The 108,663-nt window shown below is 52.1% G+C and overlaps 7 protein-coding genes and 2 long non-coding RNA genes across 41 annotated transcripts; 5 read left to right on the forward strand and 4 right to left on the reverse strand.

Annotated features, from left to right (window-relative positions):
• The first annotated feature begins 8,230 nt into the window (after positions 1-8,230).
• On the forward strand, positions 8,231-20,667 carry TLCD3B (TLC domain containing 3B). 3 transcript variants are annotated; one of them, XM_011743339.3, is made up of 6 exons: positions 8,231-8,606; positions 9,282-9,412; positions 15,545-15,628; positions 18,245-18,479; positions 19,267-19,362; positions 19,620-20,667. In XM_011743339.3, exons 1-6 carry the CDS (start codon positions 8,355-8,357, stop codon positions 19,902-19,904), a joined length of 1,083 nt encoding a protein of 360 aa, XP_011741641.2. In that variant the 5' UTR covers positions 8,231-8,354; the 3' UTR covers positions 19,905-20,667. The 3 variants fall into 3 exon arrangements, with proteins under 3 accessions (XP_011741641.2, XP_011741642.1, XP_011741643.1); XM_011743340.3 differs by having other exon boundaries at positions 8,251-8,606; positions 9,286-9,412; XM_011743341.2 differs by lacking the exons at positions 8,231-8,606; positions 9,282-9,412 and adding an exon at positions 13,766-14,651.
• Positions 20,668-20,750: 83 nt separating this feature from the next.
• On the reverse strand, positions 20,751-21,876 carry C18H16orf92 (chromosome 18 C16orf92 homolog). Of its 2 annotated transcripts, none has more exons than XM_011743337.3 (4): positions 21,693-21,876; positions 21,212-21,370; positions 21,010-21,097; positions 20,751-20,890 (listed from the first exon to the last, which is right to left on the reverse strand). In XM_011743337.3, the coding sequence occupies exons 1-4, from the start codon at positions 21,874-21,876 to the stop codon at positions 20,869-20,871; spliced, it is 453 nt and encodes a 150-aa protein (XP_011741639.3). In that variant the 3' UTR covers positions 20,751-20,868. The 2 variants fall into 2 exon arrangements, with proteins under 2 accessions (XP_011741639.3, XP_024648913.2); XM_024793145.2 differs by having other exon boundaries at positions 21,010-21,100; positions 21,693-21,756.
• Positions 21,877-22,002: 126 nt separating this feature from the next.
• On the forward strand, positions 22,003-24,193 carry LOC139359860 (uncharacterized). Its single transcript, XR_011616371.1, has 3 exons — positions 22,003-22,103; positions 23,611-23,737; positions 24,065-24,193. It is a non-coding gene; the product is annotated as an uncharacterized lncRNA (long non-coding RNA).
• A 4,546-nt stretch (positions 24,194-28,739) lies between these two features.
• LOC105482890 (double C2 domain alpha) lies at positions 28,740-40,181 on the forward strand. 10 transcript variants are annotated; one of them, XM_071084367.1, is made up of 15 exons: positions 28,740-28,861; positions 31,638-31,772; positions 32,081-32,211; positions 33,007-33,545; positions 34,711-34,801; positions 35,466-35,740; positions 36,151-36,230; positions 36,427-36,501; positions 36,598-36,707; positions 38,388-38,514; positions 38,598-38,657; positions 38,740-38,903; positions 39,011-39,092; positions 39,179-39,275; positions 39,357-40,181. In XM_071084367.1, the coding sequence occupies exons 6-15, from the start codon at positions 35,479-35,481 to the stop codon at positions 39,500-39,502; spliced, it is 1,203 nt and encodes a 400-aa protein (XP_070940468.1). In that variant the 5' UTR covers positions 28,740-28,861; positions 31,638-31,772; positions 32,081-32,211; positions 33,007-33,545; positions 34,711-34,801; positions 35,466-35,478; the 3' UTR covers positions 39,503-40,181. The 10 variants fall into 10 exon arrangements, with proteins under 10 accessions (XP_070940468.1, XP_070940466.1, XP_070940467.1 ...); XM_071084365.1 differs by having other exon boundaries at positions 35,470-35,740; XM_071084366.1 differs by having other exon boundaries at positions 33,007-33,514; positions 35,470-35,740.
• On the reverse strand, positions 39,904-49,285 carry LOC105482889 (INO80 complex subunit E). 11 transcript variants are annotated; one of them, XM_071084378.1, is made up of 9 exons: positions 49,012-49,285; positions 48,785-48,855; positions 48,542-48,594; positions 45,194-45,304; positions 44,885-44,963; positions 44,681-44,792; positions 44,178-44,294; positions 41,042-41,131; positions 39,904-40,327 (listed from the first exon to the last, which is right to left on the reverse strand). In XM_071084378.1, exons 1-8 carry the CDS (start codon positions 49,090-49,092, stop codon positions 41,063-41,065), a joined length of 693 nt encoding a protein of 230 aa, XP_070940479.1. In that variant the 5' UTR covers positions 49,093-49,285; the 3' UTR covers positions 39,904-40,327; positions 41,042-41,062. The 11 variants fall into 11 exon arrangements, with proteins under 11 accessions (XP_070940479.1, XP_070940480.1, XP_011741627.1 ...); XM_071084379.1 differs by having other exon boundaries at positions 39,904-40,366; XM_071084377.1 differs by lacking the exon at positions 39,904-40,327 and adding an exon at positions 40,339-40,474.
• A 448-nt stretch (positions 49,286-49,733) lies between these two features.
• On the forward strand, positions 49,734-52,422 carry LOC105482888 (HIRA interacting protein 3). Of its 3 annotated transcripts, none has more exons than XM_011743319.3 (7): positions 49,734-49,868; positions 49,946-50,066; positions 50,167-50,305; positions 50,565-51,499; positions 51,599-51,767; positions 51,850-51,948; positions 52,037-52,422. In XM_011743319.3, exons 1-7 carry the CDS (start codon positions 49,804-49,806, stop codon positions 52,198-52,200), a joined length of 1,692 nt encoding a protein of 563 aa, XP_011741621.2. In that variant the 5' UTR covers positions 49,734-49,803; the 3' UTR covers positions 52,201-52,422. The 3 variants fall into 3 exon arrangements, with proteins under 3 accessions (XP_011741621.2, XP_011741622.2, XP_011741623.2); XM_011743320.3 differs by having other exon boundaries at positions 50,191-50,305; XM_011743321.3 differs by lacking the exon at positions 51,850-51,948.
• Positions 52,423-53,145: 723 nt separating this feature from the next.
• Positions 53,146-72,126, reverse strand: LOC105482894 (TAO kinase 2). 4 transcript variants are annotated; one of them, XM_011743343.2, is made up of 19 exons: positions 71,343-72,123; positions 68,067-68,233; positions 67,810-67,881; positions 67,618-67,719; positions 67,126-67,171; positions 66,900-66,996; positions 66,662-66,775; positions 66,463-66,554; positions 64,212-64,305; positions 64,027-64,108; positions 63,067-63,234; positions 62,636-62,896; positions 62,304-62,465; positions 59,756-60,121; positions 59,473-59,676; positions 58,915-59,154; positions 55,600-55,812; positions 54,439-54,621; positions 53,146-54,358 (listed from the first exon to the last, which is right to left on the reverse strand). In XM_011743343.2, the coding sequence occupies exons 2-19, from the start codon at positions 68,196-68,198 to the stop codon at positions 53,837-53,839; spliced, it is 3,150 nt and encodes a 1,049-aa protein (XP_011741645.1). In that variant the 5' UTR covers positions 68,199-68,233; positions 71,343-72,123; the 3' UTR covers positions 53,146-53,836. The 4 variants fall into 4 exon arrangements, with proteins under 4 accessions (XP_011741645.1, XP_011741647.2, XP_011741646.2 ...); XM_011743345.2 differs by lacking the exon at positions 53,146-54,358 and adding an exon at positions 54,758-54,862 and having other exon boundaries at positions 54,483-54,621; positions 71,343-72,122; XM_011743344.3 differs by lacking the exons at positions 53,146-54,358; positions 54,439-54,621 and adding an exon at positions 54,649-54,862 and having other exon boundaries at positions 71,343-72,122.
• LOC139359859 (uncharacterized) lies at positions 60,000-60,734 on the forward strand. The gene is made up of 3 exons (XR_011616370.1): positions 60,000-60,138; positions 60,258-60,452; positions 60,576-60,734. It is a non-coding gene; the product is annotated as an uncharacterized lncRNA (long non-coding RNA).
• An 815-nt stretch (positions 72,127-72,941) lies between the features above and the next one.
• On the reverse strand, positions 72,942-108,405 carry LOC105482897 (transmembrane protein 219). 6 transcript variants are annotated; one of them, XM_071084384.1, is made up of 6 exons: positions 108,277-108,405; positions 82,419-82,617; positions 82,130-82,319; positions 76,466-76,695; positions 74,416-74,586; positions 72,942-73,039 (listed from the first exon to the last, which is right to left on the reverse strand). In XM_071084384.1, the coding sequence occupies exons 2-5, from the start codon at positions 82,581-82,583 to the stop codon at positions 74,449-74,451; spliced, it is 723 nt and encodes a 240-aa protein (XP_070940485.1). In that variant the 5' UTR covers positions 82,584-82,617; positions 108,277-108,405; the 3' UTR covers positions 72,942-73,039; positions 74,416-74,448. The 6 variants fall into 6 exon arrangements, with proteins under 6 accessions (XP_070940485.1, XP_070940484.1, XP_070940482.1 ...); XM_071084383.1 differs by having other exon boundaries at positions 82,419-82,620; positions 108,277-108,375; XM_071084381.1 differs by lacking the exon at positions 108,277-108,405 and adding an exon at positions 83,594-83,723 and having other exon boundaries at positions 82,419-82,620.
• Positions 108,406-108,663: the final 258 nt, after the last annotated feature.

Genomic DNA, 108,663 nt, shown 5'->3' on the forward strand with positions numbered 1-108,663 from the left:
ACTTGGGAGGCTACTCTGGAGGCTGAGGCAGGAGGATCGTTTGAGCCTGGCAAACAGAGGTTGCAGGGAGCTGAGATGGCACCACTGCTTTCCAGCCTGGACAACGGAGTGACAACCCCATCTCAAAAAATAATACATGATGACAAAAAAAAAAAAAAACCCACAGCCAGTGCTCTGAAAATCACATGACTTGGTTCAAATCCCTACTTGTGCCACTTTCTACCTGCATGACCTTGAGCAAGTCACACAACCTCTCTGTGCCTCAATTTCCTCCTCTGAACAGTGACTGAGAGTGTGTCTCACCTGACACAGTGACTTGTGCCTATAATCCCAGCACTTTGGGAGGCCAACGTAGGAGAATGCTTGAGGCCAGGAGTTTGAGACCAACCTAGGCAACAAATCGAGACCCCCATCTGTAGAAAAAATTTTAAAAATAAGCTGGCAGTGATGAGTCTGAGAGCCTGTAGTCCCAGCCACTTGGGAGGCTGAGGCAGGAGGATCCCCTGAGCACAGGAGTTTGAGTTACAGTGAACTAATGATGCCAGTGTACTCCATCAAGGGAGACAAAATGAGAGACCCGTCTCAAAAATCAAAACAAAACAAAAATCCCAGTATGTCCGTCTTAAGATTATTGTGGAGATTGAATTAGTTAATATATGTAAAGGGCTTAGATTGCTGCCGGATATTTAGTAAATGCTCTATAAATGTTTGCTTTTTTTTTTTCCTTTTGGAGAGAGAGTTTTACTCTGTCACCAGGCTGGAGCGCAGTGGCCTGATCTCGGCTCACTGCAACCTCCGCCTTTCAGTTTCAAAGAATTCTCCTGCCTCAGCCTCCCAAGTAGCTGGGATTACAGGCGCATGCCACCGTGCCCAGCTAATTTATTTTTTTTTTTTTTGAGACGGAGTCTCGCTCTGTCGCCCGGGCTGGAGTGAGTGGCTGGATCTCAGCTCACTGCAAGCTCCGCCTCCGGGTTTACACCATTCTCCTGCCTTAGCCTCCCGAGTAGCTGGGACTACAGGCACCCGCCACATCTCCCGGCTAGTTTTTTTTTTTTTTTTTTTTGTATTTTTTAGTAGAGAAAGGGTTTCACCATGTTGGTCAGGCTGATCTCAAACTCCTGACCTCATGATCCACCCACCTCAGCCTCCCAAAGTGTTGAGATTCCAGACATGAGCCACTGTGCCTGGCTTAATGTTTGCTCTTATTAGGTCAAATAGAGATAAACAACAACAATAACAAAAAACCATAACTGACCATAACTGAGGGTTTTCTTTACATGGGGAAACAAAGGTTTGGAGGCCGGGCGCGGTGGCTCAAGCCTGTAATCCCAGCACTTTGGGAGGCCGAGGCGGGCGGATCACGAGGTCAGGAGATCGAGACCATCCTGGCTGACACGGTGAAACCCCGTCTCTACTAAAAAAAAAAATACAAAAAACTAGCCGGGCGAGGTGGCGGGCGCCTGTAGTCCCAGCTACTGGGGAGGCTGAGGCAGGAGAATGGCGTGAACCCGGGAGGCGGAGCCTGCAGTGAGCTGAGATCCGGCCACTGCACTCCAGCCTGGGCGGCAGAGCGAGACTCCGTCTCAAAAAAAAAAAAAAAAAAAAAAAAAAAAAAAAAAAAAACAAAGGTTTGGAGAAGCTAGAGGCTGAGTTAGGATCTTGGTAAGTTTCTGGATTCCCAGTCTAATTGCCAGCCATTTCAATCTTCAGTAATTAATATAATCTCTCAACTTCCACTTAATCACCTGCAAAATGGGACTAATCCTATCTCATTGAATGTTGGGATTGGTGTGTATAAAGGCGGGTCAGAGGCTGGGCACAGTGGTTCATGCCTGTAATTCCAACACTTTGGGAGGCCAAAGCGGGTGGATCGCTTGAGGTCAAGAGTTTGAGACCAGCCTAGCCAACATGGTGAAACCCTATCTGTACTAAAAATACAAAAATTAGCTGGGTGTGGTGACGGGCACCTATAATCCCAGCTACTTGGGAGGCTGAGGCAGGAGAATCGCTTGAACCTGGGGGGCGGAGATTGCAGTGAGCCAAGATCGTGCCACTGCACACCAGCCTGTGCAAAAGAGTAAAGCGCCATCTGAAAAAAATAAAAAAATAAAATAAATAAGTAAATAAGTGAATAAATACATAAATAAAGGTGGCTCAGAAAATGAGCATTAGGACAATGATGCCTTCTCAACTGGGATAATATCGCCCCCAAGGGGACAAAAAAAGCTTACTTTTTTTAATATGGAAAAGATATGCGTGAATAGACATACAGTATATCTGTGTTATTAAACTTTCATGATAGGCAACGATTAGAAAAAAAAGTCTGAAAAGGGCTCCTCAGGGGAACAATAATGAAAGAAAAGTTGGGAAACGCTGCTCTCCAAACCAAGGTTTCTCTCGCTTCGCTTGTTTAGCCACTAGTGGGCAGTGAAATTGGCTTAATGGGTCGTGATCAGTATTTCCTGGAAAAATGATGTAGAAAATTCCACAGGGCACTGCATATAATGAGTCAGAATGTGTTGTGCAAAGGTTTTCCATTCAACATGTGGGTACGTGAACTGCGGTCACAAAATAAAAGATATCTCGGCTGGGTGCAGTGGCTCACCTCTGTAATCCCAACACTTTGGGAGGCTGAGGCGAGCGGCTCACTTGAGGTCAGGAGTTCAGACCAGCCTGGCCAATATGGTGTCTCTACTAAGAATACAGAAATTAGCCGGGCATGGTGGCATGTGCCTGTAATTCCAGCTACTCGGGAGGCTGAGGTAGGATAATCACTTACCCGGGAGGCAGAGGTTGCAGGGAGCCGAGATCGTGCCACTGCACTCCAGCCTGGGCAACAGATTGAGATGCTGTCTCAAAAATAAACAAATAAACACATAAATACATAAAGAAACAAAATAAAATATATCTCTTGTGGGTCACTATTTAAAAAAAATTTAAAGCCATTGCTCAAAACCACAATTTTCTCCTCTCATATTTTCTCTCTCAGACAAGCCTGTGCAGCCTTGGACTGTTTTGCCCTAAACAAGAAGAAATCTACAAGGAAAGGAAGAAATGTAGGAGAGAGTCCAGATTCCAGTGAGACTCGGGCCTGACTCTAACCAGCTCATGGCCTGGAAACTTTCCTCCCTTCTACATTTTCTTGTCCAGGGTAAGCACAGGTGCAGAGGAAAATGACCATCCCTGGTCACACACAGTGGCTCACGCCTGTAATCCCAGCATTTTGGGAGACTGAAGCAGGAAGATCGCTTGAGCCCAGGAGTTGAAGACCAGCCTAGGCAACATAGCAAGACCCCATCTCTAGAAAAAAAAAAAAAAACCTCCCCAAATTAGCCAGGTGTGGTGGCGCACGCCTGTTGTCCCAGCTACTCAGGAGGCTGAGGTAGAAGGATCACTTGATCCGGGAGGTGGAGGCTGCAGTGAGCTGTGATTGTGTCACTGTACTCCAGTCTGGGCAACAGAGTGAGACCTTGTCTTAAATAAAAAAAAATAAAAATAAATAAAAAAAAAAAAGGAAAAGAAAATAACCCTGGAGGAGTGCTACTCCTCCTCACTCCTTTTGCCTCTCCTCCTCTCATCTGTTCTCTTCCCCTTTTTCCTTCTCCCATCTTCTCTCCTCCCCTCCCGCCTTCCCCTCTCTTCATCTCCTTTTCATCAGACTTGGAAGGCAGCAGTCACATTGACTGAGTTTGTCATGTACTGTATGGTCTGAAGCATGTCATTCAACTTTTCTCAGACTCAGATTTCTCAGCAGTAAAATGGGGAAGTTATTTGTAAGGTGGCATAGATGATTAAATGGGAGCATGTATATAAAGTGTTTCAGCCCGGTGCCTGGCATGCGGTGGGTGCTGAGAATGACAGTAGCTGACTTGTAATGACAGTAGCTGGCTACCGGCTACCGTGTAAAGTACTGTAGCTTCTATGCATAGGCACGATTTAGTCCTCACAATGAGCTATGCAGGAGCTGGGAAAATAGCAGGGCAGGCTGCCCGGTTTCAGATCCCAGCTCAGGATCTTTTCGTTGTTTTTTTTTTGTTTGTGTGTTTTGTTTTTGTTTTTGTTTTTGAGAGAAAGTCTCGCTCTGTTGCCCAGGCTGGAGTGCAGTGGCACCATCTCGGATCACTGCAACCTCCGCCTACTGATTTCAAGCGATTCTCCTGCCTCAGCCTCCTGAGTAACTGGGATTACAGACATGCACCACTACACCTGGCTAATTTTTGTATTTTTAGTAGGGATGGGGTTTCGCCATGTTGGCCAGGCTGGTCTCGAACTCCTGACCTCAGTTGATCCACCCCCCCGCTTCGCCTCCCAAAGTGCTGGGATCACAGTCATGAGCCACCATGCCTAGCCGCTCTTGGTTTAAGTTTTAATTTTCAGAGGCCCATCCAGAGGGAAGAAAATAAAGTAGCTAAAGAAGCAAACACTGGCCGAGCATGGTGGCTCATGCCTGTAATCCCAGCACTTTAGGAGGCCAAGGCAGGGGGATTGCTTGAGGTCAGGAGTTCAAGACCAGCCTGGGCAACATAGCAAGACCCCATCTCTATAGAAAGTAAAAAGATTCCTTTCCATAGAACATAGCTAATTTTTTTTTTAAATACAAAAATTAGCTGAGTGTGGTGTGCACACCTGTAGTCCCAGCTACTTTGGAGGCTGAGGCAGAGGCTGAGGAGCATTGCTTGAGTCCAGAAGTTTGAGTCTGCAATGAGGTAGTATCACGCCATTGCATTCCAGCCTGGACAACAGAGTGAGACCTTGTCTCAAAAGAATAAGAGGAAGAAGCCTGGCGCAGTGGCTCACGCCTGTAATCCCAGCACTTTGGGAGGCCGAGGTGGGCAGATCACCTGAGGTCAGGAGTTCAAGACAGCTGACCAACATGGAGAAACCCCATCTCTACTAAAAATACAAAATTAGCCGGGTGTGGTGGCACATGGCTGTAATCCCAGCTACTCGGGAGGCTAAGGCAGGAGAATCGCTTGAACCTGGAAGGCAAAGGTTGCGGTGAGCTGAGATTGTGCCATTGCACTCCAGCCTGGATAACAAGAGCGAACCTCCATCTAAAAAAAAAAAAGAATAAGAGGAAGAAGGAGGAAGAGGAGAAGGATAAGTTCTGAAAATATGAATGAGGATGGTCTAAATTGTATTCAGTGGTGATTTTCCCCCCTTTTTAAAAAAAAGCCTTTGGGCCGGGCACGGTGGCTCACGCCTATAATCCCAGCACTTTGGGAGGCCGAGGTGGGCGGATCACCTGAGGTCGGGAGTTTGAGACCAGCCTGACCAACATGGAGAAACCCCGTCTCTACTAAAAATGCAAAATTAGCCGGGTGTGGTGGCACATGCCTGTAATCCCAGGTACTTGGGAGGCTGAGGCAGGAGAATCACTTGAACCTGGGAGGCGGAGGTTGCGGTGAGCCAAGTTCATGCCATCGCAGGCCAGCCTGGGCAACAAGAGCGAAACTCCGTCTCAGGAAAAAAAAAAAAAAAAAAAAAGCCTTTCAGTTCCTTAGGAAAATGAGTTTATGTTTTCTATATCTGCTTAACATTATACAGACAAACAAATTCAGAAAATATGATTTAAACATTTTTATTCACTTCCTGACTGTTTAACCTCGGACAAGGTACCAAACCTCTCCGTGCCTCTGTTTTCTGATCTGTAAAATAGAGGTACAATAATAATCCCTACCCACAAGGTTGCTTTGGATAAATGACTTGATTTTTTTTTTTTTTTTGAAACGGAGTCTCGCTCTGTCGCCCAGGCTGGAGTGCAGTGGCCGGATCTCAGCTCACTGCAAGCTCCGCCTCCCGGGTTTCCGCCATTCTCCTGCCTCAGCCTCCCGAGTACCTGGGACTACGGGCGCCTGCCACCTCGCCCGGCTAATTTTTTGTATTTTTTAGTAGAGATGGGATTTTACCGTGTTAGCCAGGATGGTCTTGATCTCCTGACCTTGTGATCGCCTCCCAAAGTGCTAGGATTACAGGCTTGAGCCACCGCGCCCGGCCATGACTTGATATTTTTAATTAATTTTTTTAGAGACGGAGTTGCACTCTGTGGCCCAAGGCTGGAGTGCAGTCTCATGATCAAAGCTCACTGCAGCCTCAGCCTCCTGTCCTCAAGTGATCCTCCTGCCTTGGCCTCCCAAAGTGCTGGTACTACAGGTGTGCACCACCACACTGGACTTTTTTTTTTTATTTTAGAGACTGAAAATGTAGATCAATGCTTATACCTGTAGTATAAGCAGCATTTAATGATCTGACACTATTATTAACCCAACATCACAGATGAAGAAATTGAGGCTCATAAAGGCTTTGCCCACGATCATTCAGAGAAAGGAAGAGCCTAAATTTAGCATTTTAAAAACTGCAGCTTCACTTTAGGGGCACACATTTTAAGAGGATGCCTCGAGAACGTTTACATATGTATACGCTGGTGATCAATATAAGGGCATTTCCAACACTTCGGAAGGTTCCCTGGGGTCTCCTCCCAGTCAATATCTTCCCCAAGTTAAACACTGTTCTGATTTTTCATGATAGATGTTTTGCTTTTCTGAATTTGATGTAAACAGAGCCATTCAGTGTGTTTCTTTATTTGTTTCTTTATTTCAGCAATAGGGAAATGAAATGTTTCTTTGATTATCTGTGGACTCTGAATTTGAAGTCCATGTACTTCCACGGTAGAAATGGCCTTCTTTTTCTTTCTTTTTTTTGTTTTTGAGACAGAGTCTCGCTCTGTTGCTCAGACTAGAGTGCAGTGGTACAATCTTGGCTCACTGCAACCTCTGCCTCCTGGATTCAAGCAATTCTTCTGCCTCAGCCTCCTGAGTAGCTGGGATTACAGGTGTGCGCCACTATTTTTAGTAGAGATGGGGTTTCACTATGTTGGTCAGGCTGGTCTCAAACTCCTGACCTCGTGATCCACCCACCTTGGCCTCCCAAAGTGCTGGGATTACAGGCGTGAGCCACCGCGCCCGGCCGAAATGACCTTCTTTACCTTTTATCCTACACTGCCTACAATAACTACTTAGGACTGCTTTTTTGGGGGGGCAGAGTCTTGCTCTGTTGCCCAGGATGGAGTGCAGTGGTATGATCATAGCTCATTACAGCCTTGAACTCCTGGGCTCAAGCAATTCTTTCCATTCTTTCGCTTCATCCTTTCAAGTACCTGGGACCACAGGTATGTGTCATTGCACTGGACTATTTTATTATTATTATTTTTGAGACACAATCTCGCTCTGTCGCCCCAGGCTGGAGTGCAGTGGCGGGATCTCGGCTCACTGCAAGCTCCGCCTCCTGGGTTCACGCCATTCTCCTGCCTCAGCCTTCCCAGTAGCTGGGACTACAGATGCCCGCCACCACGCCCGGCTAATTTTTTGTATTTTTAGTAGAGACGGGGTTTCACCGTGTTAGCCAGGATGGTCTCGATCTCCTGACTTCGTGATCTGCCCGCCTCGGCCTCCCAAAGTGCTGGGATTACAGGCATGAGCCACCGCGCCTGGCCTACTATTCTTATTTTTTGTAGAGACAGGGGTTCCACTATATTGCCCAAACTGGTCTTGAACTCCTGACCTCAAGTGATCCTCCCACCTTGGCCTCCCGAAGTGCTGGGATTTCAGGCCTGAGCCACCGCACCTGCTGGTGTTTTTTTTGTTGTTGTTGTTGTTGTTTGTTTTTGTTTTTTTTTGAAACAGAGTCTCTCTCTGTCGCCCAGGCTGGAGTGCAGTGAGGAGATCTCGGCTCACTGCAACCTCTGCCTCCCGGATTCAAGTGATTCTCCTGCCTCAGTCTCCCGAGTAGCTGGGATTACAGGTACCCGCCATCACGCCTGGTTAATTTTTGTATTTTTATTAGAGACGGGGTTCCCCATGTTGGCCAGCATGGTCTTGAACTCCTGACCTCAGATGATCCACCCGCCTTGGCCTCCCGAAGTGCTGGGATTACAGGCGTGAGCCACCACGCCGGGCTGTGCAGCTGCTCTGATTTCCCCCTCCCTCCTTTTCCTTCTTTGTACACGTCCCTGAAACGTAGCTGTCCATCAAGTCACCAATGGATTCTAACTGGCCAATTCTAGGCAAGGCTTGCTGGAACCGCCCCCCAGCCCCCATAGGAAGCAAATGATAGGGCACATGTATCAACTGGCTGGCCAATGGGAGGATGGCATCTTCTAGCCAGTCCACCAACGGGAGAGCATACTCCTGCCCTCCCTAACTGCCTCTGCAGAGTAGCCTCGTGCCTTTGCAGTTTGACACCTTCCTTTTGTCCCAAGAAGGTCCCTTGGAAGCCACTTCAGGAAGGCAGGATGACAGGGCCTGATTCCCTTCATCCTGCCTGTGCCTGCCCCAAACCTCTGCTCCCCAGAGTAGATGGGAGGGGAGGTCTTTCTAAACAAAAATGATATCTATGTAAATATATGTAGTTTCAGCCTTGCGCCTGTTATTTCTTTTGTTTTCTTTTTTAATGGAACAACAATCGCTTTGGCTTTATTTTGTTTTTTCAAGGAATGTCATTTTAAAGTTCCAACTATCTTGACAACCCCCTCCCTTCCTTTTTCCAAGTTTTCGGTGCTGAGGAGAAACATCAACCTTCCTTTCTGTCTTCCAACCTGTCCCTTAGAGGTGAGGCCTGGGGAGAAGGGAGAGGTGACATAAGGTGGGCGGCGGGGGGGGCATGCAGAAGATGGAAAAGGGTGGAGTTTAAGAGTAGGAGGGGCTGGGTGCAGTGGCTCATGCCTGTAATCCCAGCACTTTGGGAGGCCAAGGCAGGCAGATCACCTAAGGTCAGGAATTCGAGATCATCCTGACCAACATAGTAAAGTCCTGTCTCTCTTAAAAACACAAATATTAGCCGGGCACGGTGGCGGGCACCTGTAATCCCATCTACTCAGGAGCCTGAGACACGAGAATTGCTTGAACCCGGGAGGTGGAGGTTGCAGTGAGCCAAGATCATGCCACCACACTCCAGCCTGGGTAACAAGAGCAAGACTGCATCTCAAAAAAAAAAAAAAAAAAAACAAAGAAGAAGAAGAAGAAAAGAAATTGTCTAAATTGGGTGTGTAAAACAAAAAATTAGGATAATTAGGATGTCAAATTGCCCCGGATGATGAATATTAAAAGAGTAATAAGGATGCAAAAGAGCTTACAGAAGAGGTTTGCCTGGTGGCTTTGGATGGCCACAGATGGATGGGTCTCTTGGGCCTTGCCTCATTGGGGGTGAAGAAGGCTGCCGGGGGGTCTGAGGGTGTTGTGTTGAGGTGTTCTCATGGCCGTCTTTTTCTGCCTTCTTGGCTGCAGGCAGGCATGGCCCTGCTATTCGCAGGGGGTTGCGTCTTCTTCCCGTTGTGCTTCACTGTCCTGCGCTGGGGCTTGCAGAACCACGCCAGCCTGCAGATGGAAAAACAAGAGGCTGTCCTGGTAGCATCCAAGTAAGAGGACCAGGGTGCGGGTGTCCTTCCTGGGGCCACGGCTGGTGGAACTGACCTCTTACTTTCAGAATGAGTCCGTGGTGAAAACAGAAGCAGAGTGTGGGGTGGAGCTGGGATTTGGAGTCAAAAGACACCAGCAGGCTGGGCACGGTGGCTCACGCCTGTAATTCCAGCACTTTGGGAGGCTGAAGCAGGTGGATCACCTGAGGTCAGCAGTTCAAGACCAGCCTGGCCAACATGGTGAAACCCCGTCTGAACTAAAAATACAAAAATTAGCCAGGTATGGTGGCAGGTGCCTGTAATCCCAGCTGCTCTGGAGGCTGAGACGGAAGAATCACTTGAACTCGGGAGGTGGAGGTTGCAGTGAGCTGAGATCATGCCACTGTACTCCAGCGTAGGCGACAGAGTGATACTCTGTCTTAAAAAAAAAAAAAAAAAAAGACACCAACAGTGGTGTCTTTTGTGAGTCATTTAATTTCTCTGAACTTCAGATCCCTCACTGGTAAATGGGCTTGATAATAACCCCCACTCTCCTTCATGGAGATGTTGTATGAAGATCATGTGAATCTGTGCCTGTAGAGCAGGGGCTGCAAACTCCTGCAGATAATATGAGGGATGTGGGCTCTGCGGGGAGGATGTGGGCAGGAGGACTCACCTTCTCTGCTGAGGGCCTGTGCTGCTCGGCTCCAGCCACTGATAAAGTTATACAATTAGAACGTGGGCCAATGTTTTCAGTTATGATTCTTTGTCATTGTTGTTGTTGAGACAGGTCTTGCTCTGTTGCCTAGGCTGGAGTGTAGTGGCACTATCATGGCTCACTGCAGCCTTGAACTTCCAGGCTCAACCAATCCTCCTGCCATAGCTGGGACAACAGGAAATGCGCCACCACACCTGGCTAATTTTTTTTTTTTTTGGTAGAAACAGGGTCTCACTATGTTGCCCAAGCTGGTCTTGAACTCCTGGGCTCACAGGATCCTCCCTTCTCAGCCTCCGAAGTGCTGGGATAACAGGCATGAGCCACTGTACCCGGCCTCTTCTTCTTTTGTTTTGAGACAGGGTCTCACTCTGTCACCCAGGCTGAAGTACAGTGACACCACCATGACTCACTGCAGCCTTGACCTCCCTGACAAGTGATTCACCCTGAGAATCAGGCTGACTCCCAAGTTGCTGGGACTACAGATGTGCACCACCATGCCTGGCTAATTTTTGTACTTTTAGTAGAGACGGGGTTTCTCCATGTTGCCCAGGCTGGTCTTGAACTCCTGGGCTCAAGTGATCCTCCTGCCTCGGCCTCCTGGGTAGCTGAGACTACAGGTGCATGTCATTGTGGTGGGCTTCCTCCCAGTTCTTTTTATTCTTTTTTTTGAGACAGAATCTCACTCTGTTGCCCAGGCTGGAGTTCAGTGGCTCAATCGTGGCTCACTGTAACCTCCACCTCCCAAGTTCAAGCAACATTCCTGCTTCAGCCTCCCGAGTAGCTGGTATTACAGGTGTGCGCCACTACATCTGGCTAATTTTTGTATTTTTAGTAGAGATGGGGTTTCACCATGTTGGCCAGGCTGGTCTCAAACTCCTGATCTCAGGTGATCTGCCCACCTCGGCCTCCCAAAGTGCTAGGATTATAGGCATGAGCCACCACGCTCAGCCTCTCCCAATTCTTGAATACTGATAAGTAACTAAGAACTTATTTAAGAACTACTATACTGACAACTGCATACTGGCCAAACAAAACATGTCTGTGGGCTGGGTTGGGCCCTTGGGCTGCAGATCTATGACCTGTGTGACAAAGCTTACCATAAAAGCGCACTATCAGCAAACCATAGGAGCGGGAGGCGGTACATGGAACACAGATTTTACTAGGGTGTCTACATGGATTTCCTGGCAGACAAAAAAGCCTGTCTCTACTCATCTGAAGTGAAACCACAGTTCCATGACCAGCCTTGTAGTCCTCAATCTCGAGTAGTTACGGTGGCCGCCCATCACCCAGCCTCCTCAACCTCAGTCCTTTTTGCAGTTTTGCTCATGTGTGGCTTTGGGGTTATGCAACTATGATTTTTTTGTTTTTTGTTTTCTTTTGAGATGGAGTCTCACTCTGTTGCCCAGGCTGGAGTGCAATGGCGCGATCTCAGCTCACTGCAACCTCCGCCTCTTGGGTTCAAGCGATTCTCCTGCCTCAGCCTCCCAAGTAGCTGGGACTACAGGCGCCCGCCACCACACCTGACTAATTTTTGTATTTTTAGAAGAGATGGGGTTTCACCGTGTTAGCCAGGATGGTCTCGATCTCCTGATCTCATGCTCCGTCAGCCTTGGCCTCCCAAAGTGCTGGGATTACAGGAGTGAGACACCGCGCCCAGCCACAACCATGGGTTTGAAACCCAGCTTTCTTGGCCGGGCGCGGTGGCTCACGCCTGTAATCCCAGCACTTTGGGAGGCTGAGATGGGCGGATCACGAGGTCAGGAGATCGAGACCATCCTGGCTAACACGGTGAAACCCCGTCTCTACTAAAAAATACAAAAAAACTAGCCGGGTGAGGTGGCGGGCGCCTGTAGTCCCAGCTACTGGGGAGCCTGAGGCAGGAGAATGGCATAAACCCGGGAGGTGGGGCTTGCAGTAAGCTGAGATCTCGCCACTGCACTCCGGCCTGGGCAACAGAGCAAGACTCCGTCTCAAAAAAAAAAAAAAAAAAAAGAAACCCAGCTTTCCTCTGGGCATGGTGGCTCCCACCTGTAATATCAGCATGTTGGGAGGCAGAGGTGGGTGGATTGCTTGAGCCCAGGAATTTGAGACCAGCCTGGCCAACATGGCGAAACTTCATCTCTACAAAAAATACAAAAATTACCTGGGCATGGTGGTGTGCGTCCGTAGTCCCAGCTACTCGGGAGGCTGAGGCATGAGGATCATTTGAGCCTGGGGAGGTTGAGGTTGCAGTGAGCCATGATCGTGCCACTGTACTCCAGCCTGGGGGAGAGAATGAGACCCTATCTCAAAAAAACAAAACAAAACAAAACCCACAAGATTTCTAAACCTGTTTCTTCTATAAAACAGGGATACCAAATAAGAATCAGTAGAAATCACCTGGTACTATGCCCAGCATGTAGTAGAAACTCAGAGAGCTGGATCCCCTTTCCCCCTCCAGTGAAGGGCTGAGGGCAGGAGCTAGGTCCGCTATTGTCTCTAAAACCGGCTCCAAATCGGCCTGACTTCCTGGGTGCTTTCCTACAGATCGCCGCTAGAGGGCGGCACAAAACAGCAAATCCCAGTCCCCGGCTTTTCTTCTGGGGAGGCGAGGAGTGGGCTCTGGCAGAGAAAGGCAAACCACAGGGTTGATTATTGAGCTTGGAGACCAAAGGAGTTTGCATAACAGGCCCTTGTCATGCTGAAGTCCACAGGACAGTTGGGATCAGGTGGGAGGGCAGAAGTCAAAGGAGGCAGTGCCTCTGGCTCCAGTCCCACAGCGCGACCCTGGCCCAGTCCCCAGGCCTCACTTTCTTTATGGGCCAGTGAGGAGCTTGCACCAGCCCACCCCGCAGTACTTTCCCACTCTGAAACTAGGCTGTTTGTGGAAGTTGCAGAGGAAGGGAAGTTAGGAGCTCCTAGAGAGCGGTAGGAATTTAGGGGCGGTCAGGAGGGGCTGGCTGTCTGAAGAATAGGGCCTGGGCATCCTAGGGCTCCCTGGGGCTTCCTGAGAGGCAGTGGCCCCCCGCCCCCCCACTCCCCCCTTCTTCCACTCCCTGCCCCTCCGACACCTGCAATGAGAGGGCTCTGCCACTTCTGAACTGGGTGACCTCAGGGAGCCTCAGGATCGTTGCTGGCCCTGTGGGAAGGACAGGCACAGCGCCCTCGGAGCTCCTGCAGCAGACGGGACATGGGCAGCCCTGCGGCACAGTCAGGTGCCCCCTCTGGCCAATGTCAGCTTCCTTCCCGACCATAGGGTGAGGGAGCCTCTGGGTCTGAGGATACTGTGTTGAGATATTTTTCCTCCCATCCCCTCCTTCAGTCTTCCTTCTGAGAAAGCACCACTTGCTCCCGCTCCCTCTCCTGGGGAAGCCTGTCTTTCGCAGGAGTGGGCACCCAAAGCTGGGACCCGGGGCAGGCCCCAGAGGGATGGCTTGGCGAGGGAGGAGATGCCAGGCATTTGCAAAGTGCTGATGGGAAACAGGGTCAGGCCCCTGTGGGGGCTCAGGGCCCCCTCCCAGCTGGCCAAGGAGCCCTAAGCCCCCTTCCTCCCCAAGAGAAGAGCTGGCCCCTGTCCCCAGCAGCCCCCTGTGCCGCCGCAGCTGCTGTTCCTTTAAGGGCCTCCCCCTCCCTCTTTCTCTGCTCCCCCCATCTCTGTCGCAGCCGAGGCTGTGGCTCAGAGCTGCATGGGGAGACGCCGCTGCAGGTCCGGTTTCTCGGTGTCTGGTCGGTGCCATCATTTCCCTGCCCCTCCCCCGCCCTCCCCAAGCTGGTCACTTCCCCTCCCCCTCCCCCTCCCCACCGAGGGGGCAGGGGGCTGGGCACGGAGTCTCTATGATGCCATGTGCGGTGTCTGTGCCGGGTGGCGGGGACCGGGGCGGCAGCGAGAGGAGGCAGTGGAGCTGGGAGAGCGGTGGTGACCGCTGACCGCTTGCCCGGCTACTCCTCCGCTCCCTGCTGCCTGCTCCTCCGCTCCCTCCTGCCTGCCTCCTTCCTTTGGGGCTGGCACCCAGACCCACCCCCACCCCCTCCCCGCCTCCTCGAGCCCTCCCAGCCTCTCACGTAAGCCTCCCCTCCCCACCTGCCTGGTGGCTCCCTCCCCTCCCCCATTTGCATCCTCCTCCTGTCCCCTCTTCCTCTCTGTCCTTCACCAAGCCATCCCCTCCTCGCCTCTCCCCATCCCTCACTGGCCTGCTCCTGCTCCCCTTCTCCCATCCTCCCCTCCCCCGTCTCTGCCCAACTGGCCCCCTCCTGACTCCCCAGTTTCATTGGACTCTCTGGCCCCATCCCGTCGCCGCCCTGTCCCCTTTGTGCCCCTTCCCATCGTTTTCTCCCTCCTTCCCGGGCTTGGCGTCCCTTCTCCACCCCTAACTCCTTCCGCTCAGCCTCCCTGACCCTTCACGGCCCGCCTGCCTCCCTGCCCAAGTCCTCAGCCACCATGCTGACCCCGATGGTGGCCGGGGGGGTGGTGTTCCCCGGACTCTTCCTCCTCTCCAAGAATACGCTCCAGCGGCTGCCCCAGCTGCGCTGGGAGGAGGCCGACGCGGTCATTGTCTCAGCCAGGTAAACCACTTTCCTTCCCCTCAGCTCCTCTCTGCTTCTTGGGCTTCTCAGGGAATGGAAAGGACCTGGCACTTCTCTGGACCCTCAGTGGCTGGGTATTGGGAGTTCCTATGGGGGTTGGGGGCTTTACCCCCAGGCTTCCTCTCTCCTCACTGCCTGCCTTGCTCACTGTCCTGGGAGACCTCGTCCAGCCCTGCCATCTGGTCTACTAGTGTTCAGCCTGCCTCTCTCTTCTTCCCGGTACACCCTCCCACCCTCCAAAACAGGGCCGGCATGCAGTGAAGACATTCCTGTAAGACATTAGGGAACGAGGCCAGGGCCAGACAGCTAGGTGTCATTCAGGGCGAGTGTTTGGGGGCCAGGGATGGAGGAGTGGATGGTGCAACTGTATACCCCTAGAACAGGGCCAGAGTGCAGAGTGGAGGCTAGTGGCAGTCAGGAGACAGTGGGAGAGTGATTGGGGAGCTCGGGGGTCACAAAGGGTCCAGAGTGAGGCCCGCGTCATGACTGGGCAGCTGAATGGGGCAAGAACTGGCCCAGGCTCCCCTCGTGGGGAGAGGTCTGGATCAGCAGCTCACTCTTAGTGGGGTCTCACCTCAGGACGGACACCCTGCCGCCCCGAGAAGAGGGAGACTCAGTTTCCACAAATGGGGAAGGGAGAAGGTGGCAAGGAGTGGGGTGGACCGAGGAACAGCAGCCGAGCAGACCAGAGAGCCGTGAGGTGCCTGTGGTGGGGCACATTTCAGGCAGCCCAGCCTTGGGAGAAGGCGGGCAAGGACTGGTCCGAGAAGTGGCTGAATGCAAAGTGCAGTCGCTAGACTAGCAACGAGGAGAAATCAAGGCACACGCCTCTTCCCTTCTGCCCTTCTAGCACGCCTCCCTCTCTCCCCCAGGCTGGTGTCCTCTGTCCAGGCCATCATGGCCTCCACTGCCGGCTACATCGTCTCCACCTCCTGCAAGCACATCATCGATGACCAGTAAGTGCCGCGAGAACCCCCCTGCCCAGGTGCCAGTGGTTGGTGTGTACACATAACCCTGGAAGACCCCACATCTTGGAGGGAACTCTGTCCGTGGTCCCCAAGCCCTTAACTTAGACCTGAGCAAGTTCACTGCAATAACTGCAACTCAACACCCAGGGATAAATTTATCCCGTCCTGTCCTTAAAGGTCAGAACCAGGGGGAGAAGGAGCGGGGATCACAGAGGATCCTCAAAGCGCTTCCTAGTTGGCTTCCAGGTCTCCTGTGTTGTCGTGGGTTCCCCACCTCTTCCCTGCCTTCCACCCCAGGAGGCAGATCCCATTTCCCTCCAGCACCCAGATGGGGTGCCCCCTCCTCATGCCGGGCTCACCCCTCAGGCCCTCCCAGAATCCAGGCATCTGGCACCCACTCCATGCGTGAGGGAGAGGAGAGGAGAAAGATGACACGCACAAGGCCACACACGGCCAGGCAGTGCAGGAGGGGATGAGGGCGAAGAGGCCAAAATGTGGCCAGGCAGCTGCTGCAGAGTCTGGTGCTTGCCAAAAAGGCCCAGAGGTGTGCGGGCAGGAGGCGGAGGACGGAGAGGAGAGGGGCCCTGTCCGTGGTGCTGACGACCGCCCTAGGTGACTCATGGGTGGCCCATTGCAAGTTGCCTTGGAGGTGCCCACAACACCCGCTTCGTAGCTTTCAGCGCCACTTCCCTTCTGTGGCAGCCCCTGAGTCCCAGGGGACATTCTCTGGACGCTTCTGACGGGGGGTGCCCTGTTTCTGTTTGCCTCCTCTTTTTCCGAAGATGAGTTGCCTCTTCTGTGGTGAGGCAGCCGCCCTTCCTGGAAGGGCTTCATCGAGAGGAATTGAGTTAAGTGGCAGCTGCAGAGGACAGTTCTTGGCTTAACTCTTTCTTCACACCCTGCCCAGGGACTTGGCTGCTTCTTGGCCTCTGCCCGCCCCTCCCCACCCCTTCTCCAAGCCGAGCCTGGGATCCAGCACTTCCTCCCCAGCCTTCACATGCAGAGGTCACCTTTTGGTTTCTGCACCCCCCCTGCTCCCCAGGCCCCCTGTGTCTGTTCCTGTCCTTCCTCCCTGCTTTAATCCTCAGGTAGGTGGGGAGGATCCGGGTTAATCCAGGGCAGCAGCTGTTCCTACTTCTGAGCACCTAATTGCCAAGAGGGTGGGGATGGGATTTAACACCTCACATGACAGCCCAGGGCCTGGTGGCCCCTCCTGGTCTCCTGCACCAGCCCAGCGGGCCCCATCTCCCATCACCTCTGCTGGGCCTGCATTGTGGGCAGCTTCCTTCCCTGACTCCTCCAGGCCACTTGGACCTTTTCTCCCTGTGTTCTTGCCTCGCATTCTCTGCAGCTGCTCCTCCCCTCTCATCTTCCCCTGCCTCTGGGCTGCAGCTCCACACCACTGCATCACAGTCTCAGGTTCCCTTTTCCCTGGTACCGTCCCTGCTGGAGAATGGGCTGGCTCCACTCACAGGCTGCCTGCCTTAGGCTCCCCATCCTCAGAGACCTCAGCCCCAACTTCTCCACAGCTCCCTCCACATGCCTCATGTTTGGTGATAACTTCTGGCTGACTCTGCTTTCATCCCTCCTCCCCCATGTGGGGCGAGCTCCCCGGGGCCTACCTCTCTGACCTTCCGCCCCCACCCCAGACCAGTCTCGGGACTACAGGATTTAAGAGAAACTGGCAATGTGCTGACTCCAGAAGAAAAATGCTGTCTTGTCTATTCATCCATTTCTCATTTTTGTTTACTCTCCAAGTACATGGAACTTTCTCTGTCCTTGGCTCCTTTTGTTCTGCATTTTCCCCTTAATGCCTGGCTGTCCCTGAGAAACAACACAAAACAGAAAAGAGATGGGGTCACTTTGGGGCAGGGCAAACAGCGCTGACAAGACCCCTCACTTGCCAACAGGGCCTGTCTCTGATGCCTCTTGGACCTTCTGGGGACAGTGGAGATGGCAGTGAGGGCTGTGGAGCCACTGCCCATGTCCCTTCCTTGGCCAGGTTACCTAGCCCGTCTGTGACTCACTTCCTCACCTGTACGGTGGGGGTTATGGCCACACCTACCTTTTACAGGGTTTTGGGAGGGGTAAATAAGTGCATGCACGGGAAGTTTGGAAGAGCGCCTGCCTCAGGAGGCAGGAATGGGGGTCCACCCCTGTGACCTCTCTCTCCAGCACTCTCACCCATTCAGCTGTTGCTGGTCCTAACCTCATGGTAAGGTTAGGACAAATAACCACGGCAAGGAAGGTCCCACCTGCCTGGCCTGGGCTTATTTTGGCACTCTATCTGTGCCATTTGGTCTGTGGGCATCTTCTGTTCTTTTCTTTTCCCCCCACTTTACTGCAGAGAGAGGAACATGGGTGGGTTCTGAGGCCACAGATTTGAATGCCAGCACCGTCGCTTACTAGCTGCGTGACTGCGTGAGCTTGGGCAAGTTTCTCACCCTCTACCCTCTGGATCCCTCATCTGTACCTGAGACTCCACTGCTGTCCAGGGCTGCCGTGCCAACCCCTGAGATCTGCCCCCGCCCACTGGTGTCCCCTTTCCTCCTTGCTCCCCACACCCACCCACCCCCTCCCCCCTCCTGTCTCTCTGCCCAACAGACACTGGCTGTCCTCTGCCTACACGCAGTTTGCTGTGCCCTACTTCATCTACGACATCTATGCCATGTTTCTCTGTCACTGGCACAAGCACCAGGTCAAAGGGCATGGAGGGGATGACGGAGTGGCCAGAGCCCCGGGCAGCACGTGGGCCATAGCGCGTGGCTACCTGCACAAGGAGTTCCTCATGGTGCTCCACCATGCCGCCATGGTGCTGGTGTGCTTCCCGCTGTCGGTGGTGAGTCCCGGGGAGCTGGGCGGGTGGGGTGTGGGTGGCCTGCTCCTTGGTCCCACTGGTGCTGGCAGGAACCTGGGAAGCCCTGGGTCTGGGTACTGGCAGCCAAGCAGACCCAGCACGTTTCCAGGGAAAGTTGTGGACAGGCAGGGTTCACTGAGCACCAGCCCAGGGGCACCAGGGTGTGGGGGCAGCCTGGCCCCGGGCTGGACAATGCCCGGCTGCAGCACTTTGGATCTGTGGTTGCACATCTCTGAGCCTCAGTTTCCTCACCTGTTACATAAGGAACACGGTCTTTCTGCAGGACTGTAAGAGGGATGCAGCCAAGTCATGCACCTGCTCCCGCACCCAGGTGTTCTTTCTCTTTTTTCTCTTTCCAAGCCGGAGTCTCTCTGTGTCACTCAGGCTGGAGTGCAGTGGTGTGATCTCGGCTCACTGCAACCTCCGCCTCCTGAGTTCAAGTGATTCTCCCACCTCAGCCTCCCCAGTAGTGGGGATTACAGGTGCCCGCCAACATGCCTGGCTAATTTTTTTGCTATTTTTAGTAGAGACGGGGTTTCTACTGTTGGTCAGGCTGGTCTCAAACTCCTCACCTCGTGATCCACCTACCTCGGCCTCCCGAAGTGCTGGGATTACAGGCGTGAACCACCGCGCCCAGCCCTGCACCCAGGTGTTTTGACATTCAGAGTCAAGCATCTCCAAAAGTGACAGAGGGGAAAGAGGAAGGGTGGGGGCTGCCTAAGAACCCAGGGGGAGCCCCAGCTCCTCACCTTCCTGCCTGTGTGCTCAGGTGTGGCGACAGGGGAAGGGAGACTTCTTTCTGGGTTGCATGTTGATGGCAGAGGTCAGCACACCCTTCGTCTGCCTTGGCAAGATCCTCATCCAGGTGAGTGAGCACGGGAGGGTGCGGGAGCCCGATGGGGGGGGGCACGGGTAAGGGAGGGACCTTCAGGGTTGCTGCCAAGGGCTCTGGCCCCTTCGTCATTCCCCCCCTCACCCCTTGCCTTTTGAGCTCGTGCTTGTGTCCTGGCAAAGTGTCCGGTCTGGGAGGAGCTGCCTGCTAGGGTTGCAGGGAGGCAGGGAGAGGGCCAAGGGGGGCCAAGCCCTTCTGCCGCGGCGGCCACGGTGTCCGTGTTCCCTTAGTACAAGCAGCAGCACACGCTGCTGCACAAGGTGAACGGGGCCCTGATGCTGCTCAGCTTCCTGTGCTGCCGGGTGCTGCTCTTCCCCTACCTGTACTGGGCCTACGGGCGCCACGCCGGCCTGCCTCTGCTGGCCGTGCCCCTGGCCATCCCCGCCCACGTCAACCTGGGCGCTGCGCTGCTCCTGGCCCCTCAGCTCTACTGGTTCTTCCTCATCTGCCGCGGGGCCTGCCGCCTCTTCTGGCCCCGCTCCCGGCCACCCCCGGCCTGCCAGGCCCAGGACTGAGGCCGGGGACCAGGACCCTCCCCCTCCCCACCCCCACCCCTGTGGAGACAGGGCTCTGGGGCTGATGGCTGGGGGTGGGAGCCAGGGTCCTCTTGCCCGGACAACCCCAGGACTGACGATGACCCTGAAAGGGAAGAGGCCCCACGCCTCGGGGACTGAATGAGGGGAGAGAGGGAACCTCTTCTCCTTACTGTGCCCCCTTCCTGCACACCCCTGCGCGGGAGGAGGGGAGGGGGCACCACCTCCCACCCACTGAGGGCAGGAGGGCTTGTGGGGAGGGAGACCGACAGGGTTTCAAGGGGACCAGGAGTCAGAATGTGGGGAGGCGCCTCTGCCAAGGCCATCCCAGCCCCTCTGCTGCCACCCCCCAGGGCTCCCCATCACCCGAGAGGAGAGGACGCCCCAACTAACTCGGCTGGCCCTCGGGCCTCCCGAGCGGCCGGCTGCAACCACGGCTCCTCTCCAGGGTAGGCCAGCTTGAGGAATCTTATTTATTTTATTTATTTACCCAAATTTGAACTAGTCTGTTGGGTTGAGGGGTTGAGGGAGAGAGGTGGCTGCTACCCCCAAGCCTTCCCAGTGCTGACAACCCCGGGGGCAGGCGAGGGCGCCCAGTCCCTCACCATCGGCTGCACATCGCGTCCTCGGGCCCTGCCATGTCCCTGGTGCTACTGACCTCTCAAGGCTTCCTCCAATCTGGGGTCGGGGGACCCTGGGAGGTGCTTTACAGACCGCTAATAAAAGACGATCTGCGTGAACGCCACCAAGGCCCTCACCATCAAGTTCTTTGGGGCTGGGAAGGGAGGAGGTGGGGGGCTTGGGCTGTGGGAAACGCACAGGGAGTGGGATACCCAGCTCCTCACTGGGCAGTCAGGGAGGAGAAAGGTGGGGAACTTTTGCTCATCGACAGGAGAGGAGGTGGGTGTGGGTGCTCAGGTTGAGTCCGGGGCCCCTGTCCGGCTCTTTAGGCCCCTTTCTGGAAGTTTCTGTGGGGCATGGAGATCAGAGGGGAGAGGTCACACCCTGCCCCACTAGAACTGGGCTCTTCAGCTGCTCCCAAGGAAGGTGGTGGTGGGTGGGGTTGGAGAAAGGGGGCAGGCCTTACATGTGGGTGCAGAACTGGAAAAGGAGAAAGAAGACGACCACCACCAGGAAGCCTACCAGGATGTGATGGAAGAGCCCGGGGCTGGAACCTGCTAAACAAGCAGGACCCTTAATTCCCCTCTGATGGCCCAATGGAAGGGTCGGGGGCTGCTCTCCTCCAGGCCCTGGTGGGGAGGGAGGTCCCTTCTCTAGCTGGTTCATACCTGAGTTAACAAACATGATGGGTTTCTCTCCAATAAACTGGGCCACAGCCAGGAGCCTGGCTTGGTCTGAGTCTGGATAATCGAAGAAGTCAGGCCTGTCTAAGAAGCGCGGAGACTCTGTCCCCAGGGCTGACGCCGTGGCACGCTTGGGTCTGGGTACTAGGATTCAAGCAAAGTCTGTGACAACAGCCAAGCTGACCCCTGCCTTTATCTCTGAAGGCTGAAGCTGGCTTGGGACCCTATGAGACCACCCAGCCTTATTGTGGAGGCTGTGGAAGGTCTTGATTTCCCTCAGGGTCAGCTGGGTGCACCACGACAAGGCCCATGGTTGTCGGGGGGTGGGTGGGACCAGCAGGATGGGAGAGAAGAGTGGAGAGAAAAGGAGAAGGTGCAGGGTTGGCTTCCCAGTCCCTAAGTGGGCATCACCCTTTATGCCCCCAGAGCTGCCTGCCTTCCCACTGCTCCCAAGACAGCTTCTCACCAGTGTCTATGGCCCCTATTGCAGCCAGCCACACCCACACCAGCACCCATGGCCACAACCTCATGACTGCTATCATGAGGTGGGGGCTCTGTGATGTCACAGCCCAGAGCTGTTCTGATGGCACTCTGGGGTGAGGGGAGGAAGTGCTAGGAGCTGGGACCCCTTCCCCATCCCTCACCCTCATCAGAAGAGGAGAGGAGAGGAGAGATTGGGACCAGTCTTCATCCTCTGGAATGTTGCTGATGATAAAGCCATAATGGTGGCAGCCCCAGCGTTTACAAAGAGGAGGGCTGCGGCAGGGCCATCTTGCTGAAAGCCAGAACTAAAGGAAGCTGTGTTTAGACAACAGGCACAATTTGGGGTGGTGGCACCGGGCCACACACCTCCAGTTACCCCTTGGATCAACCACAGGTAGCATTTGTTTTATTTATTTTCATTTTTTTGGAGACAGGGTCTCTGTCACCCAGGCAGGAGTGCAGTGGCACGATCTTGGCTCACTACAGCCTCCGCCTCCCAGGTTCAAGTGATTCTCCTGCCTCAGCCTCCTGAGTAGCTAGGATTACAGCTGCCTGCCACCACACCCGGCTAATTTTTGTATTTTTAGTAGAGACAGGGTTTCACTGTGTTGGTCAGGCTGGTCTCGAACTACTCACCTCAGGTGATCTGCTTGCCTCGGCCTCCCAAAGTGCCCGGCCTATTTTATGTCTTTTCAGAGACAGGGTCTCACTCTGTCACCCAGGCTGGAGTACAGTGGTATGATCACTGCAGCCTGGAACTCTTGGCCTCAAGTGATCCTCCCAAGTCAGCCTCCTGAGTAGCTGGGACCACAATCATGTGCCACCATGCCTGGCTAATCTTTGCATTTTTTGTAGAGATGAGGTCTTGTTATGTTTTTTTGTTTTTTGTTTTTTGTTTTTTTTGAGACGGAATCTCGCTGTGTCGCCCAGGCTGGAGTGCAGTGGCCAGATCTCAGCTCACTGCAAGCTCCGCCTCCCGGGTTTACGCCATTCTCCTGCCTCAGCATCCCAAGTAGCTGGGACTACAGGTGCCCACCACCTCGCCCGGCTAGTTTTTTGTATTTTTTAGTAGAGACGGGGTTTCACCGTGTTAGCCAGGATGGTCTCGATCTCCTGACCTCGTGATTCGCCCGTCTCGGCCTCCCAAAGTGCTGGGATTACAGGCTTGAGCCACCTCGCCCGGCCGAGGTCTTGTTATGTTGTCCAGGCTGGTGTCGAACTCCTGGCCTCAGATGATCCTCCAGCTTCAGCCTCCCAAAGTGCTGGGATTACAGGCGTGAGCCACCATGCCCAGTGGGTAGCATTTATTTGACACCTATTACTATGCTGGCTGGACTCCATTTATGGCCAAGTTCCTTGCACAAATTGGTTCATTTACCCTTGCACTGACCCTCAGAGGCAGGTACTCTGTTTTTGTTTTTTTTTGTTTTTGAGACGGGGTCTTGCTCAATCGCCCAGGCTAGAGTGCAGTGGCACGATCTCGGCTCACTGCAAACTCTGCCTCCCGGGTTCACACCATTCTCCTGCCTCAGCCTCCCGAGTAGCTGAGACTACAGGCGCCCACCAAAACGCCTGGCTAATTTTTTTGTATTTTTAGTAGAGACGGCGTTTCACGGTGTTAGCCAGGATGGTCTCTATCTCCTGACATCGTGATCTGCCCGCCTCGACCTCCCAAAGTGCTGAGATTACAGGCGTGAACCACTGCGCCTGCGCCCGGCCTTTTTTTTTTTTTTTTTTGAGATGAAGTTTCACTCTGTTGGCCAGACTGGAGGGCAGAGGCACAATCTCAGCTCACTGCAACCTCCATCTCCTGGGTTCAAGCGATTCTCCTGCCTCAGACTCCTGAATAGTGGGATTACAGACACGCACCACCACTGTCCGGCCAATTTTTGTATTTTTAGTAGAGATGGGGTTTCACCATGTTGGCCAGGCTGGTCTTGAACTCCTGAACTCAGAAGATCCGTCCGCTTCGGCCTCCCAAAGTGTTGGGATTACAGGCATGAGCCACTAAGCCCAGCCCAGAATCAGGTACTCTTGCCTCCCTTATACACCGGAGGAAATCATGGCACAGAGGGGAAATGTAGTGTGGGCAATGCGCACTTCCTGGGGGCTGGGGGTTCCTCTCTGAGGCTCCCCCTCGCATCGTGTCCGCAGATCCAGGGGCACAGGGCTCTCCCCATCCTCCCCCGACCCTGCCTCAGTGCTCAGCTGGGAACTACCCTGGGGTTAGGAACCGAGAGGAGTAGCAGGCTTCTCCCACTAGGTGGCAGCAGCGTCCGCGCCTGAGTCCCCGCTCCCACCCTAGGGAAGGCGCTGCCGGGCGGACTCCCGGGCCTCCTCTCGCATCTTCCACAGGTTGCATCTGAGGCTGCAGGAAAACGGATGGCTGGGAATGGCCGTCGGGGGTTGGTCAGAGGAAGTCCCTAGGCCCTTTCCGAGGCACATCTCTTGGCCATTCACGCATCCTTCGCAGACTCCGCTCTCTGCACCTCCGTTTCCTCTTCTGTGGCCGGCGGCTCCCCTGTGGCCACCCCATCGCCCGTCTCTGCCACCTCCCAACAGCCATTTCCACTCCTGCGGTCCCACACCAGCTAAGGAGAGCTCCCTTCTGATTGGCAGGTGGGCCTGTCTGTCACGGGCATGTTCCATCCCGCCCAAGCCCAAGAACACTCCAGGGTCTCCTTAGTTTCACGACGAAGATGCGTGCTCATAGGACTCTGCAGACCCAGTGTCGCGACTTCGCCCAAAGCCAGGCGTGTATCTGTGCGCGTGTGAGGTGCTCTGCAGCAACTCTATGCAGAGAACAGGAGGGCTAGGACTCGGGGTACTTGCCATGAACCGCTTCGAGTTCCTAAACAAGTAAAAAGCCCAGAGAGACAAAAAAAAAAGGGGGGCGGCGGGGCAGGGGTGGGGAAGGAGGGAAACCAATATCTATGGGACTGGCTCACGTGGGCTGCTTCCCCTGTGCTGCGCTGATGGCTTCCTTTTTTTTTTTTTTTTTTTTTTTTTTTTTTTTTTTTGAGACAAGATATTGCTCTGTCTGTCACCCAGGCTGGAGTGCAGCCTCGACCTCCTGGGCTCAAGCGATCCTCTCACCTCAGCCTCCCAAGTAGCTGGCACGACGGGCGTGCACCACCACACCTGCTTATTTTTTGTTTTGTTTTGTTTTTTTGAGATGGAGTTTCGCTCTGTCGGCCATCCTGGAGTGCAGTGGCGTGATCTTGGCTCACTGCAACTTCCGCCTTCTTAGTTCAAGCGATTCTCCTGCCTCAGTCTCCCGAGTAGCTGGGATTAAAAGCACGTGCCACCATACCTGGCTAATTTTTGTAGTTTTTTTAGTAGAGACGGGGTTTCATCATGTTGGCCAGTCTGGTCTCAAACTCCTGACCTCAAATGATCTGCCCTCCCTGGTCTCCTAGAGTGCTGGGATTACAGGCATGAGCGACTGTGCCCAGCCTACTTATTTTTTTCTTTGTAGAGACGGGGTCTTGCTATGTTGCCCAGGCTGGTCTCAAACTTCCGGGCATAAGTGATCCTCCCACTCTGGCCTCCCAAAATGCTGGGATGACAGTTGTGAGCCGCCACGCAGGTCACTTATAAGAAAGAGGAAGGGATTTATCCAAAGCCACAGGGCATGTGAGAGGCAGCAGAAGGGACTCAGTAATGTGGTTTTTGGGTCAGGCGCGGTGCTCACGCCTATGATCCCAGCACTTTGAGAGGCCGAGATGGGGTGGATCACTTGAGGCCAGGAGTTCGAGACCAGCCTGCCCAACATGATGAAATCCCGACTCTACTAACAATCCAAAAAAAGGCTGGGCGTGGTGGCTCACACCTATAATCCCAGCACTTTGGGAGGCCAAGGCGGGTGGATCACCTGAGGTCAGGAGTTCAAGACCAGAGTGACCAATATGGTGAAACCCCATCTCTACTAAAAATACAAAAATTAGCCAGGCATGGTAGCATGCGCCTGTAGTCCCAGTTACTCGGGAGGCTGAGACAGGAGAACTGCTTGAACCCAAGAGAGAGAGGTTGCAGTGAGCCTAAATTGCACCACTGCACTCCAGCCTGGGTGATAGAGTGAAACTTCGTCTCAAAAAAAAAAAAAAAAAAAATTAGCCAGGCGTGGTGATGCGCGCCTATAGTCCCAGCTAATCAGGAATCTGAGGCAGGAGAATCACTTGAGCCCAGTAGGTGGAGGTTGCAGTGAGCCAAGATCATGCCACTGCACTCCAGCCTGGGTGACACTCGAGACTCTATCTCAATAAATAAATAAATAAATTAATTAATTAATTAATAAATAACCTGGTTCCTGATGCTGGGCCAGAGCTTGTGCCCCAGGCCCACACGCAACTGCTCCTTGAGGTTAGCTGGGAGAAGGGACACAGAGCCTATGGCCTTTGGGGTTGACTTTTTTTTTGTTTTCTTAAATGCTTCAAAAACATACAGCTACTTTCTCTACCAGAAAAGGCCGTTTCAACCCAAACAATGCATTATCCATTCATCCATTTATCCATCCATGACATAAATGTGCTGAGCTCCTGCTATGCACTGGCCGGACTCCATTTATGGCTCAGAAATCACCAGGGTATGGTCCTTGCCCTCAAGAGTGACAAGGGAGAGAACTCATAGATGCGCATCATTCTAGAGTAGATGGGCAACTCTGGGTCATCTACACCTGCTGTCTCCACTCCCTCACCTTTAATGGACTCTTCGATCTCTTATTTTTTTGAGATGGAGTCTCATTCAGTCACCCAGGCTGGAGTGCAGTGGCGTGATCTCGGCTCACCGCAACCTCTGTCTCCCGGTTCAAATGATTCTCCCACTTTGGCTTCCTGAGTAGCTGGGATTATAGGCACCCACCACCACGCCCAGCTAATTTTTGTATTTTTGGTAGAGACGGGGTTTTGCCACGTTGGCCAAGCTGGTTTCAAACTCCTGACCTCAGGTGATCTGCCTGCCTCTGCCTCCCAAAGTGCTGGGATTACAGGCATGAGCCACTGCGCCCGGCCAATTCTTCGACCTCTTCTAATCTGGCTTTGTCCCCACCAATCCACTGAAGCCGCTTTGATCAAGTCCATGAAAGAGCTCATAATCTGTCAAATCAAATGGTTCTCTCTCTTTCCATTCTCTCTGCTTCCCAGCAGGTGCACCTGTCCCTGACTCAGATCCCCAGAGCCACACTCACCAATTCTCAGGACTCCTTCTCCAGCCAACTCAGCCTGGGGCCTTGTCTTGCTATCTATATTCTCTGCTTAGGTGATCTCATCCGTACTCGTGGCTTTAAATACCATCTATATGCCAGTGACTCACAAATGTATATTTCCAGCCCAGACCTCTCCTCGGAGCTCCAGACTCTGAGATGTCTGTTTGTGATGTCCAAATACATCTCCAAGGCAATGGATCATAAATGGAGTCTTACTCCAGACCTGCTCTGCTCCCATCTTTTCATCTCAGTGGATGGTCCCATCATTCCTCTAGATGGTCTGTTCAACACAGAAACCTAGGAATCATCCTGAATCCTTATCTCTCACCTAATGAGCCCCAAATTGAGACCTGTTAGGCCAGGTTTGGGGGCTCATGCCTGTAATCCCAGCAATTTGGGAAGCCAAGGTGGGAGGATCACTGGAGGCCAGGAGTTCAAGGTTCAAGTGAGCCATAATTGTGCTGCTACACTCCAACCTTGGTGACAGAGAATCACATCTGTAAAAAAATAAGAATAAAAAGATCTGTTGGTTTAATGTTCTTTTCTTCCCTTCCTTCCCTTCCTTCCTCCCTCCCTCCCTCCCTTCTCTCTCTCTCTCTCTTTTTCTTTCCTTCCTTTCTCTTTTTTCTTTTCTTTTCTTTTCTTTTCTTTTCTTTCTTTCTTTCTTTCTTTCTTTCTTTCTTTCTTTCTTTCTTTCTTTCTTTCTTTCTTTCTTTCTTTCTTCCTTTCTTTCTTTCTTTCTTTCTTTCTTTCTTTCCCTTCCTTCCTTCCTTCCTTCCTTCCTTCCTTCCTTCCTTCCTTCCTTCCTTCCTTCCTTCCTTCCTTCAGCATTTCACTCTGTTGCCTAGGCTGGAGTGCAGTGATGCAGTCATAGCTCAGTGCAGCATCAACCTCCCAGGCTCAAGCGATCCTCTCACCTCAGCCTCCTAAGTAGCTGGGACTGCATGATCAAGTCACCATGCCCAACTAATTTGTTTTTGGTTTTTTTTGGTAGAAATAGGATTTCACTATGTTGCCCAGGCTGGTCTTGAACTCCAGGGCTCAAGGGATTCTCCTGCCTTGGCCTCCCAAAGTGCTGGGATTATAGCACCCAGCCTCAATTTTATTTTCTTTTGTTTTCTTTTTTTTTTTTTCTTCCGAGATGGAGTTTCACTCTGTTGCCCAGGCTGGAGTGCAGTGGCGTGATCTCAGCTCATTGCAACCTCTGCCTCCTAGGTTCAAGTGATTCTTGTGCGTCAGCCTCCTGAGTAGCTGGAATTACAGATGCGTGCCACCAAGCCCACCTAATTATTTTTGTATTTTTAGTAGAGATGGGGTTTCGCCATGTTGGCCAGGCTGGTCTCGAACTCCTGGCCTCAAGCAATTCTCCCACCTCGGCCTCCTGAGGTGTTGGGATTACAGGCGTGAGCCACTGTGCCAGCAATAGGTAGTTTTTCGACCCTTCCCCTCCTTCCCCTTATTAAGAATCCCCAGTGTCTATTATTCTCATCTTTATGTCCATAGGTACCCAATGTTTAGCTCCCACTTGCGAGAACATGTGGTATTTGATTTTCTGTTTCTGTGTTAATTCAGTTAGGATAATGGCCTCCAGCTGCATCCATGTTGCTGCAAGGGATATAATTTCATCGTTTTTATGACTGCATACTATTCCATGGCATATATGTATCACATTTTCTTTATCCAGTCCACTGTTGGTGGGCACCTAGGTTGATTCTGTGTCTTTGCTATTGTGAATAGTGGTGCAATAAACACACAGTGCAGGCGTCTTCTTGGTAGAATGATTTTTTTCTTTCTTTTTCTCTCTTTTTCTTTTTCTTTTTTTTTGAGGCAGGGTCTCATTCTGTCACTCAGGCTGGAGTATAGTGGCCTGATCTCTGCTCACTGAAGCCTCAAACTCCTGGGCTCAAGCAATCATCCTGCCTCAGCCTCCCGAGTAGCTGAGACTACAGGTGCGTGCGACCACTCCTGGTTAATTTTTTTTTTTTTAGACAGGGTTTCTTCATGTTGACCAGGCTGGTAGAATGATTTCTTTCCTGAATATGCCATGCTCTGGACTGCCTCCCAGCCTTGACACACACCTCTGCCTGGAATACATTTGCCCCCATGCTTGACCTGGCTAACTCCTCCTCATCTTTCAGGTTTCAGCTGAGACAGCTCCTCTTCTGGGAAGTGAGGTGTTAATCTTTGTTTCCTCCTGCCTCATAGGACCCTGAGTTCCCATGGCTTTCTGACCATCCCCTGTCCCCATGTCAGTTTCCCTGGATGAGGATTGTCTGTATATTTGTCTATCTTCTCTATGAGGCTGTGAAGTCACAGCTCATTGACCTTGGTCCTGGTTGTATCCCACAATCTATAGTCGATATTCAGTCAATATTTACTGAATGACTGGGTGACTGGTACAAAAGCCTCCCCACTCTGGACAAAGCAGGGCTCAACACTGTCCATCATTTTCCTCTGAAATTGGCTTGAACTCCAGCCTCATCCTCACCTGCCTTCAGCAAGTTCTTCTGGAGGCAGGCAGGGCTGGGGTTGAGCAAGCACCGTGGGAAGAGAGCACAGGAGACAGGACTCAGCAGTCTCCTTGGCCAGAGTGTCCCCCTCCCTTCACTGCAGGCCGCCTGTGCCCAGGTCATGGACTCCCTCTTGCTAAACTCACTGACTGTCACACTGCACAGCGTCTCCCTTAGTCCTGCCTCCTTTCTTATCCTGGAGAGACATGAAGGAAACCTAATGGTTGCCTTTACTTTAGAAATATTGGCCGGGTGCAGTGGCTCACGCCTGTAATCCCAGCACTTTGGGAGGCTGAGGCGGGCAGATCACTTGAGGTCAGGAGTTGGAGACCAGCCTGGCCAACATGGTAAAACCCTGTCTCCACTAAAAATACAAAAATTAGCCAGGCATGGTGGTGTGCACCTGTAATCCCCGCTACTTGGGAGGCTGAGGCTTAAACCTGGGAGGTGGAAGTTGCAGTGAGCCAAGATCATGCCACTGCATTCCAGCCTGGGCAACAGAGCGAGACTCTGTCAAAAAAAAAAAAAAAAAAAAAAGAAAGAAAGAAATATATTATTTTGCTGGGCACGGTCTATGGCTCACACCTGTAATCCCAGCACTTTGGGAGGCCAAGGTAGGAGGATGGCTTGAGGCCAGAAGTTTGAAACCAGCCTGGGCACCATAGTGAGACCCATCTCTACAAAAAAATAAAAAAATAAAGACAGATTAGCCAGGCGTGGTGGTGCATACCTATAGTCCCAGCTACTTGGGAGGCTAAAGTGGGAGGATCACCTGAGCTGAAGTGTTCAAGCTGCTGGGAGCTATGATCTTGCCACTGCACTCCAGCCTGGGCAACAGAGTGAGACCCTGTCTCAAAAAAAAAAAAAAAGAAAAAAGAAAGAAAAAGAAAGAAAGAAAAGAAAAGACCAAAATTTGGCCAGGCGCAGTGGCTCATGCCTATAATCCCAGCAATTTGGGAGGCCGAGGCAAGCGGATCAGCTGAGGTCAGGAGTTCGAGACCAACCTGGCCAACATGGTGAAACCCCGTCTCTACAAAAATACAAAAAAACTAGCCGGGCATGATGGTGGGTGCCTGTAATCCCAGCTACTCAGGAGGCTGACGCGAGAGAATCACTTGAACCCGAGAGGCGGAGGTTGCGGTGAGCCTCAATCGAGCAATTGCACTCCAGCCTGGGCGACAGAGCGAGATTCGGTTTCAAAACGAACAAACAAACAAACAAAAAAAGACTAAAATTTATTATTTTAATGTATTCTTTGGAACAGGTAACCTATGCATGTAGCACAAAATTCCAAAGATGCAAAAGGATGTACGTTGAAAAGTCTTTCCTCTTCCTGCCCTGTCTCCCCAGAGGTCACCATAGTTATATTTTCTTTTGTGTATTTATTATTACTTTTTATTATTTTTATTTTTTCACTCTCTCAGCTTGTCAAGAGACACAGTTACCATTTTCTTGTGCAGGCCTCCAGAAACAATATATGAACAACTAAGCAAATACGGCTAAACTCTTTCCCTCTCAAACGGCAGTATTCCAACCATGCTTCTCTGCACTTGCTTTTCTTTTTTGATTTCTTTTTTCTCTTTTCTTCCGAGATGGAGTCTTGCTCTGTCGCCCAGGCTGGAGTGCAGTGGCATGATCTTGGCTCACTGCAAGCTCCGCCTCCCGGGTTCACGCCATTCTCCTGCCTCAGCCTCCCGAGTAGCTGGGAACAGGTGCCTGCTGCCATGCCCAGCTACTTTTTTGTATTTTTAGTAGAGACGGGGTTTCACCGTGTTAACCAGGATGGTCTTGATCTCCTGACCTCGTGATCCACCAGCTTCGGCCTCCCAAAGTGCTAGGATTACAGGTGTGAGCCACCACGCCCAGCCTGCACTTTGCTTTTCTAAGTTAAAATGAAACTGTGAAATGATTCTAGGGCCAGGCACAGAGGCTCACACCTGTAATCCCAGGACTTTGGGAGGCCGAGGTGGGAGGATTGCTTGAGTCCAGGAATTTGAGACCAGCTTGGGCAAAGTAGTGAGACCTTGGAGACCTTGTATGTTTAAAAAAAAAGATGATTCTAAACAAGAGCCAAACAGCCTCTTGTGGCTGCACACTATTTCACTGTATGGAATTACATCATGACTGATTTAACTGGTCCCCTACTTCTGGGTATCTCAGTTGTTTCCAATCTTCTGGAACATGTTACCTTTAAGAATCTTGAACTTCGTGGCAGGGCGCGGTGGCTCACGGCTGTAATCCCAGGACTTTGGGAGGCTGAAGCAGACGGATCATGAGGTCAGGAGTTCAAGACAAGTGTGGCTAAGATGGTGAAATGCTGTGTCTACTAAAAATACAAAAATTTAGCCAGGTATGGTGGCGCGCGCCCCTGTAATCCCAGCTACTTGGGAAGCTGAGGTAGGAGAATTGCTTGAACCCGGGAGGTGCAGGTTGCGGTGAGCCAAGATTGCGCCTTTGCACTCCAGCCTGGGCAACAAGGGCGAAACTCTGTCTCAAAAAAAAAAAAAAAAAAGAATTTGAACTTCTATTATTTGGCTCATGGGTCAGCATATCTATAAGATAAAATTCTAAAAGTGGAATTTCTGGGTCTAAGGATATGTGTGTGTGTATGTGTATATATATATATATATATACACACTTTTTTTTTTTTTGAGACAGGGTCTCACTGTTACCCAGGCTGGAGTGCAGTGGAGTGATTGTATCTTACTACAGACTTGACCTCCTGGGCTCAAGAGATCCTCCCACCATCACGAGGTCAGGAGGAGATCAAGACCATCCTGGCTAACAAGGTGAAACTGCATCTCTACTAAAAATACAAAAAAATTAGCTGGGCATGGTGGTGGGCGCCTGTAGTCTCAGCTACTTGGGAGGCTGAGGCAGGAGAATGGTGTGAACCCAGGAGGTGGAGCTTGCAGTGAGCCGAGATCATGCCACTGCACTCCAGCCTGGGCAACAGAGCAAGACTCCATCTCAAAAAAAAAAAAAAAAAAAAGAGAGAGATCCTCCCACCTCAGCCTCTTCAGTAGCTGGGACCACAGGCACACACCACTATGCCTGGCTTTTTTTTTTTTTTTTAGAGACAGGGCCTCACCATGTTGCCCGGGCTGGTCTTGAACTTCTGAGCTCAAGGGATCAGCCCACCTCAGCCTCCCAAAGTGCTGGGATTACAGGTGTGAGCCACCACCACCGGCCCAGACACTTTGATTTTGCCCATTTTATGGGTAATAAGTGATTTCTCAGGGTTTTTTGTTTGTTTTGAGACTGAGTTTTGCTCTTATAGCCCAGGTTGGAGTACAGTGGTATGATCTCAGCTCACTGGAACCTCCACCTCCCGGGTTCAAGTGATCTTCCTGCCTGAGTCTCCCAAGGCACATGCCACCAAGCTCGGCTAATTTTTTGTATTTTTAGCAGAGATGGGGTTTCACCATGTTGGCCAGGCTGGTCTCAAACTCCTGACCTCAGGTGATCCACCCGCCTCGGCCTCCCAAAGCGTTGGGATTATAGGTGTGTGCCTCACCCCCTCAGTGTTGTTGACTTTACATTTCTCTTACTTTTTATTTTATTATTATTTTTTTATTTTTAAGAGACTGTGTCTCACCGTGTTGCCCAGTCTGGCTTCACTCAAGCGATCCTCTGGCGGCAGTCCCTGGAGTAGCTGGGATTACAGGCATCCGCCACCAGGCTGGACTCCATTTCTCTGACAATTGCAGTGAAATACACACATCGATATGTACCATCTTTACCATTTTTAAGGGTAAGATTAGGTGGTGTTCGGTATGTTCACTTTGTCGTGCAACCGTATTTCTCTTTTAAATAACAGCACTTAGAGATGCCAACTTCGTGCCAGGCCCAGTTTGGGACACTAGGAACTCCCAGATGAATCAGCCGCTCCAGTGGAACTCCCTGCTGGTGGGGGAGGCACTGGCGAAACGGTGCTGAGCGGAGTCCTGACGGCGCTGGAGCTGAGGGGCAGTGTGGGATGCCCCAGGAAGGTTCCTAGGAAGAGGGGACCCAGGGTGACTCCCTAAGGAAACGCCGGTCCCAGGTAGAGGAGCGCATGTGAGCCAAGATCCTTAGGACTGAGCCGTCTAGGTGTGTCCCGGGAACTGCAGGAAACGGTTGGGTGAGTCAGTGGTGGGCAGCGGGGGTGATAAGCCCTTTCGTGTTTTCGGGATGGTAAGTTTGGGTCACAGGTGAGTGAAGACCGAAGGCCAGGGGTGGACTGACACTTCGTGGTAGGCGCAGGGCAGGGCAGGGGGGCGGCTTGGGGGTGGCAGGGTTTGGGTGAGAAATGGCAGCACATGGGGAACGAACGCAGGGCTCGGGGGCCTTCAGAGCTAAGCCCCGACGCCCCTTCCCACCTGCGGGGCAGAACTGGAGACGGCAGGGGGAAAGGTGAGGGAGGGTGGTTCCTAAAGGAGATGCCATCCCTGGTCAGGGGACACGGGCCCCTGGGACTTGGGTTGGGCCACAAGGAGAGAGGCCTGAATGGCCAAAGGGAGGAGGTGTGCGGGAAGCCGCAGCGTCAGACCTCTGCCTCCTCCCTCAGATCGTGAGGCTCCCCAGCCTGGCTCGGGGGACCCCGAGATCCCCGGCCGGCGACAGCAGGCGGATCAGACCCCCTGCTCCTGTCCGCCTCTGGGTCCCTACAGACATGGGGAGGGGAGGACGGAGGCCCCAGCTCCCTGCGGGGGAGGGGCGTGAAGACGCGCGAGGTTCGGGGGAGATGAGCCGGCGTCGCCATGACAACGAGGCTGGTGGTCCGGCCCTGGGGACCCGGGAGGGAAGGAGGAGTAGTGGCCACACGCGCTGGCGGGGGCGGGGGCCCGGGTCTCCCAGGAGTACTTGGGGAACACCCGGCAATTCTGGCGGCTGCTTGCTGGTGGCGCAGGGAGCCCGCGTGTTTGCGAGTGCGTGTGCGTGCGAAGTTCTCCGGGTAAGTGTGCCAGCGCGTGCCTGGGGGTGTGCAAGGGTGTGAGCGTGCACACGTGGGCACGGGCGTGTGCGCGCAGGGGTGCCCGGCTGGATGTGTGCACACGAGTGTTTTCCGGCCCGCGTGCCCCTGCGTAAGTGTGCGCGCGCGGGCACACGTGTCTGTGTGTGCGCTCGCGTGCGCTCCCGAGCGGGCCCCGGGTGGGAGTCCGAGATCCCGCCCCCTCCCCAGCCCCGGCGCCCCTCCCCGCCCCCCCCCCCCCACGCTGCCGGCGCCGGCTGCATCCTCGCCTCCACCTCGCTCACCCCCTCCTCCCCGCACTTTCTCGGCGCTCCCTCCCTCTCGGCTCGCACAGCCGGACTCCGCGCTCTCCTTGCCGGCCGCCGCCGCCCAGCCTGCACCCGCCGTCCCCCCATTGCCTGGGCACCTGTTGGAGGCAGAGGCAGGTGCAGGGGGCTGGGCAGGGCGGGGGCGTGAGGGTGCTGGGGAGAGTGCCAGCCTGTGTGCGCTACGGGGGTGTTCGGCTCTCCTGCGGCTGCAATTTCTGGCTCCCCTGGGGAGCCAGGGGTGGCATCTGAGGCTGGGGTCTCCACCGGGGGCTGTGGTGAGCGAGCGGGGGAACCAGGCAGACAGGTCCTGGGGCTGAATGAAGGGACAGTGGGCAGTGGGAGCCTAGAGGGGTGGGTGACACCTTGACTAGACCAGCGCCTGGTGCAGAGGAGGACAGAGCCTCCGAGAAACAGAGGCGGGGCCCTGCAGGGTCCCTTGGGGAACAGGCAGGCTCAGGAGCAGAGCAGAGGGGAGCCCTGGAGGAGAGGAAGGAGCTGGCAAGATGATACAGGGACAACCTGGAGGTGGGTGGGTGAGGACGGGGTGGTGCAACTTCGACTTCTGCGGGGAGTGGGTTGGCAGCCCAGCCCCTGTGGAGCCAGCGTGGGGTCTGCAGGGCCCAGGCCTCCTGCCTGCCACCGGCTGGCACAGGCCACCCTCTCCCTCGACACCTAGGAAGGGAGGCTAGTGAGGGCCCTGCAGACCGAGGAGGCTGTCACCTGGCCCTCAGCCAGAATGGCTAGGTATGATGGGCTCATTGGCTCACATGCCCTCTCCCAGCCAGGGGTGCTGCATGAGGGGCCGCAGGGGCGACCGCATGACCATCAACATCCAGGAGCACATGGCCATCAACGTGTGCCCCGGGCCCATCCGGCCCATCCGCCAGATCTCTGACTACTTCCCCCGCCGGGGACCTGGACCTGAAGGGGGTGGCGGCGGCGGCGAGGCCCCCACCCATCTGGCCCCCCTGGCTCTGGCCCCCCCTGCAGCCCTCCTTGGGGCCACCACGCCTGAGGATGGTGCGGAAGTGGACAGCTATGACTCGGATGATGCCAGTGAGTCTGGGGGCTTGGAGGCCCCATGCGCTGGTGGGGGTCTCCAGGCTTGCCGTCCCGGGGGAGGGGAACGGGCCCTGCTGGCTGTGCATGTAGGTAGGGGAGGAGGGCAGTGGGCGGGGGGAGGTGGCAGGGATGGCTGCCACAGCTGCAGTCGGTGTGGAGATTACAGCTTCAGCAAGGCTCAATATTCAGTATTTCTGCTGAGACACTCCACCACCCACACAGCCCCAGTTGCAGCCGAGCCACGGACCCAGACGCACACACGCACGGGCCCACTCAGCCTCTTGCACTCACACTCGCCGGCTGGCGAGAGAGAGAGACACACACATACAGCCAGTGCCCACCTGCTGGCCTCTCTCACACACCTGTCTCCAAACCGATCCATGCTGCCTTTCCTCTCTCTCCAGCCGCCCTGGGCATGCTGGAGTTTGACCTTCTCTATGACCGGGCCTCCTGCACTCTGCATTGTAGCATCCTCAGGGCCAAGGTGGGCACTCCCTGCTGCCCCAGCCCGGGCCAGTTTGCGTGCAGCCCCCAGAGGGGGCCCATTCCTCCTTCCCTTCCCAGGCCTGCTCCTTCCTCCTGCCCTTGCAACCCCCTTCTGGGCTCCTCCAGGGTCCAGCTCTACAAGAGGGAGAAAGGTGCCGGGAGCCTCCAGCCCTCTCCCCTGCCCTCCTCTCCAGGGCCTCAAGCCCATGGATTTCAATGGCCTCGCCGACCCCTACGTCAAGCTGCACCTGCTGCCTGGAGCCTGTAAGGTAACAGCCTCCTCTCGCCCTGCTCGGCCCAGCCCGTGCCTCCAGCCCGTGGGGCTGGAGGACAGGTATTGAGAACCTTTCATCCCCACACCCCAGGCTAATAAGCTAAAAACGAAGACTCAGAGGAACACACTGAATCCCGTGTGGAATGAGGACCTGACGTACAGCGGGATCACGGATGATGACATCACGCACAAGGTGCTCAGGTGAGGGCTCCCCTCCCCACCACCCAGGTCCAGCAGCAGCTCAGGGACAGCTGACATTGTAACTGCTGGTTGGTTGATCTATGTCCCATTAAGTCTGTACCTCTCTGATGCTCAAGAACCATCAGCGGCTCCCTAGCCCCTTTGGCAGCAGGCCAAAATACTTCCCTGCCATTCCTGCCCCCCAGTATCTCCTGCCAGCCAAGTGTGGTGGCTCACGCCTGTAATCCCAGCACTTTGGGAGGCCAAGGTGGGCGGATCACTTGAGGTCAGGAGTTTGAGACCAGCCTGGCCAACTTGGTGAAACCCCATCTGTACTAAAAATACAAAAATTAGCTGGGCATGGTGGCGTGCGCCTGTAAATCCCAGCTACTTGGGAGGCTGAGGCAGGAGGATCGCTTGAACCCAAGAGACAGAGGTTGCAGTGAGCCGAGATTGCACCACTGCACTCCAGTCTGGGTGATAGAGGGAGACTCTGTCTCAAAAACAAAAATATCTCCTGCCCCTCAAACAGAGGACTCCCTTCTTCCAACTGGCCAGTTCCACAACTCCTGAACTTAACTTGTTGTTTTCTATCTGGAAAGCTCCTTCCTGCCAGCCTAAATTCCGCTCATCTGAGGCTCAGTCCAAGCTCTGCCCCCTCCCAAAAGCGTTCCTGGGTTACCGAGACTCCTTCTCAGAGCCCTTGGCTGAAGTCAGACCTCTGCAGCTTTGGTCTGCCCCTTCCATGCCTTGAGTTCCCCTAAAATCTCTTAAGGAGTGAAGTCTTCAGGGACAGGGAACTTGCTCCGTCATCCCAGGAGATGGAGATGTGAGGAGAGTATTCCCTCAAGTCAGGTGGCGGGCAGTAGGACCCAGGCTCCGGAGAGACCTCTGCCTTTGTGCTTGGATTTGCATTTGGGACCTTCCCTGGTCAGGGCCGTGTGGCAGGGAGGCCACCTTGGTGTCGGGTGTGCGGGTGGAATGGAGGGGAGGCCAAGAGGCCAAAACCAGAATGAGACCTAAAAATGAGCGCTCACCAGGGCCCAGCCTGGGCTTAGTATTTTCACATTTCTTTCTTTCCCTTGACCATCTCCATTTACAGATGGGAATTGAGGCGTAGGGTGATCAAGTGACTTGCCCAAGGTCACACAGGTGGCTCAGAAGTTGCAGGGTTGGGATCTGCCCATCCTCCATGCCACAGATGCCCAACCTGGTAGTGGGTCACTGCAGAGGCAGGGCAGGGGCTGCCGGAGGACAGGTGGCCGGAGAGCAATCATTTCTTAGTGAGTCCCTGTGGAGCCGGCTCTCTGCTGCATGCAGGAAAAGAACGGGGTTCCCGAGGAGGCATGGGGTCCTCGTCTGGCTGTCCAAGGCTCTCACGGCCTGTGTCTATGGCCACATCCACTGTGGTGTTTGGCTTCTGCCCCCAGGCCCTGAATGGAGGCAGTGATCAGGGTGCTCCAAGATTTCTGAGGGCTTCCCACAATGGCCGAGCATGTTCTGATGGACCAGGGACAGCCGGTTGGCTGCACAGGGAGGGACAGAGGAATGGGCAAATCCGCTTGTCCTTCTCAAGTGCCAGCCTGTCTTCCAGATGAGACGTAGTGTGTAGGGCAGAGCTGGGCTGGTTCAAGGCCCTTCCTACACCCCAGAACAGGGCTCAGGTACCCCAGGGGCCCTGACGCTGCAGTTCCCCACCAGGATTGCCGTCTGTGATGAGGACAAGCTGAGTCACAATGAGTTTATTGGGGAGATCCGTGTGCCCCTCCGCCGCCTGAAGCCTTCGCAGAAGAAACATTTTAACATCTGCCTCGAGCGCCAGGTCCCGGTGTGTGCGGGGGGCTGCAGGGGCACCGGGGGAGGGGGCCCTGGGGAGGCCAGGCTTCCAGAACCTTCTGTTTGCCCCCTCAGCTGGCATCCCCCTCTTCCATGTCGGCGGCGCTGAGGGGCATCTCCTGTTACCTGAAGGAGGTGAGGCATCTCACAGGGATGGGGATGCACGTGGGTGGGAGGCGGCAGGGGCCCAGGCTGACCCTGCGTCTGTGCCCCGCAGTTGGAGCAGGCGGAGCAGGGCCCGGGGCTGCTGGAGGAGCGCGGCCGCATCCTGCTGAGTCTCAGCTACAGCTCGAGGCGCCGGGGACTGCTGGTAGGCATCTTGCGCTGCGCCCATCTGGCTGCCATGGACGTCAACGGTTACTCGGACCCCTACGTCAAGACGTGAGCCCTCGCCCTGACCCTCTCCTCCCCAGGGAGCCTGCCCTGGCCCGAGTTGGGCCTGGCCTGTCCCTGACCCCTCAGTTCCTCTCCCTCCACCCCACCTCTAGGTACCTGAGGCCTGATGTGGACAAGAAATCCAAGCATAAGACATGCGTGAAGAAGAAGACTCTCAACCCAGAATTTAACGAGGTACCCAGGTGGGGATGGGATGCAGAGGGAGGCCAAGGAGGGGCTGGGGAGCCGGCTCACGAATGGGTGGCTGGCCTTGTTCTCAGGAGTTTTTCTACGAGATAGAGCTCTCCACTCTGGCCACCAAGACCCTGGAAGTCACCGTCTGGGACTATGACATTGGCAAATCCAATGACTTCATCGGTGAGGGAGGAGCTGGCTGAGGGTGCTGAGGGAGGGTGAGTGGCAGGGAGGTGGCCCTGACCCTGCCACTTGCTCCCCCAGGTGGCGTGTCCCTGGGGTCAGGTGCCCGAGGCGAGGCTCGGAAGCACTGGAGTGACTGCCTGCAGCAGCCAGACGCAGCCCTGGAGCGCTGGCACGCCCTGACCAGCGAGCTGCCCCCCGCGGCTGGGGCTCTGTCCTCAGCCTGAGTGGGCAGCAGTGTCCTGGTACAGGCCTATCGGGCCGGGTGCAGTACCCAACCTTCGCACGAGTGTGTTGCACGTTTACACGGGGTGGGCTGCCCCCACCCTGCACTACCTGTCTTATTTTTGTGAATCTCTGTGACCTGGGTCTGTCTGCTCGTGAGGGGCTGTGGAGTTCTATATTCATATATGCAAACCTCCTGCCTGACTCGCTAGTCCCTGCAAATATGCAAAGCCCCCCTCCTCTGCACACCCGGGCAGTGCTCAGAGCCTGGCCCCAGGCCCCCACGCTCCTCGCTCCTGCCTCTCCACGCTGCCCCGTCCCTCTCCCCCCACAGGGAGGAGGTCGGATTAGGGGAGGTTCAGAGGAGAATGCCTCAGAAAAAGAGAAAAGGACAAAAAACACACCCAGAGCCACTCCTTTAATACAGAAACTTCATTGCAAAAACCTAGCCCTGTACAGCTGCCCTTTTAAAGGGGTGGCCATCGCAGGGTCTCTGCCTCCCCAGCAGGGGGCAGATGCTCCCGGCCACTCGTTTAAATAACTGTCCCCTGGAGGGGGCCAGAGTTTGAAGGCAGGGCCCTTGCCACCCTCCTGGGGAACACCCGTGCATGTTTACGCCTTTTCTGGTTGTGTCAGTGGCCGGAGCATGGCAGCTGGGCATCAATAAACACCTCCGAGGAAGCTGGGCTCGTGTGTGCTGGCACGGGGAGGGCGCCGGGCAGGGCTGTGGTGGGCATGGCATGATGTCGCGGTCACTCTGGGATGTCGATCACCAGGTCATCGTCCCCATCCAGGGCATCGTCCCCGCTACCTGCGTCGCTGAACATCTGCCGAGGGACCGTGCTCAGGATCGTGTGGGGGGGCATCTTGGGGGGTGGGAGGGGGGTCAGGGCTGTCCCGACCCCAGCCCCAGAACCCCGGCCAGGGAAGGTCAGCGGTCCTCCCACAGGGCAGTCAGGGGGCCCCACCGCCATCTGCAGCAGGGGAAGAAACACAGGGGGACTAGTCAGGGAGGCACTGGGGCCTCAGGAGACCGGGCCCTGCCCCCCAGGGCAGCTCTGGGGACGGGGAAGGGGCCCTGGGCACAGCCAGGCCAACCTATGCTGCACTCAGGGCCTGCCCGCCCCCAGCCCCTCGAGAGCCTCAAACCAGCAAGTGCCTGGGGGTGGTGATGGAGGTGAGATGAGGGGATGGGGTGCCTCATAGGAAACCGGGAGGGAAAGGCCCGGCCCTGCCCTCTCCAGGGAGGTGCCTGGGCTGCCCCGAGACAGGGGTTAAGCCAGAGGTGGAGTCGGCCTGGACTGCTTGCCTGCCTGCCACTGGGCCCTGAAGGTGCCACCTGCCGCCACTGGCTTCCTCTCCCTCCTCCTCCTCTCCCTCTTCTGTGGAACTCACTGGTTCGGTGGAGGGTATTGCAGGCTGCCTGAGCCAAGAGCCCCAGTGGCTTCTCTGCCCCCCAGAAGCTTCTATCATGTCTTGGATGGGCCCCTCCTCGGTATCCCCGCAGCCGTGACCTAGGCCCAGCCCTCCTCTCAGCTCACCTGGGCTGCGGTCCCAGCCTCCTAACTGGACTCCCTGCCTGCAGCCTCTCCCAGATCCAGCTCCTCCGCACTGCAGCCAGAGCGCGCGCTCTAAAACACAGACCTGAGCGCGTCACCGCGCCACTCAGGGCCTCGGGACGGGAGTGCTGCCTGCCGGATGACAGGCGGCCCCTCCACCTGGGCATCCTGCTCTATTTGTCAGAAGTCCTGCTTCGTCCTCTGAGGCTGGGAAGCGGCCTCTGCCCTGCCCAACCCTTCAGCACCCCCAGCTGCCAGGTCCTCACAAACCCTCCCCAGAGAGCTCTGTGGGTCTCCTCCGCAGTCCCCATGCTTTGTCTGTGGGCACAAACTGGGCATGGGCTGTGTGCCAGGTGGTTTAATGCCCTCCCAGCCTCAGGACACTGGGCAGCGGAGACAGGTCACGTGCCAGCGAAGGAGGCTGAACCTGGTGTGGACATGGAGGTCCTGAGGCACAGGCCCGCTGGGTCCTGCGGGGCAGTGGCAGTGTCCAGTCTGGCCCTGGGCTAGATGCTGGGTGGGCTGGCAGGAAACGCCATGCGCGGTCTCCAGTGGCCCTTCTGAGTGTCACATTTGGCCCTGTGGCCTCCTCTCTGCTTCCTAAGGAGCCCTCACCCTCATCTCCGCTGCTGGGGTGGCGTGAGGGCCAGGGTGGGTCAGGCCTCAGGGTATAGGAGACTGGTAGGACGGATAACAGACAGGGGGTCCAACTCTGAACAGCACCCCCGCGCCCTGCACCAGGCCCCCACATGTACACACGGGAGCAGACATGTGTGTATGACTGGAAAGCACCATCCCCTTCTCTGGCCACCCCCTCTCCTTCCCCGCTGTGCGCAGCATGTCCCACCCTGGCCTGGACTTCCTCAGTGGCATCCTCTCAGCCTGACTGGCAGCGACTCACGTTTCTCTGTGGCTTACTAGGAGCCAGGCATGGGCTAAGCAATTTTCATCCCTTCACTCACATTCTCCCCACAAGGACGCCACTGAACAGAGAAAGAGAGCTGTGGCTCCAAGCGTGAAATGACACGCTGAGGTCGCATGGTGAGTACTGGAAGAGCTGGGATTCAAAGCCGGCCAAGTCTGACTCAGGCCTGACAGAACCAACCTGCTTCTGTCTTCACAGTTATCCCTTCTCTGCTTGGACTCCCTTCCTTCCATCTCCTCGCTCCCCTGACAGTAACAGACAAATTCCCACTTCAGGCCAGTGTCCAGGCCTTCCATGATGCCGCCCCACCTGGTTCTTCTTGCCAATTTCTTACCACTCCTGCTCTGGCCCAGAGAGTGCTTTCACTGTGGCCCTGGCTCCCTTCCCACCATGGCTTCAGCCAGGAATATCCAATTCCACTCACCCTGGGCTCACACGTTCTCCTCGCTGAGGCCTTTCCTGGCTTCTCCCCACCTCCCCCGACAGCTATGGACCTGGGCTGCCCTCCCAAATCTTCTCTCCAGAATGTCTAGAACTTTGCTCCCAGACACAACTCCGCTTCAGGAGTCAGCACCAGGCCAGAAAGCCTCTAAGTGCCCCCCAGTGCTGCACCACTCCCCACCCTGCCCGCCATCCCCCTGCTAAGGACCAGGGCCAGTACTGTCACCTCTGCTACTCAGGCTCAAGAGGTGAAGCCTCACAGGGCCAAGGTCACACGGAGAAAACGGCAGAGTTGGGATTGAAGCTCCAGATCCTGTACTCCAGACCACCGCAAATGTGGCCTCTCATTCTGCTTCTGGCTCCAGAACCCTGGGAGCCACCCAGCTGGTCCCCATTCCACTTTGCCCCTCAGCCCATCCCCATCTCTCCCAAGGCTCGCATCTACCACTAGCCTGGTGGCTTCCAAATGCGCAGCCCCTCATGGGCTGCTGTCTAGCTTCCTTTCCAGGTGGCACCTGACACATCCGCGGCCAGACTCAGCTTCCCTCCAAGCCTGTGCTCCCACAGCCCTCCCATCTTGAGGGAGGGAGACTCCACTCGTGCTCAGACTAAAGCCCTGGAGGCATCCTGGCTTCTCTCCCGCACAGCCCACACGGGGTCCTCCTGGAACTCCCACCCTCATTCTCCAAAATGGGTCTGCAGCCCCCTCTGGACCCTCTGCCCTCGGCCTGGTTTACCGTGGTGGCCTCCTCATTCCCATCCCAACTCACCCCACCGCTCACCTAGTCTGTTCTCTGACCACCAGTGTCTGCAATTTTGTTAAGATGCAATTAGATCACTCCCGCTTCATGCCTGCAACCTGTGCCCCGCCAGGGAACTGCCTTCTCCAAGGCTTCATTCACAGCGAATCCTGCACACTGGCGCCTCAGGAGCTCCCCTCTGACCTGCTCCAGGACCCACTTACTTTCCTTCCCGACACGGACTCCTTCCAGACCCTCCAACAAGCCCAGCTCACACCCTCCCAGGGTCTCTGCCTGACAGAAACACTGCCCAGGAGCCACACGGTTTGCTGCCACTTCCTGTATGTCTCTGCTCAAAGAACATGCCCGACTGCTGGGCCCTAAGTGTCAGCCTCGTCCCCCCCGGCGTCCCCATGCTCTGGACCTCACTCTGTTCTTCTCCACAAGTACCTATTTTTCTAGTATGTTTTCTGCGTATCTTGCTAGAATGTGAGCTCTGTGAGGGCAGGCACTGGTCTGCTTTGTGCACTGCCGTGTAACAGGAGGTGCTCCAGGGGCGCTTGCTGGTCATATCGAGTAGGACCACTAGCACTATAGGTGCCAAGCCTAGGAAGCCTAGAGGGTAACAGAGACTTGCTGAAGGCTACGTGGTTTCTAATAGGCAGTCTTGACTTGACTAGATCCAGTAATCCTGCCCTGGTCTGGGGCTACCTGGCATCACAAAACATGCCCCACCCTGGGAAAATGAGCCTGGCCCCGCTACACTGCAGCCGTGAAAGGGCGGGACCCCTGGCATCCGCACGCCAGGTCCCCCAAGGCTGGTTCTGCCCTGATTTGTCTCCATACAAGCCTGTGAGCTGAGATTTCTCTGATCCACCCCTCAGTGCTAAGTGCTGACTGGGTCCCCAAATTAATCGTTCATGATTCTCTGACAGGCCCCCGCCTTGAGCCTCCCTCAGGTGGCTCTCCTCCTGCCGTCCTGCCCCTCCCTAGCGCCCCCACGTCAGGGTACCTTGAGTTTCCGGGGCAGGCGGGGCCGTTTCTCCCGCTTGGGCCTCAGGGGGCTGGGCTCGGGCAGCTGCAGGGCCAGGTAGTCAGAAGGGAATGGGGGGTAGCGGGGGGAGGCCAGCTGTGGGCGGGAGCGGGGATGGAGATGGGAGGCGGAGTGGACCGGGGTGAGGGTGGGGAAAGAAATGCAAACAGGAGGAAGATGGAAAAACAAAAGAGATGGTGATGAGTGCGGCTCCCGGGGCTCCCGAACACAGAAGGGCCGGGCAGCAGCAGGATGCTGTCCTGGGCTTTGCTCTCCTCAGTCACGCCTGGCCCCGTTCCTATACCAGAGAGAAGGGGGCAGCCCCCACTCACACCCTCCATGGGACACTTGGGCCACACCCAGACAGATGTCCCCAAAGTTGGGCAGGCCTTGCCCGGAGGCCCAGCTCTTCTGCCCAAACGACGCCCACCTTACTCCCAGGCATATTAGTTCACCACTTCCCACCCCTGACCCCAACTCACCGAGCTCAGGTATGGGGAGGGAACCCCGGAGGCCTGAAGGGGAAACCCTGTTGAAGGAGGCAGGGAGAGGCTGGAGGGAGAGGGGGCCCCCCCCAGCGGAGGGCTTCTCTTCCTGGAGAAAGGACAGGGCGGGGTCAGAGGTGGCTGGGAGCCCAGGCGCCCCACCTGACCCTCCCCAGCGAGAGGAATGCATCTTCTTCTCACCTCTTAGGGGCCGGTGTGTCAGACAACTTGGGTGTCCCCTCGGTCTCGCTGTTATCTGATGATGCAGTGGCATCTGAGTCTGTGACGGGGACAGATGGTCAGTGGGGGTGGGGGATCCCAGTCCATCCCAGAAGGGTATAACCTCCTCCACACTACAGAAGGGCACCGGAGGACCAGGTGCAGGGGCTCATGCCCGGAATCCCAGCACTGTGAGAGGCTGAGGTGGCCAGATCGCTTGAGGCCAGGAGTTCAAGAGCAGCCTGGACAACCTAGCGAGACCTCAGCTCTATTAAAAACAAAAGCAATTACCCGAGCATGGTGGCGTGTGCCTGTAGTCCCAGCTACTCAGGAGGCTGAGGCAGGAGAATTGCTTGGAGATTGAGGCTGCAGTGAGCTGTGATTGTAACACTGCACAACAGCCTGGGTGACAGAGCAAGACCCTGCCTCAAAAAAACAAAACCAACCAAAAACCCAAAAGAAGGGCTCCCGGGGGGGATTCTGACACACCAGCTAGTGGGCACGCACATGCACCACACACCTGAGCTGTCTCAGGGAGGTCCACAACCTCTCCAGCCTCCCCAGCGCCCCTCCCGCTCTGATTCCTCCGTAACACACCTGCCACGCATGGCCAGCGTGCCGGGCTCCTTCCCACTCACCACCTCTCCTTGCCATCAGATCCAAGGAAGGATGGGAAGGGCAGCACCTCCACTTGTCACATGAGGTCACCGAGGCTCAGAAAGTAAGGTGTGAGGCTGAGACTCTGACTCCTTGGCTATTTGATGCCACTGGTTCCTTGCCTCTGAGCTGAGCTGTCTTCAGCTCCTGCCTCTGCCCCACACCCCATAACCAGGGTCCTGTTCATCCACCCCTGAAGTCCTCCCCTTCATCCACTGCTCCCCACGCCAACTAACACAGGTCAGGCCACCAGCATGTCAAAATCACCTGCTAAGCAGTCTCACATCACCCTGCCATCCACTGTCCACCCCCAACCCCACAGTGAGCTAAAACAAACCTGGTCACATCCTTCTTGATGACATCCCCCACTACCTGCACGAATTCATGGTGCTGCTTAATCTGGCTTCAACACACCTTTCCGATCAACTAACGTAACTGTATTCTTTACAGCACACTGACCTATTTCGTCAAAAAAGAAATGTATTTCCTATTCAGTGCCTCTGCCTAGAAGGGCCATCTTTCATGGAACAAATGACTGATACACCTATAGAAGCCATTACCAATGTCTCTGCTCAGAGAGACCCTTTAAGAAGCAGATCAAATGCCACTGCCTCTGGGAAGTCTTCCAGAATCCCTCAAGCCCAATTAACTGCAGGCTCTCCTGGAACCCTCTACTCTTACTCATCATGGCTGCGCTCACACTGTGCTGAAAAGTGTCATTTGCATGTGTCTCCCTGGCCAGGGTGTGGGCCTCCATGACAGGAGTGGGGCTCATATTGCTGGCCTTTGCTCCTCAGATGCAACCCACTCTAGCCATGAACATGCTGGGTCCTCTCCCACCTCCTGCCCTGAATTCCCCTCAAACAGGATGTTAACTGGAAGACCCTAGGGAAAGAAGAGGCAGGGGATGAGAGGCTGCAATAAAAGCCAAACCTCCTACTATGACCTACCTGAGTGAGCCCCTGCCTATTTCCCTAACCTTATCTACAATCCTCCTATAAGAGCAAGCAAATGGGTATCATGCGTTCTGACAAAACACTACGTCCCAAAACGTGGCTGGCTGCTACATGCCGATCCCTGCCTCAGACCAATGTTTAAAGGCACCTTGGAGAGAGGTGATTCTACATGACATGGCTTATGAGGGCCCCACCCAGGAAGAGGCCCACAAATGCCCACCTTAGGGTTTTTTCAAACTGTGGGTCTCAATCCATTAGTGAGTCATGAAATCAATTTACTGGTGTGCAACCAGCACTAAAGGAAGAGAAAAAAAGCAATCTAAAAAGTATCAGGATGAATTGGATACAGTGATCTTAAAAATGTTTCACTAAACTTTGTTTTGTAGGTATGCATGTGGGGCTCCGGTTATGATGGAAAACATAGTTAACTGCAGACAATATTCAAATAAAGGGATGAACACAGTGTTCTCTCTTTTTCATCCCTCTGCTTTTCAACCAAGCCTGGCCTGTGCTTACCTCAGGGTAGCTGCATTTATTATTCTGCTGGGGCAGCTCCAGCTCACTTCTTCACAAGGTTGGTTTTTCTTTTTTTTTTGGACGGAATCTCACTCGGTTGCCCAGGCTGAAGTGCAGTGGCGCAATCTCGGCTCACTGCAAGCTCCGCCTCCCAGGTTCACGCCCATTCTCCTGCCTCAGCCTCCCGAGTAGCTAGGACTACAGGCGCCCGCCACCACGCCCAGCTAATTTTTTGTATTTTAAATAGAGACGGGATTTCACCATGTTAGCCAGGATGGGGTTTCTTTCTTTTTTTTTTGAGACAGTCTTGCTCTGTCACCCAGGCTGGAGCACAGTGGTGCTATCATGACTCACTACAGCCTTGACCTTTCAGGCAAGGGATCCTCCTGGTTCTGCCTCCCAAGTAGCTGGGACCACATGTATACACAACTATACATGGCTTTTTTTTTTTTAAATTGAGATGGGGTCTCACTATGTTGCCCAGGATGGAAGCCTGGTTTCTTATCTGGTCCCAACTCAAACGTCACTCCGTGAAAAGCCTTTCTTGAGTACTCTATTCAGACGTTGCCTGCTGCCTGCTTGCTGCTGTCTGCAAGCTAAGAATGGCTTTTTTTTTTTTCTTTTTTTGAGATGGAGTTTTGCCCTGTGGAATGCAGTGGCAGCGATCTCGGCTCACTGCAACCTCTGCCTCCAGGGTTCAAATGATTCTCCTGCCTCAGCCTCCCCAGTAGCTGGGATTACAGGCGCACGCCACCACATCCAGCTAATTTTTGTATCTTTAGTAGAGACGGGGTTTCGCCATGTTGGTCAGGCTGGTCTTGAACTCTTGACCTTGTGATCCACCCACTTCGGCCTACCAAAGTGCTGGGATTACAGGCGTGAGCCACCGTGCCCCGGCCAAGAATGGCTTTTAAACTTTTAAATGTTTGAAGACAAAAAAAAACTAAAGAAAAATTTTTCATATGGAAATAACATGAAATTCAAATTTCAGTGCCTATAAAGTTTTATAGAAACATAGCCCTACTCATTTATTTGCCGATGGGGCATGGCTGCTACTACAAAGGCAGAGTTCAATAGGTGCTTCAAAGATTGTATGTTGCAGAAAGCTTACCATCTGGCCCATTGCAGAAACAATTCATCAACCCCTGTTGTACTATAATCATTACCACATAACTGCTTTCATTACCTTCAAGTCCTTACTATGACCTAAAATTCTAGTGTATTGTCTTCATTTACTTATTCTTCCCAACTAAAACATAAATTACAAGAGACCAAGGGCTTTGCCTGTCTCTGCCTCTGCTGTATCCCCTGTGCCAAGCACAATGCCTGAAACACAATAGGTGCTCAGTAAGTGCCTGAATAAAAGAACGGTGCAGGTGGAAGGCAAGCAACTAGGCTTAAGGACCACTGGGGGCTGCATCAGCTGCCACTGCCTAAAAGGCAGGGGTCCAGGAAGCTTGCTAAGTGCCAGGAACCACGCCCTCCACCAATTTTTCAAGACCTTGCTCACCTGAAGAGTCTTCATCCACATTCTCGTATTGCAGAAGTCGGTCTAGGAGGAAACTGAGGAGAGGGAAGGAGAGACGGACAGTGATTTCCCAGCGCAGCAATGTCCCCCTGGGCCCCTGACCCTCCCAGCAGGCCCATCGGATCCTTGAAAGAGCCCATGCACTTGTGGCCCTACTCGGGGATGGGGTCCCAATGTAGACTGTCTAGGAACCACATCGCCCTCCGCCCCTGCAACGTGCATCACCTCTTGTCCCGGGACACCTTCAGTAATTTCCTTTGCGCTTTCCTCAGCTCCTCCTGGAAGCACTCGTGCTCCTGTATCACGGGCAAGGGGTGCGCTGGGCCAACGGTCCTCCGTGAAGGGCCCCGGAACCGGCAGCCGCTCGCCCCACCCACTTTACACCTGAGTAAACTGAGATTTTGTCCGCGCCAGGCCTCCCCCCTCTACAGCCTTCCCGCGGCAGCACTCACGTAGATGAGGAACTTGAGCTTCCGTTTCAGATTCCGGTATTTCTTTTTGTAGTCCACTTCACCGTCCGCCGGCCCGTTCATGACCGGCCCGGCAGTGGCGCCCAGCTTCTGCAGTCCCGCTACCCCAAGCAGGCGCTACCCCGTCGCTCACGCCTCCACTTCCGGAGACTCTGCAAGGCTGTGCCACCGGGACTACAACTCCCGGCGTACCGGGCGCCCAGGCGGCGTCACCGCACGGGCCGCCCTGCCGAGGAATACTGGGAAAGGAGCGCGGTGGCGAGTGGCTGCGTCTGGGGATGGCGCAGCAGTGACGCGGTGACGCCACAAAAATGGCGGACGCTGGAGGGCGCCGTTCCTGACTCTAATGTGCTTAGACACTTGAAGCCACAAAAGGATTTTCCCCCGAGGTTCCTCGTCTCCTCGCGAGGATGCCTCTTCTCTTCTGCCTTGCGAAATAATAGCGGCCTACCTGGTGCCCGTGACCACGAAGGAAGGCAGAGTCGCGGGCTGATTACGTTTCACCCAACGGTTGCCGGCGCCGAATCGGTTTCTAACGAGAAATTTAAAAATGATTCGTTCCAAGAAAGGGTAGGATCCGCGAGACCCTCCAACTGCCCAAGGAAAACAAGTCTCGTCTGGCAAAGTTATCGGCCCACGCGGTCCGCGGCCAAGGGCCAACGGTCCTTAGCCCCACGGTGCCGCAGCACTGCGCGTGCGCGAACCGCTGTCAAACGCGCTGACGGAGGCCGAGAAGAAAAAAAGGCGGGAGCCGCCAATCCCGGGTTGAGCAAAATGGCGCGGGAGAAGGAGATGCAGGAGTTCACCCGTAGCTTCTTCCGAGGCCGCCCGGACCTCAGGTGCCCAGGGAGTTGGAGATGGGGTTGGAAAGGGCGCGGGTGGGACGGGACTCCGTCCTGACACCCTGTCCCCGCAGCACGCTCACGCATTCCATCGTGCGGCGGAGGTACCTGGCTCACTCGGGCCGCGACCACCTGGAGCCAGAGGAGAAGCAGGCACTGAAGCGGCTGGTGGAGGAGGAGCTGCTGAAGATGCAGGTGTGCCGGGCCGGAGCCTGGGCCGCGGGAGGCGGAGGCGGGGCTTGCTGCCGAGGAGGAGGGGCTGACGGGGCGCGGTGAACGCCGCCTTGGTGCATAGTTCGCCCTCTTGGCGCACACACAGGTGGATGAAGCCGCTTCCAGGGAGGACAAACTGGACCTTACCAAGAAGGGCAAGAGGCCTCCCACCCCTTGTAGCGACCCGGAGAGAAAAAGGTTCCGCTTCAATTCAGAGTCGGGTTAGTGCTTCCTACCTGCTATGGGGGACTTCTGCATCGTTGGTTCACTCAAGAAGCATTCACTGTGCATCTCTTATGTCCCCAGGCGTTAAATGAGGGAGCGAGGCCAGTGAGTCAGGAACCGGGAACAGCGAAGACAGATAGCTGTTTCCTGCTGCCTCTCCAACTGTCAGGGCAGGGCTCGAGACAACCTATCCGAAGTGAAGGGAGAAGGGACAGGAGGAGCCTGTCTCAACCCTCTCTCCTCTCCATATTCCAGAGTCCGGCTCTGAAGCCTCCAGCCCAGACTACTTTGGACCCCCAGCAAAGAATGGGGTGGCAGCAGAAGTCAGCCCAGCCAAGGAGGAGAATCCAAGGCGAGCCTCAAAGAAGGCAGTTGAGGAGAGCAGTGATGAGGAACTGCAGAGGGACCTGCCCGCACAGAGGGGAGAGGAGAGCAGTGAGGAGGAGGAAAAGGGGGACAAGAGGAAGACTAGGAAGAAACCTGTGGCAAAGAAGCAGGCACCAGGCAACGCCTCAGTCAGTAGGAAGCAGGCCAGGGAAGAAAGCGAGGAGAGCGAGGAAGAACCCGTTCAGAGGACAGCAAAGAAGGTGGAGGGAAATAAAGGAACTAAAAGCCTGAAGGAAAGTGAACAGCTGAGTGAAGAGGAAGAGGAGATCCTAGCTGGGAAGAAAGAGCACAGAGGGGAGGAAGAGAAAGAAGGGGAGAAGGAAAAGGAGGATTGGAAACCCAGAGCCAGGAGCAATGGCGGGAGAAAGTCAGCTAGGGAGGAGAGGAGCTGTAAGCCGAAAAGCCAGGCAGAGAGGCTCATGGGAGACTCAGACAGCGAGGAAGAGCAGAAAGAGGCAGCAGGCAGTGGGGATGACAGTGGGAGAGATGGAGAACCCCCAGTGCAGAAGAGGAGCAAGGACAGGACCCAGCTTAAGGATGGGAAGGGGTTGAGTGGAAGCAGCGAGGATGAGGAAGACAGTGGGAAGGGGGAACCCACAGTTAAAGGCTCTAGAAAGACGGCCACACTGCGCAGCACCAGTGGTGAGGAGAGTGACTTGGAGAGGGAAGTGAGTGACATCGAGGCAGGGGGCGGCCCCCAGGGGGAGAGGAAGAACCGCTCTTCCAAGAAGAGCTCCAGGAAAGGCAGGACACGGAGCTCCTCTTCCTCCTCAGACGGAAGTCCAGAGGCCAAAGGAGGGAAGGTGAGGGTGAGGCGGGGTGGGAGGCCACCATTAGGGAAGAGGGAGACCCTGCCTCAGGCCCAGCAGGCTTCGCCTTCAGCTGCTGTCTTTCCTTGCTAGGCTGGCTCAGGTCGCCGTGGAGAGGACCACCCAGCTGTGATGAGGCTAAAGCGCTACATTCGGGCCTGTGGTGCCCATCGAAACTACAAGAAGCTGTTGGGCTCCTGTTGCTCACACAAGGAGCGCCTAAGTATCCTCCGGGCAGAACTGGAAGCCCTAGGCATGAAAGGTGAGGCCCGGCGTGCCCTAGGGGCTGTAGTAGAGGGCCTTGCTGCTGAGGAGGAGAGGATCACCAGCTTCTTCTGCCCCAGGTACCCCTTCCCTAGAGAAGTGTCGGGCCCTGAAAGAGCAGAGGGAGGAGGCAGCTGAGGTAGCCTCCTTGGATGTTGCGAACATCATCAGTGGCTCGGGTAAGGGATTTCCTCTCACTGCCCGGGAGCAGATAGGTGAGGTTGGACATTCTCGGGTATCTGATCTCTCATTTCCCCTTTCCCCTAGGCCGGCCACGCAGACGTACAGCCTGGAACCCTTTAGGAGAAGCAGCACCCCCAGGGGAGCTGTACCGTCGGACCCTGGACTCAGACGAAGAGCGGCCCCGTCCCGCACCCCCGGACTGGTCACATATGCGTGGCATCATCAGCAGTGATGGCGAGAGTAACTGAGCTCTGCTACCCTCAGGAAGGACCCTTGATCCATGTACAAAGCATACATAGCACCCCTTGCCCGGTGTCTGTGGAACAGAAGCAGCTTTCTTCAGAGAAGACTGCCGTTCCCGAGGACACAAGCTGTTGGGATGCTACTTCTCAGCTTCACGCTCTCCATTTAAGGTGTTTATTTTTTAAGACTCAATAAAGGAGTGTTCGTAATCACCTCATCAAATCTGGTCCCCCATTCTCACCTCCTGTATTTTGGGCCAGGAAACTGAGGAGTCACTGCCTCCACCACCTCCCCTGGCGTGGTTCCCTTTAATTTCCCCTGGGTTCCTGGAAGAAGTCCCTGCCTCCAGACCCTGTCATCCAACAGCCACCAGACCCATTGGAGAAGGGTGTGTGGCTCCTGTGCTGCCAGCCTGCCCAGTGGCCCCTCTGCTTTTAGCCTGGCCTGATAACCTAATGCCCACTTGGGAGGGGGATAGAATGACTTGAGGGCAGCCGGTGCTTAAGCCTTCCCCCTTCTTCTGCAAACAGCCACTTTGTCCAGGGGCTGTTAGCCTCGAAGGGGTGGGGAAAAGCCCTGACCTCCTGGGCCAGTCCCAGCCTTCTAGGCCTCTGGCTACAGGCCGAGCCTGTGCAGTCACATGAGGTCTCCACTGAACTCTGGCTGCTGAGCCTTGCGGGAAGATGTGAGCATGGAGCTGCCTGGGGTCTGTGTGGAAAGCAAACCTAAGAATCTTTGAAGCCAAAGCAAAGCAAACAGGAATTAGAGGTCAAGGGGTTGAAGACCACCTTTAAGATCTGATCTGGTCACACCTGAAGTCATTAAAATCACTGAAATGTTTAGATACACAGCCCAATAAATTCTCTTTTTTAAAAAAGTACAAGCAGTACTATTCACTGGCCACTGAGCAAGTCCTTCACGCACACCAAAGACAAAGGGTGAATCCTGAGGTCTGTTAGAATAACCAACAGTTTATTAAAAGCTTGCCTGGGGCTCTGTGCCAGCCCCACAGCTGAGAGGGGCTCCCACGACTGCCCCTAGGCCCAGGAGCAGACCATTCCCCAAGGTCCTTCCCTTGTTTCCCCGCCCCAGCCCTGATCCCAATTAAAAAAAAAAAAAAAAAGGACAAGACGGCACAGGACGTCAGACAGTAACAGGGGAATGGGGAGACCCAGGCATCCTGACCCCAAGACCCCATCCTGATCCTTCCTGCCAGTAAGGTGGCCTCTCATTCTCCCCACCTCAGGCCCCAGATCTGCTCTGCCCCGTGGCAGGTCTGAGGGCCCCACTGTGAGGGTAGTATAGTTCTCTGAATATAGTATGTCTAGACCCACCCTTCCCCTCCCCCAGGGGACTAGATGAATATTTGACACGCACATCTCCCTCCTTTCCCAGGTGGCGGAGGGAGACCCTGGCACCATGGTGGGGAGGCGGGGCTCCCAGGCAGCCTTGAGGCACCTATCCTCAAGCTAGCCCTGGGCCACTGGCCAGCCCCAAGAAGCTCATGAGATGAGGTGTGAGGGGAGCTGGAGCCAACATCCTGTCCTCTACCCTCGCGGGGGCCTCCAGCTCAGTGCCCTCCAGTGTCAGGCTCCACCCACCCCTGCCCTGCCCAGCTTATCTGCTCCTCCCCACTGCACTTCAGGAATAGAAGTGGGAAGAACCATTGAGGATGTGGGAAGCGACACTGGTGCTGCGACTCAGAGGCCCGGGCACCGCGGCAGCAGGGGGGCCCACGTTCTCACTGCCACTGCCCCCCGAGGCTGCCCGCCGCAGGGGCTGGGGGCTGTTTCTTAGCAGCAGCAGGGCTCCGCCACGGGGTGTCCCACTCTGTGTGGGGGGCCCCAGCCAGTTTGGGGGGCCTGGGGGAGCCAGCAGAGACGGCTGACGCCAGGCTGGAGGGGGCATGCCTGGTGGAGGAGGGCCGTGACTCCAGTGTGCCCCGGAACGGGGAACGGGACGGGAGGGCCAGGCTGGGGCAGGGGGTGGAGCAGGATAGCCCTGGGCAGCAGCCTCGGCTGGGATGCCCCCCAGAGCCATGCTGGAGAAGCCCAGCCTCATGCTTTCCGCATCAAAGGCCTCGATCTCACGGGCCTGCCGCTCAAGCAGACTCCGGATTCGCTCAGAGCGCCCTGTCTGCAGTGCCAGCAGCTCCTCTTCCACCTGGGGCATCCGGAACAGAGGTTAGAGTCAGGGGTGGGAGCCTACTCTCCCTCCCCAGTCCTGGAGGCTGGGCCCCTTACCCGCTGCTCCAGCAGTGCCCGCCGCAGCGCGACCCTCTGCTCCAGCTCCCGCAGTTCCCTCTCATGCTGGCTTTCTGTGCGGATCTTGATCTTGCTCTGGTAAGCGTTGAGCAGCTCCAGCTCCTGTTGAAGCTGCTGCCGAAGGGCCTGGAACTCTGCCTCCTGGGTCTCATCAAGTCGTAGCTGGGGAAGATGAACAACCAGTTGTAGGAATCTCCTCCCCCACCCCCACTATCCTCCCCTGCCCCAGGTAGGGCTGGGCCCTAAGGTTTCAAGAAGCAGCGGTCTTAACATCTATCAGAATGGAAGATGGTCATACCCTGTGGCACAGCAATTACACTGCAGAATCTATCCCCCACGTATACTTGCACATGTGCTCGAGGTGTTCACGGAAGCATTGTGATAGGAAAATACTGGAAACAACCTAAATGTCCACCAATAAGGGATGGGTTAAATAAATTATGGTGCAGCCATATTGTGGAAAATTCTACGCTGTAAAAAAAATGAAACAGGAGTACTGACAGGGGAAGATGTCCAAGAAGTATTAAGTGGAAAAAGGAAGTTAGAGAATAGTAAATGTAAAGTATGATTCCATCTGTGTTTAAAATTCATATATTTTTTCAAAATGTGCACTGAAAAAATACAAAATACAGTTAATTATTAACAAGTTGCCCGGGAGAGGTGGGACTGGGTGAGAGAACGGCCTTGGGTGGGGCGTTTCCACTCTCTACCCTCTCTGCACATTTTAAGTGGCCCATTCCAGTGTTAGGTGTGATCATTTTTTTAGAACAGCAACTTTCAAAATCCTCCAGAAGTCTGAGTAAATGGGCTTGAGGGCCACACTCACTTTAATCTGCACCCTGTTTATCCATTAAACTAACTCAGGGCCAGGAAAAAATAATAGCCACTCTTTTCCTTGGTGGTTCTTGGGAATAGGCACATGGCTTTGTCAAGACCTTAAGAAAATACTAAGAGAAAGAATAAAATCACTGAGGAGAATATGAAATAAATCATTGTGGAGAACATGAACAGAGGGAGAGTATGTGAGTTTCCCAAGTACAAAAGCCCTAGCTCTGTGCATGCCCTGCACCGTCCAATTCTCTAAAGCGAAGTACAGAGCCCGGCCTCTAGCGCACTCCCTCCCTGGACCCCAGGCCTCACCGCCTGTGAGCTGAGCATCTCTGAGATGGACTGGTCATACTGCTCGGCCAAGATCGCCAGCTTGCGGGTCTGCTCTTCCTTGAGCCGCTTAAGGAGGCTCTTGTGCTGAGCTTTGGGCGTGGTCTCCAGCAAGTGTGCTCGCAGAGCCTTGTACTGCCGAGTCTGGATCTTACACGTCTCCTGGAACTGCTTCTTGATCTGCAGCTCCTTAGACTATGCAGTGGACGGATCAAGGGGAGATGGGGGCAGCGGGGAAGAGGAGGAGGAAAAGGAGGAGGAGGAGGAACAACCAGGGAAAATGGGGAGAAGAGAGAGAAGAGGAGAGGAGACAGAAGCAGAGACAGGGAGAGGGAGAGAAACAGAAAACATGTTAGACAGAGGGGGTGGGGGGAGCTGTATACAGACAGACATGGAGAGGTGGGATCATGTTGAGAGAGATCAGGAAGGTCTCGATGGGCAAGAGATGCAGAGAAGACAAGAGGTTCCAAAGCACGTGCACGGAGTTGGGTGGGTGGGATACCCACGAGAAAACATCGGAGTTACTGGACAGGGAACTGAGGATCTTGGAAGCTCTGACCAGGCAAAGAGGGAGAGACTGTGACCTAGAGATAGAAGCACGTGAGCAAATATGAGAACGTGCACAAGAACAAGCAAGAAGAACCAGTCACACAAAACACCCGTGAAGAAAAAGCAACACAACTAAGGACAGACACAGGAAGTCCCAGGTCCAGCAGCTCAGGGAGGAAGGCAGGGAAGGAGAAGAAGCATCGAGCTGAGAAATGGGTAAGAAGGGGCTGCCCCATTTTGGGCCACAGAGGAGAAAGGGGCAAAGGTGGTGGCCAGAAAGGGCCTGACAAGTTCAACCGGCCAGCAGCTGCCACCCTGACCAGATCCACATTCCAGCCCGGCCCCTCACACACTCAGCTCCCACTCCAGGCCCACACCCAATCCTGCTGCCACAGCCCTCATACTCCGCCTGGTTGCCCCCAGTTCAGCACCCCCTACTGTGGAGGGTCTGCAGCCCCGTCCCCCAACCCACTAGGGTAATGCCTCATGCAGGAGAGCAATTTGGCCCCCTGTAGCCGGGTACCATGGAGGGAACGGGTTGGGAGAAAATGCAGGGCATGAGGAGACCAAGGGCCTGGAAACTAAGACCTATGGAAGGAACCCGCAAACAGGGGCTCTGAGGGACCAACAAGTTCGGTGAAGTTCTACAGGGGCCCAGACCCCAGAGCCGGTGGTGGTCATGGTGCAATGAAGCTATGAAGGCAGAGAGCATGAGGCTGAGTAGTGAGAGGGGCTGAGATAACGGAGATGGGGTGAAGAGGTCATGGAGCCGGGCCGAGGGTCAGCCTGGGGGCATACCGGGGAGGCTAGGCGGCAGGACAAAGCAGACAGAGGCAGCCTGGGCCAAAGGCACAGTTCCGCTCAGATATTTTATTTGTGTTTGTCTTTTTCTTTTTTTGGTGGGGGGAAGGGGACAGGTTGGAAGGGAGACAGAAAAACAAAATCAAAGAGGAGAAAAAAAAACATGACTCTTCCCACCCTCCACCACCCCTGGCCCCAGGTCTGAGTCAATGAAGGTGAGGATGAGCACACACAGCCAGGGAACAGCAATAACTTAGGGGAGGAGCGCCAGGAGAGCACAGAGTGACTGCTGGACTCCACGGCCGAGGAGGCTGCCTGTCTATAGGTCTGAAGGGCTGGGCCTGGGGTGAGTGAGCAAACTGAGGAAGGTGGGTGAAAAGAAAGGACTAAGGACTGGAGAAACTTCACTGAGTCGTGGGATATAAAGTGCTCAATGCTCTAGATTTGGGCTGGAAGGATTGTAGTCAGCTACCTCCAGGGAGGCAGGGCCCGGGACTGGCGGGTGCGGGATCTCCGCCCGGCTAGAGTCCCTGGCAGTGGCTGGTGGGAGGCAGGGGGCCCTAGCTGGCGCTGGCTGCGTGGTAGTAGCCGGGGGATTCGGGTGGGCCGTTCACCCCGAAGCAGGCCCCAGCTGGCCAGTGTGTGGATGGCCCATGGGGGCAAGTGGGATGCTAAACCCCGGCTGGCCCGTGCCAGACGCCAGTTCCAGCCCTTGCACAGGGCCCAGACCTTTGCCAACAAGGCTAATGGGTGTTGGGTGGTGCGGGGATTACGCCGCCGGGGCCCAGGGATGGGCAGGCGGCTGCGGAAGCCATCCTTGTTGGTTTTGGGGTAGAGTGCAAACAGACCCCGGTCCCCCACAGCCCCACAGCCCTGCAGGGCCCGGAAGGCCATGGGTGACAGGCGCAATAGAACCCGCAACCAGAGTCGAGATATGCCCCGGCGCACCCGGGGGCCCTGCTGCCGCACCCATCTGCCCCCTGCTGCCATAGCCACCAGAGGTAGAGCCAGGCCTGGCCAAGCTAGGAGCCAGGCAGCTCCAAGGCCCAGGGGAACACCCATGAGGCCTCGGCGCCAGCTCAGGCCCAGGACGGCCCCCAGTGCGGTACCCTGGGCCAGGAGTAGGAAAAGACTGGAGGGCAGGTGCAGGGCTGTACAAAGGAGCAGGTAGGAGGCCCCCAGCCCCACCAGCCCCACCTCAAGGGCCAGCAGCGCTGCCTGCAGGCCACCCCCACCCTGGGCTGCCAGCAATGGAAGCAGCAGCAGCAGCAGGAGGGGCAGGAGGCCAGAGGAGGACCCCACCGCAAAGGAGAGGCCAGCCAGGAGGCCATGGGACAGGAGTCCGGGGAGCTGGCTGGCAGGGCCGGGCCTCAGGTGTGTTGGAGGGGGTTCAGGAGGGATGTCGGGGGAAGGACAACCATCTCCAGGATCCCTAGGGGTCCCAATCGGAGCCCCCTGTTCCTCTTCTTCCTCCTCCTCGGGGACTGGAGTCAGTGCTGGGCCCTGGACCCAGCCAAGCTCAAACTCCTCATCCAGAAGACTCCCATCCTCCTTCCCCCACAAGCTCCACGTCCCAGCCTCCTCCTGGCCAACAATGCTCCTCTCCTGGGGTACAAGGAAGGGCACCCGAAGCTCCTCTATCTCCTCCTCAGGCAGACCCCAAACTTCCTCATCAACCAGGCTCCCATGTTTTTGTGGACTGGGACTAGAGGCTCCTGATTCTTCCCCCAGAATCCTCTGCTGCTTGGGCTCCAAAGCGGCCCCTTCCTTTCCCAGAATCCTTCTCTCTCCAACTGCTTCCTCCTCCTTGCCCAGCATTCTTTGGTACAGGACTGCCTCCTGGCCAGGTGAGCAGGGCTGCTCTTCTATAGGGGTGCCTGTGCTAGGTGGGTCCAGAGCCCCAGGAATGGGAAGTGGGAGGCCCGGGGGGCGCTGGCCTGCACGTACTTTGAGGCTCTTGGGCTGCTGGCGAACCTGGGCCGCGTGCTTCTGCCGCAACTCTTGCTCACGCCGCTTGTTGTACTCCAGCTGGTTGCCCAGCTCCGTCTGGTGCTGCAGGCGGGTGAGCTCAGCCCGCGTGCGCTGCACAGCCTGGAGCTGCCGCAGCTCCAGCTCCCGCGTGGCCTCGTGCTGCCGAAGCAGCAGTGCACACTCCAAGTCTTTCTGGGTCTGCTTCTTGTTCAGGTCCTGAGGCAGAAGAAACGCAGGGCCCGGGGCCTGGTCAGTATCAACAAAGTGAGGGGCCAGGGCTCCTTGGCAGAGGGAGCTGGGGATGGCAGGAGATGAGGGTGTAGGGGAGGCAAGCTCCTGCCTGTCTTGGGAACAGAGAGGCCTACGGAAATTCTGGCAGGATCTGTTGGGAATAAAAAAAGGGGCACTGAAGTAAAGATGAACTGTAACACTCGAGGGCCAAGGGGAAAGAAGACAAGAATGAGGCCAATGGAAAAGGGTGGGTCCCTGGGATCCATGAGTGAGTGGGAGGAGAAAGGAGACTGGGATGCCTACCTCCCGCAGCAGGTCCTGGTCCAGGCTGTGCCGAGCCAGCAACATCTTGCGCTTGTACTGGCGACACTGCAGCTCAAAGTACTGGCGCTGCCGCCGCAGCAGCCCTGCCTCCTCCTCCGCCTGGCACTGCTGGAGCTGCTCCTTCTGCCGCAGCAGCCACTCGGCCTTCTCCCGCTTGGGAGTGCTGGGGTTCTCTTGGAGCTCCTGGGCGAGGGCAGAGGGGAGCAGGGTCAGGCCCCACCTGGCCTGCCACTGGTCCCACCCCCGAGCAGCCCTAGCTCACCTCCTTCAGCTGTTCCTTGCGAAGTTTGTAGGTCCGCTTCTGCGCCTCCAGCAGAGCAGCCAGCTCCTTCTTCTGTTGACCAAGGATGTGCTGCTGGAACTTCCGCTCTTCGGCCTGGGCAGCTCGCGCCTCCTTCTCACCGATGGCCTGGTGCCGCCGGGCCAGCTTTTCTGCCTCCGCCCCAAAGCCAGCCCGCTGCGCCTCAAGCTCCCGCTGCAGCCGTGCACTGTGCTCCTCCCGTTCACCCCTCAGACGCGACTCCAGGGCCAGCAGCTGCTTCTGGTGCTGTCGTCGCATCCGCTTATAACCACTCAGCTGCTCCCGCAGTGCAGAGTCCTGCTCATGCTCCTGGATCTGACGGCTAACCTGGGGCAGGAGAGAGGGTGAGAGCTGGGGCTCAGCCTGGCCCCTAGTTAATTAACACAAAGGGTCTTCCATGGGGAAGAACATGGGTTTTCAACTCATAAGTTTCATTCTCATTTAGCACTTTCCTCACACACAGCCTCTCTAGCCTGTTTCCTCAACTGGATAATGGTAGTATTATCTACTTCACAAGTTGGTGTGACTGAATGACAAAAGGTGGCAAGCACAGGGCCTGGCACAAAAGTAGGAACAATCCATACTAATTTGAAACAGTGAGTCAGACAGACCTAGGATCAAATCCCAGCTTTGCCACTGACCAATCATGTGATCTCAAGTAAGTTAACTTCTCAAAGCACCAGTTCCCTCATCTGTTAAACGGGGAAATAATACCTCCTCATAGGGGCTGTGGGGTAAGTTCAGACTCTATCTAATAAGTGTTGGCTTCCTTCCCTTTTAGCAAACATGGTGGGCCTATCACTCCCCAGGTATTGAGCTGGGATCGGGGCCACAAGATGCTGGAATAACAAGAACACTGGGCTTGGACACCTTCATCCAAAGTCTGGTCTCAGGTCTCAATCTCAATTGACTCTATGTGTGGCTCTTAAACTAGTCCTGGCAGCCAAGCCCCTGGCAGTCAAGACCTCTCTGCACAGTACCGCAAAACACCATGGGATCTGAAGAGTTGTTGGAACACAACCAGCCCCAAGCAGAGGCCGTAAGAACATACTAGACTGAATCAGTGGCCTCTAAGGGGATTGCTGACACTCAAATGCAGCTGAGCAGGAATGTGATCTAAAGGCTTATTAAAAATATGGATGAAAAGCTGGCCGGGCGCGGTGGCTCAAGCCTGTAATCCCAGCACTTTGGGAGGCCGAGACGGGTGGATCACAAGGTCAGGAGATCGAGACCATCCTGGCTAACACGGCGAAACCCCGTCTCTACTAAAAACACAAAAAATTAGCCGGGCGAGGTGGCGGCGCCTGTGGTCCCAGCTACTCGGGAGGCTGAGGCAGGAGAATGGCGTGAACCCGGGAGGCGGAGCTTGCAGTGAGCTGAGATCCGGCCACTGCACTCCAGCCTGGGCGACAGAGCGAGACTCCGTCTCAAAAAAAAAAAAAAAAAAAAATATGGATGAAAAGCTATGGTTTTTTTTTTGGTTTTTTTTTGAGACGGAGTCTCGCTCTGTCGCCCAGGCTGGAGTGCAGTGGCCGGATCTCAGCTCACTGCAAGCTCCGCCTCCCGGTTTACGCCATTCTCCTGCCTCAGCCTCCCGAGTAGCTGGGACTACAGGCGCCTGTCACCTCGCCCGGCTATTTTTTTTTTTTTTTTTTTTTTTGTATTTTGTAGTAGAGACGGGGTTTCACTGTGTTAGCCAGGATGGTCTCGATCTCCTGACCTCATGATCTGCCCATCTCGGCCTCCCAAAGTGCTGGGATTACAGGCTTGAGCCACCGCGCCCGGCCGAAAAGCTATGTTTTATGATAAGCCTAACCTGTGAACTGAGAAAAAGATTGCCATGAGTTGATTTTAGGAGAGGACTAAGGGCCTGCTTATAGGAGTGGAGAGCCACCAAAGGCACTGGGGCAAGTGGCCTCTCTGAGCCACAGGTGCCTCATTTCTCCAATGGGATCCTACCCTCCCCCTCCCAGGGCAGCTGGGAGGGTTAACATAGGCCTGTGTGTAAGCCTGAGAGTTAACTGCTGGCATGAGACAGACACCTGAACACCATCCCTGCCCTCTGGGGCACAGAATCTGGCAAACCTATCATGATGCTGTTCAGGACCACCCAAGCATAGGACACCCCCGGCACTGGACACCCCCGGCACAGGGCTCCACAGGCACAGGCTCCCCCCGCACTGGGCTCCCCCAGCACACAACTGTGAAGCACCTGACTTGCCAGAGGAGCCTGGGCAGGCAACCCAGGAGATGTCAGTTAGGTCAGGCCACGAAAATGGAGTAAGAGTTTGCCAAGCTAGAAACACCCAGATTGGGCCATGTGACCAAAACAGTCCACTGGGAAGAGGAGGGAAGCTGGAGGGTTAAGGGGAGCAGGCAGGAGCCAGCAACAGAAAATGAGGGTAGAATTCGGACTCGATACCATGCCACAGGGAGGAAATCATTTCTAGACTTAAAAAGACTTAAAAAACAGACAGCAAGCAGGATGAGTGAGGATGGCTACACTCACCAGGGAGGCAGTTCGGATGGTGGCAAAGTGGTCCCGGTTTCGGCAGTAGGCCCGGCGGCGGGCGGAAGAGGTGGTGGAGGTGGGAGCTGGGGCTGCAGGCGGCTGGAGAGGGCTGGGGGTTATCTCTGGCTGGTAGGGGTCATCATACAGATTGTCAGAGCCCTAGAGGGAGACAGAAGGAACACCCAAGGCTCAGAGGCCTCTGGGTCCAAAGAGAGTGACCTGAGGAGAGCCACTCAGACTCAGAGGAGTGCTGTGCTTAGGGAGCGAGGGCGAGGACCCAGGCGGTTCTAGAGCAGGTGGCTCGGGCCCCCCAAGGGTGAGCTGTGTACCGGCAGCCGGTGAATAATGGAGCTGTGAGAGGTGACCGTGTGCTCCCCCTCCTGCATCATGGCCATCTCCCGGGCTTCGGGGCCTTCCTCCTCCTCCTCCTCTTCCTCCTCCTCCTCCTCCTCTTCCTCGTTGTCTGAGGCATCTGCTAGGCTGTTGACAGAGCTGCTCTGGCTGGAGGCGCTGATGGACATGCTGGGCACTGAGTGGCTACTCTCGAGACTGGTCAGAGTCCCGGCCCGGTGCATGTAGGGCTCAGCCTCCTGCAAATAGGACATAGGCTGCTGGGCAGGGAAGGGGAAGCCCTGGGGCATATGCATGGAGGTAGCATGGGGAGATGGTGGTGTGAGTAGGGCTGGGGAAGGGACCAAGCAGCTGCAGGGGGTAGGCACACATGGGGCATAAAGAGGGGTGTCAGGGCAAGCTGGGTCACCTCTTCCTCTTCTGGGGCCTCAGCACCAGGGCCGTTGGGTGCCTCTTGGAATAGGATCTTCTTCATCTTGCGGTACTGCAGGTTGTCCAGCTCCCGCACGGCATCCTTGGTCCTCTGGATCAGGTCCATAATGACTGTGGGTGGCCGCTCCCGGAGCACAAAGCGGTGCTGGGGGAAGAGGACACTGAGGCCTGCTGCCAACTCCCCTTCCCCCTACAACCCACAGCCCTTGGCATTCCCTCCAGCCTGAGGCACTCTTCTGGGGCCCACGCCCACCATGGGTTGATGCTGGCCTTGTCCCAAGCCCTTCTCCCACAGTAATTTTCTGTACCACCCAGTACCTACTCCCCAGACTCTTCTTCCTCTAAGCATGGCTGACAGGTAGGAACAGTCAGGAGATCTGGATTCTTGTCCAGCTCCTCTACTAAAGGGCTATGTGACCTTGGACATGTCATGAGGCCCCTCTGGGCTTCATACAGTATCCTACAATTATAAAACAAGTAGATCCAACTACATAATCTGAAGTTTCCAACTAAGGCTCCTCAGGTCCCTATGGATCTGTGAAGGGAATGGGGCCCCTCTATTTTTGATAATTCAAAAAACACCTAAGGGAAATCATACATTTACCCATGATAAGGCTACACAGGCTTTTGGCTTGCATTACATCAGATCAGTGGGGCAACCCTGGTTATCGCACGCTGACCAGAAGCTCTGGCTGGCAATTATATAAATCTTTGATTAATAAAAGATGGGAAAACAGATTATTACTTAATAAATTAAGGCAGTCTGGTAGACAAAATCTCGTAAAACACAGAGTCCACTGGGCATTGGGGATGGGGTGGGAATTCATCAACGAAGCTCTTGGTGGAGGAGGAACTAGGAACCACTAATTTCCCTAGGGGTTCTTGTGGCTTTAACAAGCTAAAGTTCCAAGAGAATGCTAGGCCAGCAGGCCCTCACCTTCAGGAGGACCTCTGAGGTTGGTCTGTCTTGAGGGATTTTCTGAAGACAAGAGTCGACAAAATTCCGGAAGTACTCAGACCTGAAAGTCACAGGGGGTGGGAGAGGGGTGGGGAAGGCATGAGCCAGGCATCTGTACCCCATGGCCTAACCCCTGGGCCCAGATTCGGAATCTCAGTCCTCACCAGTGTCCTGACTGGAGCACGGGGGATTCGTTCTGTGCAATGTGGTATAAGGCACTCATCGCATTCATGTTAAACAGCGGTGGTTTCCGTTCCGCTACAGGAAAGGGTGAAAGGGAAGAAGGTGAGAGGTGGCAGGGGGTAGAGGACAATGGAATGGAACTGAGACGACTTGGGTTCAAACCCCAGTTCCTTGATTTCCTTGCCACATGACCTTGAAAAGTTCCCATCATCCTGTTGCATGTCAATTAATTCCTTCCTCTGTAAAATACAACACCCATCCTCTCCACTGCACACAGGTGGAATAGGGGTCAAAGAAAATAACATCCACCAAAGCAGTAATGAAGGCAGAAGGACAGCCATTCAGTTATCAACCCAACTAATACTTCTTAGGTGCCAAAGTGAGCAGATAACTTGATGATTGCTATGGGGAAGATAAAAACAAGAATTAGGCCCTGCCCTGAAGGAACTTTCAGTCTAAAAAAGAAGATTAAATAGGACTGAAAAAAATAACATCAAAGTATTAACTGGTGTAAGAGGGAAACACGGAAGTGGCTGGGAAGTTGAGAGCATGCAGTGGGCCTTCAAGCTAGTGTATCTTCAGGGAATTCAGAGAAGGGCTTTGTAAAAAGCCGAGATTAGAAAGGAAAGTGCAAGCTACGAGTCCCCAAGAGTCCCTTGTAGCCCAGACAAATGTCATGTTGTTTTGGCCTAAATGGTGATTTTAAAAATTAACTGCCAATAGTAACAATCAAATAATAATATAAATTTCCAGTTTCTCCTTAAGAATTAGATCTGTTGAAATGGAGTCTACATTACTGCATAACAATGGTCTGAAGATAACATTAGCTGCCCTTTCTATGGAAACAGCAATCTCCAGTTTGCCACAGCCTCTTCCACATTGCTTCCCTGATATTGACTTAGTATGAGTTGACATTTATAATCAGACTTGATTTTTTTTTCAATAGTAGAGTAATATTTCTTAGTATTCACATCTCTTCCAAAAACTAGAAATAAAATGGACAGATCTAGTTTTTTCTTATACTTGGGTCTGTTTCTTACATTTTTCATCAACTATCTGGGCCTGGCATCAAATGGTAAATGGAGACTGTGAAGATGGAGGAAAAGGCTTGTCCAAATCTCTGACTTCGGGCAGAGGACCCAACACGAACCAAGGCAAGGAAGTGGAAAAGTTCATGACACACTCAGAGCGTGGAGCCCATGAAGGAGAGGGCCAGCCTTTAGGAAACAAAGCCTCTAGGTTGGTGCGAGGAAGGATGGGGATGGTTTCAGTCTTGAAGGCAACAGGAGGCCAATCATGGCTCCAAACAGGGAGTGAAATGACAGCACTGAGCTTATGTAGACCTCTCCGGCATTAGTACTTAAGACACACTGGAAGGGAGAAGAGACTGGAGAGATCATTGCAGGAGGTTGTTGATAAGAGAAACTAACAGCAACTCTTTCTTAGGCAACTATTTTGTGCCTGACATTATGTTGAAAGCTTTATAAAGGTTACCTACCCCATTAAAGAATTGTTTCAATAGTGCTGGCTGACAGAGATGAGAACCTTGGCATGGCCTCAAGGCCTTAGGAACTCACTTGGGCCTAACTCTCTGGCCTTATCCCTCTGGCCTTATTCTCTGCATTACATGCTAGGTTCCAAATAACTGAGGCTAGTCCCAGTTCCCCAGGCCTGCTCTTACCGCTAGGCCTCTCACATGCTGTTCTCTCTGCCTGGAAAGCTCTCCCTGCATTCTGCAAACAGCTATTATTTATCTTGTGGACTGGCTTCAACATTCTGCTACAAAGGCTTCAACATTCTTCTTCAGCCCTTAAACTAGGTCAAGTCCCTTGTTTTACATTTGAACCGCTCCTGTAACTTCTCCACACAGTATTCATCACATTGAAAGAAAACATGCCTGCCTGGTTTCCCTAAATCAAATGTAAGTTCCATGAGGGCAGGATACTCATTCACTGCTATCCCTCCAGAATCACAGTCCATGGCACTACACATGATGGGCACTAAGAAAAGATTTAGAACCAGGATAGTGGACAGGAAGAGATGAATGCTACAAAATCTCTAGGCCTAAGAGCTGGCAGAATTTGCCAGCTGCCTGTATTGGGGCTCCAGGGTAGGGTCACAACAGACAGGAACTTGGAGGCCTGGGATCCTATCCCTAGGAGAATGGGGTAGTCTGGGAAGCAACAGAAGAGAATGGAAAAGAAGATGAGGGAACAGAGAGGATGTTCTTACCCAGCTCGATGCAGGTTATCCCCAAGGACCAGACATCCACTTTGCCATCGTACTGCCCCTCATCCATGGCCAGGATCACCTCGGGTGCCATCCTGGGAGAATGGTCAGGAAAGAGAGGAAAATCACCCGCCGAGACCCTGACACTCGTACTCCCAACATCCTGGGAGCTCTCTCCACTCACCACCACTCACTCACTCACCAGTATGGGGTGCCCACGAAGGAGTTGGCAGGTGCCATGATGGACGCAGAACCAAAGTCCCCCAGCTTCACTAACCCTGGCTCTGAGAGCAGGATGTTTCCAGCCTTCACATCCCTGCCAGAGGCAAAGTACAGGAATGAGACATGTGTCTCAGGAAAGCCAGGCAGGGGAAGCCCAGTTAAGTGACAGGTGGTGCAGATAGCACTCCCCTCCCAGGCATTGCCGGTGCTGCTTGTACCTATGGATCATGTTGTGGGAGTGCAGATATGCCAGGCCCTGAAGCGCCCCGTGGGTCACGGCTGCGATCTCTACCTCCTGAAGGGGTTTCTTGTGCACTGGAGAGTGAGGAAGAACATCAACCCGAGGGAGCGCAAGGGTGGGACTGGAATAAGTTCCCCTTAAGCCTTCCCTATGACTCCCCTGCTCTTCTCCCTTCTCCACTTATTGGCCCATGAGTCACTTACCTTCTAGAAGGTCAGAAGCTGAGCCCAGGCAATACTCCATCACCAGCTAAGGAAGAGACAAGGGTCAGAGATCAGAGTCTCCTGGGCAGGGACTCAAAACAGAGCTTCCTTGAGTGTCCTGCACTCAAGCTATGTCCCCGGGGTGATAACAGGGAGGAAGGGCAACTGGAGACAATGAGGGGGTGGTGGGAGAGTTTCGGAGTCCAGACCCAAGACATTCACCACTGCCCATCTGAATCCCTTCAAACTCCCATTCAATCTCCGCCTCCTCCAACCCACAGTGACCTGTCCCACCTGCTAACAGCCTATGTCACTCTGAGCCAGGCTTCTGCTCAGTGGGTAAGTCTGAGGACTAAAGCAGTCAAAAGAGACTTCCTCCTTTCCAAGATCCCACAACAGCACCATGAACAGGGCCCACCTAAGACACTGGACCAGGATAAGGACAGGCGCGAATTGGGGTAAAGATCAGGCCAGAGTCTGGCACCAGCTCACCCAAGCCGTGTGCTCCCTCAGGTAACAGCCCCGGTACTGAATGGTGTTGGGATGCCGAAGCTTCTGTAAAAACCGCACCTCCTTGATGATGTCTTGCCATTTCTAGGGGGTCAGGGTAGGCAGAGGTTACCAGCCTGCACCTTGAGACAGGGGTCCCCTGTCCCCAGCCTGGCTGTATTGCACCTGGCCTACCTCATTGGACTGCTTCCCACTGTAGGACATCTTCTTGATGGCCACCACCTCACTATTCCGGACATCCCGGGCCTAGAGGACCAGACCAGAAGGTGTTGAAGGCCCCAGTGAGAGCCAGGCATGGGAAGACTTTCTGGCCCAGCAGGAGAAGGCAGGAAAGACCAGTGTGATGGAGTAGTGTGCAAGGGCTGTTGGGAGGTCCACAGGGGTAGGAAGAGTCCCCAATCCCTATTACACCGTCCCAGGACCCAACTCACAAAGTATACGGCTCCAAAGCTGCCATGGCCAATTTCCCGGAGGTCAGAGAAGAGCTTCTCTGGGTCATCTTTGAAGAAGAGCTCAGCCACATCTGGGTCCTTCAGGCTCCCGGCCCGGCCCCCAGCTGGCATGGTGGCCCCTGGGGGCCCTGAGAGTGGGGCCTGGCCTGGGGAATGGAAATGGGACCCTTAGAGCAAGGACTGAGCCTTCAGGGAGAGGAAGGGACCCATCAAGTTTCTGCCATCTCCTCCCCTCATTCCCTGATGAGGGGGAGGCACTGCTGAGGAAGGGGAGGGGGAGATTAGGAACGACATCAAAGCTCCAAAAAATGAAGTTGCCCTGGCAACCAGATCACGCGGGCTGGGTCCCTGGAGTCCCTAAAACTGCTAGGAAGATTCTGGGAAGCTAAGCATCCTCACCACCCCCTTCAGCACTCAACAAGTTCTCATTTCTCTATAGCCCCTGTATCTGCCCTCAAGGATAAAACATTCTGCCTCCCAGGCAGCACTCCAGAGCCCCAAGTGTCCTGTCCCATAAGTCCCATACCCCAACTGTTTCCAGGCACCTTTCTGTTCCCCTTGGTGCTGAGGCCCCCTCCTCCCTCAACCTCTCACACCCTGGAAGAGAAGAGGAAATGGCCAGGCCGGAGGCGGTGGAAATCCGTCCATTGTTAGAAGTGGGTACGGGCCCAGAGGGGCCCGCAGAGTCACTCTCAAAAAGGGCAGGGGGAGATCTAGAATGGGAAGAATAGGGATATAAATGGCATCTGGCTGTGAGGGCCTCTCTGTGGTCTGGGCCACCTTACTTGTCCTCTCCAATTGCATAAGCATCACACACAGGTACAGGACATTTGCAGGGTACAAATAACATTTATTGAGCACCTTACATGCATTATCTCTTATTCAGTCCTCACCACAACCTTATGAAGCAAGTATTATGATTTTCCCTATATTACAGATAAAGAAACAGGCACAGCAAGGTTAAGTGCCTTGTCCAAAGCTGGTCCTCCATCATTATGATTTCAGAGCCCTTCAAAACAGACAGGGCAGAATCATGATCACCATTTCCTAGGTGAGATCTCTGAGGCACAGAGAAGAAAAAGGACTTCTCCAAGGTCAGAAAACAGAACCTTCTGCTCCCTGGTTAGGCCTGCCCATTACTCTCTCAGTTGTCACTCCAAGTTCAGCTCCCCTCTTGCAGGAAGCCTGTCCTGACCACTCCAGCCATTGGGAAGAGTGCCTAGGGCACCCAGCCAAACACCCAGAGAAAGTTCCTGCAGGATACCAGAACCAAAACCCTCAAGGAGATTCCAAACAGGCTCCATCCAGCCTAAGCATTTGTCAGAATTTGGGCACAAAGGGGCCTTCAGCAGAGCTGGACTCCTGGGGCAGAGTTCTAGCTACTTAAAAGCACCTAACAATTTTAGCATGTAATTTATTCTGTCATGCATTGTTTCCTGTTGTGTTGTTAATTGTGTCTCCTCGGTCCAACTGGAAGCTGGAGGGCAAGGAGGGAGCCTGACTCTCCAGTGGGCCCCCAGGGTGCAGAGGGCTCAGAATAGCCTGGGAGACTGATGATTGCTCTCTGCTCAGCCCTCAGCAGCTCCCAGGTTGCTCAAAGTAAGGCCCTTTTCTCTCTTCTGCCAGCAATACTGCCAAGCACCCCTCACCAGCACCACACACCCACACACAAAGGCAGGTGCTCTCAACTTGCCAAAGGAATCTTCCTGACCTCTTTACCAATACAGGGTCCCAGAATGCTAACCTAGGACCCAAGGCCACATGGAAGGGGTGCCACCCACTGGCAAAACATCATGCAGGTCCCCTTCCCTATAATAACAACAAACACTTGAACAATAACAAAGGTCAGTGCTAAATCATAACCACCTTCCAAAATGGACAACGTTATCTCCATTCTACAGATGAGGAAACCCGTATCAATCTGTTCCTAAGCTATGCTACCAGTAAATCCCATCTGCAATGTACAGCAACAGGGCTTTGAATAAGTTCCTTCTAGTTCTTGGTCTTCTCTTCAGTGAAATGGATTACAGCATGGAGCTGTTGTAAGATTTTAATGAGATCTCATACTTAGGAACACCATGCAGACACTCAGCATATGGATTTTTCCTTTCCTGCCTCCAAGGTCCCCACAAAGCTTTAATCCTTTGGGGGCTCATTCTACCCCAACAGCTTGGCTTGAACAGTTAAAAGATGCCAGTAGTGCTACCATTTGTCAGGAGCCAGCCCTCTCAGGAATCCAGGCCAAACCCTGGGATCAGAGTAAAGATGAAGGTCACAGTGGATGAAAACTCCATAAGGCAGTGGCAAAAACCAGAGTCTCCCATCAGGAAAAGCTTCTGAGTAGAGCCCTTCTGGAAAGGAAGCTCATCTCACCCCCATTCTTAAACCCCATCCCAGCCTGGTCTCCTGGGGACCCCTGGCCGAGCCCAAACTCAGAGGAAAAGAGATGGCAAGAGACAGGCATGCATCAGGGAAAGATGTGATTGAGGACTTGAGTTCAAATTCTGGTTTTGCCACTGTGTGACCTTGGGCAACCTCTCTGGGCCTCAACGTTCTCAACTGTAAAATGGGAAGATGCCAATAAAAGAGGCCGCCACACGGTGAATGCGGGGATGTCACATGAGAGAATGGCTGTCAAAGCACTTTGTAAAAGACAGATCGTTTGACAAATAGATGAGATTATTGATACCATCAGAGCAAGAGACTGGAAGGGAACTGCAGCTGGGGGAAAACATTGCCAGGCACCTCCAAGCACACACACAAGCATACACACACGCATACACACAAACACATATACACACACTTCCTTGCAAGGACAAGAAATCCAACCAGACCAGGCCTGAAAAGCAGATAAGCAGACCCACCAGGGGAATCAGAGGCATGGGATTCAACACCGCAGAATAGGCAGGAGAAAGGGGCATATCAAGGAGGAGAGGCGGCTGTGAGGGGCAAAGTGAAGGCGAGAAGACTGAAGTGTAAATCCATCTGATTAGCTGAAGCGCCCTAGGGTGTGAACCCCGGTGACATCAGAGACCCTGTCACCTGAGGTCCCCCACCAACCAGACACAATGAAGGGAAGAGGAAGGGGAAGGGGGTGGCAACAGAAGGCAAGGCTAGCCAGAGGCTGACCACTGGCTGAGCTGGGCTTCCCCATCCTGAGGAGAGGGCCTACCCAAGTCCAGCTTCTCAGAAAGGCGCACCCTTTCTTCTCAGAGCTAGACACAGGGACCCGCGCCCCTGCACCCCGTGTCTCACCTGGTAGGGGTCACTATGGTGCCCCAGCGCCTCCGCTTCCGCCTGGGGTCCTCCAGCGGCTCTGCCAAGTAGGGAGAGGGGCAAGGAGACCTTTCCCCTTGCCACCTCTTCCTCGGCTTTCGCCCTTCCTGAGGGGCGGGCCCGGGAAGCCTCCCCTGGAGGGGAGGGGGTGACAACCTAATCTGACCTCGCGGTCCAGTCCTCCCCCTCCTCGAGGGCGACAGCTGCCGAATTCCGGATTTCTGATTGCGGGGTCTGAACCCCGAATATTTGAACGGGATGGAGACTGAATCCGATATTTGAACGCCTGGGGAATGAACCCCGGATACTGGTGCACGCAGGGGCCTGAACCCGATATTTGAAATTCTATGAAACAGAGACCCAGGTTTAGAGAGGTTGGGACCCGAGTCCCGGATATCTGGACTATGAAAACTGATACCCGGGTATCTGAGAAGCGAGGGGCAAAGCCTGGAAATTTGGGACCCAGGAGCCTGAGCCCTAGGTCTTCGGCCACCGACTGGGGGCCCACCCCGAGGACGTCCGGCCGCACGGCCCCTCTCACGCCGGGGTCCGAGGGTGACAGCCCCCACTCCCGCCCCTGCCTCCTCTCTCTCCCTTCTCTCTTCCGAGAATAGCTGAAAGATTATAGCTAAGGCGCTGCTGACGGTCCCCGCGCCCTCTCTGCCTCTCCTCTTCTCCGTCTCAGCCTCTCTCCGCAACACAGCCCAGGTCTCGTCCCGGTCTCCCTCTCCCTCTTCCTCCCAATTCCAAGATGGAGACCGGGCGGGAGCGCGCAGGCGCGGTAGGGACGCCGGGCCAAAGGGGGCGGGGCAGCGAAGGACTCAGCCCCGCCCTCTCCTCTCACTGCCGCGGCCTGGGAGACCAGCAGCCGCCGAGCCCGAGTGCGCGCGCGCCCCGCCACGCGGACCCCGGGCCGGAGGAGGCGGGGAGAAGGGCTAGGCTTGCAAGGGGAGGAGCCCGGCACTCTGTCCCACGACTGGCGGTGGACAGAGCTGCAGCGCATGCGTTCGCCCCGCCTTTGCTCTCAGCCCGAGGTTGTTGCTAGGGGAAGCTTTGAGGGGGCGAGGGTGGACGGACAGCAGAGGCGATCTGCGCCTGCGCGCAGGGTGGAAGTTGGGAGGGGCAAGGGAAGATGCTGCTGGGCGCGGAAAAAGCGGGAAAATAGACTGCTCCGAGGTTAGCAACCATCTAGCCTGGACGAGGTCCCTCAAGTGCGAGGAATCTTTGCGCGTTGATGCTGGGGAAACTCAATAGGTCAAATCTCTTACGGAAATTGAGGCGCTGCAGGTTGCAAGACTTGCCAAGGTTACGGTGCATTTATGTCACAGCATTTCCATGACCTGACACCCCACCCACCCAACTAACTGTAATTATATCCATTTTATTTCGTAGAAGAAAACAAGACAGGTGTTTACCAAAGCCAAGTTAACCATGGGGAGAGCTCAAGTAACCTATGCCCTATGGCAACCTGTGTCCAAACTAAAGAGTCAACAGAAAAGAGTCCCCCAAAACTTGTAAGCCTGCCTACCCTAAAATCCCCACCTCAATCCAACCCCCAATAAACACCATACACGCCACTGGGCAAAAAGCTTTTTATTTTCCCCCACATTCCAGCTCTTCGCTTTTTCTAAAACCTTTTCCAACTCAGAGCCAAGGCCCAAGAAGTTGATTCACACCTGAGGAGAAAGAAAAGAAAACAACAAAACAGGTCGGAGAGCTGCTAGAGGAAGCTCTGAGATGTGTGCAGAAATTGAGGAACGAGCAGAGGGAGTGACAGCTAGAGACCAATACAGGCATTTGATCCCAACTAAGGTAGCCTCAGGACCCCAGGGTCTGCCAGGGGCAGGAAGCCCTCCTTCCCCAGTCCAAGGTTGAGAGGGTCCTGTCATTTCCTGTCCCAAGTAGGTGGCTGGGGCATTTAGGTCCAGCCATCAGCAAAATAAGCAGAGTTGATCTTGAGCTTCCAGTTCCTCTGGCCTGATCAGTTTCCTGAGCCTGAACTATTTCCACTTTTCCCATAGTAACTTCCTAGGGCACCGCAGCCAGCTGAAGCTGAGACCAGTTCAAGAGCTGGATGCATAAAACATGGCTCTCAGATTACATGCACCCTCCCTCTGACAAGTGAAGATTTTTTGCAGAAATATTTTTTCCCTTAGTGGGCTGACATGTGAACCTAATGACCCCCACACACTGCTACGTTTGTGAAGCTGATTCCCTCCAAAGATCTTGTTAACAGAATAAGCTTTTTCTAAAGGTAACGATGACTAAATGGAAGAGAGAAGGTGCATGTCAAGTTCTTGGGCACATACTATGTCCCCAGTAAATGGGTATCATCAATTAGACTCTTCTGAGCAGTTCAAGTTGAATTTTACAAAATTTTCATCATAAAACTGGGTATAGGAATTTCAGGACAAAAGCAAGACAAACATGGTTCATACCCAGGACGAATCATCAAATGCGAACCCTCTTAACTCACCATTGTTACCCAAATGCTTGGATGCGAACTAGTTATGGGTGAGTCTTAAAATCACAATGTTGCTTGAAAGAAGTCAGCCACAAAAGAATGTGTATGATTCTGTCTACATAGGTTCAAAAATAAGTAAACCCAAACTATATTATTTAGGAATACATACTTGGCAATAAATTATAAAGCAGGACAGTAGTTATTTCTAGGGAGAGGGAGGGCATAGTCAGGAAGGAAGGGACCATGGGGGTTTGTGGACTGCTGGTAATATTCTATTCCTTTCCTCAGTGGTATTTATAAGTATCCACTTTATAATAATTTGCCAAGCTGTCCTTTTATGGTATTGGACTTTTCTACATAAGTGTTAAATATTTTATAGTAAAAAAGTTAAAGTAATTAGAAAAATATTGAATGCTCACGGTGTCAAATTGTTCCCAGTCCCTAAGGGAAAGCTGTGGTTGAAGAGGTTCTCGGGGACTCAGAAGCAGCAGTCTTTGAGGAAAAGTCCAAAGATCTGCTCTACCCCAGTTACAACCTCCACCCCCACCCCATTCCCTGCTCCCGCAGGACTGGAGCAAAGAACCTCACCTGAGAAACAAGTCGGGAACTAGGCCAGTGCCCTCAGAGCCGGGTTCTAGACCAGTGGGACTCCCGGCGCGGGTGGAAGCACATAGCAGTGACACAGCAGAGAAGGCCACAGAAGAGAAGCAGGAAGGAGCCCAAGACCAGCAGCCTGGAGCCACACAGAGCCAGCTCCTCCTACGGAGGGGTACAGGGAGGGGAGGAGAAGGAGATCTTAATCCAGCCCAAGGGCTATAGAGGGAGCCTCCATGAGGGAGAGGGCTCTCCACATCTAGGGAGCAACTAAAGGGAAAATGTTATTTTTTTTTTTTGAGACGGAGTCTCGCTCTGTAGCCCAGGCTGGAGTGCAGTGGCTGGATCTCAGCTCACTGCAAGCTCCGCCTCCCGGGTTCACGCCATTCTCCTGCCTCAGCCTCCCGAGTAGCTGGGACTACAGGCGCCCGCCACCTCGCCCGGCTAGTTTTTTGTATTTTTTAGTAGAGACGGGGTTTCACCGTGTTCGCCAGGATGGTCTCGATCTCCTGACCTCGTGATCCGCCCGTCTCGGCCTCTCAAAGTGCTGGGATTACAGGCTTGAGCCACCGCGCCCGGCCCAATGTTATTTTCATATAAGTTGACGTTTATTTATTTATTTAAACAGGGTCTCACTCTGTCACCCAGGCTAGAGTACAGTGGTGCGATCTCGGCTCACTGCAACCTCCACCTCCTGGGCTCCAGTGATCTTCCCACCTCAGCCTCCTGAGTAGCCAGGACCACAGGTATGTGCCACCATGCCCAGCTAATTTTTTTTTGTATTTTTTGTAGAGATAGGGTTTCGCCATGTTGCCCAGGCTCGAACATTTGTCTTGATGGTTTGAAAACTACTTTCTTGCCCAGCTATCAACCTGAACCCCCATCATGACTCCAAGAGATAGGAAACTTCATTATGATCCACATTTTAAAGATGTGTAAGCGGCCGGGCGTGGTGGCTCACACCTGTAATCCCAGCATTTTGGAAGGCTGAGGAGGGTGGATCATGAGGTCAGGAGATCGAGACCATCCTGGCTAACATGGTGAAACCCCGTCTCTACTAAAAATACAAAAAATTAGCTGGGTGTGGTGGTGGGCGCCTGTAGTTCCAGCTACTTGGAAGGAGGAGGCAGGAGAATGGCATGAACCTGGGAGGCAGAGCTTGCGGTGAGCCAAGATTGCGCCACTGCACTTCAGCCTGGGTGAGAGAGCGAGACTCCATCTCCAAAAAAAAAAAAAAAAAGTGCAAGCAGTGCTACATCTAGAAACCAGATCTCTGATTCCAAGTCCCAGGTTACGTTCCTCATGGGGTTTTTTCTTTTTTTTTTGAGACGGATCTTCAAGGATCATCCTGACCTGATGGAAGGTGTGGGTTGCAATCCTGGCTCTGCCACTTAACCAGTTGTGTGGCCTTCGGCAATTCACTCCCTCTCTCTAAACCTGTTTCCTCATCTGCAAAATGGGATAATAACACCTACCTCAAAAGGCTATTTTAAGATCAAATGAATTAATGAACCCTAAGAGCACTTTGTGCATTATAAACTGCTGTACACAATGCTCTTTGGTAAATGCCACCTTCTGTGTGAAGCACTCTCCACAAATGTTCAAGTTAGGGTTAATGGCTCCTTATTCTGTGTTTGCATAACACTTTGCTCACATCTTTCTAATAGCAATTAGCCCATTTGCCTCTTATTACAGCTTCTGAACTCCTTTGAGGTAGAGAGAATGTTTTAAAGACAATAGTAAACAATAATAGCTGTCACTTATCAAATCTCTATGTCCTAGGCATTGTGCTGGGCACTTCACAGTCATTCTCATTTAATCCTTATTTGGTGGAATTAAGAGATAGGGTCATGTTTTCTGTTTTACAGATGAGGAAGCTGACACTCAGAGATGTTTAGACACTTGTTCTAAGTCACACAGCCCCCAAGGCAGGGTTATAAAACCTGTGCTTTTTCTACAACGTAGAATTGTTTCCAGGGGCCTTCAAGATACAGCAGTCAGCAGGCAGTCCACAAAACCCTGGTGACCCATCCGAGGCTCTTACCGAGGTCAGCAGCTTGGTCAGCACAAGGCCTTCGTGGCTCCAGACACTAACGCACTCCTCACCCATTCTAGGGCTCAGGGTGGCATTTCCAGCCCCCTCCTCTGAGCAGGATATGGGTGGCTGACTGGAGGGTAGGATTCCTGGAACAGCACTAAAATACAGGCAGGTTCCTGCAGTCCTTTCTGTGGTCACCCTGGCTGTGATAAGGACCAGTTGTCCTGCAGAAGATCCTGTGAAAGGCACAAAAGATGGAAGAAAATGAGGGGTGATGTGGGAGCCTCTGTCTTCACACTTCTATTCTTTTCTTTCTTTATTTATTTTTCTGAGATGGGGTCTCACTTTGTCGTGCAGGTTGGAGTGCAGTGGCACAATCCCAGCTCACTGGAGCCTCAACCTCCTGGGCTCAAGTGATCCTCCCACCTCAGTCTCCCGAGTAGGTGGGACTACAAGCATGCGCCACCCGCCTGGCTAATTTTAAAATTTTTTTGTAGAGACAGGGTATCACTGTATTGCCCGGGCTAGACTCAAACTCCTGGGCTTAAGTCATCCTGCTATCTTGACCTCCTAAAATGTTGGGATTCCAGGCATGAACCACCATGCCTGGCCCTATTTATTTTTTAAGGCTTTCTTTAATACCAGGTGTTTTGGCATTGATTCTATTCAATGAACTATTCCATATACCATTATTTATATCACTGAGAAATGAACTTTGTATCAATATAAACACAAATTAAGTTGCAATTTAAATTAATTTAAATTACAATCAATACAACAACCATACCAATACTCGCAAGGCTGCAGTGAAATGGGCAGATACACATTGCCCATGTCAGTTTGCATAAACTAGCTCATCCTTTTTAAGAAAGCAGTTTCTCACTTGGTACCAAAATCCATTGAAAGGTTCTCACCCAGCCGGGCGCGGTGGCTCACGCCTGTAATCCCAGCACTTTGGGAGGCCGAGACGGGCGGATCACGAGGTCAGGAGATCGAGACCATCCTGGCGAACACGGTGAAACCCCGTCTCTACTAAAAAATACAAAAAACTAGCCGGGCGAGGTGGCGGGCTCCTGTAGTCCCAGCTACTCGGGAGGCTGAGGCAGGAGAATGGCGTGAACCCGGGAGGCGGAGCTTGCAGTGAGCTGAGATCCGGCCACCGCACTCCAGCCTGGGTGACAGAGCGAGACTCTGTCTCAAAAAAAAAAAAAAAAAAAAAAAGAAAGGTTCTCACCCTATTTTAAATTAGTGGGGAAAGGATGGCCTCAGTAAATGGCCTTGGGAAAATTTCCATGTAGAAAAAAACATAGCATCAAACTGTTATCCTATAAAATAAAATAAAGTCCAGATGTATTAAAGAACTATACAAACTAAAAAAAAACTTAAGTATTAAAAGAAAATACAGTATATTTTATTTTATTATTATTATTTTTTTTTTTTGAGACGGAGTCTTGCTCTGTCCCTCAGGGTGGAGTGCAGTGGCATGATTTCGGCTCACTGCAAGCTCCGCCTCCCGGGTTCACACCATTCTCCTGCCTCAGCCTCCCGAGTAGCTGGGACTACAGGCGCCCGCCACCACACCCGGCTAATTTTTTGTATTTTTTAGTAGAGACAGGGTTTCACCATGTTAGCCAGGATAGTCTCGATCTCCTGACCTCATGATCCGCCCGCTTCGGCCTCCCAAAGTGCTGGGATTACAGGCATGCGCCACCACGCCCAGCCATTTTATTTTATTATTTTTGAGACAGAGTTTCACTCTTGTTTTTGCCCAGGCTGGAGCGCAGTGGCGCGATCTTGGCTCACTGCAACCTCCACCTCCTAGGTTTAAGTGATTCTCCTGCCTCAGCCTTGAGAGTAGCTGGGATTACAGGCACCCACCACCATGCCCAGCTAATTTTTTGTATTTTTAGTAGAGACGGGGTTTCATCATGTTGGCCAGGCCGGTCTAGAACTCCTGACCTCAGGTGATCCACCTGCCTCAGCCTCCCAAAGGCTGGGATTACAGCAATCAGCCACCATGCCTGGCCAGAATATTTTCTAATTTTAAAATGAGGAAGGCCTTCCTATGAAAGACACAAAAACCTAAAAGTCTTAATAAAGGACAAGAGTGACAAACCTAACCTCGTAAAAATTAAAGACTTCTATGCAATGAAAGATAAGTTAAAAAAACAAGTAACATATTGATTGAAAATACCTATATTTAAATGACAAAAAGGATTACTATCCAGAATAAAGACCTTCCACAAATCAAGAAGACAAAGACAAATAACTTAAAAGAAAAATGAACAAAGGAAACAAACAGGTAATTCACAGACAACATGAAAACAGACAATAAACCATAAGAGGTTCAACCTTACTAGCAATCAGGAGAAAGTAAATTAAAACAATTGGGTAATAGGCCAGACCTGGTAGTTCATGCCTGTAATCCCAGCACTTTGGGAGGTGAGGCAGGAGGATCACTTGAGCCCAGTAGTTTGAAACTAGCCTGGGCAACATAGTGAGACCCCATCTCTACAAAAAATAAAAAAATTGGCCAGGCGCAGTGGCTCACGCCTGTAATCCCAGCACTTCAGGAGGCCGAGGCGGGCGGATCATAAGGTCAGGAGTTCAAGACCAGCCTGGCCAACATGGTGGAATGCCATCTCTACAAAAAAATACAAAAATTAGCTGGGCATGGTGCCACGTGCCTGTAATCCCAGCTACTTGGGAGGTTGAGGCAGGAGAATCTCTTGAAACTGGGAGGCAGAGGTTGCAGTGAGCTGAGATCGCACCACTGCCCTCCAGTTTGGGTGACAGAGCGAGACTCCGTCTCAGGGAAAAAAAAAAAAAATTAGCTGGGCATGATGGTGAGCACCTGTAATCCCAGCTACTCAGGAGGCTGAGGTGGGAGAATGCTTACTGCAAGTCCTGCCTCCCAGGGATAAACAATCCTCCCACCTTAGCCTTCTGAGTAGCTGGGACCACAGGCGTGTGCCACCACGCCTGGCTATTTTTTTATTTTTTGTATTTTTTGTATTTTTAGTAGAGACAGAGTCTTGCCATGTTGTCCAGGCTGGTCTCAAACTCCTGAGCTCAAGCAATCTGCCTGCCTTGGCCTCCCAAAATGCTGGGATTACAGGCGTGAGCCACCACGTCCGGCCCTAACTGTACACTTCCAATGGGTGAACTGTATTGTGTATGAATCATATCTCAATAAAACTATTATGTATCTATTTAAAAGTAAAAAGAATGAGAAAGAATTGTCCCAAGTCTGCATATATCAGACACAGTCCTTATTTTTGTTAACATACATGTACACCTGGACAGGCAGAGACCCACTCCCCCGATACATACATACTCATAGGAGAATCTTAGAATGATAGTGTTGTAAAGGACCTCAGAAGTCAAAAAATACCACCCTCTTCCATCCCTCTTTATCTCAGCATATTTTAGATAAGGCAAATGTCATACAGGGATTAATGGCATCCACTGACATTTTCACTTTCTGTCTCTCTCGCTTGTCATTTTCCCAGAACACTATAGCTCTTTGGAAATTTATGTTGTCTAATTTTTTTCTGCATCCTTTGTGGCATACAGAACTATGCTAAGCACATAGCGGGCCCTTATGACACTGGTTTAATTGAATATGCTTCTCTGATATCCCTGAGGAAAAAGGGGTCTCTAAGAGGAGGTAGCTAAAGGATGAGGAAACAGTAGGTCAAATCTAGCCCATTTCATCCTACCTCCAAAGATAGACTCAAAGAACGTCAGAACTGGCAGAGGAAGAAAGCATTCATAGAAAACCTACCCTGTTGGCAGCATGTTCACTGAAAGCCCGAACCACAGAAGTGACTAAAGTCCAGGGATGTGTCCAAGGTCATCATTGGTGAGGTCAGAGGTAGGGTCCAGCCCTGAGTGTTCTAATGCCCGACCCCACAGTCCTCTGTGATCTCACCTTACTTTCTTTTTTTTTTTTTTTTTTTGGTGGGACAGAGTCTGTCTCTGTCGCACAGGCTAGAGTGCAGTGGTGTGATCTCTGCTTATTGCAACCTCAGCCTTCCGGGTTCAAGAGATTCTCCTGCCTTAGCCTCCCAAGTAGCTGGGACTACAGGCGCCTGCCACCACACCTGGCTAATTTTTGTATTTTTGTTTGTTTGTTTGAGACGGAGTCTCACTCTGTCTCCCAGGCTGCAGTGCAGTGGCACGATCTTGGTTCACTGCAACCTCCACCTCCCAGGTTCAAGCAATTCTCCTGGCTCAGCCTCCCGAGTAGCTGGGACTACAGGCGCGCACCACCAAGCCTGACTAATTTTTTTTTGAGACTGAGTCTTGTTCTGTCGCCCAGGCTGGAGTGCAATGGTACGATCTCGGCTCTCTGCAACCTCCGCCTCCCGGGTTCAAATGATTCTCCTGCCTCAGCCTCCTGAGTAGCTGGGATTACAGGCGTGTGCCACCATGTCCGGCTAATTTTTGCATTTTTAGTAGACATGGGGTTTCACCATGTTGGTCAGGCTGGACTCGAACTCCTGACCTCGTGATCTGCCTGCCTCGGCCTCCCAAAGTGCTGGGATTACCCGTGTGAACCACTGTGACCAGCCTACCCAGTCAATTTTTGTATTTCTAGTAGAAATGGGGTTTCATGGCAGGGTGCAGTGGCTCAAGCCTGTAATTCCAGCACTTTGGGAGGCCGAGACGGGCGGATCACGAGGTCAGGAGATCGAGACCAACCTGGCTAACACGGTGAAACCCCGTCTCTACTAAAAAAATACAAAAAACTAGCCGGGCATGGTGGCGGGCGCCTGTAGTCCCAGCTACTCCAGAGGCTGAGGCAGGAGAATGGCGTAAACCTGGGAGGCGGAGCTTGCAGTGAGCTGAGATCCAGCCACTGCAACAGAGCGACACTCCGTCTTGAAGAAAAAAAAAAAAAAGAAATGGGGTTTCACCATGTTGGCCAGGTTGGTCTCAAACTCCTAACCTCATGATCCGCCCTCCTCGGACTCCCAAAGTGCTGGGATTATAGGCATGAGCCACCGTGCCTGTACTATTCTTAATTTTTTTTTTTTTGAGACAGAGTTTCACTCTGTCACCCAGGCTGGAGTGCAATGGTGCAATCTCGGTTCACTGCAACTTCAGCCTCCTGGGTTCAAGCGATTCTCCTGTCTCAGCCTCCCAAGTAGTTGGGATTAGACGCACCTGCCACCATGTCTGGCTAATTTTTGTATTTTTAGTAGAGATGGGGTTTCACCATATTGGCCAGGCTGGTCTCGAACTCCTAACCTCGTGATCCGCCCTCCTCGGACTCCCAAAGTGCTGGGATTATAGGCATGAGCCACCGTGCCTGTACTATTCTTAATTTTTTTTTTTTTTTGAGACAGAGTCTTGCTCTGTCACCCAGGCTGGAGTGCAATGGTGCAGTCTTGGTTCACTGCAACTTCAGCCTCCTGGGTTCAAGCGATTCTCCTGCCTCAGCCTCCCAAGTAGTTGGGATTAGATGCGCCTGCCACCATGTCTGGCTAATTTTTGTATTTTTTTTTTTTTTTGAGACAATTTTTGTATTTTTAGTAGAGACGGGGTTTCACCATGTTGGCCACGCTGGTCTCGAACTCCTGACCTCAAATGATCCACCTACCTCGGCCTCCCAAAATGTTGGGATTACAGGTGTGAGCCACCAAGCCCAGCCTCTGATCTCACCTTTCAATCCCATCTGACTACCCAAGACCGTCGCCTGGAATATCCGGGTCTTGTTCCTGTCTGGACCGTCTCCGAAGTTCAAGGTGGTCAGTAAGCCCACGACGTGAGACCCTCGCCACTTCCCTGTGACTGTCCCATTCCTGGGACACAGGGTCAGCTGGCCAAAAGATCTCAAAAAAGAGACCCAGTCCTGTGAGCAAAAGAAGGGTGGGAGATGGGTGAGATGAGATTAGCAGCAAAAGCCTGTCTAGGTTGGAAGGAAGAGCAGGTATGGGGGTGGGGAACTTACCTGGGGGATGTCAGGGCTGCGCAGGCCAGTCCTGTGGGTGAGGAGGAAGCTGCCAAGGCCCAGGCCGGAGAGGCCAAGGAGCAGCAGGATCAAAGTGGCACAGACCAGAGGTGGGTGGTGGGCCAGACACAGGTGCAGGTTGTGCCCTGCCTGGCAGTTGCCCATGGGGAGCAGAGGGGGCTGAGCCTCCGGGGAGAGCCTGCTGGAGGACAGGGAGGGAGAATGGGACAAGAGCACCTCTTTTACGCAAAGAGAAAAGAAAGCTCAGAGAAGACAAGGGACTTTCCAAGGCCACACAGTAAGTGGCAGAGCCAGAACAAGAATCCAAGGTTCCCGACTCCAAAAGTTCATCTCCCTGCACTGCTGGATAAATATTTGCTGCATTTAATTTCTTAAGTAATCTCAGTGGAGGCAGAGCAGGGCACTCCGTGGTGGAAGAAGGAACCCCAAAGGGAGACTTCTCAGCTGGAGAAACAGGAAGCACTGTTCTGGGGCGAGGGTTTGGCTGAGGAATAGTTCCAGCCAGAGCCCAGACAAGGGAAGATTCTGGAGAAGAACTCCACTGTGCAGCTAAACGGCTAGATCTGAATCCCTTTCTGTTACTCACTGACTCTGTGAGCTTAAGAATCCATGAAATAGGAGTTCTAAGAACACCAAGTAATAAGGATTAAACGTGGTGGATGAAGCAATCTGCGTGGTATTTGGCCATGCAGAATTCAACAGATGTCCATTTCCTTTCTCTTTCTCGTACAGATTCTCAAAACCGGGTAAGGCGAGGCAAAAAATACTGTGGGGGAAACTGAGGCTCGCGGACTTTAACATAGGAGGGGTAGGGCCAAGGTCTGAACCCTGTCTCCTGCTTCCAAGTGGGGTGCTCCTTCCCACGCAAGGTGCGACAGCCTGATGGAAAAGAACTTCTGGAAGGCGAAGAGATAAACAGCGGTGGGGGGAGAAGGAGGGAGCCACGGAAATGCAGGTGTCACAAATGCTCAGCCCTGCCCCGCCTCCCGTCCGGCTGGAAGGGGGTTAAAGGGAGGAGAGGGTAGAGCCTGGGGGTCCGCGGCCGCTGGTGCACCTGAGCACCCCCTCCCCGGAAAGCCCCCGCCCCGAACGATTGCAACACCCTCGTCCCCTCCCGGTCTCGCGCGTCCGATCCGCCAGCCGCTCGCGCTTACCACTCCGGGCCCGGCGGAGGCCGGCGCCCCCTGCGACGTCACGCGCGGGGCCGCGAGGGGGCGGGGTCCGTGCTCCGCGCTTCCGTCCCCGACCCTCCTCCCCGCGCGGCCCCGCCCCAAGGACGGGTCCGCATGCGCAGTGGCCACGCGGGCGCCAGCCACGCAGCTCCCCGCCAGGGTGGGGGCGTACCAAAGGGACACCCGAGGAAGGGGCCACCGGGAAGGAAAACCTGCGCGGGAAGGGTGGAAACGGGAGGAAGGCTAGGGAGCAAGTGCGAGAAATGTCGCAGAAGCCCACAGGCTCCCTCCAGAGAGACTGGCGAGAACTGCCCTAGAAACTTGTCACGGGCATTTTTGGGCTGTGCGTCCCCCACCCGCGCCAATAGCACAGCCCAACCGCGCCCGGGTTCCGGGTGAGGACTCGGCAACCTCTCGGAGCTGCAGGGCTGCCGCTGTAGGACTCGTCCACTGGAGCTGGAAGTGGTGTTTTGGGCTCCGCTCTTCTGTGCACCCCGATCATGCTTAATGTCTGCACCTTTTTCGTGGACCCTGGCCTTTAGTGACTCCTTAATGTATAGGATGCTGGAGCTGAAGAGTTGCTCAGTAGAGAGCATCTCGGTTCACTTCTACCCAAGTTTTAGAGGTGAGAACATCTGGCCGGAGGTAGCATGACACATGGAGCCAGGAACTTTGGGTTCAAATCCTGACCGTACCCTCGCGTAAGCCATAGCCGCGCTCTCAGGGGACTAAGCTTACCCCTCTGCTAAAGAGGATCATCCTACCTATCTCACCGGTTGGATCAGAAGCTCAAGGGGCAAAATGTGGGAAAACATGGGCCCAGTGCCCACTGAGCACACAGGACAGATGCTACTTGAAACGGAATCTATTTAATTCGACTGTGGTTTCCTTAAGGCGGAGACTATGTTGTTTGTATCACCAACCACAAAAGTTTGTGGCACAAAACCTTCGCATATACAGTCAAATGATTTTTTTTTTCTTTTCTTTTTTTTTTTTTTTTGAGACGGGGTCTTGGTCTGTAGCCAGGCTGGAGTGCAGTGGCGCGATCTTGGCTCACTGCAACCTCCACCTCACGGGTTCAGGCGTTTCTCCTGCCTCAGCCTCCCGAGTTGCTGGGACTACAGGCGCACGCCACCACGCCCAGTTAATTTTTGTGTTTTTAGTAGAGACGGGGTTTCACCATGTTGGCCAGGATGGTCTCGATCTCTTGATCTCGTGGTCTGCCCGTCTCTGCCCCCAAAGTGCTGAACCACCGCACCCAGCTGATTTTTTTTTTTTTTTTTTTTTTTTTTTAAGACAGAGCCTTGCTCCGTCATCGCGCAGGCTGGAGTTCAGTGGCACAATCAAAGCTCACTGCAGCCTGGACGTCTTGGGCTCAAGAGATCCTTCTGCCTCAGCCTCCTGGGTAGTTGAGACAGCCAGTAGTCACACGCCACCCACCATGCCCAGCTAACTTTTGCACTGTGTGTAAGAGACGGGGTTTTGCCGTTTGCCATGTTGCCCAGGTATGTCTCAAACTCCTGGCCTCAAGCAGTCCTCCCGCCTCAGCCTCCCAAAGTGCTGGGATTACAGGCGTGAGCCACCATGCCCTGACTAGTCAAATGATTTTTGACAAGGGTGCTGTGGCCATTCAGTAGAGAAAAGTATATTTTCTGTGCATCAAAGGACACAACAGGCTGGGCATGGTGTCTCAAGCCTGTAATCCTAGCACTTTGGGAAGCCGAGGCAGGTGGATCACCTGAGGTCAGTAGTTTGAGACCAGCCTGGCCAACATGGTGAAACCCCATCTCTGCTGAAAGTACAAAATCAGCCAGGCATGGTGCCGGGCGCCTATATTCCCAGCAACTCGGGAGGCTAAGGCAGGAGAATCACTTGAACCCCCAGAGTGGAGGTTGCAGTGAGCTGAGATTGTACCACTTTACTCCAGCCTGGGCAAAAGAGCAAAACTCCGTCTCAAACCCCCACCCCCCAAAAAACAAAACAAAACAAAAAAGAACAGTGAAAAGGCAACCAACAGAATGAGAGGAAATAGCAAATCATATATCTGATAAGGGGTTAATATCTATAATATATAAAGAACTCCTACAACTCAACCACAATAAACAAGCAACTCAATTAAAAGGGCAAAGGACTTGAGTAGACGTTTCTCCAAAGAAATATATACTATACTGTAGAAATGACCAACAAGCAAATTAAAAAATGCTCAACAAAACTAACCATTAGGTAAATGAAATCAAAGCCAAAATGAGATACCACCTTATACCCATTAGGATGTCAGCTATCAAAAATCACTAAATAACAAGTGTTGGTGAGGATGTGGAGAAATCAGAATACTTGTGCACCGTTGGTGGGAATATAAAATAGTGCAGCTGGCCTGGCGCGGTGGCTCCCGCCTGTAATCCCACCATTTGGGAAGCTGAGGCAGGCGGATCACCTGAGGTCAGAAGTTCGAATCCACCCTGGCCAACATGGAGAAACCCTGTCTCTTCTAAAAATACAAAAATTAGCCTGGTGCAGTGACAGGTGCCTGTAATTCCAGCTACTTTGGAGGCTGAGGCAGGAGAATCGCTTGAACCTGGGAGGCAGAGGTTGCAGTGAGCCGAGATCGCACCATTGCACTCTAGCCTGGGCGACAGAGCAAAACTCTGTCTCAAAAGAAAATAAAATAGTGCAGCTGCTATGGAAAACAGTACGGCAATTTGTATTTAAAAAAAAAAAGTAAAAAATAGGCCAGTGTGGTGGTTCACACTGGTAATCCTAGCACTTTGGGAGGCCTAGGCGGGCAGATTGCTTGAGCTCTAGAGTTCAAGACCAGCCTGGCCAATATGACAAAATACAAAAGTTAGCCAGGCATGGTGGCACATGCCTGTGGTCCCAGCTACTTCGGAGGCTGAGGCAGGAGGATTGCTTGAGCTGGGGAGGCGAAGGTTGCAGTGAGCGGACATGGTGCCACTGCACTCCAGCCTGGGAGACAGAGTGAGACTCCATCTCAAAAAAAAAAAAAAAAAAAAAAAAAGGCCGGGCGTGGTGGCTCAAGCCTGTAATCCCAGCACTTTGGGAGGCTGAGATGGGTGGATCACGAGGTCAGGAGATCGAGACCATCCTGGCTAACATGGTAAAACCCCGTCTCTACTAAAAAAAATACAAAAAACTAGCCGGGCAAGGTGGCGGGAGCCTGTAGTCCCAGCTGCTCGGGAGGCTGAGGCAGGAGAATGGCGTAAACCCGGGAGGCGGAGCTTGCAGTGAGCTGAGATCGGGCCACTGCACTCCAGCCTGGGCGACAGAGCGAGACTCAGTCTCAAAAAAAAAAAAAAAAAAAAAAAACTAAAACAGAGTTTATTCAGTCAACAATTTTTTTAAAAATGCTATGATCTGGGCACAAAATTAATATCCATGTAGCAAAAACTTTGTCAATGCTTCTACTTAAGGACAAGCCTAATTTGTGGGATAAGGCATGAAAGTGTCCAGCATAGGACCTGTACATCATGGGAGGTGAACAAATGTGAACTGCCCCTCATGATTCTTGTGCTTTGGAGTAAGTAGGCATATTTGGGCAATGGTTCTTGTAAATGACCATAATTGATTTTCTCATTCGGCCAAACCAAGCAATTCTATGGACTAGTAGAGGCAAACTGGTTAGAGCAAGGAACTGCCTTGAGGCCTGAGAACAAACGACTTACATAGAGAAAGTAAAGTGGTGGTGGGGGAGCAGGAGAGGACACAAAATTAGTTGTGCATTATAATGCTCCAACAGTATACCAACATTTTTTCTTTTGCATTGTTTTTGAGATGGAGTTTCCGCTCTTGTTGCCCAGGCTGAAGTGCAATGGCGCAATCTCGGCTCACTGCAAGCCCCGTGTACTGGGTTCAAGTGATTCTCCTGCCTCAGCCTCCTGAGTAGCTGGGATTACAGGCACCCACCACCACGCCCAGCTAATTTTATTCTGTTTTGTTTTTTGAGACAGGATCTCACTCTCTCACCCAGACTAGAGTGCAGTGGCCCGATCTCAGCTCACCTCAACCTCTGCCTCTCAGGCTCAAGGGATTCTCCCGTCTCAGCCTCCGGAGTAGCTGGGATTACAGGTGCATGCCACTATCACCTGGCTAATTCTTGTATTTATTAGTAGAGACAGGGTTTCACCATGTTGGCCAGGCTCATCTCAAACTCCTGACCTCAAATGATCCACCCACCTCAGCCTCCCAAAGTACTGGGATTACAGGCATGAGCCACTGCGCCCGGCCTAATTTTCTGTATTTTTAGTAGAGATGGGGTTTCATGTTGGCCAGGCTTGTCTCAAATTCCTGACCTCGAGTGATCCACCCGCCTCAGACTCCGGAAGTGCTGGGATTACAGGCATGAACCACCATGCCCGGCCAAGTACACCAACATTTATGACTTAATCCACTCAACAAGCCCTCAAAGTGGATGTTATTTTGGAAACCTGGGCCTTAGTTTAAGTCGGGGTCCCCAACCCCTGGGCTGTGGGGCCAGTACCAGTCCGTGACCTGTTAGGTACTGAGCCGCACAGCAGGAAGTGAATGGCTGGCGATCGAAGCTTCATCTGTATTTACAGCTGCTCCCATTGCCTACATTACTGCCTCAGCTCTGCTTTCTGTCAGATCAGCAGCGGCATTAGATTATCATAGGAGCATGAATCCTATTGTGAACTGCGCATGCGAAGGATCTAGGTTGCTCCTTATGAGAATCTAATGCCTGATGATCTGTCACTCCCATCAACATCAGGTGGGACCATCTAGTTGCAGGAAAACAAGCTCAGGGATCTCACTGATTCTACTTTATGATGAGTTTTTGTATGTATGATAATTATTTGTATTATATATTATAATGTAATAATAATAGAAATAAAGTGCACAATAAATGTAATGTGCTTGAATCATCCCGAAACCATTCCTTCCTCAGTGGAAAAATTGTCTTCCATGAAACTGGTCTCCAGTGCCAAAAAGGTTGGGGACTGCTGGTTTAATTTAACCAAGGTCATACATATATTAGGTGGCAGAAGTTGGGTTATGATTTAAGCCTGACCACAGCATGGCATGTGGGAATGAGAAAGCCCTGTTGAGGCTCATTCATTCAATAAGCATCTGTTGGCTGCCAGGCTGTGTATTTTGTGGGCTGGGAATATAGTGGTGGACAAAGTATTCATGATCTCTGGCCTCCTGGAACTACAATCCGGCACGTTCAGGCTGGGCGCGGTGGCTCATGCCTGTAATCCCAGCACTTTGGGAGGCCAAGGTGGGAGGATCACCTGAGGTGGGGAGTTCAAGACTAGTCTGACCAACATGGAGAAACCCTGTCTCTACTAAAAATACAAAATTAGTCGGGCATGGTGGCACATGCCTGTAATCCCAGCTACTCGGGAGGCTGAGGCAGGAGAATCGCTTGACCCAGGAGGCAGAGGTTGTGGTAAGCTGAGATCATGCCATTGCACTCTAGCCTGGACAGTAAGAGCAAAACTCCATCTCAAAAAAAAAAGGCAACAAGAAAAGTGCATGTTTGCCTAAACTTTTTTTCTTCTTCTTTTTTTGGAGGCAGAGTTTCACTCTGGTTGCCCAGGCTGGAATACAATGGCGCGCTCTCAGCTCACGGTAACCTCTGCCTTCTGGGTTCAAGCAATTGTCCTGCCTTAGCCTCACTAGTAGCCAGGACTACAGGCATGCATCACTAGGCCCAGCTAATTTTTTTGTATTTTTAGTAGAGACAGGGTTTTGCCATGTCGTCCAGGCTGGTCTCAAACTCCTGACCTCAAGTGATCCGTCCACCTTAGCTTTCCAAAGTGCTGGGATTACAGGTGTAAGCCGGTGAGCCTGGCCTTTTTTTTTTCTTTTTCTTTTTTTTTTTTTGAGACAGGGTCTTGCTCTGTTGCCCAGGCTGGAGGGCAGTGGCACAATCTTGGCTCAGTGCAACCTCCCTCCCCCACATGCTCAAGCAATCCTCCTACCTCATCCGCCCAAGTAGCTGGGACCACAGGTGTGCACCACTACGCCGAGCTTTTTTTTTTTTTTTTTTTTTGTATTTTTAGTGGAAACAGGGTCTCACTATGTTGTGCAGTCTGGTCTTGAACTCCTGAGCTCAAGCCATCCAGCTGCCTCGGACTCCCAAAGTGTTGGGATTACAGGTGTGAGCCACTCTGCCCGGCCCCATCTAAACTTTTTTTTGAGATGCAGTCTTACTCTGTCGCCCAGGCTGGAGTGCAGTGGCGCGATCTCGGCTCGCTGCAACCTCCAACTCCTGAGTTCAAGCAATTCTCCTGCCTCAGCCTCCTGAGTAGCTGGGATTACAGGGGCATGCCACATGCCTGGCTAATTTTTGTATTTAGTAGAGACGGGGGTTTCACCATGTTGGCCAGGCTGGTCTCGAACTCCTGACCTCAAGTGATCCACCTGCCTTGGCCTCCCAAAGTGCTGGGATTACAGGCATGAACCACTGCGCCCACCCATCCACCTAACGTTTTACATGCACATTCAATCAGTGGAAGTTCAGTCCTCTTGGAGCCCATCCTTGAATAAGAACCCAATGTAGATATTAAATAATGTATTTAATATGGTTCTCTCTACCCTACTTGGGCCTTAGTTTTGTGTTTAGTTTCATAGTAGAACCGACTGATAAAATTACTCCTTCCTGAGCCAGGCGTGGTGGCCAGTGCCTACAATTTCAGCCACCCAGGAGACTGAGGCAGGAGGATTGTCTGAGCCCAGGATATCGAGACCAGTCTGGGGAATAGAGCAAGACCCCATCTCTAAAAAAAGAAATTACTCCTTCCTTTCCCCTTTACAATTTGGTTTTTATCATGTGTTATTCATCCATTCTGTCAACCAGTTCATTCATTCAAGAAACATTTAAACGTTTGCTAAATGCCAGGCACTTGGTTAGGCACTGTGGGAAGCCACACTTCCTACCATGGAAAAGCCTTAACGAAACAGGCAGATACAAAGCCGGCCACGGTGGTTCACGCCTGTAATTGCAGCACTTTGGGAAGCCGAGGTGGGAGGATCACTTGAGCCTAGGAATTCAAGACCAACCTAGTCAACATAGTGAGGCAATTTTTGTTTTGTTTTGTTTTGTCTTGTTTTTGAGACGGAGGTTTGGTCTTGCCGCCCAGGCTGCAGTGCAATGGCACGATCTTGGCTCACTGCAACCTCTGCCTCCTGGGTTCAAGTGATTCTCCTGCCTCCCTAAGTGCTGGGATTACAGGTGTGACACATTGTGCCTGGTCAAAAAAAATTTTTTTTTTTTTTTGAGACGGAGTCTCATTCTGTCGCCCAGGCTGGAGTGTGGTAAGGTGATCTCTGCTCACTGCAAGCTCCACCTCCTGGGTTCATACCATTCTCCTGCGTCAGCCTCCCAAGTAGCTGGGACTACAGGTGCCCGCCACCACACCCAGTTAATTTTTTGTATTTTTTAGTAGAGACAGGGTTTCACCATGTTAGCCAGGATGGTCTCAATCTCTTGACTTCATGATCCGCCCGCCTTGGCCTCTCAAAGTGCTGCGACTACAGACATGAGCCACCGCGCCTGGCTTTTTTTTTTTTTTTTTTTTTAAGATGGAGTTTCACTCTTGTCGCCCAGATTGGAGTGCAATGGCACGATCTCAGCTCACTGCAATCTCTGCCTCCCAGGTTCAAGTGATTCTCCTACCTTAGCCTCCCGGGCAGCTGGGACTACAGGTGCCCGCCACCACGCCCGGCTAATTTTTTGTATTTTCAGTAGAGACGGGGTTTCACCATCTTGGCCAGGCTGGTCTCAAACTCCTGACCTCTTAATCCACCCACTTCGGCCTCCTGAAGTGCTGGGATTGCAGGCATGAGCCACCATGCCCAGTCTAAAAAAATTTTTAAGTTAGCTGGGCGTGGGGGCGTGCACCTGTAGTCCCAGCCACTCTGGAGGCTGAGGCGGGAGGATCACTTGAGCTGCAGTGAACCAAGATTGCCACTGCACTCCAGCCTAGGTGACAGAGTAAGACCCTGTCTCTAAAATAAATACATAAATAAATATTACTTTTTTGAATTATGTCAATAACAAAACAAATTATTATCCCTATTTTATGGATGAGAAAACCAAGACTTAGCAATGTTAGCAAACTTGTCCATGGTCTCCACCTAGCCCACCAGCTACATGTCCCACACAGGAATGAACAATAAACATATTGAAAAAAATAGGCTAATATGATTGCCTGTAATAAGAAATACTTATTCCAAAATAGAATTTAAAAAATAGGATAATATGATTACCTGGAATAAGAGAAACTTTCTGAAGCAAGACACACAAATATAGAAACCATAAATGAAGAAGGTTGATAAATTTAATTATTTAAAATTTAAAACCTCTGTATAATAAGACACCATGTGAGTGAGAAGTTGGAGAAAATCGCTGCAGTCTATATACACCGTCAAGGGATTAGAAGCTGCTAACATTTTTTGTTTTGTTTTGTTTTGAGACGGAGTCTCACTTTGTCACCTAGGCTGGAGTGCAGTGGGTCCCTCTCAGTTCACTGCAACCTCGGGCTCCCAGGTTCAAGCAGTTCTCCTGCTTCAACCTCCCAAGTAGCTGGGATTACAGGCGCTTGCCAACACCCAGCTAATTTCTTTTGTATTTTTAGTAGAGACAGGGTTTCACCATGTTGGTAGGCTGGTCTTGAACTCCTGACTTCAAGTGATCCACCCGCTCGGCTTCCCAAAGTGCTGGGGTTACAGGCATGAGCCACCGTGTTTTGTTTTTTACTAAGGTAAAATTTACATATAGGCTGGGCGTGGAGGCTCATGCCTGTAATCCCAGCACTTTGGGAGGCCGAGGCGGGCGGATCACAAGGTCAGGAGATCGAGACCATCCTGGCTAACACGGTGAAACCCCGTCTCCACTAAAAATACAAAAAATTAGCCAGGCGTGGTGGCAGGCGCCTGTAATCCCAGCTACTTGGGTGGCTGAGGCAGGAGAATCACTCAGGAAGCAGAGGTTGCAGTGAGCCAAGATTGTACCACTGCACTCCAGCCTGGGCAACAGAGTGAGACTCTGTCTCAAAAAAACAAAAAACAAAAAACAAAAAAAGCTAAAATGGCAAGTTTTATATTATATATATTGTTTACCCCCACACACACACACACACAAAATCAGGCACATACTCCTCTAACGACACTTACAGTCTATTAAGTGAATGTGGGCATTTTAAAGAAAAAAAATAACTATATGTGGTTACAGAATCAGGATAGTAGTTGTCTATGGACACGGGCAGTGGGGACTGACTAGAAAGGGGAGGGAAGGAAGTTCTTGGAGTGCTAGAAGTGTTTTATGTCTTTTTTTTTTTTTCTTGAGATGGCGTGAGCCACCACGCCCAACCCGTGTTTTATGTCTTGATTGGGGTGTTTAGATAAGCATTACATTTGTCAAAACTCAAGAAATTTTATACTTTAAGATCTGTGCATTTCACTATATGTAAATTTTGTTTTGTTTTGTTTTTTGAGACGGAGTCTCGCTCTGTTGCCTGGGCTGGAGTGCAGTGGTGCGATCTCGGCTCACTGCAAGCTCCGCCTCCTGGGTTCACGCCATTCTCCTGCCTCAGCCTCCCGAGTAGCTGGGACTACTATCTGCCACCATACCTGGCTACTTTTTTGTATTTTTAGTAGAGACGGGGTTTCACCATATTGGCCAGGCTGGTCTTGAACTCCTGACCTCAGGTGGTCCACCCGCCTTGGCCTCCCAAAGTGCTGGGATTACAGACGTGAGCCACCGCACCTGGCCATTTTAGCTACTTTTAAGCGCATAGTTCAATGTATTAATTATATTCACAATTTTGTGCAACTGTCACCACTATTTTCAAAACTTTTTCATCACTCCAAACAGAAATTCTGTAACATTAAGCAATAACTTTCTTTTTTTTTTTCCTGGGGAAAAAAAATGGATCATTTATTATATAAAAACATGATTGGCAGAATACAGAAAAACTGTTTCTTTTACCTTTACATATTTATTACAAACACCAAACTGTAACAATTGGAAGAATGAATTTCAAACTACCCAAAATTATTCATTTGGTGAAATTATTCAAGTCATGAATGCTAAGTAAATAGATGCACTTCAAAATATGCGAAGCGTGGCTGAGTGCAGTGGCTCACACCTGTAATCCCAGCACTTTGGGTGGCCGAGGCAGCCAGACTACCTGAGGTCAGGAGTTCGAGACAAGCCTGGCTAACATGGTGAAATCCTCACTGTACTAAAAATACAAAAATTAGCCATGCATGATGGCGGGTGCCTATAATACCAGTTACTTGGGAGGCTGAGGCAAGAGAATCACTTGAACCCGGGAGGCAGAGGTTGCAGTGAACTGAGATCAAGCCACTGCACTCCAGCCTGGGTGACACAGCAAGACTCTGTCTTAAAAAAAAAAAAGTAATACACCACATTGATAGAATGAACTAGGGAGAAAACACATGGTCATCTCAATTGATGCAGAAAGGCTCTGAAAAAATGAACGCCCTTTCATGATTTTATTTATTTATTTATTTATTTATTTATTTTGAGATGAGTTTCGCTCTTGTTGCCTAGGCTAGAGTGCAATGGCGTGATCTTGGCTCACCACAACCTCCGCCTCCCAGGTTCAAGCAATTCTGCCTCAGCCTGCTGAGTAGTTGGGATTATAGGGATGCGCCACCATACCTGGCTAATTTTTTCATATTTTAGTAGAGACGGGGTTTCTCCATGTTGGTCAGCCTGGTCTCGAACTTCTGACCTCAAGTGATCTGCCCACCTCGGCCTCCCAAAGTGCTGGGATTACAGGCGTGAGCTACCGTGCCCGGCCAACACCCTTTCATGATTAAAACTCTCAATAAACTAGAAATACACAGGAACGTCCTCAAAATGATAAAGGCTATAAATCACAGCTAACATCATACTCAACAGGGAAAGACTAAAAGCTTGTCCCCTCAGACCAGGAACAAGACAAGGATGCCTGCTCTCATCACTTCTATTCAACATAGTACTAGAAGTTCTAGGCAAAGCAATTCGCCAAGAGGAAATAAAAGACTTCCAAATTGGAAAGGAAGAAATAAAAGGATCTCTTTTCACAGATGATATAATTATATATAGAAAATCGTAAGGAATCCACACAAAAATTTTAGAATTAAGTTCAGTAAAGTTGCAGGACACAAAATCAATTCAGTTTTTACACACTTGGAGCAAACAATTTTAAAAGGAAATTTAAATAATTTCCTTTGCAATAGTATCAAAAGAATAAAATACTTAGAAAGAAATTTAACCAAGGAGCTCAAAGATTTGTACACTGAAAATTACAATATACTGCTGACATAAATTAAAGAAGACCCCCAAAAGAGAAAACATCCCACATTCATGGATTGAAGGACTTAATAGTGTTAAGATGGCAATACTACCCAAAGCGATCTGCAGTTTCAATGCAAATTCCTAACAAATCATATCAAATCCCAATAATGGTTTTTAAAGAAATGGAAAAACCCATCCTAAAATTCATACAGAATCTAAAGGGATCCTCAATAGCCAAAACAGTCTTGAAAAAAAAACCGAAGGACTCAATTTCCTGATTTTAAAACTTACTACAAAGCTATCATAATCAAAACAGTGTAGGGGCTGGGTGCAGTGGCTCATGCCTGTAATTCCAGCACTATGGGAGGCCAAGGCAGGTGGATCACCTGAGGTCAGGAGTTTGAGACCAGCCTGGCCAACATGGCGAAACCCCATCTCTACTAAAAATACAAAAATTAGCTGGGTGACGAGTGCTTATAATCCCAGCTACTCGGTAGGCTTAGGCAGGAGTATCGCTTGAACCCGGGAGACGGAGGTTGCAGTGAGCCAAGACTGCGCCACTGCACTCCAACCTGTGGGATAGAGCTAGACTCTGTCTCAAACAAACAAACCAACAAAAACTGTAGTGGGGGCAGGTGTGGTGGCTCATGCCTGTAATTCCAGCACTTTGGGAGGCCGAGGCGGGAGGATTGCTTGAGGCCAGGAGTTCAAGACCATCCTGGGCAACATGGTGAAACCCAGTCTAAAAATAAAAAAATTTAGCTGGGAGTGGGTGCAAGCGCCTGTAATCCCAGGTACTCGGGAGGCTGAGGCACGAGAATTGCTTGAACCTGGGAGACAGAAGTTGTAGTGAGTCAAGATTTGGCCACTGTACTCCAGCCTAGGTGACAGAGTGGCAAAAACAAACAAACAAACTAACAAACAAAAAACAATGTAGTGGGAGGTCAGAGCAAGATGGCAGAATAGAAGCCTCCTCAGAACCATCATAAGAACCAAAAATCAGGTGAGTGGTCACAGTAGCTGATTTTAACTTCATATCACGGAAAGAGGCACTGAAGAGGGTAGGAAAAACAGTCTTTTTTTTTTTTTTTTCTTTTTTTTTTTTGGATACAGAGTCTCCCTGTCACCCAGGCTGGAGTGCAATGGTGTAGTCTCGGCTAACTGAAACCTCTGCCTCCCAGGTTCAAGCTATTCTCCTGCCTCAGCCTGCCTAGTAGCTGGGACTACAGGCATGCGCCACCATGCCTGGCAAGTTTTTGTATTTTCAGTGAGACGGGGTTTCACCATGTTGGCCTGACCTCAAGTTATCTGACCTCAAGTGACTCCTGACCTCAAGTGATCCGCCTGCCTTGGCCTCCCAAAGTGTTGGGATTACAGGTGTGAGCCACCGCGCCAGCCAGGAAAGACAGTCTTGAATCATTGACACCACTCCTCCCCCACCCCCTAGCAGTAGCTGCATGGCACAGAGAGAAACTGTGCACTTGGAGGAGAGAGAGCACATGGACTGGGGGATTTGGCACATTGAACTGAGGGACTTGGCAATGAACTCAGTGCTGCCCTGTCACAGTGGAGAGCAAAGCCATGCTGGACTCAGCCAGTGCCTTCCCAAGGAAGGAGCATTTGTATCAGCCTGAACCAGAGGGGAATTGTCCATCCTAGTGGTCAGAACTCAGGTTGTGGCAAGCCTTGCCACCACAGGCTAAAGTGCTCTGGGGTCCTAGATAAATTTGAAAGGCATTTTAGGATACAAGGACTGCAACTTCTAGGCAAGTCCTAGTGCTGGGCTGGCCTTAGAGCCAGTGGACTAGGAAGGCACATGACCTAGCTAAACACTAGCTGGGGCAGCTAAAGGAGTGCATGTACTACCCTTCCCCCAATCCCAGGTGGCATAGCTCACAGCAAAGAAAGTAACTCCTTCCTTCTGCTTGAGGAGAGGAAAGCAAAGAGTAAAGAGGGCTTTATCTTGTATCTTGGATAGCAGATCAGCCACAATAGGATAGAGCACCAGGCAGAGTCATAAGGCCCTCATTCCAGGTCCTAGCTCCTGGATGACATTTTTAGACACACGCTGGGCCAGAAGGGAGCCTGCCGTCCTGAAGGGAAGGACCCAGTCCTGGAAGGACTTATCACCTGCTGACTAAGGAGCCCTTGGTCCCTGAATAGCCAACAGCGATACCCAGGTAGTATCTGTGGACCTTGAATAAGAGTCTGAGTTGTGCTGGCTTCAGGTAAGGCCCAGCACATTACCAGCTGTGGTGGCTCTGGTGAAAGACTACTGCTTGAGAAAAGCGGAGAGAAGAGTAAAGGGAACTTTGTCTTGCACCTTAGGTACCAGCTCGGCCACAGTGGGGTAGAGTACCAACCAGATTTTTGGGGCCCCCAAGTCCAGACCTAAGCTCTTGGACAACATTTTTGGACCTGCCGTGGGCCAGAGGGGAACCCACTGCCCTAAAGGGTGAGTCCCAGGCCTGAGAGCATTCACCACAAGTTGACTTGAAGAGCCCTTGGGCTTTAAGTGAGTGTTCAGAACTCTCTGTGGGCCAGTGGTGGTGGTGGCCACTGGGAGAGGCTCCTCTGTCCATGGAAAGGGGAAGGTAGAGTGGGAGGCACTTTGTCTTGTGGTTTGAGTCCCAGCTTAGCTGCAGTAGAATAGACCACCACGTAGATTTCTAAGGTTTTTGACTCTAATCTCTGGTTCCCAGACAGCATCTCTGGACCCTCCCAGGGCCTGGGGAAACTCACTGCCCTGAAGGGAAAGATAAAAAGCTGACTGGTGGCCCCAGCTGCTGATTGTAGAGCCCTAGGGCCTTGAGTGAACACAGGTGGTATCCGGGTAGTGGTTACAGTGGGCCTTGGGTGAGACCCACTGCTGTGCTGGCTTCAGGTATGACCCAGCACAGTCCCAGTGGTGGTGGTCATAAGAAGGCTTGCATCACCCCATTCCTAGCTCCAGGAAGCTCAGCAAAGAGACAGAGACTCCATTTATTTGGGAGATGGTAAGGAAAGAGAACAAGAGTCTCTGCCTAGCAATCAGAGAATTCTTCTGGATCTTATCTAGGACTACCAACGTGGTACTTACATGAGTCCACAAGAACCACAGTGTTATTGGGCTTGGAGCTCAAGTCTCTTTGAATACATGGAAAGTCTTCCCAAAAAAGATGGGCACAAACAAGCCCAGACTGCAAAGACTACAATAAATACCTAACTCTTCAATGTGCAGATACCGATGAACATCCACAAGCATCAAGACTATCCAGGAAAACATGACCTCACCAAATGAACCAAATAAGCCACCAGGGACTAATCCTGGAGAAACACAGATGGGACCTTTCAGACAGAGAATTCAAAAAAGACATTTTGAGGAAACTCAAAGAAATTCACAGTAACACAGAGAAGGAATTCAGAATTCTATCAGATAAATTTAACGGAGATTGAAATAACTAAAAATAAGCAGAAATTCTAGAGTTGGAAAATGCAATTGACATACTAAAGAATGCATTAGAAAGTGAGGTGACTCACACCTGTAATCCCAGCACTTTGGGAGGCCGAGGTGGGTGGATCACCTGAGGTCAGAAGTTTGCGACCAGCCTGGCCAACAAGGTGAAACCCCATCTCATCTAAAAATACAAAAATTAGCTGGGCATGGTGGCACACACCTGTAATCCCAGGTACTCAGGAGGCTGAGGCAGGAGAATCATTTGAGCCTGGGAGGCAGAGGTTGCAGTGAACCGAGATTTCACCACTGCACTTCAGCCTGGGCAACAGAGTGAGACCCTGTCTCAAAAAAAAAAAAAAAAAAGAAAGAAAGAAAAAGAAAAGAAGAATGCATTAGAGTACCTTAATAGCAGAACTGATCAAGCAAAAGAAAGAATTAGTGAGCTTGAAGGCAGACTATTTGAAAATACATAGGCAGAAGAGACAAAAGAAAAAAGAATAGAAAATAATGAAAAATACCTACGAGATCTAGAAAATAGCCTCAAAAGGGCAAATCTAAGAGTTATTAGCCTTACCAGAGGAGGTAGAGAAAGAGATAAGGGTAGAAACTTTTTTCAAGGAATAATAACAGAAAACTTCTAAAACCTAGAGAATCAACATTCAAGTACAAGGTTATAGAACACCAAGCAGATTTAGCCCAAAGAAGACTACCTCAAGGTGCTTAATAATCAAACTCTCAAATGTCAAAGATAAAGGATCCTAAAAGCAGCAAAAGAAAAGAACCAAATAACATACAATGGAGGCTGGGTGCAGTGGCTCACACCTGTAATCCCAGAACTTTGGGAGGCCGAGGCAGGCAGATCATTTGAGGTCAGGAGTTTGAGACCAGCCTGAGCAACAGGGTGAAACCACATCTCTACTAAAAATACACACACACACACAAACAGGCATATTGGTGCATGTCTGTAGTCCCAGTTACTCAGGAGGCTGAGGCAGGATAATCGCTTTAACCTGGGAGGTGCAGGTTGCAATAAGCTGGGATTGCGCCATTGCACTCCAGCCTGGGCGGCAGAGCAAGACTCCATCTCAAACAAACAAACAAAACAATGGATCTCCAATTCCCATCTGGCAGCAGACTTTTCAGTGGAAACCTTACAGGCCAGAAAAGAATGGCATGACATATTGAAAGTGCTAAAAGAAAAAAAAAAAAAATTACCCTAGAATAGTATATCTGGTAAAAATATTCTTCAAAAAGGCCGGGCGCAGTGGCTCACGCCTGTAATCCCAGCACTTTGGGAGGCCGAGGCGGGTGGATCACCTGAGGTCGGGAGTTCGAGACCAGCCTGACCAACATGGAGAAACCCCGTCTCTACTAAAAATACAAAATTAGCTGGGCGTGGTGGCACATGCCTATAATCCCAGCTACTAGGGAGGCTGAGGCAGGAGAATTGCTTGAACCTGGGAGGCAGAGGTTACGGTGAGCCGAGATCGTGCCATTGCACTCCGGCCTGGGCAACAAGAGTGAAACTCTGCCTCAAAAAAAAAAAAAAAAAATTCTTCAAACATGAAGGAGAAATAAAGACCTGCCCAGACAAACGAAAATGAAGGATTTCATGAACACCAGACCTGTTCTACAAGAAATGCTAAGGGGAGTTCGTCAATCTGAAAGAAAAGGATGTTCATGAGCAATAAGAAATCATTTGAAGGTACAAAATTCACTGGTAATAGTAAGCACACAGAAAAATACAGAATATTATAACACTGTAATTTTGGTATATAAACTACCATTATCTTCTTTTTTTGAGATGGAGTTTCACTCTTGTTGCCCAGGCTAGAGTGCAATGGTGCAATCTTGACACACCTCCTCTTCCCAGGTTTAAGCAATTCTCCTGCCTCAGTCTCCCGAGTAGCTGAGATTATAGGCACGCACCACCACACTCAGCTAATTTTGTATTTTTAATAGAGACAGGGTTTCTCCATGTTGGTCAGGCTGGTCTCGAACTTCTGACCTCAGGTGATCCACCCACCTCAGCCTCGCAAAGTGCTGAGATTACAAGCATGAGCCACTGTGCCCGGTCAACTACTCTTATCTGAAGTAGAAAAGCTAAACAATGAACCAATAAAAAATAATAACTACAACATTTCAAGGCATAGTACAATAAGACATAAAGGGAACCAAATTAAAAAGCAGTGGGGGCCGGGTGCAGTGGCTCATGCCTGTAATCCCAGCACTTTGGGAGGCTGAGGCGGGTGGATCACGAGGTCAGGAGATCGAGACCATCCTGGCTAACACGGTGAAACCCCGTCTCTACTAAAAATACAACAACAACAAAAAAAATTAGCCGGGCTTGGTGGCAGGCACCTGTAGTCCCAGCTACTTGGGAGGCTGAGGCAGGAGAATGGCGTGAACCCGGGAGGCAGAGCTTGCAGTGAGCCGAGATTACACCACTGCATTCCAGCCTGGGCGACAAAGCGAGACTCTGCCTCAAAAAAAAAAAAAAAAAAAAAAAAAAAAAAGCAGTGGGGGCTGGGCACGGTGGCTCACACTTGTAATCCCAGCACTTTGGGAGGCTGAAGCGGGTGGATCACGAGGTCAGGAGTTCAAGACAAGCGTAACCAATATGGTGAAACCCCGTCTCTACTAAAAATACAAAAATTAGCCAGCTGTGATAATGCGCACCTGTAGTCCCAGCTACTTGGGAGGCTGAGGCAGGAAAATTGCTTGAACCACGGAAGGCAGAGGTTGCAGTGAGCTGAGCTCACGCCACTGCACTCCAGCCTGGGCGACAGAGTGAAACTCCATCTCAAAAAAAAAAAAAAAAAAAGCAAAACAGAGTAGATGAAGTTAAAGTGTAGAGTTTTTATTATTTTTCATTTTGCTTTTTTGTTTATGCAGCCAGTGTTAAGTTGTCATCAGTTTAAAATAATGGGTAATAACATAGTATTTGGCTGGGCATGGTAGCTCACGCCTATAATCCCAACACTTTGGTAGGCTAAGGCGGGAAGATCACTTTAACCCAGGAGTTCAAAATGTTACTCATTTTGCCTGGGTAATGGCAAAATATTGACTCCACAAATAAAAAAAATTAGCTGGGTGTGGTGGCATGCACCTGTAGTCCCAGCTTCTAGGTAGGCTGAGGCAGGAGAATCACTTGAACTCAGGAGGCAGGGGTTGCAGTGAGCTGAGATTATGCCATTGCCCTCTAGCCTGAGTGACAGAGCAAGACTCTGTCTCAAAAAAAAAAAAAAAAAAAAAGATCGTCTTGACGAAGTGGAGTTTCTCCCAGGGATGCAAGGATGGTTCAACATACACAAATCAATTAATGTGATACATCATATCAACAAAATGAAAGACAAAAACCATACGATCATTTCAATTGATGTTGAAAAAGCATTTGATAAAATTCAACACTACTTCATAATAAAAACCCTCAAAAAACTGGGTATAGAAGAAACATACCTCAACATTATAAAAACCATGTATGACAGACCCATACTGAATGGGTAAAAACCTGAAAGACTTTCCTCTAAGATCTGGAACACCACAAGGATGCCTACTTTCACCACTGTTACTCAACAACACTGTCACTTCCCAAGCTGGAAGCCTTTGCTAGAATAATTAGACAAGAGAAAGAAACAAAGGGCATCCAAATTGGAAAGGAAGAAGTAAAAATTATTCTTGTTTGCAGATGATAGGATCTTATATTTGGAAAAAACATAGACTCCACCAAAAAACTATTAGAACTAATAAACAGGGGACAGTCATGCCAAGCACCTTAATTCATTTTAATGGTGGAAATAATGGACACATATGCTCAGGGAGTTCAAGTCATCTCACTTATGACATATAGACAGAATGAATATGGTTTTTTTTAGCAATATGATTCTTCTTCTTTTTTTTTTTTTTGAGACGGAGTCTCGCTCTGTTCCCCAGGTTGGAGTACAGTGGTGCCATCTTGGCTCACTGCAACCTCTGCCTCCCAGGTTCAAGCGATTCTTCTGCCTCAGCTTCCTGAGTAGCTGGGACTACAGGCACACACCACCACGCCTGGCTAATTTTTGTATTTTTAGTAGAGATGGGTTTCACCGTGTTGGTCAGGCTGGTCTTGAACTCCTGATCTCATGATCTGCCTTCCTTGGCCTCCCAAAGTGCTGGGATTACAGGCATGAGCCACAGCGCCCGGCCATTCTTTTTTTTTTTTTTTTTGAGACGGAGTCTAGCTCTGTTACCCAGGGTGGAGTGCAGTGGCATGATCATGGCTTGCTGCAACCTCCGACTCCCAGATTCAAGCAATTACCCTGTCTCAGCCTCTCAAGTAGCTGGGACTACGGGCGTGCACCCCCAGATCTGGCTAACTTTTTTTTTTTTGAGATGGAGTCTCGCTGTGTCACTCAGGTTAGAGTGCAGTGACGCGATCTCAGCTCAACGTAAGCTCTGCCTCCTGGGTTCACGCCATTCCCCTGTCGCAGCCTCCCGAGTAGCTGGGACTACTACAGGTAGTCTGAGGCCTGGCTAACTTTTTTTGTCTTTTTAGTACAGATGGAGTTTCACCATGGCCAGGCTGGTCTTGAACTCCTGGCCTCAAATGATCCGCCCATCTCGGCCTCCCAAAGTGCTGGGATTACAGCCTGAGCCACTGTGCCAGGCCAGTCAATAATAATTTAATTGTATATTTTTAAATAACTGAAAGAATATAACTGGATTATTTGTAACACAAAAGATAAATGCTTATTTATTATGATGTGATTATTATGTGTTGCATGCCTGTAGCAAAGTATCTCATGTACCCCATAAATAGATATGCCTACTATGTACCCACGAAAATTAAAAACAAGAAATTTAAAAAGTTAAAACAAACAAAAGAAAAAACCCAGTGTGATGCTGACCTAAGGGTAGACAGAGAAACAAATGGAGTAGAATAGAGAACCCAGAAATAAACCCTCACATACATGGTTAACTGATTTTCAACAATTGATTTTCAACTATTTTCCCTTGTTGAAAATAGTTTTTTAGACTATTTGATGGGGAAAGCATTCATATTTTTGACAAATGTTGGTGGGCAATGGGGGAAACATGCAAAATAATGAGGTTAGACCTTTTCTGTACCCCACATAGAACGCTTAGCTCACATACAAAAAATTAACTCAAAATGGATCAAAGATCTAAACTTAAGTGCAAAAACCATAAAAATTCTAGAAGAAAATATAGGGGAAAATCTTCATCATATTGTATTTGGCAATGATTTCTTAGATATGATACCAAAAGCACAAGCAACAAAAGTAAAAATAGATAAATGGGACTTCATCAAAATAAAAAGTTTTGTGCTTCAAAGAATACCAGCCACAAAGTGAAAAGACAGCTCACAGAATGGGAGAAAGTATTTGCAAATCCTACATCTGATAAGGTACTTGTACCTAAAACATATAAATAACTCTTACAATTCAATAAGAAAAAGACAAATAGACCAATTGAAAAATGGGTAAGGAGCCAGGCACGGTGGCTCATGCCTGTAATCCCAGCACTTTGGGAGGCCAAGGCGGGTAGATCACTTGAGGTCAGGAGTTCGAGACCAGCCTGGCCAACATGGCGAAACCCCATCTCTACTAAAAATACAAAAATTAGCCAGGTGTGGTGGCGTGCGTCTATAATCCCAGCTACTCTGGAGGCAGGAAAATCACTTGAACCTGGGAGGCGGAGGTTGCAGTGAGCCAAGATTGCACCACTGCACTCCAGCCTGGGTGACAGAATGAGACTCTGAGTCTCCAAAAAAAAAAAAAAAAAAAAAAATAGGCTGAGTCTCCAAAAAAGAAAAAAAAAAAAGAATTCTGATACATACTACAACATGGATGAACCTTGAAAACATTGTGCTAAGTGGCCAGACATAAACTATAGTCACATATCATATGATTCCATGCATATAAAATGTCCAGAACAGGCAAATCTACAGGGAGATTAGGGACTGCCAGGGGCTGGGCACACAGGGGAATAGAGAATCACTGCCTAACGGGTTTGGGGGTTCCCTTTGGGGTGATGAGAATGTTTTGGAGCTAGATCAAGGTGATGCTTGCAAACATTGTGAATGTACTTAATGCCACTGAATTGTACACTGTAAAATGGTTAAATGGTAAATTTTACATTGTGTTTATTCTACTACAATTTCTTTTTAAAAACTGAGCTTATTATTTTTTCTGTTTTTTCCTTTTGAAACAGGGTCTTGTTCTGTTGTCCAAGATGGAGTGCAGTAACACGATCATGACTCACTTCAGCCTCGACCTCCTGGGCCCAAGTGGTTCTCCCACCTCAGACTCCCAAGTAGCTGGGACTACAGGCCAGCACCACCACACCTGGCTAATTGTTTTGAATTTTAGTACAGATGAGGTTTTGCTATGTTGCTCAGGCTGGTCTGGAACTCCTGGGCTCAGGTGATTCACACACCTCAGCCTCCCAAAGTGCTGGGATTACGGGCGTGAGCCACTGTGCCCAGCCTACTTTTTCTTCATTTAACTTCTCTTACTGTGTCTTCATCTCAGGTAACAGCGTGATCATCTACTCAGTCTCCCAAGCAAGAAACCTCTGAGTCAGCCTGGACTCCACCCTCTGCCCTTATTCCACACAATCCATGCATCACAGTCTTCCAGAAGCCTTCCCCTCCTCTCCATTCCCTTTGCTTCCTTCAGGCTTTCTTTGTCTCTCACCAGGACTCAGCAGTGTCTCCTCACCCTTCTCGCTGCCTCCACTTTCTCCTCCATTCAATGCACCCTCCACATTGCCTCCTGAGTTTGTTTCCTAAAAGAGCAACCTCAAGACTCAGCTGCTCTGCCTGAAGAACTCTGCTGCCTCCAGCAGAAAGCTCCACCTTTTTTTTTTTTTTTTGAGACCGAGTCTCGCTCTGTTGCCCAGGCTGGAGTGCAGTGGCACAATCAAGGCTTACTGCAAGCTCTGCCTCCTGGGTTCACACCATTCTCCTGCCTCAGCCTCCCAAGTAGCTGGGACTACAGGCGCCCGCCACCATGCCTGGCTAATGTTTTGTATTTTTAGTAGAGATGGGGTTTCACCATGTTAGCCAGGATGGTCTCGATCTCCTGACCTCATGATCCACCCACCTCGGCCTCCGAAAGTGCTGGGATTACAGGCGTGAGCCACTGCGCACGGCGAAAGCTCCACCTTTTGAAACAGATATGATCCTCCAGCTGGGGCGCCGTAGCTCACGCCTGTAATCCCAACACTTTGGGAGGCTGAGGTGAGAGGATCACTTGCACTCAGGAGTTCAAGTCCAGCCTGGGCAACACAGCAAGACCTCCACTGAAATTCAAAAAAATTAGCCAGGCGTGGTGGCTGTAAGAATTAAGGAAAGAGAAGAGAAACATGAAGGGTGGCTTGACAGTCATCAGGGATAGGTTTATTTTGAATAAACCTGAGAGGGGTGGCTGGCAGGGTTAGGTCAGAGCCACCCTCTCTTACAGACTAAGAGTTTGTAAGGATTCAGGGTGGGAGAGTTTATCAGAGGCTTGGACTGCTTCTGTGTCTCTTTGTTGTACTTATGTTGTGTTTATCTTTTTTCTGCAGCTACAGGCATATCCCCTGAGTCTGCTTTTAACTTCTATATCTTAGTTCACCTGAAGGGAAAGAAATGTGTTTATTAAGGCCCATTATTTTTTGTTTGTTTGTTTGTTTTGAGACAGTCTCTCTCTGTCGTCCAGGCTGGAGTGCAGTGGCGTGATCTCAGCTCACTGCAACCTCTGCCTCCCACATACAAGGGATTCTCCTGCCTCAGCCTCCTTAGTAGCTGGGATTACAGGTGCACACCACCATGCCCGGCTAATTTTTGTATTTTTAATAGAGATAGGGTTTCACCATGTTGGTCTGGAACCTCAGCCTCCCAAAGTGCTGGGATTACAGGCATAAGCCACCGCGCCCGGCCTAAGGCCCACTGTTTTACTGGGGCCCATTGTATGAGAGTGAAGTTTGGCAGTTACCCAAGAGACTTTGCCTCCACCTCCCTCTGTACCCAAGCTGTCTTATCTGTGTTTTACTGTCTGCTCTTTCTGTCTGCTTGTAGTTAGAAGTGATTTCCTTGAAATGCATGAGGCTAGAAAGGGAGCTGGAACTTAAAGTGGTGGTGTTTGTCCTAGATGACGGTGCTCCTGCTCCATCAGTGGCATATGGCTATAGTCCCAGCAGCTTGGGATGCTAAGGCAGGAGGATCGCTTAAGCCTAAGAGCTTGAGACTGCAGTGAACTGTGATTATGCCACTGCACTCCAGCCTGGGTGACAGAGCAAGATTCTGTCTCAAAAAATTAATAATAATAATGCATTAATTTTGAGACAGGATCTTGCTCTGTCACCCAGGCTGGAGTGCAGTGGCAGAATCTCTGCTCACTGCAGCCTTTGCCTCCCGGGTTCAAGCAATTCTTCTGCCTCAGACTCCCTAGTAGCTGGGACTACAGGCGCGCACCACCAGGCCCAGCTAATTTTTGTATTTTTAGTAGAGACGGGGTTTCGCTGTGTTGGCCAGGCTGGTCTCGAACTTCTGACCTCGAGTGATCTGCCATCTTCGGCCTCCCAAAGTGCTGGGATTACAGGTGTGAGCCACTGTGCCCAGCCTACTATTTTTTTAAGAGATCCTTCAAAACCTGGCCTTAACCCTCCTTTCCAGCATCAGCTTTCATTTTTCATTCCAGTCACATAAATGTCTCACAATTCTACCTACTCCATACCTCCATATTTTTGGCTGGTGCAGCTCTCTCTTCTTTCTGCCTTGTACACATTTTCTCTTTCTTCAAGACCAATTTCAAAGGTCACAGCCTCTGTAATGCCTTCCCCCACTCTCAGGATTGAGCTCCCATTCCCACTGAACCTCGGCGAGTCTCCACCCCTCACAGTACATAGCACCCTGCATGTTAACTCTCTTGTAGAAAAATCCCTCTCCTTTGTTTTTTATTTATTTGTTTATTTACATACAGAATCTCCCTTTGTCTCCCACGCTGGAGTGCAGTGGTGCGATCATAGCTCACTGCAGCCTCCACCTCCTGGGCTCAAGCGATCCTCCTGCCTCAGCCTCCCCAAGTAACTGGGACTACAGGCATGTGCTATCGCACTCGGCTAATTTTTAAATTTTTTGTAGAGGTGGGGTTCTCACTATGTTGTTGCCCAGGCTGATCTCAAACTCCTGCCCTCAAGTGATCCTCCCATCTTGGCCTCCCAAGGTGCTGGGCCAGGTGCTGTGGTACCATGCTAGATGGTATGTCACAGGTAGCCAGCGGTTCCTGGTAGTGACTATATTCAGAATGGCAGTTACAAGTAATCAGTTTCTTCTGCAGCAAGCACAGGGGCACAGGGAGACAGTCCTGACTCCAGGGGCTAGCACCTGTTGGGGATTCTGGGATGCCAGGGCTAGCTCCACTCCTAGGGAAACTATATTGTCAGACAGGGCAACTGAGGCAGAAACCTTGGCCAACAGAGCAGAGAAGAGGAAAGGCAGGGGTCTGGTGGGCATCAGGGTTTCCAGGGCTCATTTCGGCAGTTAGAGGAAGGCAATGGCTTTTTGGAGAACAGAGTGAAGGACATATTGTGTGGGAAATGTCAGGGATGCGGCAAGGGAGGTGAATTAGCGGGATACGAACTCCATCGCTTAGCCTAAAGCTTTTCCTGGTCTTTCCATCTTCACTGGCCAAAGCAGCTGTCATACAACTGGGTCCTTTGCTGCTATGATTCCAGGGCTGGAAGCGTCCTTAAAGATATTCCAGCCAACGCCCTGGGTAATGCTGGAATTCCTCCTAGACTTTAGGCTCGATCCACACACTCCCAGAACTAGTAAAGCCCTCAGAGACCTGGGGACCTGGTATGCAGGGCCCACTCCTGCCTCCTCTGGGGGAGTTTTCCCCACCGCCTCCTTTCTTTGCCTGGTCTAAGTCCCAGCTCCCAGAAAGAGGTCCATACCTGAGATATCTCCACTTCCTCCTCCTGCAGAGCCAGCTTAAAGTCAGGAGGCGGCACAAGGCCGCGAAGCTCCGAAATTCCTCCAGATTCCTTTGTGGTCAAGCCAGTTTCATTCAAATGAACCTTGTTCCCTGAGGATTTGTTCATGGGGGAGTTATTGTGTACTTGATCATAGTTCCCATGGCTACCGGCTCACAGTGTGAAGGGAATGGGCATACATCCACCTCCTCCTGCAAAATTGGGATTTGACCTCATTTATAACCAAACATGCAGCAGGCAACCTTGCAAATGACACAGCATAAAGAGAGTCCAGAGAGTTCTGAATGACTTAGTAGAAAAGAACATTAAATAAAATGGTACATGTGGAAGGATGTGTTCTCTCCCTGG

The sequence above is a fragment of the Macaca nemestrina genome, chromosome 18 (assembly GCF_043159975.1).
Source record: "Macaca nemestrina isolate mMacNem1 chromosome 18, mMacNem.hap1, whole genome shotgun sequence".
NCBI classification, from domain to species: domain Eukaryota; kingdom Metazoa; phylum Chordata; class Mammalia; order Primates; family Cercopithecidae; genus Macaca; species Macaca nemestrina.

Excerpts from the sequence above, each read along its gene's own strand:
- TLCD3B (XM_011743339.3), top strand. The coding sequence starts at position 8,355 with ATGGGAGGGGAGGTCTTTCTAAACAAAAATGATATCTATGTAAATATA. Across the intron at positions 9,413-15,544 it reads GCTGTCCTGGTAGCATCCAA|GCTGGTGTCCTCTGTCCAGG; the intron begins GTAAGAGGACCA and ends TCTCTCCCCCAG. Across the intron at positions 19,363-19,619 it reads TTGGCAAGATCCTCATCCAG|TACAAGCAGCAGCACACGCT; the intron begins GTGAGTGAGCAC and ends GTGTTCCCTTAG.
- C18H16orf92 (XM_011743337.3), bottom strand. The coding sequence starts at position 21,876 with ATGAGGGTGAGGGATGGGGAAGGGGTCCCAGCTCCTAGCACTTCCTCC. Across the intron at positions 21,098-21,211 it reads CATCATGTTTGTTAACTCAG|GTTCCAGCCCCGGGCTCTTC; the intron begins GTATGAACCAGC and ends CTTGTTTAGCAG. Across the intron at positions 20,891-21,009 it reads TTCCAGTTCTGCACCCACAT|AAACTTCCAGAAAGGGGCCT; the intron begins GTAAGGCCTGCC and ends CATGCCCCACAG.
- LOC105482890 (XM_071084363.1), top strand. The coding sequence starts at position 34,449 with ATGTGTGCACACGAGTGTTTTCCGGCCCGCGTGCCCCTGCGTAAGTGT. Across the intron at positions 36,502-36,597 it reads TGCTGCCTGGAGCCTGTAAG|GCTAATAAGCTAAAAACGAA; the intron begins GTAACAGCCTCC and ends CCCACACCCCAG. Across the intron at positions 38,658-38,739 it reads TCTCCTGTTACCTGAAGGAG|TTGGAGCAGGCGGAGCAGGG; the intron begins GTGAGGCATCTC and ends TGTGCCCCGCAG.
- LOC105482889 (XM_071084373.1), bottom strand. The coding sequence starts at position 49,092 with ATGAACGGGCCGGCGGACGGTGAAGTGGACTACAAAAAGAAATACCGG. Across the intron at positions 45,305-48,541 it reads TGTGGATGAAGACTCTTCAG|GCTGTTGTGCAGTGTTACAA; the intron begins GTGAGCAAGGTC and ends TCTGTCACCCAG. Across the intron at positions 44,964-45,193 it reads GCACACGCCACCATGCTCGG|ACTCAGATGCCACTGCATCA; the intron begins GTAATTGCTTTT and ends TCCCCGTCACAG.
- LOC105482888 (XM_011743319.3), top strand. The coding sequence starts at position 49,804 with ATGGCGCGGGAGAAGGAGATGCAGGAGTTCACCCGTAGCTTCTTCCGA. Across the intron at positions 51,500-51,598 it reads CAGAGGCCAAAGGAGGGAAG|GCTGGCTCAGGTCGCCGTGG; the intron begins GTGAGGGTGAGG and ends TTTCCTTGCTAG. Across the intron at positions 51,768-51,849 it reads GGAAGCCCTAGGCATGAAAG|GTACCCCTTCCCTAGAGAAG; the intron begins GTGAGGCCCGGC and ends CTTCTGCCCCAG.
- LOC105482894 (XM_011743342.2), bottom strand. The coding sequence starts at position 68,198 with ATGCCAGCTGGGGGCCGGGCCGGGAGCCTGAAGGACCCAGATGTGGCT. Across the intron at positions 67,882-68,066 it reads GCTTTGGAGCCGTATACTTT|GCCCGGGATGTCCGGAATAG; the intron begins GTGAGTTGGGTC and ends CTGGTCCTCTAG. Across the intron at positions 62,897-63,066 it reads AGGCCCCAGAAGAGGAAGAG|GAGGCTGAGCCCTACATGCA; the intron begins GTGACCCAGCTT and ends TCCTATTTGCAG.
- LOC105482897 (XM_071084384.1), bottom strand. The coding sequence starts at position 82,583 with ATGGGCAACTGCCAGGCAGGGCACAACCTGCACCTGTGTCTGGCCCAC. Across the intron at positions 76,696-82,129 it reads TAGTCAGATGGGATTGAAAG|GATCTTCTGCAGGACAACTG; the intron begins GTGAGATCAGAG and ends TGCCTTTCACAG. Across the intron at positions 74,587-76,465 it reads TGACCAAGCTGCTGACCTCG|GAGGAGCTGGCTCTGTGTGG; the intron begins GTAAGAGCCTCG and ends ACCCCTCCGTAG.